Here is a 144,179-nt window from a genome sequence, read left to right as displayed (position 1 = left end):
AACTGAATAGAAACATTTCTAGTATCGATAACATTACTGAACAGTCGTCAGTCATAGAATTCCTATTAAAATGTATAATTCAGTTATTGGAAGTACATTTGTATTATTTTTTATTCTTCCTGTCTAATACGCCACGTGGCTTTTATAATATATTATAATTATTATGCGTAGGTACTTATCTATTATACACAATTTTTATATTGTTGTTGGATGCATTTTGTTTTCAATGTATTGTTTGCCAATTTCCCACCAACATATTATTATTGTCTATGGACTATACGGTCTATAGGTACCATTGTATTAGTCGTCGTTGAACGTTTTATATGATATGACTGTAAAGTGTGACAGTACAGCAACTTACTGTTATCATAGATACAACGCAGATTCAAAGATATTTTCAATAATTATCGTGTCACTAACGTTACTAAATCGTCAAAACTATTTTTGAATTACTATTCCTTGTTCAAAGTGAAAATATAGACTAAACTTGACCTACATAATATTATTTTATTTGTGGCATAATCCAATTTTTTAAAAACTGATAAAATATTAAATGGCGTTGCTACAGAAATATACTATTAATCTAAATACGGGTTTTTCGACATCAGTAGGTACCTAAATGATTGAAATCCCCAAAATGTTGTCTAACTGATAGCCCTAGACTAGCTTTATATTAAAATATAATGACCAAAGGTTTTCCAACACAAATATTTTATTTAAAACGGTTTTACAAAAAAAAAAAAAAATGTGCACAAAAAGGATATTAAAATTTAAAACCACGCGTCATCGACCTCGTACAATACGTACATATTAGCTGTTATAATATTTTTATTATTAGTGTGCCATAATATTGCATTGATATGGTGTGACACAATGACTGCGTGCATTAATAAAGGTTTGCTACAACGGCACGCCGACGACGGTTTGGCCAGCGGAAAAAATTTGTCGCACAAAATAAAAAACTGGTTATTGACGCACGATATTAAAAATAATAATACTAATGATGATACCGTGCGCACGCGTGTGTGTGTTGCCAACTCGTAGCATTGAATTTATCCGTACAATTTTTCGGAATATTTTCTGGAGCTCAATGACCGTCGAACAACGATCAGAAACGCGAAACACGATGACGGCGGCGACCAGCGGAATTCCTGCAAAGGTCTCGGTCATGATATTCTCGGTACACACGCAAAACCTTTTGTCATATAACGACCGCCATTAGTCGCCGAATTTTCGTTGTGGTGGCGTGCAAGTATGTGGCCTTTTCGGTTTTTTGACAACTATACTGTGCCGCGACATGTGCGCTCTATATGAAAATTCACCGCTCGCGCGTTTACGTAGAGAATACATAATATTATTATTGCGTTTAGATTTATGGAACATATTTTCGGCTCTAATATCATTATTCCACCGAAAAAATGGAACTAACTCGTCGTACGCGCATGACTTAAAACCAGAGAAAAAAACCTTTCAGTTTAAAAATTACATCTCAAGCCACGGCTATGGGCAGCATATATTGTATCATTATTATTTAAGGCTGGAGCCCGGAAGTCTCACAGCAGCAACATTGGTGCATATGTGGTATTTGAACATTATTGTATAATGATCATAACGTTGCTGTAAAAACATTAAGTGTGGGTATGTGTCGACTCGATAAATTATGAAACAATAATTACCTACCCATTACTGGGAATAAAAATTTTATTCGGGCACCAGCGGAATAATAATCGACGGTCATATCGTTATAAAATATATGCACTGTAATCCCCGAGCGGTCAAAGACTGCGGACACACTGTAGTATTATATCATTGTGTTTTTGACCCGTTCGCGATGTTGTCCGAGACTAGTGATAAACGGTACAGCTGTACACTACAAACAGGTGTGATGAGAAACCAATCCCCGTACGTTAACAACAGGTACCTACCCATGTGTCAAATGTCCGCGCTGACTCGAGAATATATTACAATTTCGAATTGTGAAACTCATTTCGAATAAAACAGCAATAATTTAATCATAGCGCACGAAGATCTATTGAAGAGGTCACAACCCACGGTCCTTATAATATTGTACATGTACGAATGTACGATTCTTTGTTTGCAGAAAAAAAAATGTGTTTTAGAAATCAAAACGATATTATCTAATAAAATATGTGATGGTAATAGAACTGCAGCAGCGATAACGAAAATCTTTTTTTATTATTTGTTTGTCACAGATCTATTATGTCACCGTCACCGTAGTTCAATAGTTATAGTACATTTCGTACGTATTATGCGGCAAATTCAATTTATTTCAATGCTAATAAAATTTTATTTTTTTTTTGTTTTACTATGTCCTATTTAACTCCAACTACAATTTTTCATCGCGATGGTAAACATGAAACGAACTGAATATCTTCTACTAAATTATTTAAAAGAATATTGTAAAATTGCATATAATTTTTTGATAAACATGTTTATAAATATATCTACTTATATCACCAATATAAGTAGAGTAAATAATATTAAACTATACATTACTGCAGGGGTGGCCAACTTTCATAGACTTGTGATTGACTTCTGCGTTTTTTTAAGCTATTGCAATCGAAAAAAATATTTCCGATATAGATGTGAATAGGAATCAATACAGGATACAAATCGTGTTACGTGCTATATACATTATACATATTACATACCTACATAGGTTTTGTTCTTGAAGTATAATTTCGATTTTCATGGTTATTTATTGTCTTTATTAATTGTTATTTTTATATTTTTTGGTTAAATTAAGAAATAAATTTAAATCATTTACAAAAAAAATGGTTTTATTTATTTTCTGAAAAAAAAAATCAAGAAATGATGAGAGAGAATACCGATTAACCAGTCGGTTGCAATCGACTTGATTACTGTACTATTGTTCAATAAAATTGTCATTATGCCTAGTTCACATCACCATAAAAAGTATACAGATATATTTAGTGCCATTATACGACTTAACAAAAAAAAAACTTTAATTTTGAGATTGAATTAAAATAAAATATTTTTAATCCCGTAACTGTAATACTATCATGAATAATTTATATATAACATCTTATAGTTTTCTTTTTTTCCATTCAATTGTGTTGAAATAAATTATAGTGTTATATTATAACTACCTAACTGAATGTGTTTTCGTGGCATTAAAAAATGTGTTATGGTTATACTTGTAATACATAAAGGTAATATTTTATTTTTATGTATTGTGTATAGGTATTGTATATTATAATAATACATGATAAATTAATTCTTATTTACATAAATAGTTATATGAGTATTATTAAATTTAAATCTGACAAACACATTGTTAGGTCATAATTCTGAATTTTGAATATCATTAACTGTGATTAATTTATCGAAATTCTATAACAGCACCCTTCTATAAATAAAAATTATATAGTGTCGATTCACGATTATAAGATATTAATATTGACATTAGTAGTTTGATTATAACTTATACCAAACTCATAAATTATAACAATGATGAGTAGCTGCTCGTTGCTACCAAATATTAACATCATTATTGAATTACTAACTATAACCATTATGCAGGTACCTGTATTTAATATTTGTTGCGGTATGAATACATAATATGATATATATATATTATATATTTAGGACCTAAGTAGAAAAAAGTACATAATTCACACATTTTATATTTTTTAATATAAAAATATTAATAAGTCAAGTCAAGTATTATTTTGTATCTGTTTTCACATATACAGTAATTCATAAGTTATGTAGTAGGCGTATGTTCGCAATTACACATTATTTTTGTTGTACGATAATAATCTTATTAATTTTTGATTTTGAAATAAATTGAATAAAATAATTAGGTATATCATCCGTTGTAATTAGTACCTAAACAATATTATTCTTAATATATATGTAATTTTTTTTTTAATAAGAAATGAAAATATTGTTATATTTTGAATACTCATACCCTGTAATCTTGTAAATGTTAAGGAATAGTAATTTTATTCAAAATGTGTACCTTTGAATCTGTTAGACCAACATGATCTTAAATATTCATTAATATTATTTAACTTAATCATGTCTTATGAATAATGGTGAAAAATATTTCAACGTTTTTAATTTTAAAACTTAGAATAAATACATTTCAAGAATAATAAAAAAAAAGTATTTAATAAAGTACTACTAAATAAAATTAATTATGTTTAATTTGAATATTTTACTTCTATAAAATGAATTTCACAGATTATAATATCTATCATCTTACATAATATTGCGCAAGATGTGACGTGTAATAAGTACATTGAAACGATATGCTATATACAAAAAAATCGATTACCGATCATAATTTTTATTTTTATTTTTAATAGCTTGGCATTTTGGTTTTTTTTAGCAGCGTACTTGTCACTCTGTATAAGATTTTCTTAGATTCAATTTGAAACCAGCAATAAATCATTTAATTCGAAAAAACGATTCAGAGCAGAGCTTGGTAAAAACTTAGTTGACATTTTTTCAACGATTAGGTATTTAATTAATTTCTGCTTTTTAAGAAATTATTGTAAAAGTCAAAAAAAGAATTTTCAAAACCACCATTTGACACGACTTTTAATTCAATATAAAGGCACTACAGAAATATATAATGCATTCATACTTATAAATATATTGTATAACAAAAACATTCCTCGATTATAAAGTTATAAATTCGGTAAATCTTAAGTATGCGTTTAGGTTACAAAATATATCGATTTAAAATTAATTACCAATAATTATTATTAGGGAATACATTACTGCCTTTATGATAATTGATAATTAGATTAGTAATATAGTAGATACACAATCGTACACAGTTATAATATTGTAGGTGACATTAACTATTGACTATTTTTAATCACATGTTGTGTTTTACACTTTATATTAAATTCATATTATTTGCCTCGGTTTTGTGTTTCTCCATCACGTAGACGGAATACGTTATAAGTTACTCAGGTATAAAATATATATTATATCCTGTAGTTGTGTCCATCTGAAGACGTCGAGCATCGTTCGCGTCCGTCACGACTTCCATCGATATGCTTACCATTATAATTAATACCGTCGTTGATTTTAAATGCAATTATTGTTAAAATATTATACACGCTTTGGTCAACACACTCTCGGAGTAGTCTCACCATCATTGTCTAGAAAATATAGTTTTATTGATATTAAATTAGTTTAATATTCTATTAATATTTCGTTCGTCTACCATCGTTTATTACGTGTGTAAGCACACGCATTTACCGTTAGGATAGCAACGTCAGTGACTTAAAAAACTATTAGGTATATTATTTTATTAGGTAATAACCAATATTACACATATTTAGTTATGTTTCATTTTAAATTCATGAATTCAGTTTATACCCACGCAACTAATATTATACGTTCGTATAGATTGTGCATCTCTTCATCTTGGACTATCGTGATAGTAGGTACCGGCTATAATATGCAATACTGTACATTTCATTTATGTCGAGTCATAAATCGATAATGAAGTAAAACATGTTTTTTTTCCTAGTTGAAAATATATTTAAAATCTATAGTACGTACCCATGTATTTTTACAAGTTAAATAAATGAGGAATGTGCGGATAGCTTAGAGACTTGATTGTGGAAGAAGTATTATTTTTTTAACACCACCGCGTCCACGAAGCTATGATCATGCGATATAGATCATTATATTAAAGGTGCCATTTGCAGTAACTCGTAATAATATACCAACGAAAATATAATAATTGTTTTTTTATTACTTTAACAGAAATACTTGAAAAAATGTTAAAAGTGTCTCGACCTTCGGCCGATAACTATAAATAGATACAACGACACTGAATATTAACGCCAAGAAATACGAATTTTTAGTGTACAATAATTATTCTTTCCTATCAAAAAAAGGAATCTGCAGATGCGTGAGCATAAATTATTGTTTTCTTTAACTCTTGAAATATATTGTAAATCAATGACGCTTTTGTTGATTGTTTATATTTTCAAATGAATGTTAAAAATCTTAGAAATGATCTCAAGCTAGAAAAATGCTCGTATCCAACATTATAATACCATATATGTAAGGTTGGTATATGGGCTTATTGCTGATTCATACATTTCTTTGAATAACTCTCTTTTAATTTTACAATGTATTACGCATGTAGTTATACATAAATATACACACGTAGTAATAGTAGCTAGTTAGGATATTTGAACATTTATTTGGTGACAAGGATAAATCCACTTTTTGAATTAGCACATCATGTGTGGTTTCTGCATTGATACATTTTGTACGAAGCTGCATATACAACGAATCAAAATGTATTTTTAATTTACTGCGAAGCTAAACATCAAGGAACAAAAATTAGCTTGATAAACATCTTGGCGTAGATATTAATTAATGTTATTTCAAATGATGATAGTGTATAAAAGTTTATTCTATCATATTGAATTCATGAATCTCGATTGAAATCTAGAATCCAACGGCGGTTTCAATTTCGTCCGCCCTTGAATAAATATATTCAACACAAAATGATGGTTATAGATGAGGCCGTCAAAAACTAAAGTTTTGTTCACACAGACGGTGAATATATTTAATATCAATGTTACCTTTGAAAATAAATAAATATATAAATAAATAAAGAAAAGTCTTTGTTTCCGCCTAAAATATAATATATTTTGAAAACAACTCGGATATTATTTTCTTCGTCTTTCATTATCTAATTATTTCAGCTCGACCACACACAAAACAATAATTATTTAACAGTAGAAAATATTTATCACTTGAGTATTCATAATACTTAGGCAATGAACACGTCATAACAATAGTATCATAATATACAAATATAGGTATAAATCATTAACAATGACTTATTATTGGAGAAGTGGACGCAATCACTTTTATGGTGACTAATAAATACATTTAGAAAAAAAAATTTAACAACATTTAAACATTTAACGATAAGAAGAAATTTCGTAATAACGAAATGGTGAATGTAATGCCGTATCACTATAGATTATCTGAATATAGATCATATTATGTCAATATATTAGAATATGCCCTGTGCAAACTAGTAATAAATCAGTCATAAATAGTTGGTTCCAAAGCAGAGTTAGTTCAAGACCGTTTATAATCTAGATTAAAATATACTAATAAATTATTGAAAGATATAACAGGTATTATTGTCTCAAATGATTTTCAATTGTAATTTACCATATTTTAATATTGTAATGGAATTATTATTATTTTTTTTATCACGAGTACAACGATTTATTGGTTGGACACTGGTTATATTCTATAGTCTTGTATAGAAACTTTTTTGATAAGTTAATAATAGTTGCTTGTACCTACTCCAAAATCGATTCTTGACGGTGATTTTGAAATCAACTTATGTAGGTACATGATAGTGGTTATGCTCACAACTACAAAATTGTGAATACAATTAATAGACGGCATACAGCTAAAAGTGTATTCACAATCGTTGTATAAATAGAAAATATTTATTTTATCATTACTTTTTAGATTTGCAATACAATTTACCACTACCTATACTCTATAGGTACTCTGACGCCATGATGAGCAAAACACAAGACGAATGTTTTGGTGTTCAACACGTGTAACTCGTCTGGATTTTATTCCGTATCCTAAATAATATGTGCATTGTGTACTATAAAATATGATGAATTAAGTAACGAGAATAAATTATATAATAAAGATGACTCGTCTAATATGCTTAAATAGAAATACTAAACTCAGTTTTTAATATTATATTATGATTTATTGCTTTGATTTCCGCGGTTGTTAATCTAATGATTAGTAGGTACATATCGGTAAACATACACCGAACATTTGGGTGTTTAACAGGTTATTCCTTTCAAATTTTTGAATATTACATAAAAAAAAATATATTTATAAATGTATAAACAAGAAAATGTTAATTTTTTAACAGTTAATATTTAATATTATTTGGGTATATTATATTTTTTGTTTTGACACCGCACATCGATTATAAGATTATATCCTTATTATTCTTCTTATTATATTTTGCAAAGACGCTACGTTGGTAAACTAATATTTTACTGTATAACAGGAAGTGTACCAATAGTAAAAAAAACAATTGTTCATAAATGTGTTAATATAATTTTAACGGTTATGAACTCTTATACTTTTTCTTAAAATTAAAACAATACTTAAAAATCTGAAACAGAACAGTACTCCATATGCATATATGCACACGGGTATTCTCATTCCCTTTTATAACACGACAACAGTGATTTACTTGTTGTACATTTTGGCGTTAAATCCACTGCGATGGAAAAACTTTTTTTTTATTCATTTTTTACCGTAAAGCAGTCTGTGGGGCGATGGAGACAACAACAGTAATAATGTCTGAGTAGCGTGCTCCAAGTTACAAAGTATGTGAAATGACTACAGGTACGTGTTATACTTATTCCATTGATGTATAACATTATATAGTATTCCAATGACATTTCACTCGGATGAATTTGCGAGTTTAATTTCTGGCAATTATAAATTATAATATATAATATCACTTAATGTTTGTAATTGTGTAATTATATGGGCATAAAAGTTGTGTACATATATTGTTGTATTTTATTATTATTATTTTTTTTTTATTGTAATATATTCTATATGCATTCTATTCCGACAAGTTATTAAAATACAATGCACGACACAATTCAGTTAACATACTGTGTGTGTGTGTTTTATAAGTTACGAACGTAGGTATAGTCATATTATATTTAATGTAGTTATTTTTCACGTGTTCTAAACGCACAGGTATTTTCTCATGCTAGGTTAATTAACATGATGTTATACTACAACTACATCGGTCTACAATATAATATAATATTTTGTAAATTCATAAACATAAAATTGTAAAACTCGCGCTTTGTAAATTATTATTAATAGATGTTCCTCTTCTATTTATTATATTGAATTATTTTTTCGAAGCAGTGTCATTTTAAAAGTGTACGTAATTTTACTCATTTTATAAAATAATAGTCATTTTTTTTAATTTTTTATAGTGCAATTCCTGAATATAAAATGATGTTAATATAACACAATATATAGGACAACATTTTACGTACTTAAAGAATAAAGTCACGGATTGTATTTGACATGAATAATGTACATTTTTCGGTTGAAAATCAGCATGCAAAGAGTTTTGCTATTTTTACGGTTAGGTACATTTAATTTTTTTTCTCATAAAGCACTAAGAATCTTAATAATCATTTTAAAGAAATTGAAATATGTCTACGTTTGGATCAACTCGCGTTTTACTTATATTTGGTGTACTGAAATGTGAAGCTACATAACGATGTCTTATAATTAATTTAATATAAAGGTTCGTAATACATAATTAAATGTAAAGAAGAACCATACAAAACCATGTTTTAAATCACGCCTCATGTATGAATTGGTAATTAGGAAATCTAATAGTTCATAAATAAAAAAAATTATAGGTACTATATACTCATTTGCATTTAAGTAGCTGACTATTATAATTTTAATAATTTATGATAACAATTTCATATTTGTATCCCGTAATAGCCAAGAAAAATCATTACAATTTTAGAAATTTAAGAAATTAAAAAAATAAATATCGATTATTTGTATAATTATTATATTTATAGTGCTTATTAATTTATTATACTTAATTGGTTTTAATAAAACACGAAAATGGGTACAACCATATGCTTCTATAATAAGTTTACAGACGTTATCTAATAAAAAACTAACTTTTACAGATATATTTTTATTTGTGTTCTGTACATGCACTTTATTTCTACAAAATATATTTTATTAAACTTGCTATATTATGTGAAAATATATCTTATATCATTAATTAAATTATTTTATTTACAGGGTGATTTGCCAAGCACCCTCAACCCTTTTGTTCTACAATAATACATATATTCAAAATACGATTTTCGGAATTTTTTTTTATCTACTTACAGATCATATTTAAAAATGCTTGATATTCTTTGTACTTCTTAAGGCGTATATTGTAGTTATACAAACTTCTGTTTTTCAAATGAACACCCAATACTAAATTATTATTGGATATTTTACTGTTTTGCATATTTTATGTAACTATAAATCAAAGTTTAAATAAGTATGTTTCCAGTTGTTAAAAAGTTTAAACTTAAAAGTCTTTAAAAACGATTTTACAAAAATATAAAGGAGATGTAACAGTGGATACAAGAAAGTTTATTACGCTTGGACCATGTTCACAAATTATTAATGCTGATCGATTAATATTAATCACTACTATTTTCAAATCACCATAGACTCCATATCTTTCAAACCCATTATCCTTAATACACAAAGTCGAATAACTCAAAAACTGTTCGGTTGTAGTACAGTTTTCCCAATCCGTTTTTCGTTTTTCCCAATCAATTTTTTCTAATACATTTTTCCCAACTTAAACATTTCCAAATCTAATATTCCCAATCTAATTTCTTCAATTTCAATATTTACCAAAAATATATTATCCCAATATATATTTTTACAAATTTAATATTTCCCCCCAAAAAAAAACCGACACTGAGTGCATGTTACGACAACTAAATCTGGGACAAAAAATAAGGAATGGTCGTAATATGGTACGACTAAAAGTAGAGGAACGAATACATATTATTGTTTCAAAGTATGACGAATTTGTTAATAACAATGATATTATTGCATATCTCACGGCCATTGGTCATAATTTAAAATTTTAATACAGTTTTATTTATTTATACTATTTTTTTACTATACTTGTACATTTTAAAATTAACAATTTGTTAATTATTTGTATAATAATTAATAATTTAATAATTTTAACTACTTTTTTTATAATACATGCTTATACATTTTAAAATTAACAATAAATAATTTCTTATATTTGGTAAGATCGTATAATGATAGATTTGATATTATGAAAAAGAACTTTTGGGGAAAAAAAAATGTGAAAAACCGTTTGGGAATAGTGTCTCCCTACCCCAAAAGACACTCGTTGAGTGGTACTTATAAATCTCAAGAATTTTAAAATTCGGACTTTAAATATATATTTAACATTTCTGAAAGTTAAATTTTAAATAACTATACCTTTCGGATAAAAAATTGCGGTGAGCGACTTTGTGAATCACTCTGTTCATAATAAGATATATTTTCATATACTCTTTAGTATTTTCTTAAAATATTAAACGATCTTAAGTTAAATATTATAAGCTGTGATTACATTTTTAAAAATATTTGGATAGGTAGTTAACCAATATTCTGTTGAGATTTTTGAAAACATTTTTCACTATTTGTACAAGAAAACGTGAAATGTTAATACAAGCTGTTAACTCTTATGGTAATATTATTTTAATTTATAACTCCATATTCAAAATATCTGGAAAATCGTGCTCATTAAATATTTTTTTGAGAGTATTGAAGATTTAAATGTTAGTGAAATCAATTAATTTATATACTATAGGAATATTATGGTGTTCTTTATTTTTATATTTAATATGACGTAATAGAACTCGTGATTTTTCGTTAAAATATTTGAAATTCAATTTCTTTGTTTCATTATTGTAACAGCTAAACATAACGCATTCACGTAAAAATTAATATTATTCTTAGATTTACACTAACGCTTACAGTTTTATGAATACATAAATAATTAATTTAACCACGTTCAAAAACGTTATTCAAACGAGACGATTAATTATGATAATAACTATTAATTGCTCTCCTATAGTCTGATCCATGATCCATAACATACCCCTAATATAGTAAGGTATGTAAATACATCTGAACGCTTACTACGCACAGACGAGCACCTACCTAGAAATGCCTATAAACACAAAGTCATATTATTCTGTCCACGTCTTTATACCACCGCAACACTATACTGTTAGTAATCATTTTTATGGGAGAAAACATTTGTAAGATGTTTTTTGGCACACATAAACGCATAGTTCAGCGGTGAGTTCAATAAATTGTTGCAGACGATTTATATAATTGCATATAATATTGTGTATAAGTATATAATGTATACATTATATAAAAAATGTACTAGGTATAATAATAGCGATTGCATATTTTGCACCACAACTGGTAACTGAATATGATGACTATGTGAGTGCAGACACAATATGATCCGTATATTCAATATGAAGACGTGAGCATTAAAACGAGATAAGAAAAAAATAAGTCTACCAAACGCAAGCACCAAAATCACTGCACCGGATCGTACTTCATCCCAGATATTAAATTTAGAACCATGGACGTTTATAATCTGAATCGACAGTATTAATGTATATATTATCATGGTTGCGATAGGCGATCAGAGTTGTTGTGTCATAACGTTATCGAGTTATCTATATCGTACAATCGAACCAATAGTGAAAATTCATTTCACAAAATAATGGAAACGTTTTGATGCATTTATTATTTAATGAACAAAACCATAGATTTTTAAGATTATGTATTACGCATGATTGACGAATTTGAATATTATGATATGTATAAAATATTAAACTATTGATATTTCTGTACAATATTCTTAGCATGCTATTGTCCTAATAATTTTGGAGCAAATGATATGCATACGTATTTTTATATATGTTGTGTTATTATGTCATATAATAATATACAGAAAATGCAATGTAGGTAGGTCCAACTATTGGTATATTATATCTGTATGCATAAAATGTGTTGCACGGCACACGCGCGAGCGTATAAAATATATTATAATAATCGCATTTGACTGCATATGGGATTTCCAGTTTCCACCGATCGTGTGGAAAAAAAAATAATCCGTGTCCGGGGTCAAACGCGGCATCCTCGGGACCTTGACCGCTGGACCCCGGGCTCATATACGTAATACGGTTTTTATCTTATGATTTTTTTTTCGTTTCGCTCGTACCTACCACCGCCGCCGCCGCCGTCATCTTCTTTTTGGCTGCGGCGGCGGCGTTAAAGTCTCCCGGTGCAGACCGGTCCGGCTTTCGCTATATATAAGACCGAAACACCAACGGTTCGTACTCTTTACGCCGGAACAAACCAGTCCGCAAACAACGCACCCGCGATTGTTATCGCACATACCCACACACACACACTGAGGTACACGTTCACTCTCGTCTGCCGCGTCGTCTCGCACATAACATTTACAATAAAAATATACACATTCACGCACGCGAACGCAACATAGCTCCGGTCGTTCGGGTTCCAGTAGGATAACCCATACGAGCATCCGGACGCCATGCGCCCGCAACGGGACGGCAAAATGTTTCCGAGACCGCATACAAACGTGAGTACTTATATGTATATTATTATTGCCGTGAAACATTATATCATATTATACCCGATTGGAAGATTTATCGTTCAAAAATTAAAAAAAAACACATTATAACGAAAAGACTTTTTTTTAGAACAATAATAGGAACTTGAAGTTGTATACAACTATAGCTTCTTAAAATAATGCATGCATAAAATGCAAGTTATAATAAATGATAAACATGCATATTATAATATTAGGTACCTATTTAACAGATAATATTATTTAACTAAAAAGTAATTTTCTTAAAATATATAAGAAAAGTATTAAAATGGTATTAATTATTAAATCACAAGCGTTAAATTAAAAACCATTAATATTACTTTATTTTGGCGTATTTAAAATTGGGTTTTTATAGATTTAAAATCACCACCTGAAATTTTTGCATAAGTACCTACCTATAAATATTACATGTCAAAAAATAAAAATATGATCTTCAATCAATATTAAATTATGTTTGGAAGAATAAAATCTATACCATATTTATAATAATACTGCTGTTTTAATACATTTTAAATTGTATAACAATTATCATCGTAATGGTACCTGCACTAATCTGTTAAAATATTGAACAGGCTACTATTTTGAAATATTTTAAAGTATAAGGAGGATAATATTCTACAATGACGAAATACCTAGATTAATTACTAACTTAATTAAATATTCATGAAAGATATAAAAAAAAATGATTGACTTCGAACAACGACTCCCCAAACTCAAATTAGTTATAACTTATAGCTCATCAATAATTTCGACGGCATTACACACATATTATATACATTAAAAATAAAAATAAACAACATCGGTAACATATTTTTAACATCAAAATCGTTTTGTTATTTTGGATATAGTCAGTTAATAAAAATAAGTTCAAGTGTAACAAATTATATTTGATAAAAAATAGAATAAAACAAAATAGTAGATATGTATTATTTTTATAATTATTTTGAATTCACGTATGACTAATGTCAGTTTTATAATACATATATGGTAACATAATTTAGGTATTTTAGAATTTACACAAATAGACTATAGACAATCGCTGAGATAAAGTTGTTGTTCATTTTAGTCATGTAATTTAAGATATGTGTTTCCGCCATATGTAAATTGATAACTATAACACTGTGGTCAAATAAACCCGTGGTCAGTGCAAAAACGTTCTACAACCGCGTTTGACCAGCTTTTTTTCGTTGAAATTTGCTGATAATTCGATATGTTAACGTAATACTGTGTACAGCGAGGAAAAACTAAAATAAACGCAAAAATTGATTGGAAAAAAAGTGAATAGAGTTTCAATGGTCTTAAACGCATTGTTTCACACATAAGGAAAGTCAAGAAATAACGAAGGTATACTTTAAATATTGTGAAATTTACTTTTTTTAAATATTAATTTATTAGAATACCTATTAATTTTTATTCATCCCTTGTATTTTATATTTTATTAGTCATGGATAATTAATTCGATTCATTTTTATCATGTAATTCGTATAATATATATTTTAATTAACTATACGTAATTACGTATTTATTTAATTAATTTATCGTTTTTTGTACTTTCGTTGGATACTCTATTACTTAAAATGTACAATATTTATATTAAACCAATAAATACATTTTAGAAAAAAAAACGACACGAATATTCAAGCATGGGTTATTATTTACCTGCCAACTAATATTGTCTAAAATCTGGTATGGTCATCCTAGTTCTGTTAATCCAACTTGCATTATAATTTTTTTTAAATGATAAATGTAAAAAATGATAAAAAATACATTAATTAAATTAAATTAAATTTTAAATATAGGTACTAAATGATTATTATAATTTATGTTAGTATCTTTAGTAACCAGTAAGTACTAGTATGTAGGGAGTATAAATGATTAAAAATGACTATGATTTAATTTATGATAGATATTATTACAGGTTTTAACATCATAATCCAGCGTTTATCTAAGTAAAAATTCTTCAATAGATAATGATGTAAATATGTAATAGGCACTACCTATATTTATTAAAGAATATATTTAAATTAGACTCTAATGTATTCATTATTTTTCACAAAAAACTGAGGATTACATTTTTTTTCTAAAACTCGTTTATAAATTAACACGGATGTCGAGACCCAAGACCTATCAGCTTATAAAGAATAATATTATTGTCTATCACCGACGTTTATAATGTATTCAATAATGACATGGTGGTAATAAATTATTGAGTCGTAATTGAAGATGCGAACGAATGTAACATTGATCTAGGTCGTAATCAAGGTGTGACATCTAGGTAACCTTCTTACACTATCTTTCCTTATAATTTTAATGATGATATACATAAATTGCTCAATAAGTGTTTTTATTGTTTTAATATCCACTTATCTAAATATGCATTACAAGTTACCGTTACTCGAATTTGATATTTATACATTTTCAATGTTTTTTTTTGAAAAAAATGTCAAAATAATATAAATAATTGTTTCTAGGGTTTAGCTTGAATCGTTAAACTAAGAATATTTATTTTACTGTTTACCTAATTTGTAATTTAGTCCATTGTCATACACAATGCACACAATTTATTACATGCAATTGGCATACATTCAATCTATTAGTTAATACCAAGTATTGAAATTTAGTTTAAATTATCAATTACTTTATTCATTAAATTCATATGAATATTAAAATAGCTTCTCTCAAACAGATTTTCAAACTTATAATTTCTGACTCTGCATAATAATTTATTCTATACATTATTAAAAACTGCAAACAAATTCCTAGTTTTTAAAACTACGGGTTATAATAAATTAAAACTACGAAATCATAATGGCATTTTTTATTAACTGGTTTGGTCACTATTTTCCTAATCATTAAATCATATACTGTAATAAAATGTTAAATAATAATGGATTGTATCAAAAACTTCGGAAATATAAACATTATTTATGCATCTGAAATTGTTTGTATTCCAATAAATTGAAAATCCAATTACGTAATATTATGTTATTATACAATTTTAATTTCAGAATACTTTAATTGATTATAAAAAGTAACTATTTTGTTGAATATAAAGTATTCTTGAATTTAATTTTAAAAGTTTTAAATATTGCAGCTCATACACTGCAGTGTCAAATAAAAATGAAATCAATTATTTTTAAATATAGGTATACCTTAATTATTTAATGAGTGTAATATTGTTACCGTTAAAATAGTAAGTGCGTTAAAAATGTATTTAGGTAATTTTAATTAAAATTGAATTACAATCATTAATAAAATACATACATAATATATATTATATTCTTGTTTGGTGTCTAGTTTTATACTATTACCACAATATTTGTCTTAATATTTCACAACTCGATTTAAAATCTCTTCTTATGTTGTATTATATACGATTTTTTTTTTCTAAATTCGTTTTTGTTAATTTGCATTGAAACATAATTATTTAGTATTTATCAAACTGATTGATTGTATAAAAATTTGATTACAATATTCTACAGTCTCGATAATAATTCCCATCTATGTAAAAAACATTGTTTAAATCTCTAAGTTCAAAGTTGTTTGTGATCAAATTAAGTTATGTTTATTTATTATGATATGGACTTTGTAGAGTACCTATTATAATAACACCATTAATTGTCACGTAGGTACCCTACAGCTAAATATTGCATGACACCGTTATTTTTAGACTACACTCAGTAACCTCGGGTCACGTGTTATTTGCATATAACATATTTTTTATAATGATAATTCGTCGAATTGTTCGTTCGTGTGTATTGGATATTATACCTATACCACCGACATGCTAATAATGACAAAGTTTATTAATCGTGAATCAGATAAATCTTGGAAGTTAGATTTATCTGTCTGCAGTTTGTATAGGTATAACATTTGACATTGTGCCATAACACACATTCAAGATTAATACCTTAAGCCACGACAACATAATTTATTTTTATAACATGATATATGTATGGCAAGAATCGATACCTATGTGGCGTGTAATGTTTTTTAAAAGTGCAAAACTAATTCGTTTTAATCAATATTTTCGGGAATCTCTATTAGAGTTTTAATCCAAAACATTACGGTCGGGTTGTAACGTTTTGGTTTACGTTTTGATGTCTTCAGTTTAATCAATTTTTACCGAGCAAAATATAAATAATTTGTCAATATACGCTTTTGACACGTTTCGTTGTAATAATAATTTACGTAATAGCATGTTCTGTAATATTTTTCGGATAGCGTCTCTCCTGGATAGGAAATAAATAAACTACAACGTTCAAAACCAATTTATTGAAAACGTCGTTCTTTCAACTCCCCGTTGACTGAATAGTAAACAAATCATCTTATTATTTATTGATTATTTAAAGACCATTGGGCTGAATAGTTGCGTTAGTACCTATATAATAATATATAGATACTAGACACGATGCGTAGGTTAAACTTATACCGCATCAAATGCCAATCGATAACGCACTGTTGGGCGGCTCTTTATATAGCCGATATTATTAAAAACGGTATAGCTGCATCGTCAAATATTGATTCAGCCTGATAATGATATGTTTGTACCTACGACATAATATTATATTATATGTTGTTATATGTGTGAACACTGCAAAAACAGAAACTCAATAATGAGTAATAATCACTGCCGTGAATCTGCAGGTGTTCGTTTATATCACGTGGACCTTTCGTCCGTGCGCTCATTAAATTATAAAAACGTTAGAGACGTTAGAGACCTAAGACATATTAATAATGGTTGACTAACGATTCTCGTAACATGGCTCGTGGGAAGTCCGACAAGCTTATAAGGGATGAGAGGCGTAGGCGTAGAGATAGGTGGTTTGAAAATTGTAATTTTTAACGCAAGTCTGAAATTTTATGGAATTAACGTGTTATTGATCATTATGTGTAGGAGGTTGCAAATATTCCAGTTTTCCCGTCCTGCGTGAGTGATTTTGACGCGTCGGTGTCAAAATATTTACGATTAACGGGACGACGATAATTTTGATGACACGTTGTTTATTAATTTTACAAGGAAATTATTATTTATTTTTGTATGCACGATAAAGTATACAAAAATCATTATTTATAAACGTTGCATAAATGATAGTTCTGCTAGTTACCACGCACAAATTGTATTTATATTTTGCCGAAAGTTAAATATCACTCTTCATAGTTGTAGATGTTCTGTGTGGATAATAGATTTAATTTTTACCAATTTCTGAATCCAAAAGCTTATAATTTTTTTGAATTTTGTATGCATATTTTTTAATAGATTTCTACGAATATTAAATAAAACAAAGTATCAATAGTACCTACAACATTATATCATAATAAGCACTGATGATAAATATAGCGTAAGTTGGATTTGAATATAAATAAGTACACATTTATAAAGTCATAAAATGAGGTTTGAAAGAATAAAGTTTAGTAAAGCTACTTTTCTATTGATATAATAGTAAACTATTAAAAATATATAAAAAAAAATAAAATTTATGTCACAAAAATTGAGACTTTTGCGAATTAGCAAAACCTATGGGGATTTTCATTATGATGTGTATGAGTTATTATAATTAGTATATTATTGTATAATTCGAATGATAAAATATTTATTGAGTTTTTAAAAATGAAAAATCTGCATCGTGTATCCAATTAAAAGTTATTCTGTAATTTAAACTTTGGGTACGTCATACAACGCATGCAACGGTATATTTAATATTCTGAATTCCTTAATATAATTTTAATTTTACATCTATTATGGAATGTATTGACATAATACTTCAATGTTAAAATTTATTGGTATTTTACCTGAAAATAGATTAAATAGTGATGCATTATAATATATGTTTCTCGTTTAACCCAAATGAAAAGAGAACATCATTAACTCATAGTAATATCGTATACCTATAATATTATAATAATCGATAAGAAAATAATTTTGTTTATACTTAAATATTATTATGTTTATATTAAAACGATGATGTTATAATATGATTATATTGTACATCAGCTATCATTAAAATTATCTCCGCGAGTGTACGTTATTTAAATTACGTTTTATTATATAGAATTAGCTATTAATTTGTCGTGGCCAAATTAGAGTGTACCTACCTTAGTTTAAATCTAATAGGGTAAATTATTAATACTATGTAGTTCTAATGTATAATAGATTGTTATTACGTTTTAATTTAAACCCTATCAAACCATTCGGTCAAGGGTATAAAAAGAGATATGGGACACACTATCTCTGGCCTAAAAAAAGTATGCGTGTTTTACTTGCCATTCAAACACGAGTAATACATAGGTATTTCACATATTATACGGGACAACTTTCTGACACACCCCGGATAGTTGGGATGAATCATTTTTAAACATTTTTTTAGCGATACATTCACCAGTATCCTGTATTATGTAATATAATTTATCAATTAGTTGAAAAAACGTGTCAGACAGCAGGATGACAGCTTTAATAATAATCCGTCTTTTCTCAAAATTACGATTCCGCTGTCTAGAAATACAAGTTACATAATGAAAAAACTTAAAAACACTTTCTGGTGAATATAACGCGTTTTATATAGTTATTATACCGTATTAAACGATCGAAGAAGTTGCCGTGATTGTATACGGATTAAAAAAAAATAAATGTACAAAACTGATGAGATTTCATTGCCATTGGGCTTTTGGCAAACGTTTGTTATGAAATCGGATAGATTTAATGTTGATAAATTGATGTTCGGTTCCGTTGTTTAAAAAAAAAATCTTTATAATATATATATATTCGAAGCTGGTTTAGACGCGAGCGGTCATTTTCTGATAGAAGTGTACAATTTATAACAATATATAATGTTTTCCAAGTTTTGTCAAAGTATTTTAAAGAAAATCAATATCGTAGACGACGAAACTAATGGCTTCTCCAATATCCACTTTAATCTAATGTATATAATACTACCTGGAAATCTGCTCCTAAGTATCGTTATTTTTTTTTTCCATGCTGGTTAAACGTGATTTTCAAAACGACCTATCATCGTGTCACACCTGTCGCGTGATTTTGACCGTATAATATGTGTGCACTTTGAAAAATACCAGTCTTATAATTTATAAAACTTGGCAACCGTTCAAGAGAGATGCGTGGGATAGGGTGTATACACGTCTGCTGTCCGGGTGATTTTTATGTGTGTTTCCTTCCACGTCGGACAATCGTTAATAACGTCTGTGATTTTGCTTACTCGTCTCGGCGGGCTTTAGTTAGAAACAATGCGTTTTCGATTTTATTTCCCTTCGGGACGGAACGGATTGCAACACATTCCACATAGCTGTGCGTCAATATGGAAAGTATAAGTAGCCAATGTGACGCATAAACCTGACGGATACGGCGGGTGGTCTTTCTATTGTTTTTTTCGGTCACTGTGTCGTTTCATAACATATTATAATATTATTATTAGCAATGCTAATGTTATAATATGTCTAAGTGCCTTGGGTTTGTTTCTAAACAAATTGTTACACGCCTACTGCAGTGGGCGACACGTAAACTGCTAGAAGTAGAGAATATGGATTTATTTCGCGAAATAGATTATTTTTTTTTTAAATTACATATTGTATTAGGTATCTACTATAAACTTCGGGGTAGCCGTTTAAATTTAAATTAAAATTTTGTTTATTATTAAACCACTCGATTTTCTGAAGCAGATTTTTAATTAACTGACGAACGTTTGATAACAATAGACGGGAGCTGCTGTGACTCTCTCATAGCTGATTTTGATAGTTTGTCCGAACTCATATTGATTTTATAGCTGATAAAAAAAGAACAATACACGAGAAGCGAAGCAAAGTGTATATGATATAAAATATAAGCTATTTATTAAATTAAATCTTTTAATTGATTACTTATTTGTGTGTCTATGTGCATGTACCCATATACACGTTAAGGAAGCTGAACATAGTACAGAGGCAACATCACTCATGTCTCTCGTGTGTTAAGAAAAATAGTGTTTTATTAAATTACTCAAATTATGAAATGAATAATCTTATTGATATTCTTTTTTCTGAATTACAATTAAACTATTTACGATTTTTCATTTACGTTCTTTACTATTTTTTAGTTTGTGAATAATCAGTTCTTTAGGCAACTTACCAAATCTTCCTTTTAAATTTTTGTTTCTGAGGGAAGCGATAAATGTATTGTCTTTAAAATTATAATGTATTTTATTATGCTCAAAGACATTACCTATGCCTATAAGAAAAAAATGTCCCAATCATCAACTTCTTGTAGACTTTTTTCAGTAGTTGTTTTTAAAATAATCTGAAATAAAAAACAAAAAAATAATCAGAATTGAATTTAATAATTTGTAAAGAGCTCCTCATTTACTTAATTTGAGTACCTATCCTCATTCCTAAAATTGATCATCCCAAATATTATGATAATATTATATAAAAAAATGTATTTGAAAATAAAAACAACAATTTGAACAGCGTATATGCTTTTATTAATTGTACTTGGCAAATAGTAATACAATATTATAGTTCCTATGGGTTTAATACATTTTCTTTAAGTGGATCTCATATTATTATGATTGATGGCAGATAATATTTCAAACCGTTACAACAACATGATCGGCAGGATATGAACGTTACTCGAACCACGTTTCTCGGTAGCACACTCGGCCGCATAACATGTCTCTGTCTCGGGTTGTTACAGCACTTATTATATACGACAACAACAATAATTATCATTAATTCCGATGTCTCCAAAGCCGGTCGTAGCGCCTCCGTGGCGAATTCAATTCGTCGAAAATATTCCGTAGCACCCACACGACACCGGCACACACACACACACAGGCACACGCACACACGCACACACACACAGGTTTATGGCCATATTGTGCACTCCACAGTACACGAAAACAGCTCCTACTTCTTTGTCGTTCAGGACATCGTCGACCGGGCCGACAAGGTTAGACGTGTTGCCATGTGGATGCTGCCGACGTCGTCGTCGTTGTATAATAATATACGAGTGTGAGCTGTACACTACACGATCTATAAGCCGCCAATGTTTATGGCCGTAAAACACGTAATATATCCATGTGCGTACCCATACTAATAATAATAATAATAATAATAATAATAATAATAGGTAATAATAATAATAATAGTCTATGCGAAATGCGTTATGAGCGTGACGGCCGATACCGTTTTGGTCGTAGGTACATTGAACGAGACCGGTCCATCGGTCCTCCCTTATAATTGGGACTTACCATTATTTTTCATAACGTATACTACAATACTGTACTACTCCCCACGCAGGATGGGAACGATAATCGTGACTTGTGTTGCACAACACCATGGCATTTGTTGTTTGTTTCTTTATTTATCATTTTCGTTTTTCCCATTTAGATCATCATTGTCACTGCAGTTGTGTGGGAATTGTTAGCTGGCGATTTTAATTTCACGGTCGGACATCGTTCCGTGTCGATAGATGATGATATAGTAACCGTATATTATATGCAAGTATATATTAATGGGAAAAAAAAACTACACTACGGTTAAATAATGAAAACGTAATTCGAAACACTTCAATTTCATAGTAATATTATCAAAACGATAACTCGAGTGTGTAAAACCGATCCCCGCATCTTTGTTACCAGATTTTCTTTATCAGCAGCACTTCCTACATTTGTTGTCTGTAAATAAATTATTAAGTGTATTAACTATTTTCGTTTGACTGACTTATCTATTATTAATATTATTGACTTCAAGAAATATACACAGGTGACACGTGATACAGGTCAAACTTATCGGTTATACAATATTCGCATCTCGTAATTAACAGCCATTTATTATTGTTGTTATGGTTATGACAGTCCGTGAGAGTGCGAATTCGTGACAGATATTTCAGCCTCCCTTCATCCGAGAAATGACGTAATTTGGATTTTGACTGGTTTTTTCAATACCTTGAATATGTATCAAATAATATACTGAAAACTTAGTACTTATATTCAAGTTAATTTGATACATTTTATTAACATTAGTTTCTACATGAATAAAAAATGATACTTAAAAAAACACACTCTTTTATACGACTATTATTTTTTTATAGGATGTATTCATTATTTTAAAGTACAATTAGTAGAAATATTAATTTAATTTGAATTCATTTTTTTTTTGTCGTGTATATTTTATACACCATATTTAATCTTCAACTAATTAATTTGAATAGTAGAACTTAACTATATAAATTATAGAAAAAAAAAATCGTTGTTTTAAAAATGAAATAATTTAGATTCAGAACGGTGCGACGAATGTATTGGTTTTAAAAAAGTATGTTTTTTTTATTTTATTTTATTTTTTTGTCTGGAATCAACTTTAAACTTTAGGAGTAGTATATATATGTTTTAATCTTCAACTTTGAGTGTAGTTTCTGGTAGAAAATTGAATCTAGTTAGTTCAATGGGGGATAGGATGGAGTCAAAAGTTAAAATTCCACGTACTCATCTTTATAAAAATATCCTTTGGAATACAGCGGAAAACCGTGAGATCGTGTGTCAGGCACAGGCTTTACTCAGAATCGTTTTTCATATGCACAATGATTTTTCAATATTATCATTATATTCAAATTTAACACATTGATTACAGTGACCTACTTAATGATGAGGTACTCTCAAAATCTTCTATATTTTACAGCAAGTGGCTTCGACGATTTTTTTGAAGAAGTTACGACTTTAAATTGTAAATCAATTACGATTAAACACATAGTCCTAAATAGTTATTTTTGCACAAGGAATACAGTTTTATTTGATGATGATTTTTCGTCATGTATTTTAATTTAAAAGGAGACTCCAATACGCCATATTTATAAGTTGTAAGACTGCAAAACAAATTGGAAGCATACATTTATATATTTTATTACATGGTATTATTAAAGGTAAATGGTATGAACATTTTAAAAATTCGAGTACCTTGTTAGTACTTAGTTTGCTCTTACAAATTAAAAAAAACAAAAACACTGTGTTTATACACCTGATTAAATCTATTGTAGTGTCGAAACAGTTTATCATCAAACTAATTAGTTAAAATAAATAAATAGTTTAACGAACTTTATAATATGTATAATTGAGCAATATTAATTTTCCAAACAGTTTTGATTGTGTCCGTCTAGCTTGGAGAACTAACATTTTATCATTTAAATCTATAGTTATTAAGAATGGCGGAATAATCCTCTTGACAATTTTGTAAAATGTGTTGGAATAAAATAACAAATTATTGTTGTTATAACATTCACATATTTTAAGAGCTCTAAATCGAATACTAATATTATAAATTAAAATAAATCATATGTATAAATTGTTAGGTATAACTGTTGAATTTTTAAAACGTTTAGACTAGCTATAATATTTTGTAAGGTTTGATACTTCGAAGATGGAAGAAACTTTATATAATACTATTTTTTTAATTTACCTTAAACAATATATTATGACATTATGTCCATATGAGAAAACAAAAAACGTGTTAAAATATTATTGCAAAGTATTATAAAATATTTTTAATAAAAAAATTGCAATCCTTAAACTATAGTTTTTAAACTTTTTAAGCTTACCCGTTTATATATTTTATAGAAGACTATTTAGCTGTTGAAAAGTGTACGTGTGTTTGAAACAAATAATGTATTCAAAAGTTTTATGGATGGATCGGTGAAAAAGTTATTTATAAAATACTATGTATATTAATGTTTGCACACGTATAAGCTTGACAAAGTCGTGAAGGAATAGTTCGAGAAAAATTCGAGAATCACAGGGCACATTGCAGCCTTGTAGTACTTTTACTGCACGTATATATTATTATAATAGCTAATAATATATTATATTTTAAATAATTCGCATTCGTTTCCGGAGTATAATATGCGAAATGACATTAAAAATGTGTCAAACTACGTATAGGTGTCTACGATACTGTGTGCCTACATTTCACGTAGATCACGACAGCGATTAATTATTATCATTGAGATGGAATGAAAACAAAAACAAAAAAGTAAAATAAAAAAAATACTGGATGTTGCTTGTGTGTAGTTGTGTCGTATTATATCTCCAGCACGTCTGCAGATCCATTGTCGGAGTTCGCGCCTTCGTCCATTGTTGTATGTATTATTTCACATGTGTGGGCAAATATTATGTAATCCGTATGGGTATGCACTACACACACACACACACACACACACACACACACACACACACGCACAAATATATATATAAGCATTATAATATGTATACAGTACTGTGTTCCGGGGAATGGTGTCTTTTCGGTATACCGCCGGGAAGCAATGCGCACGTAAATACCGTAGGTCGAACTTGACATAAAGCTTCAAACCTACCCTGGGGCCAGTGAAAGTAATTTATTGATGTTTGCTATTTTTGTAGACATCAATCATTTTACTTCAATATTTAACAATATTTGTCTCATTAAAACGAACGGTGCGTATTGTATGGGTACATAGACTTCAGTATTATTGTTATGATTATGTTCAGAATCATTTCGACCGCAAAGACCTGAAAGCGATACATTATTATTATAATAGTCACCGCACCCACACTTTCTGTTTGGGTAGGTACACGCGTTTTACACCTACGGAACGCCGAAATATATAATTTTATTATATATTACGGTTAAATACAGCCGTTAAGCGATAATAATAATAATTCGAAACGATAACTGTACTTTAGATTTTACATAATATCACGGATAATAATAATGTACATTAAAATACATTATAGTTAAATGTGTACGGAGCACGCGGTGTTTGCTGAAACTGAACGCAGCAGTTATTATACCACGATTGTATGAATTATGTTTCAACAAACGCGTGTGGGCCTTATGCGAATGTCATTTGCACAGTCGTTTAAGACGCGTTTTCCGTGATGTGGCGTGTTTGTTCGACTACGAGAGGATCGAAGATGCTTTTTTATTCGCCGGAATGAAAAAACACCGAAGTATGCGTGGCGTAAAAACACTTTCAGTACGCTGTTGAAATACACTTGCGAAAACATTTTTTTTTTATTTACCAGAACTCGCGATATATTACCATATATTACCGACCGAGCGGGCACATCAATGGGTTTCCAATAATAATAATAATAATAATATTAGCAATAATACGACGTATAATATTGTATTCTGTGTTGTTTACTGCCTCGTGTAGGCACTTGTAATCCTTGTTGAATGTTCTGCGGTATTTTGCCGGTTTATGGACCGCTTTCCGCGCGTGGGCACTGTCTTTCCTGCACTCTGTACGAAGCTCGTTGTTTGCCCGGGATTCGATTGTTATTCCATTTATTATTATTATTACATTTTTTTTTCTCTCCGTTCGAGATGTAGGTATTAACCGTCCGCGGCGGCGGCGCGCGCAACAGGAATGTCGTATAACGAAACTTTCACTCATACACATAATATTATAATATTATCAGACAATAAGATGCACACACGGACGTGTGCGCTCATCGCCGCGGCGGCCGCCGACCTTCGAGCGCGTGTGTGTACGAATTATTATTTACATCGGTCTTGAGGGCGCGGATACTCCCAGAAATAAAACGCATGCTCCGGGCCAAGTAGACCTAGAAAAAAAAAATATAAATATAATAATAATAATAATATACGAGCGAACGCGAACGTTATTATTATTATTATTATTCAACATCGCCGTCGCCGTCGTCGGTGTCGTCGTCGAAAGTGCTTACCCACGCGCGGTCACCCGAACCCGTATGCCGGTGTTCGTAGGTACAGTATAATATAATATTTTTATATACCTATATAATAGTAATATAATAATAATATATTGTATTAAACGTACGCGAGAAGGTTTTGGGCGGTCGCGTTGAACTTTCAACCGTTTAGGTCATACACATGTGCGCAAAAGTGAATGCGTGGAATTCCGACGGCACACGCACACACACACACACACACACACACACACACACTCGTGAGCACACGTACGGCATATTATTATGATTTATAATAATAATGATAATATTATCGGAATCGCGTGGACCGGGAGACGGTAGATCACCCGCGACGGCAGTTTGTTACCGCGTAACGCAACAATAATATAGTAATATTAATAATGTCTGGTCGGACCAGTCTCCGACGCCAGGGGCGGTATAATATACCTATATATATATATTATATTATAATAACAATAATATTATTTATTAATAATGTAACGATAGTAATAATAGTAGTATATGTAAAGGACTGATGGATAAGGACGCTCACGTAACCAGGTATACACAGACTCGCGGTAGATGATGCGGCGGCGGCGGCGGCGGCGGCGACGATGATACCGGACGGCCTTCACCTTAAAAGTGACGGCGCCTGTGTACCATTTACACACGCCGCCGTAGTTAAAACGCGTATAATTTTAATGATAATAATATATTAATGCGATCGTGTCGATTGTAATAATAAATAATCATAATAAACGGAGGCAATCCAATCGGAGGACCGAACGGCTGAGAAATGCGCGGTTAGTTTTCTTCTTCTTCTTGCGTTTCATAGAATATGGCGTTACAACACCGCACCGTGTATTATTATATAATATAAGTACCATTTAATACCTACGAGTACCTGTAGCGTACTTATAAATTTGCGTATTATTATTATTATAGTTATTATATTATATTATTATGTATTTATGTTGAACACTGAATGCAGTACCTAATTGTATATCGGTCGGTCGGCCTTTGTGGACTGCGTATACCTGCACTGTACCTACCAGCTGTTATACCGCGGTATAGCGCCTAGGTTAAAATACATGACATTATCATCGTAATCACGCGAAGACTGCAGCAACAGCTGCTGACACACTAATCTTCGTGATTATAATTATTATTATTTAACATAATATATTATAGAGGTGCCTCTAGTGCTGTGATTATCACTACCTATACATTTAATTGTAGCTTATGGTAGGCAATACTACGTGATCGAACGTGGTGTAATAAATGAGTAAAATATTATTATACCAGATACAATGGAGTGTTGCTAAACAATGGTTGCTGTTGGTCAAACACATGGTTCTGTAAACAATGAGTGTACGTATCACCCACTGGCATGCGTCCGATGCGAGTATAATGATATCACATAAATCCGTATTGTACCAGTTCCGGTATAATGTAGACATGTAGTATTGGGGATATCTTTGCGCGGGTGCACTGATTTAACCGTGGTCTTAACTCCACTGCAGCTTATTTGTTATTGCGCTACAATATATAAGTGTTTCAATATTTTAAGCTAACGAAAATTAGTGTTCGTTGATAAGATAATATGAATTTATAATATTTTGATAACATTTAAAAAAAAAAAACGTTGTCTCATACTGAACGTTGGGATGAATAATCTATTTTATCCAAGGGTTTACAGCGCTCGGTATAAATTATAATGCACATTTTGCATCAAATTTACTGAGTAGGCATTTCATTAAAACAATAACGGTACGCTTATCGTTGGGCATGTAAAATTGTTTCGAAATTGTTGATTCTAGTTAGGTACTGAGTTTGTAAAATTACTCAAACGCATAGCCCCATAATTTTCCAGTAATATCCGATCTGTTTTGTTTAATATTATAATTATTATAATACACCGAGCACATCTACAATCTCAATATTTAAATTACAGTATTATCACGACTAGGAACTATATTTACCTAACTTGAATAGTAGTACTGCCCAGTTTTTTTAAGTCTACCCGTGTAAAGTAAAAGTTCAACACATTTTGATCATATTTTTCCCAGCATCAGTAACATTCGAAAAATGCACCTCTACCAACCGACAATAACCACATAATATAATAATATCACGCCATTGTTTTATCATAGGTACGCACATTTGTAAGCTATTATGACTCTAAACACCGTGCAGCACTCGCACAAGTTTTCATGTACGTTTTCCGTTACTTATCTGTCGGTGAACAACAGTCACGTGCGCGTTTGACACGTACGTCGGATACGAACAAGTTTCAACGTCCGACCGGACACAACAAACTTATAACACTCATGTAATCCGGTCGATTTGGATTTTCAACCCTGAAAAAATGTGTGTCTCGGACGGCACGCGTTAGAGGATTCGAGGATATAACTAGGTGAGGGTACACACCACGAATCCCACCACAACGACCGCATCTTTTGCCCAAGTGTTTTAGAATTGGCGATTCCCACGGGTCCGGTGTTATTATTGCATAATATAATATATGGCGGTCGATTTATTTTGTAGAGCTGGTAGACAGTGACTGATATTCCAAGACCACTATACTGTTTTGCTTAGACTACTCATCCTACCCTATACTTCATGGCGTTTTGTTCGTACCGGAGTACCTTGATATTAATATTATAGTATTATTATAGTATTGTGCTGGCTGGCTCATCTTTACGATTGAAAAACGATTCGTGTTCCCCGCGCCTCGAGGATATAAGATATAAAGTAATAATGATTTTTTCTTACTACCGTTTACCATACATTACATACTCGTATTATAGTGTATGACATTCAACATGTAAAAAATGATGTCATCTCGTGATCATAATAATATTATCATATGAATAATACTGTGCTTTATTTTATATTAATTATCTAAGGCAATCAAGTTTTTATTGACATTGAAATTGAATTATTGTATGTGTGTTAGTTTTTCCAAGGATTTGTTGTATACTCACCTAAATTATACCTAAATCATTCAATTGACACAATAAGTGTAAATAATGGTTTCGGATCGAAGTGTCCAACCCAACCACAAAGCGTACACTTTTAAACCAAAAAATAGTCTCGGAAAATATTTACAAATTTCACTGTGAATGTGCTTTGAATAATCGCCCAAATGCGTCTACGAGATATAAGTCATATTAACTCGTTTTGTAGAAATGTAATATTTATAATTGTGCCAACTAGTTAAATTACACTATGGACTACTGTGTTCTACCTTTGTTTTGTCTGCGTGATCACTTATACACTATAATTATTGTAATTTTTTCTGTGTTTAACTTATTACTGTATATCTTTGAATTGCCGATTGACGTTAAATAAACAAATAAATATCATTATTCAGATCTATTAAACATATAAAACGAACAGAATAGTTTTCCTCTAAGACCTAATATCATGTAATTAATCATTGATTTATAAGGATAGACATTTATTTTTCTTTCATGTAATGTATTTTATTTTTATTTTTTTAATGTTACAAATTTACAATACATGATAATTATTAAATTTTCATTGTTCTTATAAAATTATGAGGAACACTTATGCTCATCATAGGAATCGGGTAGAATTCCCTTATGTTGTTATTAAAGTATTATGATTATTATTAATATTTTTTCATTCGTATACAAAAAATATCGTTGTTTATCTAATTACTTTTGGCAACTAAAAATTACGTCTAATATTAAAAACGACGATATTGGTTAATTTATTTTGTTTATGTGTCCTTGTGGCACACGCAAAAAAATTATAATTCGTAGGTATATTTATTCAACTCTATATTTTTAATATTATTGTAAATAAAATTTAGATATTATCATGATATCCTCTCTAATAACCGCTGGTTAAAATTAAAAATTAAATTAAGCAAAAAACCATACTGGTCAAACAATATGCTTACATTTTTTTACAAAGTACCGTATAAATCACTAAAACATTTCGTTGTTAGGGATTTGTATTTGTTTTTTTTTAAATTTGAAAATTAAATAAACAAATTAAAGGCTACCTCTTTTACTTTAATATTATTCAGTGTTTTTAATATATTATACTTTAATTTTAATTCAGGAGGTATCAACGATTATTCAAATTTTAAAATATTTGTTACACAATTAATTATTCTTCTTTTAATGTAGTATCTATAATATTTAAATATATTTTATATTTCTAAGCTATTAGTTGCTGCCCATTATTGATGGAAAACTCATGTACCTACATTTGGCTTACATTTACCCATCTTGGGCACTTAATACATGCGATGAACTGATTCGGTTTAAGTCTACAGAATGAATACGAAACTTGTCGACCTCAGTGTTACATTAAAATAAAGGTGAGATTAGGAAAAGGAAATTTCTCCAAAATTGGTCTTGAGGCCTACCAAAAAATATACGCCTATTACATTGAATGTTACTAGTATAGTATAATAATTGGCAGTTCAAGGACAGCAAGTATATATACGTATTAGGTAGATTGTTTCTTTCTTTAAAGATCTTAAAAGATCTTAGTAGTTGTTTTTTGTTTTTTAATTGTTATACCTATGTACTTTATATTATATTGAGTTTTTAGCAAAAAAATCTTGAGAAAAAAATATGTCGTACATGGATGTACCTTTGTTATACAATAATACGAGAATTATATATATATATGGTCCAATCGGCTATCATTGGTCATAAATCTTAATTGTCATTATTGTACTACATTTTCCAATACAAATTGTATATTTGAAACCGTTTTGTACTACTTATAACTCTATGATATTTTAATTTATATTTGTATACAAAATAATTTCAGTAATTTAAAGGAAAAGGAAAATAAAAATAAAAATAAAATGCACTAAGTACTATTTGCATACTGTACGTTGATTATTTGTAAAGTATGCGGTAACTGTACGTAATATAGTAAAAATATGCCAAATATAGGTACTTGAGTATTTTTTTTTTTTACTTTAATAAACAAACTATATAAAATATTATATGACATAGTAAATAAGAGTCTATTAGTCAGCATACATTCATTTAAAAAAATTGCACTAAAATATTTGAGCTAAAGAGTTACTAACTCTTTAATAAATAGCATAACATTAATCGGAAATTGTATATTACTGCCAAAATAGAAAATAATTTTTTCTATTGAGCTTATGTACTGATTGAAAGTTAATTAATTTTGGTTTAAGTCATAAGCAAACTTATTATTTTATTTTTCAGTTAAAACAATGTCAATGTAAAGCTTTATATATTATTATTAACTAACATTATGAATTCTCTCAAAAAGAATTGATAAAATATTACGCGATATAAATACACATTTTCTATTAGATAATGCTGTAGATTATTTGTTATGATTGAAAAACATTTTTTTAATAAAACACGACTAATATGTGTGTCTACTATAGTATTAAATAGTATTATAATTTACTAGTTGCCCGACCTTCCTCCGGAAGAAATTATTTTTTTATAATTTAATTTAAAATCATAAGACTATTTTTTGGTTACACAAATAATACAATGATTATAAAATAAAAAAAAAATTAAAAAAAAAGAAACAGACATCGTTATCGGTGAATATATGAAAATAATTGGTAATTAGTTAATTATTATTATCATAATGAGGGTTCAAAACCGGTTTCCTTCGTCTCCAAAATCAAGTTAGATTCTTATATATATAGATAATTTATAAGTACCCACTACACTAATTTTATTGTGATGATTTTATTTGGTTTTTCGAGTATTACGTGTAAAGAGGACGACGTTGTACTACCTGCAGTGGGTGTTGCTTCCTTCTTAGGTACTAAAACATATGACACTGAAAATTGCACGTTCAGAAGAATCCATTTTAATCAGTTATTTTTATTATTACAGTAAATTAAGCTATTATTAAATTGAAAGGTCAGAGTAGTATCTAGAGTCGTACTTTGGTTATTTTTGATATTTTAATATTTTGATTTCAAAACAAGTTTACTTTCCGTAAACAGTTCTAAATAATGTCACACCACAACCTAAATCTATGCACTCATAATTAATTTTTAATTTAAATTATTAAAAAAATATGTATATATTATATTATAACGTACCTTTATACTTACAATAGGTATGTTGAACAATTTATGAGTTATACATTATGATACAGTGTTTATATTTGAGTGAAAAACATAATATGATAAAAAAACATTTTTATTGAATTCAACCAGATAAATATATTTCCGTTTTATTAGGTTTTGGACAAATACTTAAGCCCTGACGTTGTCCGGACAATATTATTTTTTAATATGCATATGGTTTATACGTAACAGCACACTGAGCGCACCTATACGACGGTTCAATATAATATAGGTAGGTAATTCACCATGCGAATGCACTAGTCTGAGTTGAATTTCTAAGTGGTGATTACGAGTGCTCTAGCTCGTGTTATGAATTCGACCAGTAGGTTCTCACAGTGAAAAAATGTAGGACAAAAATGCCAACACGATTATAATTTTTATAATTCTTTCTTGTGCCGAAGAACAACTACGGTTACACTTAGTTGGAATCGCGACAAAAATAACAGTTTAACATTCATTGGCAAAATTGCAAGGAATAACTATATTTCTTAGGTATATGCGCCGAGTTAAAATCAAAATATTATGTATCCTAGTTGGTACACGTAGCTGCATACTCAGGAGAATATATATATATACATATTATTTTATTAAAAAGCCTTACATTTTTAAAAAGTATTATAAATTTTAGGTAGACAACAAATTTGTTTATAAATATATGTAAGCGAGTAAAACTATATAGAATTGAAAGCATAAATCTAATTAGTGTCTTTGACCTCTTTGTAGAAAATAAAAAAATAGTCTTAACTGAATACAGTTTCAAACATCAGATCGTTTTGATCAGTATTAAATATTGATATAATGTGTTGTTTAACTTTGAGATGGCAGTACATTTCGATTTTAAATAGCAAGATGTAGTCATAATTTGTATTAATTTTTTGAGAGTATTTTTTATTTCGCATGCAACTTTTTAGTTTAAAAAATTTAATATACAAAATTAAGTTAAATCTTCTAGTTAAATGATATAAAGAATAATTCAAAATTAATGTTTAATTTATATTAATGTAGAGACATTGCAATATATTTTGATAGATATAAGTAGATAATCTAGAGTCTACAATTATATTGAGCATGTAATATTCAAAAATAGCTCAAGTACTACTTACAATTGAGCCTTACTGCATGCATTATGTCATGCAATAATTAGAATTTAAATGTATTTAAAACTTTAGGCAATCATTTTTCCTTTCCTATACTGAGTAGTTAGGTACACTTGCTATGAAGTAATCTATATCACTTATTGTATCTTAGATAGTCTAAACAAACATATATTATATAATTGTAGATACTTGGTATGTAACAAAAAGACTTGAAAATGTAAAATTAAAAATTGATTCTAATTAAAGTATCAACATAAAAAAAAAAAAAATACAAGATCTTATGTTGTATTTAAAACGCAAACGTCTATAAATTATATTATACAAAAACAATTTTTAAATATTGATTAGAAAAAAAAATTTGATTTATCAGGTAATTTTGTTGTACCTACCTAATACATGACGAATATATTATATTATATGTTCCAGCCTACGTGTAATGTAGAATATAAGTAGTAACATATTAAACATAAAAACTATTCAATTATCAAAAACTATATGATACATTATAGTTCTTTAAAGTTTAAACATATTCAATGAGTTGGTCATTTAAATTTTAAACTATCATATAGGTAAACAAATTTTATTTCTAACAAATGTAATACATCATAATCGTTATCTTCAAACTTTGAAGAGTTCTCGCGTGTCATTTTAACATTGACGTTGTGATTTTATACATTATTGGTGCATAGTAAATCTATGTTGTGAAATTGAATTAAAAATTGAATTCAATAGTAAAGAGACATTGATCTTGTTGATAATTTCGTAATTTGAAAATAACTTCCAATCCGATATAGTATTATGCTAAGTTTTATTTAAACTTTAAGATATCTTTAATAATATATATGATAAAATGTTCATTTTGTTTTTAGATGTATTTAATACTGTTCGCAATTTTGGGGATTCAGTTTGCCTTTTCTCAGCAAACTAACCCAAATGATTTGGAAGTGGTGCTTAACATTGAAGACAGCAATAAAACTCAATATCATGAGCAAAATTTCGATACCAGTATGTATTTTTGAGCCATAAATTATTATAATATAAAACTACATCAATTTTTTCATTTGATAGTGGCCTATATATTCGGCTACGAAGTAGGCCCAAATGGTCAATTCCACCACGAGAATAAAGGTCCAGATGGATTCACATATGGTTGTTACGGATATGTAGATCCAGAAGGAAAATTACAAGCAACTCATTATATATCTGATGGTTGGGGATATAGAGTTGTCACACCTGGTGAATCTGTAGAAATATTCCATCATAAACATGACCCCTCTGATGAAAATCAAACTAATGAAAGTTCTGAGGGAGGTTCGGAACACGAACATCATGGACACCATGGAGTGGTAACAGCATGGGGTGATCTTTATTTCCCAAAAGGATGTGGAGGAGGACGTCCAATTCAAGGTACTGGCCAATTAGGCGGATCTGGTTCATCGGGATACCCTAGTTTTGTCGGAGTTGGTCAACCAGGACCAGCTGGAGCACCCGGTATGAATTATTGTTACAACAATTTATATACAATATAATAAATATATTATTATAATATTCCAATAATTAATAATTGTAATTTGATAATGTCCCCAGGATCACCAGGACCGTCTGGTTCTCCAGGCTCCCCAGGATCTGGTGGTTATCCAGGTTCTGGTGGATCTCCAGGATTTGGTGGATCTCCAGGATCCCCAGGATCATTCGGTAAGCCGGGATATCCAGGTTCCCCAGGATCACCAGGGTCTCCGGGCTCCCCAGGATCACCAGGGTCTCCAGGGTCTCCAGGATCTGGTGGTTATCCAGGATCTGGTGGTTATCCAGGATCTGGTGGATCTCCAGGATCTCCAGGTTCATTCGGAAAGCCAGGATATCCAGGCTCACCAGGATCTCCGGGCTCCCCAGGATCACCGGGATCCCCAGGATCGCCTGGCTCCCCAGGAACACTTGGCTACCCAGGGTCAGGATCTCCAGGATCACCAGGATCCCCAGGCTCCCCAGGGGCACCTGGCTACCCAGGACCAGGATCGCCAGGTTTACCAGGATCGCCAGGATCACCAGGAACTCCAGGTTCACCGGGATCACCAGGGTCCCCCGGATCATTGGGCTATCCAGGATCAGGATCACCAGGTTCACCAGGATCTCCAGGCTCCCCAGGATCACCAGGATCCCCAGGGTCTGGTGGTTATCCAGGTTCCTCAGGTTCATTCAATAAGCCAGGATATCCAGGCTCACCAGGATCCCCAGGCTCCCCAGGATTACCAGGATCCCCAGGGTCACCAGGATCACTTGGCTACCCAGGATCAGGATCTCCTGGATCATTTGGTTACCCAGGTTCACAAGGATCTCCAGGCTCACCAGGAGCTCCAGGCTCACCAGGATCACCAGGTTCACCAGGATCACTTGGCTACCCAGGATCAGTATCTCCACCAACATTTGGTTACCCAGGTTCACAAGGATCACCGGGCTCACCAGGATCTCCAGGATCACCTGGATCACCAGGTTCACCAGGATCACTTGGTTTCCCAGGATCATTTGGTTACCCAGGCTCACAAGGATCGGCAGGTTCACCAGGGTCTCCAGGGTCTCCAGGATCCCCAGGATCTCCAGGGTCACATGGATCCCTCGGATACCCAGGTAGTTCCACAACATCACCCGGATCACATGGCTATCCAGGATCGCCAGGCTCACCAGGCTTGCCAGGCTCACCAGGCTCACCGGGCTCACCAGGCTCACCGGGATCTCATCATCATTTAGGAGGTTCGCCAGGATCTCCAGGATCTCATGGGTACCCTGGCACACAAGGATCTCCGGGTTCACCAGGATCTCCAGGCTCACCGGGATCTCCAGGGTTCCCAGGATCACTTGGATACCCAGGCTCACCAGGCTCTCCAGGTTCTCTTGGCTATCCGGGTGCACCAGGATCTCCAGGCTATCCAGGTGGTTATCCAGTATCATCAGGAACTCCAGGTTCACCAGGGAAACCCGGATCCCCAGGATTACCAGGAACTCCTGGCTTACCTGGTAATATTTTTGAAAGTTTAGTTCAGAGTTGAAATTATTTCTGTTGGTTAAAAAAGAAAATAGGTATCACTTTCATGAAAAGTGTGGGTATGACATTGTCTGACTATGAATATAAATTCAGTTCCTTACTGTGTCTGTAAACAGTAATTTTAATTATTGTGTTTTTAGATCACAAAATAGTTAAAACTACCGTTAAAAGATTAGGTAAAAAACTGAAATTAATGTTAAAAGTTAGCTGTTTAGTTTCATGAAAGTAACTATAGTTGCATCGTAGCTTATCAATAAATTAATATCCTACACATAACATAATACATATATACATACAGTATGGTTCACACATGATCGTTAACATATTGAGAAAGTAAATTTGTAGTGTGAATTATATACATAAACAATGTAGGTTATAAGTTATGTTTAAATTAACATAAAATGTGTAAAAAACTATTCAAATGGTTAAATATTTCTAAATTTAATTTTTTTTTAGGTAAACCAGGTTCAGGATTATCATCTTACCCAAAACCAGGTAATTTAATAATAAACTTACTGTCCACAAAATTTAAAATTTTATTTTTAATATCTATTCAATTGTTTTGTTATTAGGATCTCCAGGATCTCCAGGTATTCCAGGTGCTCCAGGTAGCCCAGGACTACCCAGCCTACCATCTTATCAAAAACCAACAGTTTATCCGTCATCCACTTATCCTGGTAGCTCAGGTTATTATGATCAATATAATATTTGATTTTAAAACCATTAAAAAGTATCTAATTTACAAATCTTATGGACTAGATATTTTTCAAAATGTAATTCTGACAACTTAAAATTTTTATGTACTGTCAACAATATAATTTAATTATATTAAATTTTAATATCTGTTTATGATTAGTAAATTTCATACTATTCAATGAATTAATTACGAAGTAATAATGTTTTTGATTTATAAAACAAATAATATTAGTAAGTTAAAAATGTTTTTTAAACCATTTCTCAGGTTCTCCAGGCTCTCCAGGCTCCCCAGGCTTACCCGGAACTCCAGGCTTACCAGGTTAATATACGACTAAACTTATGTACAATATATTTAGAAATTAATCTTGTGATTTAAAGAAATTACTTCAGCATCAATAAACGCTAAATTAATTATATTATTTACTTATTTTTTATAGGTAAACCAGGATCTCCAGGCTTTCCATCATATCAACAACCATCACCTTACCCCACTTCATCTTATCCTAGTGCACCAGGTAATACCTAATACCTAATACCCTTATAAGAAAATCATTAATCTAAAATAAATAATTTTAACTTCATGTTAGAATTTTTTTAAATAAATACATACTCATACGTATATGTTTCAGTAATATACAAATTGTTGATTTTATAATGATATGTTCATTATTTTAAATATTGTAAGGCAACTGATTAAATATATGCATTTTAAATTTTATTTAGGCTCATCAGGTTTACCAGGAACTCCAGGAATTCCAGGTTGGTATTTTATTACTTACTAATGCAATAACTATTATATTAATTTTACCACTTACATATTGTAAATAAAAAAAAACCACTGCGAATAACCTCACAATTTTCGACCACTTATGAGTTCACAAAAAAAATATTTAATTGTTGTTTTTATTCACAATCTATTATTTAGAAAAAGACATTAAATTATTGTAAATATAACATAAGATTAATTTTTACATAGGAGCTCCAGGTTTGCCAGGTTCACCGGGATCAATTTCATTTAACAGACCAACTTCATACCCAAGTGGTCCAGGTAATTTGACTGAGATCACTATAATTTGTTTCAATAACATGAAAAAATATTTAGTTAACACCAAATATTTTTCAAATTTAATCTAGGATCACCAGGGTTACCAGGATCACCAGGATTACCAGGTATAAATTAAATATTTTTAAAAACTAATATAAAATTAAAAAATGATTAAGTATTAAAAACTATAAATATCCAAATATTATGTTTTATATTTCATTTCAAAAATATTAAATAAAACAATAAATTATTTATTTATTTAGGAACACCAGGCCTGCCCGGTTCCTACCAAAAACCAACACCATACCCAGGAACATTATATCCTAGCGGACCAGGTACTTTGATAGGCTTTATAAACACTCATAAAATGTAATTTTAAAAATATAATTCTTAATTTGTACCAGGAGCCCCGGGATCACCAGGCACTCCAGGATACCCAGGATCACCAGGTACTAATAACTTAATTTCATTAGTGTATAATATAACATAATTATAACGTGAATAAATGTATAATATAAGACACTAAAATATAAATGTTAATTCATTAATTAATTTGTTTCCTTATAATAACATATGTCGTGATTTAATTTAGAGTACGAACATGTTTTTATATGTGTTTTATGTTTTGGTTTTTAATTTTGTAGGCCAACCAGGAACTCCGGGATTACCAGGTTCTTCACTATACCCGAAACCATCATACCCTGTAGCTCCAGGTTCACCAGGTTCTCCAGGTTCGCCAGGTTCTCCTGGTCTACCAGGTAAATTAAACACGATATTTGAAATAATATACATGCTATATAAAGGTAGACCTGTAGTGTAAAATACTATAGTGACGTACGTCATGCTGATATAGTTCTTACCAGAAACATAATTTCTAAGCTGTCCATTAAGTATTAAAAAAATTCGATTGTGTTGTAGATTTATAAACTGTATCACTCGAGAATTGAATTATTATTAGAAGGTTTTTTAGAGTTTATTAAAGTAGGTATGTGTTCCGTTAGTATATTGTACAAGTAATGTTCCATTAAATGACCAGTAAGCTAAATAATATTTTATGTATTAATAAATATCATTCTTTATCAAAATACAAGTAGTAATTGGTTAATTAGATTAAATTGTTTATTCTGCGGGCTGTTATTTTATTATGTATAAATATTAATGAATACAGAATAACACATGATATACGTTTTTAATTAATAATCTAATTTAAAAGTAAATTTAACTTTAAAATAAATTACAAATGTATCATTTTCAATTATTTGATTTAAGGAAAACCAGGATCTTATGTCCCACAATCTCCATACCCAGGATCAGTTTATCCAGGTACCCCAGGTATAGAGAAATATTTATTTAATTTTTTGCAAAATGTTAGTATTGCTTTCATATAAAATACAATACTTATAGACTACACAACTTTATTGTGTATATAAAAATAATTAAATAATAATATATTAACTCAATTAATATAATCTGGTTTCATTTTTTTTACTAGGTCAACCAGGTCAGCCAGGAACTCCAGGATTACCAGGTATAATATGTTTATTTGAAATAAACTTAACATATTAGTTAAATAACATTTTTACTTGGATTAAAATGCTTAAAGATTTTTAATATTAACCTTTTTAATAAAAACTATATAGGTAAACCAGGAGCATCAGTTATACCAAGTATACCATCATATGAAAAACCACAACCAACTTATCAAAAACCAAATGTAGGGTACCCCGGAAGTCCAGGTACATTAATATTTTTAATTATATTGTATTATTTATTTATATTGAGTATTAATCGAATAATTTTTTTATTTTTATAAAAATATCATAATATTTTATTTATATATATATTCTAATAAGAAATAATATGTTTAGGCCAACCAGGCACTCCAGGTTTACCAGGTGCTTCAGGATTACCAGGCACAATTTCATACCCGAAACCCACACCACCATCTGCATATCCCGTAGGACCAGGTAATGCAGTAACAAATAATAATACATAGTACAATACCTATAATCTATATATTATATTTAATACATTTAATATGATACAATGTACTACACTACATTCATGAGTATAAATAAAGATGTATAATATACTTATTTGCAATCATATCATAACTATATATTTATATTTATTATATTTTTATCTAATTCTAATACTAGACAATATAATAAAAATTCATTTTTTAATTAAATTTTATAAATCATTTAAGAATAACATGCAAATGAATGTTTAAATTAAAAATATTACAAGCAGAAAATAATTTAAATGTTTGAAGCAAATTATTACAAAATATTACCAACTAAGTACAACGGTCTTACATTTCATCAACATAAATAAGTATCAGACATTATGGTTTATGTATTTATTTTCAGATTTGTTTATAGGTTATTTTACTCACGATTTAGAAAAAAATATGAAACACAATATTAACATGATACCTATATAATAAAATAGATGATTTAAGGCAAATCAGAAATTTCTATGTGTACTCATCAACACAAAATTATGGTATAATGATTTATTTATTTACATATTTAATAATATTTTTCAGGTCAATCAGGATACCCCGGATCTCCAGGACTTCCAGGTAATTTTATTTAAAGAAAAAACATCTTATTATCACAAGAAAATGAGTATAAGAATGAACAAAGATATATTTTATAAATCCTAATATTGAAACTATAAAAACAGTCATTTAATCTGTATGTATGTAACTATACATATATATATTATATATGTATATTAAATACCTATAAAGGTTAATTAAGTAAGTACCATCCAAAACAATTGTTGTTGTATTTAATTGTGTAATTGAATTTATGAAAACTTGAAGTTACTACCTACATTAAATGTTTATGAAAATATCATTACACTATATTTTATTTTTGGAAAATATTTAATGAATAATATAATAATAATACAATAAATAAATAAATACCTAGTATGAAAAATAATTTGATTGACATAATATTTATTTATATTTTAATAACTTGATAAACCTATCATTGTCTCAAGGGTGAAACATAAAAATAATAGTTCAACAATTACATTAAATAACATATCTATTACGTTAAAACTTTTTTTTATATAAATATTATTTTTATTTTCGCAGGTCAACCTGGAACACCAGGTCTACCTGGGTCTGGATACCAGCCCTCATATCAAAAACCAACTCCCCTTAACCAATATGGAAATCCATCTTTATATCCAGGATCTTCTTATCCTGGAAGTCAAGGTAAACAATAAAAATTATTACAAAAAATACATAAAATATAAGAATGTTCTTTGTTTTGTTCAAATACAATATAATATAATTGTTTTAGGATTACCCGGAACACCAGGATTGCCAGGTACTTACTCATTTTTAATTGATAGTACAATACAATATATGAATAACATTAATTATCGTTTCAGATAAATACCTTTACTAAAATCTATTGGTTGAATAATAATTGTAAGAATAAAATTTTTTTTTTAATAAAGGTCAACCAGGTACACCTGGAACACCAGGCTCAGCTTATCCAGGCTCTGCATTAAATCAAACACCTAATTATCAATCTGTCAAACCAAGCTCACAGGGTTATCCAAGTTCCTCATATCCAGGAAGTCCAGGTATAATATTTAAAATTATATAATAATCAACATACAAGCAATGTGAATAATTATAATAATATATCTTTCACATTTGTTTATGTTGTAGGTCAACCGGGCACCCCAGGATTACCAGGTTAATAATATATAATATACGACTCAAAATTAAAAAAAAAAAATAATGAAATTAACGTTATTCAATTTAAAAGCAAAATTGTTTCTAACATAAAAATATACTTTCTAGAAGTATATTCTACACAGTACAGTTAGCCAAAAGTTGCTATTCGTCAAAAAAGACAATTATTAGGAAAAAGTTTTTTAATGTTCAAATTAATAACTCATCAAAAATATAGTTGGTGAAATAATAATAATTTTTAGTTTATTTTGAAGTTGCACGTTTATTTAACTCATTCAACTAATAATAATATCTCTTATTTATCTTTAAAATGGTATACAGTCACAGTCATACTACAAATATTTTGACATAACTACTGTTTTTTTACCTTTATCACTAAATGTCTGTATAAATATATTATTATAACGAGATAAATGTAAAATATTTGAATTTTTCTTTAATAAGTGGTTTGAATTTTATGCTCAATAAAATAACATGCTCAACTATATTATTTTAAAATATATACTTTTATATGAAAATATTACTTATAAAATCTATACACGAAATTACCAATAGTAGATAATACTTCAATGTATTTTAAAATAAGTTACTAGTTAGAAAGTGTCTTTGTGACATCATCATTTACTAAACATTTATAATTTAAGTACATAATACATACATTATATTATTCATATATGACATTTTCAATGTCTTAAGAACTTAAAATTATTTTTTAACAAATAAAAATTTAACAATTACCTATTTAATATATTTTTTTATAAAATAATTTGTGAAATATGATTGTAGGTCAACCAGGAACCCCAGGAATACCAAGCCAGCCATCTTATCAAAAACCAAGTCCACCAACATACCCAGTTAAACCAACATATCCTTCACAACCATCGTATTCTGGTTATCCCGGAAGCTCAGGTAAATACAATTTAAAAAAAATTACTTCATTATGCCTATAAATCTAAATGACTGTTTAAACATTTTCAAACATTCAAATTGTATTTAAATCTTGTATTTGATCGTAACTGTGATTTATACCTCAGGCCAACCAGGAAAACCAGGTACTCCTGGTACTCCAGGTACACCAGGTACACCAGGAATCCCCGCGGGACCGTCCTACCAAAAACCTACACCACCTGCTGGATATCCAGGTTCTCCTGGTACACCAGGTACATTTAAACTTGAATTTTGACCTAAACAGTTTAAACTTTAAATTTAAAGTAGTTATCTATGACAATTTACTGCTATATTCGCTAGTTGATATATATTTTTTCTGGAGTAAATTTTTAAGGTTTCAAATATTTGCTTTAGGAGTTGTTAATCTATTCATTTTTACTTTATAATATAGGTATCAAATATTATCCTTAAATTTACTCTAACTAATTTTTAATTTTAGTATTTTACTTTGTAAATATTTTAGGACAACCAGGAACCCCTGGCCTCCCAGGTATTCCAGCTCAATCGTTTGGTCAAAATCCTCAAGCTTCGGTTGACTATGGAAAACCTAATCCATCAGGATATCCTGGTTCTACAGGTAAAATATATTATATCTAGAGTTTTTACATAGATTTTAGTTATATAGGCTACTAATAAATAAATAAATATTATAGATTTTAGACTACTAATTTTGAGTAAACTAATAAATTAAAAATTTTAAATTGTCATGTGGATGATAGCGTAAACATGGTTGTTTTCAATGTTATGTATCAACAACTGTATAGTGGTTGAAAAATACATATTTCAAATATTTGATGATTAATAACTTTTATTAATGATTTAGTTATGTAATACGCGTAATTACTTTTTATGTGTAACATAATCGTGTTATTGTTTAAGGTCAACCAGGCCTTCCCGGTCAACCAGGCACTCCAGGAACTCCAGGAACCCCAGGATTCCCAGGTTCTTATCCCACTTCACCAAAACCCAGCCCATCTCCCATAACTCCAGGCAGTGGAAGTGTATCAGGTTAGTATTTAAATAACTCAATACATTTTTTAACTTGTAGTTAATCATCATTTTTTTTAAGGTTTACCATCCAATGGTTATCCAAATAAGCCTAATCCTCAACCAACATACCCGGGTCAGAATTATGTCTACCCTACCAGCTATCCTCAAAGACCAAATGTTCCTGACTATGGAGCACAGCAGCCAAATGAATATCCAGGGTATTTGAGTTCAGGTTATCCAGTACCCCCTCCTCCAAATGCACCACTTCCTAATTACCCACCACCTAGTTCACCATCTGGGTACCCTGGTTATTTTGAACTTTACCCGGGTCAAAATCAAGTATACCCTGGTCAACCAGATTTTAATTCATACCCAGCTGGCGATCAATATCCTTTCAACGGAAATTTGTATGGTTATCCTGAACCACAATTTACATACCCAGCAACAGAAAACAAAGGTAAAACACCTCAAATAACTACACCCGTCTCTACTTCAACATCTGGTTACAAGAGTAAATCTAGCCAAACAACTGTAGAATATCCAAAAACACCTAGTTTGATAGATGTACGCATTAATGTGCCAAATGAACCTGAATCCAATGATGGCCAAAAAGCCGTAGTTTTAAGTAAAAATGAATTAATAGGACCATCGTCGGGATCATCTGGATATTCCAGCTCACTTACTCCACAATACGTGAACAGTCCTACAAAGGCACCCAAATTACCATATCAGTTTGGTCAAGAATCGAATCAGGTAGTCTTATCATCAAACAAACCAGAGACCAGCACTCTGTTGTATAGTGTACCAGCTAAAACATCATCGACACCTGAAAATATTAATTCTGTGGAATCAACCAGTACCATATCTTACGAAGACCAATTCAGTACTCTTTCACCGGATTCTTCGACGCCAGTCAATATAATTCCTTATCCTTTGCCAATTGTGCCAAATCCAGGATCTTGTCCATGCTATTTTGTTCCACCAACAAGTAGTAATTCTACTAATCAAATACAACAACAACAACCAACATTTGACTTGAATAATCTCCCGGAGGGTGCTGTTATTGGATTTGTGCCTGTAGTATTTTATCCATCGTGTGGAGCAGGAAGTGCAGCATCAAAAGATGTGCTATCATCTAAATTAGAACCTGTTTTCCCCTCGGCTTATCAGGTACCATATAAATGTTCATATTGCGAACAAAGTGAATCACAAACTGCAACTATCAGAAGCAGTTTTGATCAAGTAGTGAAACAAAGTCAATTAAATCCATCCGTTGTAATTAAAAGCCCAAGTAGAAAGAATTACCCAAATGCCCCAATTTATGACCAACAAGAATTTGGAAGAAAAATAAAAGTTGTAAGAAGGAAAACAAAAGATGAATAATATTGAAAATAATAGCAAAACACTTTTAAAGACTAAAAAAAACTACAAACTAGAAAACAAATAAAACAGCACAGCATAAATATAACATTTCAATATTGTTTATATTTGAACATGCAGCTATGCGATTGGGTCCATATTGAACAAAAAAAAAAAAAAATCAATTGACAGTTAAATTGTACTATAAACTTTAATGCCACAAAAGCTCAGGTAATTTTATTTTTAGTTTAAGTTAATTTTATTGATTGTAATCCAAATTACAAGGATATTTTTTTATTGAAAGTGTTTTTTTTTTTTAAATAAACGTTTAATAGGATCAAAATGTACAATAAATTATAATTAAATAATCGACATTGAAAGTCATTTTATGAATGTATTATTGGCTTTATTAAACAGCAATTTTAATTGTTCCAATTGGATTTTAATGAAAATGTTATATTACGTTTATTAGTGTATACTATCTGTTAATTATAACCCGTCCAGAAGTTACCAAACATTTTCTGTCAATTTATAGATACTGTCGTAAGTCTAAATAAATCTTTGTTACGACAAAACTGTATATTTGTATAAGGTAACTCCTGGATAGACGTTGATTGACAATTTTGATTTTTTTCTTAATGAATATTTGTTTCTATGTGCCGTACCTAAATGTCAATTAAAAATAAATAAAGTATAAATAATTTGAATTGTAAAATTGTGTTTACATTATTTTAATTAGATATGAAATATTCAGTATCAAAAAAAAATAATATTTTTAAGTTATTTGAAGAAAATAATGTTATAGGTATGAAGATAGATGACAATTTATAAAAATAGTCTCATAGTTATATTTTTACTGCATTAAATTAGTGTTTAGTATGTATTATTTCGATCCAAGTGACATATTGAATAAGGATTTAAAATGTGGATAAAAATAATATGTTTCCAAGAGCGTTTAATGTTTGTCATATTTGAGTATTTGACGAGCATCATCAATTTATGTATACCACTTCAATATTTCGTGAAATACTTTTGCATTTATAATACGTCATTCGTTATAAGTTATTAATATATTTTTGGATAACCCAATTATTAAGAATATTTTAAAATTAAAATGGATTTCGCACAACCGATACCCACTCAAATAACACCATTCGACATTAACATACAATGGGTCCATATATATTATATATGTTTAGTTTTATGAATGGAACGAGTGAAATACATTCTACACATTCCTATACATTCTTCGTGCCGGTGGAGTGATGTCGAATATTCTAAAATATTATTATAAGTATAACAAAAATATATGCCATTCAACAGTAGTATTTATGTAGTTAGTATTATTAACAGTTGGATTATTCTATACTTGATAATTTCAATTTATATAGATTTGTTGATAAATATTATTATAATATAATATTTGGCTGCAGCTTATGATCTGTGAACATTTTGAATTTCAATACTATTTCAATAGTAAAAAATTGAAAAACAAAAAAAAACAAAATTTATTCGCGTGATATTTGCTATGGAGAAGAAAACGTTTAAAACATTATTATGGTATATGTAAGTAGGTACCTACCGGATCAGAAAGAATTAACTATCGATTAAAGGATAATGTAAAATATGTTTAGCTATATAAGGGCATTGATAAACTATATAGGTAGTTACGTATTATAATTTAAATAAAATTAGTAGTAACAGCTTAAATATTGTAACAGTTATTTCTGCAAAGGCCACCGAACGAGCGAGCAAATGGTAATGTGAACTGTAAACTGTTTATACTTAGTGGTGGTTTAGTTGGTATATGGATTAATATACAATGCACACTTACTGTGATATTATTATTTGTCCTTGAAATTAAAAGCTTCTGGATATTTGAGTTGTCGTAAAACATTCGTTGGTAATTGGTAAATGTGTAATAATGTTATTTATTTATTTATAATAATGTAATAGAAAATTCGTAACACCAGTGATTTCTTTGAATTCAATAACTGTGAATTGTTGATAAAATATTTCATTTTAGTATTTGCCATATTGGAAAAACAATTTTATCATTCAATTATGACAACAGAGCAACATTCAAATAGCTTATTTCATTTTTACCATTAAAATATGCCGTTCGACGTAAATACCACTATAATTATTATATGTATGAAAAATAAGACAACAATTTTAGGATTTTCCAGACGGTATTAGGAATTTTAACTACTCCCCCACGGCTCCTATTAATGTCAATTTTCGACTGGGAAAATTAATATTATATAATGTCTCGTATGATAATAATCAAAAAGGAAACACAAATTAACTTGAAATATATTTTATTTAAATATACATTAAATTTTACTCGGTTTAACTACCTAAGTGGTTTGTCAAATTGAACATCGAAATCCTTTCATGTTCGCCCACATTCAGTATTATTTATCTGTCGCCGTATAATGCACACTATGTTAGAGAAATACAATATTACATACGCCGTGATACGTTGGTAATATTATAAAGTCTCGTCGGCAACAAAAAAAATATGGAGCATTTTGTTAAATATAATTAAATACATTTTGTTAGCAAAGCAAAATTTTGTAATTTGCAGGTTTGCTTCCCAAAAATATTTCGTTAAACAGGCAATTTCGTCTAATGAGAGTTCGTTATACTTGGATTTTATTCACGCAATATGACCATGTACCGCGCGACTTGATATTTTAATTGATAAAAACAATTTTGTAATTTTTTGAAATAATTTCATATTTTAAATTTTAAACTTTTAGGTATCATAATATGGCTCAAACCTCAATAAAATTCCTAAATAGTTATTTAGTAATGTAATTTAGGCAAAGTTAATTTAAGTATAGATATTAATATTAATATTAGTTTATAGTAAAACTTATTTATAATGGAATCTCTTGGTACCAACAGATTTTTAAGTAACATACTAGGAGTTTCTGGTTATTGAGACTACAATATATGGCATATAGGTAATATGAAACTGATGCTATTGTCGGTTTTAGGGAAAATAGCGTTTTATTTATTCCGTTATAGGTCTTATAGTGGGCGCATTATAAGGAGGTTTTACTGTATATTGTAGATTGTAAATAACGCTTTGATTATATTTGAATGTCGAAATACAGTACATAGTAAAATATAGTGTCCTATGGTAATCACGGTTTGTAGAAATGAAAAGTGTTTTAACAATAATTCGAAGGACAATCGTCTCACATAAATCACAAATGTATAAAAGGCTAATGAACTAAAATTAATCAAACACCCAAATTAACTCATTTTCATCAAGCGAATAAATGAAGCATTGATTGATTGATCAATCCCGAGGGGTCGAGACGTTGGTTGAAATGTGAATGGCCAGGTCCAATGGCCTCGGATGCCGAGACTGATGCTAAAATGTATAGAAGTTATGTCTCTAGCTGTTCTGCCTATACCTGAAGTTTAGGAATATTATAATTTAGGATAACTGACTTTGTGATTACAAAACAAATGTCAGCACTTTTGGCCATAGCTTCTTGTAATTAAACTCAACCTAAAATATTTAAATAACAAATAATTCATATTTCATAGCAAGTTTTGTGAAATATAATTACTATTATTGAAATATTATGCTTTCACGATGGATTCAAACAAATAATAATTGTCATTCAGTTACTATAAAGTGACAGATTCATACGAAATATATCAAGTAGTGTCAACACGTATAATAATTTGATATAAAAACAAATCATTTTTCAAGATTATGTAAAACCGACTTTATAATAATAATTGGGTTTTACTTTTTTCAATGAAAAATATTTGAGTACCTACATAAATATTAATAATTATAGCTATTCATGATTCAGATTCATAAATATATTGTAATTTGTATATTTTAACGATCTTTATATTTTGTATATTATGTAAGATTCATATTTTCAAATAATGTTTTTCTTAATTATAACGTCATTTATTTTTGTTCGATAAGTAAAATAATATTGTTTGTGATTTTTTGATAATAGCTACATGATTGCTGCGCACAAACGGTTGGGAGCGTATTTTTTCTGGACAAATATAAACTCGATTAACTTTTTTGTTGTACACTTTGGCCTGCAATTAGAGACAACGAAAATGTCAATTGTAAACTCGGCCTGGTAATAGCGAGTAATTAAAACGTCAATTGTAATATCCGCTTCATAAATATACATTATTCAACCCACCTGAATACTATATTCTGTCATCAACAAATAATAACAAGAAATACAAACATAAATCTAAATTCCTGAATAAGCCATTGAAATATCAAAACTAAAAACTAGTAATTGTAAAATTATTAGACGTTACGCTTCGAAAATATAAAGATTACAAAGTATATGTGCTTACATATTATTAGTGTTATGAAAATGATTGTAAAAAAACAACCGAGGATAATATGAAAATAATGAGGATTGCCTGTGACTCGTATAATACGCTGAATGATTCTCTCAATAATACAAATAATTTACTATCTAATTAAAAAAAAAAAACAGGCCTATAGTTTATTTTTAACTAAAGGATAATTTCACCCCCGAACACTTCCTGGTATATTTTGGCACATGTCTGCTTGGCATCAGCACATCAATAAAAATGCAATAATAATAAATAATAATAATTGTTGAGTGGTTAACAATAATAAATAATAGTACAATAAAAATGTAAAATAATAAACACTATCGTGGTAATTATTATCAGTTTTAATATATAGTAACAAGGCCGCTGGGAGAAGATTTCAGGAGCAGGACCCCCCGACATTTTTCGAAAGTAGAAAAATGTTATCTCTGAATATTTTTCGTTGACTATATATATACATTGTATTAAGAATAATTTAATGTTTTCGTTAAAACAGAAATAACGAGAGTAAAGAGTTTTTATATTTGAACTTAAAAAATTACAAATGTCCAGTAGGAATCTAAATGAAAATAATGTTGGACCTTCACCTCCCGAAGAAATTTGTTTTCGGCTAAGGTCTAGATATTATATAATATTATAACGTAATATTAATATACAAAATTACCATGATAATTATAGGAAGATTACCATAATATATTTTATTTTACATAATGAAATAGTACGCTTCTGTCTAAACAGTAAACATCAAGTCATCAACTGAGATTCATTACTTATGAATTGTTTTATTGTATTTGACAAGTGGTCATTATAGTTAATTTGTTTTGGATTTTCATTCTTTTACGTTTATTAGTTTATTATTACCTATTTATTTGTACAGATCATTTTGAAAGGAATTTACATTTTCAAATTATGTAGATATATAAATCATAATTACAATTATATATTTGAAAAATACCAATATATCTAAAATAATAGTCATTTTATTTGATTTAAACATTACATTTTAAATTTAGCAAATAGTTGTTAGAACTTTTCATACAAGCTTCTCTTTAATTTGCAAGTTACTCAACTTTGATAATTGGCATACTACATTCATTTAACAAGATGAACTCACTGTGTTATAAATGTTGTACATCAAAAATAAACATTTAAATTAATATTATTTTGTTTCTTGACTATAATACTAATGGTTATTTAAGTATTAATATTCTTGCTGACTTAAATTATTGATGTTTAAATTGATGTTAAATTTAATACTGAATGAAAGCCAATGTTCGCATCAAAGATTATAACTGTCTGTATATTTTGAAATTTATTATTTTACCATAAGAAAATAATTAATTATATTAAAATAATTGAATAATGAAAATATGGATTATTTAATCGTTACATTCATAACAATTCATGTATTAAAAGATTATGAATGCTGATTTTTTTATATAAAAAAAAAAAATGAAAGAATATTTTCTGAATAAAACTCAACATTTTAAATTTTCCAACCATCAGTCATATTTACATTCAATACAACTAATAATTAAAATGTGTGTATTCTTTGGAAAATACATCGGTATATCGTATGACGTATTTCTTAATAAAATGTAATTGTATGGAGTCAACTCGAGTTATCAGATACCAATAGAGATAATGAAAACTTAAATTTGAATCGTCAAACTATAATCTTACTCATGACAGCGCATGAATATTTAAATCTTTTTTTACACACAAAGAACATCATAAGCAGACAAATATTAAAATAAGAAGTAATACAAGAAGTACAATCTAACATTTTTCAATAATACCACAAACTGTGTAACATTAATTAAAACGGCACCACATGTAAAGTACTTAAAGACCAAAATATACAATGATGTATGATTGTAATGAAATGTAAACATTTATAATGATAACATCTTTTAGAAAACATTATAATAATCAAGTTTTCAGTAAAACAGAGCTATGTTTTTGCTTATTTCAAAGGTCTGAATATTAATCTAAGTCCCAACACAATTGCAGGACATGAACACTATTAATTAATCTTGTTTTTATCTCAAATGAGTAAAAATTAAAATGTATTAAAGAACTTGTTTTAATTTAAATATAAATTATTATATTATATTATATAATCGCATATAATCAATATTCTTAATCTAGAAAAAAAAAATTATAACTTATATAGCAATAAATAATTTATTATTTCTTTTTAAAATTACAAAATATATTTATTAATAAATGTACATTTGAAAAATATTTTTTGCATGTAGAACATTTATTATTGAGCGACGTTACGAATGTCATTTGAATTTAACAAAAACATTAAAAAAAAATTGTTGTGTATTATCATTCATCAATAATGGAATCAGTTTTACTGCTTCAGTCTGTAACTTCAATATATTTTCTGGCAGAAAAATGGAAAACATATAGTTGATACTTTGGAGAATCAAATTAAAAAAAAAAAATCTCAGTATTAATATTATTTACATGGTTTACATAATTCCACTTTTTTGAGCTATTTATTGATGTTTTACTTATGTATATATTATGTGATAAATATTAAATATACTTTTATAAACAACTGTATGCTAGGTAAAGGGCTTGCAAATTGAATACAAGATCCCCCATAAGTTTCATTTGTTTCGTATATTTTTTAAAGTTTTCGATTGCTGAGATTGCTGGAAAATGAAGAATAACAATATGAATTAGGTAATTATATTCTGCATTTGTATAATTTCAACATTATCAAAAAATCATTACGTTGCCGTTTTGTGTTATTAACCTTAAGTTTTTATCTATTCATGTTATACGGGCATTAAATTCGCGAGCCCAAAGCACGGAATAAGACAATACAATTTACTTAAACCTAATTACAACGGTGTTCATATGGGGTTGCTGGAATTAATAGGGTACCTACTCGTTCGCGATGAGCATCATTCTATGAACAGTGTGGTGTGTGGTTACGTAGGTGTTCTATTTTATACCATTACTTGCATTATGTTACAGATTACTTATATAGAATAACAATACAAACACTGTGTTTTTAGTGACGGAAAATACTAAGTGCAATATTCATATCATAAAGTTGATTAAAACAAATCGCTGGAAACTCTTGTTGTAATTCCCCCCCCACCCCCTATACATTGTTTAATGCAATTGTGAATTCTACTAGAGATTTATAAGCTATTTAGACTCTTGTATGTAGATGTCTAATTCACTTGTTTCGCATATAGGTACGCGACAAGCTACGCCGCTACAATTATGAGGGTGATCTATTTAAAGCAATACACTCTATATTTGATAAAACACTAATTTCGTTGAAAATGTTTCTTTAGCATAATTTAAAATCGTTACAAAACAACATTTTTTTTTGGATTAAAATTACATTTTTTACTATTTTTTAATAAGTGTATGTTTTGAATTCCAAAATACCTATACTTTTAAGCAGAATATTATTTGGAGAATTTCGATCTTTAAACATCCAATTTCGGAAAGTAGTTTATTAGTTGTAAGAATTTAAACCACCATTTTACGTGGTACTTCATGTAACACTCCAGTCCACTCTATTTATCCTAACTTAAAATGCTTATAACAGTTATAACTCATTAACTAGGTACACATTCAAAATTCAATATTTATTTATCTAAGTACTCAAAAATATATTTTTCTCTGGACAAGTAAAACAATAAAAAAAAATTAATTTTTTTAAAAAGTTTTGTTTTTTAACGACCTTAAATTATGTTAAAAAAATATATTTTCATAAACAATAAAAGTTTTTGAAATAATGAGTGTTTCATATAATAGATCACTGGTATAACGGTCTGGTCGCTGTTTCAGTCTAACAAACAACTCATTATTCGAATCGTGTAGTGCCTCACGTCGATTTCAAAATTGTAATTTTAAGGTGTTCATGAGGTACTTATAATATTATTTATTCTCTTTCAAAAAAATGTGTATTCCACTCTGTAATAAATAAATAAAAATTAAAGTTGAATGTACTCGTATATACTAGATTTTCATCATGTATTTTATAGTTATAGACTTATAATAGTAGCATACTGATTTATGGCTTAATATAAATACTTATGTAAATATAATGTATTATTAATTTTAATGTAAATATATTATTTTATGATGGAAATATTAAGAAATTAATTATTTCCATTATTGTCATTAAGATAGTTTATTGTGATGGATGAATCATTAATATTAGTTAGTTTTATAATAAGAAATAAGAATTTCCTTTTTATTCATTGCTTTAAAAGTAGGTACTCAAGATTGAGGAATTTCAATGTAACAACTTTAAGAATTTAACACTAATATAGTTGTTTTGTTAACTTTTTAGAAGTCGGAAAATATACCAAATATACGAGTATATAAATTACAAAATACTCTCAATACTTCGCATAACAAATTTAAAAAATACATAATGATTGAGGTTTATCAATATCGAATACAAATTCGTTCAATGCGTTTTCTAAAGTTTAAATGATTGAATACCTACATTCATATTAGTACATTACTCATAAGGAACATGTTTTGTATTTTTTTCATTTATTTATTTGAGGGCGCATATTTTTTTTTTGTATTTCAAATATTTATAACACGTTGTGTGAATACGTTTTTTTTTCATTAAAACTTATAAGTATAAATGACGAAAGGGTAAAAATTATTGGTCTGTCGAAGCCTTGTAAAAAGAATCCATGGAACTTAACAAATTTCTTAATCATAAAATAACTATTATTGTTGTTATTATAAATATCAATTGCATATTATATATTTTATATATAAATTCAATTTGCGCTCAGGTCAGCAAATAATAAAAAGTGATTTTGATGTCAATAACTAAACAAAAACTTTGTTACACCGTGCTCAATATTCAACGCATATTAAAATACAAATCTATTATAATTTATTTTACTTTACCGATGAATTACAGATAACAAACTAGCATAGCTAAGCTATGAGACATAGGACCATTTAGGTACGCGTATAACAAGCCGAAGGATTGACATTAAACATTTTGTAAGGTTTTCAAAAATTGTTATATCTATGTGATGGATAACCATGATGACATCATAATAATAATATATAACATAGTAAATTTATATTTTATCAATGTTCAAAAAAAGTCTTAAGATTACTCGTCTAATGGCGTTTAAAAAAGAATCGTGCTGAACTTAAAGATATAAATTGTCTTACTGCACTCTACTATGCATTGGTGAAGTCTATTTTTCAATTCGTGTCTGTGGTTTGGACTCCGTCTCTGCAGTCTGGTCTAATCGATAAGCTTGAGAAACTACGAAGCCGTTTCGAATACATTGTTCTAGTATCGTCAGATACTCGTGGAAAGTATTCTGTTGTAGTGTTAGTGTACAAGTTAATAAACGCTACGATAGATCGTCCTGAGTTTTTAACAGGAATTGACTATAAAGTGCTACCTTTTACTCTAGTTATAAATCCAGTTTTCATGTTCCGTTTGGTTTTAGGTATTATGTAAATAATAGTCAGTTGTGCCGCTTGGCGCTTGCCTAACTCGTGTAACGTATATTTAGTCAACTTTGATTTTAATTTTAATCCAGTTACGAAATTGAAATTGTAGGTAGGTGGGTATTTAATTAATTTTATTATCGAATTGTTGTATTAATTATTTACGAAACTTACTGTATGGCTTTACCCCGTGCAGGTGTCAATTAATAATAAATAAATTATAAATTATAAAAAAATAGAAATACTGTAATAATTGTGGTACCTATATAATGTTTGTGCAAAATTTTTACTTTCCTGTTGTATACGGTGTATAATACTTATGTAATTGTATTCTTTAAGGTTAGATATTAAACAATATTTTTGGCAACGAGTGTATTTAAAACGGACGAATAGTAACGTAATTTATTTTACTACAAGTGCAATGATAGGTTGATTACATTTTCCACAAAAACATGGCATATTTTATAAAATTCATTATTATTATTATTTTTAAATTTAATGACTCAATTCATGATACTTATTCATTACAATAGTGTATATTTATATCTTACTAGTTGTCTCGTTCGGAATTGTACCTGAAAAAGATTTGTTTTTTTTATAAATATATTTGTGAAAAAATGTGTTTGCCATATTTCTACTTATTATTTTAGTAAGTAGTAATATAATATTATGTAAAAGCCAAAAAAAAGAAGTCTGAAAAAAAATTCATGAGTGAACTACCATTTAGCTACCTATATTGGTTGAAAAAGTAAGATATAAACATCTTCAGGTTTCAAGGAATCGATTCATATAATTTTTATTTAAAACGGTCCAGTAGTTTTCAAGTGTATTAATTACTGACAGACAAACATCCATTTATAATATATATGTTATGTATAGATAGATGACAATAAATTAATTAATTCGATTCACGCCCAAGTCATTGAATAATAAAGAGAGATCATAAAATATAGAAGAATTTTGTTTCACGCTTTACAAACAGATTGTTTTAACGAAAATTCTTTAGGTTTAAAACACTACTTAATTATAATATAGTTTTTTCAGTAAATTTCTCTATAAATATATGTATTTTTTTTTTTTATGAACATGATTCATTTATTAGATACTTTGTTAGACATTCAGTTAGTGAACTTCAAATATTTCAAGAAAATATACTGTACGATTGCTGAATATCAAGTTTCAATCATTAAGATAACGATGGAACATAAAATACCACCTGGTTATTCTGAGATTAATAGATATTACAAGTTTTTACTTTTTTGAATGACACTGTACATTTTTATTTCATACTTTACGAAGCAGAATAATATTCAAAGTATTTAAATGTATAAAAATCAAATGTTGGGCTGAGTTCATTCAGTCTTATAATAGCACATACCTAGTTAAAGTTTAGAGTAGCCGAGTAGTGGTCTTCATTGAGTGGGGTACCCCGGTACCACTCTACTATCCGCTAAATCTATACTTTAAATATCTATATTCTATAGTATATAACAAACTAACAAGCAACCTGTTAGAAATTGTATCTTTGTAAATCAAAATACTGGGAATAATATTCTGCTTCGAAATATGATATACAAATTGATGGTGTCATTCAAAAATTTTAAAACATAAGAAATGATAACGATAAAAAACATTTTCAAAAAAGTTGTAATAAAAAATGTATATGTATAAAATTCAAAGTCAACTCTCCTCTTAAAATGTATTATTGGTTGCTTGTTCTCCCTATTATTGAGTATGGTCTAAAACTCTAATATTATCTGGCACTTTCAAACAGCTATGTACCTTGTGGAAGTCGTCTTCAAATTGAACTAGTGCAACGTACGTTTTTAATTTTTTTTGCTCATGTACTATAATATATTTATTTCCTACCTTTACTGTTACATTTCAGTATACAACAAGTGCATTTTTAGGAATAAACCCTAAGTCCTGAGTTTCTTAAGTCTATACCGTTGATTGTATAGTCGTGTGACAACCTGGCTATTTTGAAAGAATTAATATTTGAGTAAGTTTACTCAGAAAAATTAACTTTCTCCTGTCAGACCATGACCTTCTTAATGCACATAATTGTTGTGTTTCTTTTTATGCAACTGACTATCAAATAAATAGCACCCTATGTCAGGGTTAAGCGGATTACTAATGAAGATTCGTCTTTTTCTCTGTAATGCTGTTTTATTATTATACTCTTGTCTCAATGTTTGCTGAATTGTAATTTCTATACTTTTGTTTTTGTTTTTTTTTTTATCCCTGTGTATTATTATTTATCAAAATAGCTTTGTTAATAAATGACCATAAACTCAAAAATTATAATATAAACACTATTAAACGGTCTCTGTGGTTTTGTTATAGTATTATTGTAGAAATTAGTAATTACCTTGTAGTTTTAATTCATCCACCAGCGGCTTATATTCTGTCATATATAATAATAATTAAGATAATCATAATAATAAATATTTTTTTTATCTATCAGTTAAATAATAAGATTATAAGAATAAATAAAATAATTACCTACACATCATAATTACTAAGAATGAGTATGTTGATAACATTTTAGCATAATGTTCTGTATGAATTTTGTTTAGAATGCCACGAAGTTCTATACCCATACAGTTTCAAATAGAATCGTTTGATGTAGACATAATTGTATTTTACTCCTGCTATTTTACATTAGACGGTCTTAAACCGATTCATTTATTTTACATAGATACTTAATTAAGCAATTAAAAGTTTTTTTTTTTCCATTAATTGGTGTTTTTAGATATAATAATTAAGTTTAAAAAAATAAAAGAACCCAATATTTCATCACTCAAATATAAGTATAATTGGATTTTCTTAGAAGACCAAATATAAACTTGATAAATGATTCTGTACATACCCACTTGTTCTAAAATTTTTCTCAGAAAACGGATTTTATGATTTCAATGACTGTGTCGAAAAATTGTTACTATACGTGATGCTGGTACCAATAGAGTAATCAGGATTTAACCTCACAAATTATAATTTATGTTAGTAACCGTAATAAACTTGAAGATGGTTAATCGTATAATGTACCTTTACATTTTTGTTTTGTTAAAATAATTATTCTTTAAAATATATATGACGTAATTATTTATTCAATAATGTCGTTTTAATTGTATTATATTAACATAATTCAATATAACGAATAGTGAAATAAACAATAATAATGCAAGTTATTTTTCGTATAAATATTTATGCTGTTAATTTGCAGCACAAACATAAATTTATGTACATTATTATATATAAATAATAAGCAAATATTAAAAGAATAACAAGCAAAATGTTGATGTAAAAATTTGCTTAATATTTCATTTTGATGATTAATCAATTATTTTATATACGATTAATATAATATATTATAATAATAAACATCAATAGTTACAGTGAATATTTTTAAGACTATAAGTGTACAAATTACATTTTTAACAACTAAATCAATAAAATATATAATTAATATAATAACTTCACTTAGTCGACCTAAAAGTAATCTTTAAATGAATTCACTAGTGTTTTTTTTCCAATCTTTATGTATGTCTATATTAAATAAAAAACATATCAACTCATAGAGAAATATAAAATACTACTGTAGCCTATCTGAAACAGAGGTCTACACTCTTCAAAGCATCAAATAATAACCGAAGAATGTGTACTTAAAAAATATAAAAGGTAGTAAACATTATTGTACAATATTTATTTAATAAGTACACTCATAATTATACGATGGAGTGTATAATATACTTTTCGCTTAAAGTTCAGGTCACGAACTGACTTTGGAAAATTTAGTTGAAGAAAATCGGAGCATTAACTTTATTTATGAAATACAGTGTATTAATAATAATAACAATATTATATTATATTATATATTATTATAATATTTATTTGTTTATTTATTGTTGTGTGAACATCCCAAAAGAGTAAATAGTACAGTATGAAGGCATGAAGAAATTAATATAGAGTTAAATATTGTAAGGCTTTCATCAACAAACTTAGGTACATACAATTGTTTATTATACATAGTAAATACAAAATTTGTTAATTAAAGTTTTGTTATTTAATACAATTTTTAATATTTAATTAATGAATCAACGAAAAATTCAAAATTTGCTGCGGCTTTACATTCATCTAAAAGGTGGTACTCCAGAATAAGCTTATAGTAACCAAAATATATGTCTAAATATGGTCATTAAAAATGTGAATGACACTAATAATTATAATTGGTTGGGTATCATTTTATATTTAAATATATTCATATTGTTTATGTATTATGTAGAAGGTATACAATGTAAAATGCATATTTAATAAAAACAATTAAAATAAATTTAAACTCATATTTTTCAAATGTTCAATTATTGTATATTTGTTCTAAATGATTGAAATAAGAAATAATAGAACTTAGAAGTAGTAATACAATTGTTTTCTATTTTTCTTATGTAAGCATGATGTATTGATATTATTCAATAATAAATAATTTATTGCCTGCCGTAACTATCGTACTAGGTTTTTTTTTGTCGCTTATTTAAAGTTTAAACTTATACTCTGTTGAAATGTTGTAAATATAATATTATTCTGTTGTAATGATCTGTTACAATCATAACTCAAACTAAAACGTACCATTAAAATGACATACTAATGGAATGATTTGAAAATAAGCTTCTTGTCTTAGATCTTAATGCTGCATTATTATATTGTACACAATAACAGTATCACCACAGTGATACACGAATATACCAAACCAATGTTAAACATTATATATATTATACTATGCAGTATGCACGATATCAAACAGGTAATAATTTATTCATAATAATATTATGTGTATTTCAATTCTTGTAGTTGTATAAAATATGAATCAATAAATATAATATTGTGTTTATTAAATAATGAGAACCATGTTTTATAATATGTTATTACAGCGGCTGTAAATGACGGAGAAAAGACAATAATATTCTGTACGGAAGTATGTCGTATATACGGTTTTATGAGAGGTTCATTATTACATTATTTCAAAGACTACCTAAATTTTATTATATCTATCTATCAGCTATCTATTTACTATGTAGGTACCTACCTGAAATCAAACCAGATAAAAAACACTACAATAGTTGTCAATCACTTGCCACTGTAATTCTATTTGCAGCTAATATTATTAGATATCTGTTTACCTTTACCCGAAATCGTCAATTACAACCACTACACTTGCAACTTTACTCACTCGCCGTTGTCATTATATTGGCAGTATATTAATCTTTCAATATTATGAGGCTATCGTATTGACAATGATACAGTTTGTCCTGATGTTCAGTAGTGTTATAGAGCACCGGCTGAGCATCGATTGACGTGTGCCGTCTGTTTTCATTCATACGGCTCGACAACCAATTCGCAACAGGAATTATGTACTGTTTAGTAGTAAAAAACTTACACGATCTTTTCTTGTGTGGTTCGTAAAACAATATTCAAATTACCTACTAAATTTTAAACAATTTCATAATTAAATGTTCAGGAGCTTAAAAGGTGCTCAACTCAGTTTTAGCAAATTTTATACTCGAGTTGACTATCATGTATTATTAAAACATTGCACAACGCATATTAATGTATTATTAATAATGTAGGCAGGTACGGCATCAAGAAAGTTTAGAAACTCTGGATTTCATTGTACACTAGTGTTGACATTTTGATATTTTGTTTGGAACATAAACTATAAACTATCCTCTTTTCCATACATAATGCACATAGACTATCCATTTTTGATTAACAAATTATAAAAGTTGTGTACTACAATTGGGTTGAATACAAGTATAAAACTAGTGTTTTTAGAACTAGTTCTTAATTTAAAACAATTTTTATAAATATTCATTAATTTTTTTTTATAAATTATAAATTGGTACAACTATACTTGGTAGCAGAGGTACGATATGAATATATTACTTATTATGATGCATTCAGATCTATTTAATAATATTTTGAACGTATATGAAACGTCAGTGTTCAATATAGAAAAAAATATTTCATAATTGTGTACATCTTTCTAGGGAAATAAATATTTTAAAGTAGTACATTTTTTTTTTTTCGAACGAATTCGAAAGGTATGTCTCATTGGTTTAGTTGGATAGTTTTTTTTAGCTTACTATATTTATACTTAAAAAAAAAAAAAACGTTTTCCAACTTTTCAGTATAATATTGATCACATATTCATATTTACATTTAATTAAAATGGATTGAATGCAATATTCTAATTTAATTTTAAAATACTTTAAAATATGAATATTTTTTTTTATTGTAATTCCATAATTTTCTTATCATTCAAATTTTGATGATAACAATTTGAAATTATTTTTCATCTTTTCATACTCTCTAATCTTTACTACACATTTTAAATATTTTTAATAATATTTTTACAATTTGTTTTGCAACAAAATAATTTAGCTATTATTAAAATCTCAAAGCTGGCTTAACTTTCAAAATCGTTTCCTATTATTTTTTTTTATATTTTTTTTTAGTTACAAATATTTGACTCTAATTTTAAATAATATCCTAATATATTATATGATGAGGTAAAATATATTATTGAAGAAATCGTATAAACATTTTAATAGGGTGGACGCATGCATGTATATGAATATATATATCCATGTTACTGTTATTTATTTGTATTCATAGTGTACTAACAAACCGATTACTATACAATGTTGATATAACTGTTACAAAAAAAAAACCATTTATTTTTCTGAAACATTTAAATAAATAATAATATACAAAAAAGTAATTTAAAAAAAATGATTGTTTTACTTTATGTACATACCTGTCTTATATATTATTTGTATATTTTTTGTATTTAAGCTTTTTCGTAAATATTGATGACGGATGTCAAACACTAGGTAGTTAATGTCCAATATATAAATATTATTGTAATTTGAATTTAAATTTTCAAATATATTTATGTAAAATGAAATATAATAGTTATTATTATGTAAGTCATTCATTTATTGACCATCGTGAAAATTTATCATGGTATAACATTTCTTGTAAATTTACCAAAACAATAATTGTTTTTATTTTTTTATTGATCATAATAACACTAAACAAATATCTACTACAAAAGATGTAAAAAAAATCAAAAAAAAAAAAATGTGGAGTATTTTAATCAATTAGTTAATTTTTTTAATATTTTAGTATCATATAAAAACAATAGCAACGAATTTAGCCTAAATCATACATTAATTCATATTAATGAGAATACAAATAATAACCTTTTCGACTTACAATGCCTTGTTATATTATTAGGAAGCTGTACGCAGGTGTCTAAATATTTTAAACTTAAAACTAAATCTCGCAGTATAAAAAATAAAATGGAATGCTACTTATAATATTATATTTTAAATTCTTCTTGTTGTAATAAGTAGTTTGTATAAATTGTTTCTGTATAAAATGTCTGTAGACCTTTACCATGTCATTACTTACGTATGTTAAAATTTAAATTACAATTACAATTTTTTTCTGAGGTTTCTAAAAAATGTTATAGAATATGTGTTTGAAATAATGACTTTCAAGCATGAAATTCGTTTCATGCATCAAAGAATTAAAAAATGCAACATTTATTTTGCATTTATATTATACTTTTTGGATTTTGGAGCATTTTATGGAATTTTTACGATTTGAAGACATTTTCGTAAATTGTATAAGAATTAAAACAATTTAATATAAACTTACCTTAAATTAATTTAAAATAAATAAACTTAATTTATTTTACAAATATTTTTATTTTTTATAACGTATTATGTTTGATCTTATGACTTTAGTTGACATGAAACAAAGTTTCTTAAGATGCAAAATAACATACTTGCCGATAACCGTCAAAGTATTTTATTTGAAAATAATCAACAGCACATGAACAAGCAGTCAATGCTAAATGAAACTAAAAACACAACTAATGTAAGATGCACTTAAGTTTTAAAATAAAGTCTTTTTTTAGTTGGATTTTAATTTTTGAGGATATTTCATTGAGATTTTTTATGTTACTAGATCATTAAATCGCATTTTTTCCTTTTTTTTTTTTGAGCATTTAAAGCTAACCTAACCTAACCTTGTCATTATCTACATTGCAAAAATAGTTTCTATATATATCGGACATACTTTAGTAAGAAATGTTAATCGATACGGATGATGAATGATAGCGGCTAGTACATATAATATAATACGATTGGCGATTTACGGTCAATAATTGTACCTAATTGTCGTTTGGTAAAATCATTGCAATTGATTGTAATTTAGTAAATTATTTTAACGGCTAAATTAATTATATTCGATTATTTGATATACCTAGGTACACACAAAACATAATATCATATAAAATTATTGTGAACAATGGGTTAGGATTTTTATGGTTTTTATTTTTTAAATAAAATTTGAGTCATCACAATATTAATATTATGTCTTCCATATAATTTCAATAACAGGGAAATCAAGAATTTGTTTTTGCCGATGGTATAATTATTATTTCCTACACAATTATTACATCGTGTATTCATAGTTATTCATGGTTTGATAATCACATAATTCACAGTTCACAATGAACTACTATTATTGCGCGTGAATACTGAATATATTAAACTATTTATTCATAACTCATTACCGTGGAGACTAATAAGTCATAATAATAATTCATAAGTCATTATGACCCGGGTTCTTAAACGAAAAGCATTCTAATTATTATTCTTAAGTACGCCAAGTATGTAATACCTACCTAACGTGTACAATAGTAAAAAGTTGTTCTCATTATGATCTATGATATATTTACATCTACGTATTCAAAAATATCCGCATACCTATAATGAAATATCGGTCTATTTATATGTTTTTGTGTGAGAAAATGGTAATAATTGCGTGATTCCAAAACACCGGTTTTTTTTTGTACAATGTGTAGATTAATTAAGGTATTTTTTTTTTGCTTTTATTTGTTAGACGATGTTTCTTAAATTATAAATTTTAATTCAATACAATATTACATAGATAATAGTAAACGAACGGTAATTCATTTGGAGTATTCATATTTATAATATTTATAAATCACTTTTATTATTTAAACTTTAAATGATAAAATATGTTGATGATTAGACCTTTGTTGTGATCAATAATAATACCTACAACTTCGTGCCAGAAGATAAAATATACACTTAGTAGTGGATAATATTATACAAATTACCATACTATGTATCGCGAGAAACTACATTTGAAACTAGAAAATTCGTACTTTTGTTCTAGAAATTGAATTAAGTTACCATAATAAGTGTAAAAGAAAAACGATTACCTATATCTTATTAAACTGCAGAAACAAAACATTTTTATGTGAAGCACCTACGAAAATGAAAATTGAGTGCGCTGCGAATTTAAAATGTAACACGGCTTTAAAGATTTATGTGCTTGAGAAGACAACATTGTTTTGTTACACACTTTGTACTTATTGTACTAATATTTATTACAACGTACACGCTTCGTAAAAATGCACATATTATGTGGATGATATGTGTAGCTATTTTACTCTATAATGCAAACAAATTTCATGACAGACGGTCGGTAGATAAAACTTTAATATGAAGTCATGGTATAGAAACCTTGACCAGAATTTATATTTCTCAGTATTATGAATTAAATATAAAATACATTCAACTACAAATATTTAATAGACGTATACAACTTTGATTTAAATAGTCAAAATAGTTTGATCAAACAACAATAACCTGTGCGTTAATCAATATCATTACAAACACTGCGTGTATACAATGTTAAGTACCAGAAATATTTAATGTGTCTGTATTTTTTTGTTATAAAAATCAACTTAATTTGAATGACCACAATTTCCCATTATATCTATTTATTTGGTTAATAAGACATGTTAACTGTAGTACTACACATAATATGTAATGTTTTTTGTTTTTGAATTTTTTTTGCATACCGTTTTCAATACAAAAAAATAAAAACAATAATAAAAACAATCAACAAAAACAACTCCAACCCACACAGACTGTTCGGAGCATGTATAGCCGTTTCCATACCCTTGCGGGTGCATCTGTAAATACAAGGCCGTAAAAAGGGTTCAGGACTTGCGCGGGGTTGTTGCAAGGCAACACAATGCGAGAGCACACGTTTAAGGTTGCCAGTCCGGTGTCGCCGAGCGGTTAACCAAAATGTTCAAAGCGCTTATGTTCACGATCGCTTCTCTCGTTCCGTATTTATTTGAAATTACGAAGGTGTTTACTCGTAGAATTAATTTTTTTTCGCACACATAACACAGGAACAAACGATTCGTTTATAATATACATGGTTCCAAGACGTTCGAGACAGCCTATAGTTCGAACAGCGTAAGTGAACATAAATTTGAATTCAATGCATACGTATATGATAGATAGGTAACTATATAGGTATTCAAATATTTTATAAAATTAGTTTTATTGTTATAAGTTTATTGAACGTGTGGTGAAAAGTGGTAATTCATATAAAATTTAATTTTCATCCAAAATATTGTTTTAGATTCAGTAATTATTATATTTTGTTGAAAGTAAATTTAATAAAGTAAATTTACTTTAAAATTAAACAATATGATCATCATTGAACAAAGTTAAGACCTTAAAAATAAAAGTGTGAATGTTGTTAATAGGGTAATTTGCAAAATGTTTCTTGTTTAAATAATCCACTAATATAATAATAGTTAGCCAAAAGTATAAATTATATTGTTAAATGTTTTAGACTCATTTTATATATTATTATATGAATAGGTATTTTCAGTATATACCGATTATAGATATTATTATTATTTGATATGTTTGTATAATATTTTATTAAATTAGAATTAGTACTCAAATATGTAACCAATGAATAGGTTTAGAATAATTAATTAAGTAAATAATACTATTAAGAAATAAAATAATCAAATACTCGTTTACTTTTATATTTAGAATTTGAGAATATAATAGTTTGTTGATTGTGAAAATTAAAGGCCTGTAAAAAGTGTAATAAATAATTAGTGTTTAATAAATATCTATCACTATTTATTAAAATGGTTTATTAAATATTCAAATGGTGACAGTATTCAAGAATATAATATAATGATATATATTATTTTATTTTATTAATTAAGGTTGCGAAAAAACACTTCTTATAAAAAATGTTTATTTAATAAACTTTATTATAACCTTCACTTCAGAGTTCAGAGTTTATAATATGTTAACTAATTAATAAATATTTAATATAAATAATTCAACTGTCTCATTTTTTATTTTTGTAGTTTTATATTTTTTCCATTTTTAATTTTGTTTAAATTACAAAACTGTCATTGCGTTAAATATTGATGTAGTCGTTAAGTTAAAATAATTAATTCTTCTTTATTTTTTGTTATTTTCAAATACAATTTGATTTTCTATTAATACATATTAATATATTTTTATTTCATTTATTTTATTTTATCGTCAAATATCACGATATTTATATATAATCTAGTAAGACGTGTATTTTAATTTATACTATAAAATGTATACATTTATTTTTATTTTGTTAATTTTGTGACATCGTTGTTTGATGACAAAATTTATTTTAGGATAAAATATAGTAATAATAGTTGACATGAAGGTTTAGAAAAAAAAAAACTTGTGATGACGCTCTACTGTATAGTATGTGCCGAGAGTACCTCTTCATTGACTGGTCCACAGCTGTAATGGATGTGTTCAATTAGAACATATAAACAAATCATTGCACTTGAAAAAATAATATAAGCGAAAGCTGTCTATCATTCTATTTTTCGAAGGGTATTAAAAAAAAAATAATATTGCTATTTGTAATTTTTTTTCTACAAAACTTGCTGCTCAATATGGTTAGGTTAAATCAATTTTGGTCAAAAATAATTTAAATAAATTATTATATATAGTAATTTTTAGTAATTTTTTTCACATAATATTACTATTATTTAATAATATAAGTCATTACTTACGCTCTGTAGAATGTTCCGAATAGGTTCGTATTAAATTATTCATCAAAGTATTTCGAAAATTTGATTCTGTATAGTAAATAATAACATGTGAATTTTCAAGTTTTTACGAATAATATATTTTGAGGATAACACCAATTTAAAAAAAAAACATTATTTTTCTTTAAACATCCAATTTTTCAAAAATTTGAACTTCAGACGCTTATAAAATTAAATTTTGTTTTCGATATTTTTAAGCTACTATAAGAGCAACGACTTTTGGGCGATTAAAAATAACACAGGTAGTGATGTTATAAATTTATAATATTATAATAATTTTTATACGTGTATCATATTCGATATTTTTGTCAAAAATGAGTTTAGCCTGCCATATTACAAATTAATGAATTATCATGGTTGTGATAAACAAATTATAATGTATCTTCAGAGTTAGTGGTGTCGACGTACGGTTTCCGGTCATATTCATTTTTTATTTACAATGTTTTATAATCTTAAAAATTGAACATATATTTCTCCGTGACTTGCTCAATGGCGAGGTATACTTAAAACCTACCGTTCAACAGTTTTACTTCCACGGATTTTTTCCATGTACAAATAATTGAGGAGCTCACAATTCATTATGATATTGCATTTCAAAAAAAGTTTATTAAATTAAATGGTATAATGATGAAGCAGTGGCTTTAACCAATGATTTTAATCAGTATGCATATACTTTAAGCTGTCCATGGTTTAATAATTATAATCTGATGTTTGAATTCATTGTTTTAGCTATTGATGAAAATCTAAGCCATTTAAACATCTGACCTACTGTAAAATACTTTTAACAAAAGCACATAATACGATTTTTCTAAAATTCCAAAACATCGTTCATATAGTTTTTAAAGAAAAAAGTTTGTTATATTACTTACTTATAAAATTTAATTTAAAACATATTATCATATCGAATATTATTTTTTCTGTAAAAAATTACGTAAATCCATTTCCACGAACAATTTTATACAGCACATATTATTTTTTAACTCATCTGAACTTCTAAGATTTGAGTAGGAAACTTTTTGATATGAAACATATAATGCGTCAGGTGAGATCGGCTGAAACGTGGTGACTTGTGGCGACGCGTCGCCACTCTCTCGAAACATTTTATGCACATTTACAATTAAGAATAATTTTCTTAGAAAATCTGAATATTATGATTTTGCCATGTTTATTTCCTTTACTTTACCATCCTATCATTTGTTATGCATATTTTCTATGACAAATAATATCGAAGTTTCACATCTGCCAGACGTCCAGACTGCTCACTTTTTATATTTTTAGAAGAACAATGATTTGAATTAGAAAACTAACAATCTGATTATAATTGTAACTGTTTATAATTGTTAGCATACATTGTAAGACAAAAGAAACAATAATTATTTTTCTATTTTGATTTTATTCAATTATTTAAAGAACTGTACTCATTAGTTTTTTTAAATTATAATCATACTATTGGTATTATATTTGAGAAGTAGTGGACAGTTTTCTCAAAACCTTTCACTATTTTGCATATTAATTTAAAACATTAAAAAAATTGTTATCCTTTATTTATATTAGGGTTAAGCTACGCATTTTATCTGAATCATATTATACACATAATAAATATTGCATTTTATACTGCACTGAATTACTTGAATTAATTTCCGTAATAAAATTTACATTATGTAATACCTAAAAGATAAAAACCAAAAAACCTTTTTTTTTTGTATGAATATTATTAAATATTAATAAGAACGTCGAACACAACGTATATTTTTAAATATACGCAATCTCTATTGTTTTGACAAAATACTAATATTTTTTGAAATTTTTGCATATTTTAGATAAATATTGTACATTTTTAAATATTTAATAATAATTTTTCGACATTGGGCAAATTCGAAACAAAATGTTATGCTCTTACGCAACACTTTTGGCCTTAAATAAAGAATTATATGTTTTTATGTTATTTTTTTTGCAATTCAATTAATTTGGTTATCATGATCATATATAACTTGAGATATAAGTTAAGATGATCAGTACAGGAATTTTCGAAATGATAAGACCATCAGTCACTATTGAGTCATAAGTATTACCCTTAAAACAGTTTGAGTCAGTAAACTCAATAGTATTGATAATATTTGTTGTATCATCATGTTAGATCACATTTTGTCATAATGATAGAGGTATATCATGGTTAATTATATTATTTATATAAACATTGCAAAATATATATTAAGATAAAAATAATTAAATGTATTTTGTTTATGTACATTGTTTGATTAACATCAGCTCGTAAACTCACCAGTCACTCAAATGAAACTTATGAATTGGTTTATAGTAAAATGTATGTTTTATTTTATAATTTATTTTCTGAAAAATAGCCGAATACTGCTTGAATATTATTCATTTTTCAGTAGGTTTTAGGTTTATAGTAATTCCCAATACGCTCGTAAACAACACTGTGACAATGATGTTTGATTAGAATTCGAGATGAAAGCTCAACACCATTTATTTTGTTGTTTTCGGGTTATAAGCCATAATAATGAATGAAAATTATGAATATTTTGACAGATAACTTTTAACTATATAATCTGCAATGTTTGAGGTGCAATAGATATATAAAAACTCTAAAAATCAGTTATTTTTATCACTGTTTCAAAATATTAAAAAAAATTACTTAAATCAAGTTTATTTTATTTTGTCATCTCTAATAATTTTTCAATAGAAGTATTTGGGTTTATACGAAATTAGTTTTATCCAAATAACATTTAAAAACAAATATTACTGCGAATACAAAAAAAAAAAAACCACACACACTCTACTTTGAAAACCAAATAGAAGTAGTTCTTAATGTTAATTAACTCATTTAGCAATTACCAATCAAGCCAGTAGTTAAAAATATGTTGAATTATATCATCCATTATTATGGCACTTAATATTATTTGGTATTCAAAAAACAAATTTCACAGTTTATGTTTTAATATATAAAACAGTCAAATGTCAAGTTGTTTGAACCAAATTTGTTATTTGCACATAAAATAAACTTATTCGTAATTGCCTATATTTTTAAATTATTGGATATAATTGGAGAGTTAGTTTTTTTCTTTCCCAGTTACACTATTTTTCCGCTAAAACAATTACCAGGACGATAATATTATAATATTGTTCTTCACATTGTGATTCTTGAAGAATAATTTTTCTGAAGTAGGTGTTTCTTCTTCTCAGTAAGAAAGGATAATATGTATTTAACAATATATAATATAATATGTATTAAATTGTAAATTAAAGATAATGATTTTTTAAATAAAAATTCCCTATATCGTAGCTAATAAATTATACAATATTGAACCCAATGTAATAATAATTTTGGTAGGTACCTACTAAAAAAAAATAATTGCATGATTTAATAAATGTAAGTTTTTATCATAAAATAAATAGATTTTTCTTTCGAAAACAATAATAATTATTATCGTTATCCTCCAAAGTAAAATATTAAATTTCTTATAAATTATAATAATCATAATATTATATTAATTGTTTATCGGCGTGATGTATAGGCAATTTAGGTACATCGGTGTATTCTTTCATCGTGGTAGTCGAACCGTATCTCGTGATGTTATCATTGACGAATTATAATACGAGAATTATACTTCGTCACAGCAACAATACCGCTTCAACACCCATGTCGACACGCGTGACTACTGTTTAATAATAAACAATGGTACATTTTCGGATTTCATATAGCACGATAAAGGTTTGACTCTATAGTTATATCACATTTTATGTTTTCACAATGAATCCATTAATGAGATATAATACAGTATTGCTTTAAACGCCATTTCTACTACGAATAAAAGATGAATAGCGTAGGAATAAATATAATGCACGATTAAATAAGACAGTAATAGTTCTCATTTTGTGGATGTTATCTAATGACAAAAATAAAGCAATAAAGTAATCAACTCTCTAGAAATGAATGAACAGTATTGTTTTTTTTTTGTGGGGGAAGGATGGATGAATATTTTTTGCNCCCCCCCCCCCCCCCAAAAAAAAAAAAACCCCGATTTGAGAGTTTAGAAATAGACTTTGAAAAACAGCTCTAATTTTACACGAATAGCAAATCTGGGCCCAGTTGAATGCTATGAAGATGCGGTGTTATGTTTTAAAAGTATAGGTACATCTGTACATTCAAAGGCATTTGAAAATAGCACAATAATAATTTATATTAAATTATTCAATTTTTTTTTTAGTGATTTTTAGCTTTTTAACAAACCTGTCAGCAAATAGAATTTATGTTAATTGAGTTGCGACTGCTTTAGAAACCAAATTCCATGGTACCTTGAATTTAATTTATTTAAATATGAGAGGTTAATATTCTGATGATAATTTATTGTGAAGGTTTTGAATCTTTGGAGGTTAAAAAAATTTTTTATGTGTTTTGATCAAAAGTTGCTTAAAATTATCATGTGTGTACAACGAAAATTATAATTTTATAGATGTTTCATACCTAACCCAAAAAAGGAACTAAATATGATTACATTTTGTGTGAATTTTTTAAAATTAATTTAAATTTGTATAACTTAGAAAAAAGCTTTTACTTTCTGGATGAATGATAATTTAAAAAATATTGTTAATTCAATACTTTTTAAAAATGGCAGGTTCCCAAAATCCTTAATCAAAACACTGATTTATTTTAATGTAAAATTGATACAAATGATTATAAGTATTGTAACTATACTGAACCTCAAATATTTTTTATTTAAAAAATGTATGAAATATTTTCTAGTTATGTATTGTAATGGAAATTACAACTTTTGGACACCTACTAAATTTTAAGTACAATGACCATTGTTTGAAAAAGAGTAGAGCATTTATTATAGATTTGAAATCTGTTAGAAAGTTTTGTAGATGTAAGCCGCTATTAATTTATAGGGATTGGGCTTAATTTTGTTCTATTGACTATTCTCCCGGTTTGATCAGTTTTTTTTTTAAAGTTTGTAAGATAATATAATATGATACCAATCAAAATATTTTTAAGTTCCATACACTCAGTTTTTTTTAGAAATTTAGGAACATCATACTACAATAATTTTTAGAATAATCAAAATTGCACGAAATCTTATTTTCTTCTCTAGATTTTAGACTTTAAAATTAGCGGCTATTATTTTCTTTGGTTTACCCGATACGGAATTATTCACTAATACATATTGTGTAGAGTGTTAAAGTACTTATAGCATTGACTTTACCGTTATCTGCACAGTTCAGGTTTATATAAATTAGGGTGAATTAAGTAAAGGTTTTTTTTTATCTATGTGTGTACCTATATAATGATGTCGACTGTATTACATGTGTATTTCTTAATTATTATTCTCTAACATTCTATGGTTACATAATACGTTTTTTTGTCGTTGTTGTTTTGTAGACAGCATTCAAATAAGATTTTTTAATGTACCTATTTAATCTTTTCTAGTAGTCCCTAGGACATTAAGACTTTGAAGTATTGTGTCCCTGCTTTAGCCTCTAGGATTACAAATTATTAATTTTACCCCAGAGTACTTCCTACTCTAGAGGTAATATTTTTTTATAAATATCGTGTTCCCGACTTTCCCGTTCGTATACGAACTTATGATTTTCCTTCTATACCAACAAGAAATTGACTAACGACTTCAAAAAGTTTAAAAATAAATATCTAACAAAATGTTTACATAAACATAATCACACATTAAACTATATAATAGTTAAAATCCAAAATTTTAAAAGTATTATAAATCTTGTAAAAAAGCCTTTTACTCTAATTCAGGGTTTCTTAATTTTATCAGCGGAACCCTTTTTAATGTCCACTTTTATCGTGGAACCTTTAGTTCCTTCTTTGGTTCAATAGTTTTGCAACACACTATTTATAAAAAATATTTACAACAAAAATAAATTCAAATAAAAATATTTATTTAATTCAAAAAATATTTTTAAAATTAACAAAAGTTCATAAAATATTCTCATACGAAATTAACTTTTCAATTTAAGCTTTAATGGGATGATGGTTTTGCATTTTATTATTAAAGATATCCTTAATTTTGGGCTTATTGAATGGAAGTTGAATTTTCACTTCAGGTCCGAAAAGGATCAAGTCTAATGCTGTGTTTCATTTCTGTCGATACATAAGCTGAGAACTCCGATTTATGATAACAATTACCTAGTATTTAATCGTACTCTATATACTATAAACATTATCTTACTAGAGTTCAAGAGTCAATTAAATTGATGAAATATTAAAACTGAGAAACAAGTGAATCGATGTACAATTAAAAATTAATTTTAAATTAGAAAAATTTGAATTTACATTTAGTTAGATTTTTTAAAAGAGTTCATTTGAAGTTTGAATGTTTTAAAAATAGAATTTAATTTTCATGCAACCCTTACATTATGATCTTCACTGCAAAACCTTAGGGTTCTTCGGAACACAGTTTAAGAAAGGCCATTAGCTGTTTGTTTTGGGAAACGGTTTATTTGAAACACGTATTTCTAAGTGTGACAAGAATGTGTTGCCAAAAACCCAGGTAGTCACCCATCCGAGTGCTAGTAACGGCAGCTAGTATGTACTCTTAGAGCGTTGCCGCAGATTGAGCTAACCGTTCCTCACCAAGCTATTTTGATTTTTAAATACCATTATTATTCTCGTTCTTTATTTTATTTTCCTTTTATCAGAAATCTGTAAAATTGTTGGAGCAATTAATAGATTTTTTATTCTAAATAGGTCATTATTATTATAAGATGAACTATTTAAACTAATTTCCTAAATAATATTTTTTACATGTTTCACTACTAATCTGTTCATTATTTAATGACTATTATTTCTATTAAATTTGTAAATAAGCCTGAATATAGAAAACAATTCAGAAAACTTTGAATTCACAGTAAAAAGCAAAATGTGTATACAATTGAGATTATACAAGTATAGTGTATTAACTTTGTATATATTATCATTTATACTTGAGGTCTACTTTTGAGTAAGGTATATAATTTTAAATAATTTATTTTTGTGGTTATAATAAGTCAACGATATAAATTTCCAAACCAAAAATGAACAAAGCATTTTCAGCTTAATTCATTAGACAATACCTGTTTAACTAAATAACTCATAACGATTTACAAACAACAAAGAGACACGAGTTTGTAATTAAAATATCCCTAAATAACGAAAACAATACTTAAAATAACAACTTAATTCTCAGTACAAAGTAACGATTTAAAAATATGATAACATAACAAACCGATAATACACCAAAACATATTGAAAATAAAATAATCATATCCGATGTCAATTGTATATGAAAATAAGTTTTAAGAGTAATTTTTCAAAATATTTCATTAGCCGAATTTTGTCGCTGTTTTATTATTTTGATATCTACAGTACGGAAATATTTCTTTTTGTGAAAAAATGAAAACAAAGATCTAAACGTAAAAGTATTCAAAGTGTAAAAAATCTTTAAAAATAAATGTTTTATTCTTTCATTTTTTACACCCCAACATCTTAATATCACAAAAATACGATGGTAACTGAAAAGTCAGTTAAATTAGACGATTGTATAAAAGGAGAAAAAATATATAAAACATTACAAGCATATATCTTTTGAAAACATTGGTTCATACTTGACACCTGGCACTTAACTACTTAAGTAAAATAACTTTTGCGAGCAAATAATTTACTCCGGTGAGATTCATAAATGTAATGAATTTTTTTTAAATGGATTCAACTGTTGTTAATTGACTATTCGACACATTCCATTTAGGTACTTCATTTAAAACACCTATGAAGGGTGAAAACTTAATTTTTCCTTTATATTATTCATAATGGGTTTATTTGAATGTAATTATAAATTCGAAATGAGTCCCCAGAGCGTAGCCGAATATTTTTGGCAATGGCCACCAACTTAATGATATGACTTCGTGTTTTCCTATATTGGTACTTAAGCGTGTAATTGTATTACAATAATTATAATCGGTTATAATTACACTCCAATATCGTATTTAAAATTTAAATATTATAGCCCGTCTCGTCGTGGTTTCGTTCATTTTAAATTTGTTTCTGATCATAAATATTTATTAAAAATGAAACCGAATCATATTTTTAAATATTTAATGAGTCATTACATTATCTATGTGGAAACATTGACAGTCACCATGTATAATGCACCGATCGTCTTGTCTTCTTATAATCGTGCTAAGATAAAAACTTAAATTAAATAATTCTATTTTTGTTCGTTTCACAAATTATAAATTTGTATAGGACCAACAATGTAAGACAAAAATAATTCATCAAAATAAATTATCAATACAAGATAATAAATTACAATTTATAGTTGAATTTCTGGGTACTCTTTTGTTACTAAATGTATGGTTCATTTATTCTTTTATTAATAATATCAATTTTCTTCAAAGATGACTACGGTTTTGCATTAGTGACAAGTTTATTGTACAATTTTCAACTACAGGTACTCGATATTATTTAAAGTATAAATATAATTGTATTTAAATCAACAAAAACAAACGATAGTCTTGAATAATATGATTTATTTTGAATAAGAGTAAGACATATTTTCACAAAATATGAATGACAGTACAAAAATATCTGGGTGGAACTAATTTTTTTTTTAATACAAATTAAATTGATGTATTTGTGCTCAAGATGTTTTCATTATTAAAAATATAGTTTTAAAAGTAAACCGTATAAGCTGTAAAACGTTTCACTAGTTATTAAAATGATGACGGTTCTTAATTTTAACGCCGAGGTTCATTCCTTAATAATTATTTAAAAACGATAAATTACAGTATATTTTGTTAATAACATTTAAAGTAGAACATGTTTACTGTTTATAAGGTTTTGTCGTGAAATACAAAAATTAAAAATTAAAATCTTCTGAGTATTTTTGATGTTCTGTTTCTATATTTGATACGATATTTGGCGAACAGGACTTTTCAATACTACGCTGTAATGTAGGGAATCATTTTCTAGTCAAGCCATAAAATGTTGCAGTCAAGGTTTTAAAAAATTGTACATGCGTATAAATATTTTTTATTTTGATAATGCGATTTCAAAATAATAAACTCTAATTTTTTTTATTCTTTGTACAACATATTATTAAAAAATATTTCGACAATGTTTTGTTCTATAAATGATAGTTACAAATTATTTGTAAAGTTAAAAATACTGAAATGTAATGAAAGATGCATAAAAGTTTATTCATATGCTAATAAAAAAATATTAACCATGTATGAAAATATATTTTTATTAGTGTTTAAAGTTAAAATGTCTAGAAAATTTTAGCATTTGCAAATTATTTTGTAGCTAATAATTTTAAAACTCACTTTTATATACAGGTCAAAGGTTACACATATTCAATTTAAAAAAAAAGTAAAAGAAACTAAACAAATATTTTTAACGAGTATTTGAAGTTTAAATTATGATGAAATAGGATATTTTTGTGTATTATAATGATTTCTTATCAAACGATTTTCTTATTTTGTAGCAATTCAAAAATGAATATAAATAAATATTTTGAATCATAACCAATTGTTTAAGTATATTAGCATTTTTTATACATGTTCAAATTCAATATTCGATATTATAGTTTTGACAAAATTTGTCGAAATCGATCAATTTTGCTTGTTATTTTGCAGTTAAAAATATGTACAATTTGTTATTTCATAGATTAGGCTTGATACATTTAACACAAGATTCCTCATAAGTAGTCCATATTGAAATTAAAAAAAAAAAAATTTATTAATCAAATGTTTGTACTTTTTACGGAAATTTTAGGTTCAAATTTGAATGATATATAGATATTTAAAAAAATAATAACTATTTTAATTGTCTTGAAATTAATCAACATTATACTTTGGAAGTGGAAACTTGAGTTTTTTAGAGTATATCCCTATAATATTGTATACCTACACATACAAAATTGTAACTTAACATATACATTACAGTGAATAAAAAATAAATACCCTCGACACCAACAACCACACCACACAGTGGTTACCTAGTGGTTATAGCGATCCCTTTTTTTAAATATCAGGTTTGTCTTTTGTTAGTTTTAAACGACGTGTTATTCAAACAAAAGCTACGAAATTAGCTCCATCCATCAACGTATTATATTTCACTGTTTTGACTTGATCAAATTCATGGGTCGGAGAAAATAAACTTTCACCACTCCTTATATTGACGCTAAATTTGAGGACTATAAAGATTTATTTTTTTTCATTTAATGCAACTATGCAAGATCGAACAACGAAATAAAAATATTTGCACGTGCCATTAAAATTTGGCAAACGGGACACCTTTGGCACGTGTTCCGTAGGTTTTCCCCCTGGTCCTCGCAGTGTAGTCTTAAGGATCATTACACGTTAGATTAATTGCGTGCTGTTCTTATGTAACATATTAAGACTCCATAAAATCTATTTCCAGTTTAAAGTAGCGAAAAGATACAAATGTATTTTATTCGATATAGTTTTCAGAATATGCAATGGTAAATTATTTTTCTATTCTGACAATTCAACTTTTAACGTTTTTGATAAATCGATTGTAATCGTATTGTAGTATAATATGCTAAAAATAAGTTTTGTATTTTAAAATACGAAGGACATTACAAAATATTATTATATTACAAAATATCCACTTTAAGTATAATTTAAACTCAATGTAAAACGCCTTAACGGGGTTAGCAATATAGATTTGTATTATTGTTACTCTTTTGAAAATAAAATACCACTAAAACGGTTCCTTTTTTATGGGCTTAGTTGATAAAATGTTATGTCTAATATCAGGTTTATACTGACGTTTTGATGAATAATGGTTCAATGTCCATTCGATTACGAAACATCCATGTATAACAATAATGAATTTAACTTCAATAGGATTCAGTTTATTTTTCGACTTACATAGTAATATTATTATTCAAAGTTCCTTATTGCATACATATTATATAGGTTTCTAATATTAAATACAATTTAAATATTAATTTTATGATGAAATTTAATTTCATAATAAATTAGTTTAAAACAGATAACGACATAACGTAATAACAAATGATAACACTTATCAGTTATCACAGATTCGATTACATTTTAATACTCTTTTTCATCTTAATTATTTATCTCATAGATTTTTTACATGATATATAAATATTTAAAGGACTTAAAATATAATATATTTTATGGATTATGTATAAAATAATATTATATATTCATATTTAGAAGGCATTTATTGTATTTAGAGTGTTACAATTTAAACTAGGGTCTAGGGGTCTAAGTTGATCATCATTAATAATATTAATATTGCACTGCGCTTTCGACTGCTCCGTTACTAAAATCGGTAATTCAATCATAAATGATCTTTATATTTAGACCGTGCTATTTACATATTTAATCTCAATTATTATTTGTACTGTTATCTGTAGTCTATATCTGTACTTATCTATAGCCCGTAACCCGATCCTGCAGTTGTCCGTATTATCTCGTATTGATATAATTTCGTTATACATCTCTTCAACGGGTAAATACATAAGTAGTATAGTTAGCTCACATTGGAAATGGATTCCAAATTCAATGGCTCATCTTGTGCCCAGTTTCAGGTTAAAATTCAGTTCACGTCAAGATTCTAGAAATTAAGTGTTGAATACTACGGGGTCTTATATAGATATCTTTCTTTTATAGTTTGATGGGCAGGCAGTAGGCACCTTACACGAAATTTAAAGGAAATATAATCACTTTTAAGTGTTCGGGTGGTTAATGTGGGTGAAAATTAAAACTGACGGAGTGTCTACTTAATCAAAGAGATGTACTCCGGGTGTAAGATAATTGGTACTGTTAACCATTTTTGTACCCAGCCTTTTAATTACATTTTATTTATGCTTATCTTATGTTATGCGATTGTGTTCACATATTTAATACACTTATACACACACATCTTGATTGTAGGTAATATTATCCTTCAACAGGTATCCTGAACTTTAAGCCAATAATTGTGTATGAAATAAATGATTCTATTTACTCGATTATATAGGTACTTCAAAATTTTACAAATTTGAGAATTATTGGAATTTCAATAATTTCCATAAGCTCTTTTATTCCTGTTATTTCAAAAGATCAAAATCAAAATCTCAAATAGTTTCATACAATATTGGTGATAACTAGATTGATAGATTATAAAAATGCAGTGGTTCATAATATATTTAGAGATGAAACAATCCAAATTATTAGCATGATTCAAATGTCTTGGAGTTAATGATTTGATGAATTAATGAAGACTGTAAAACTTATGAGTGACATATTTACACAGACAGTTCGAAAATATTTTACACGTGATATTCGTGCAATAGTAACTTTGGTTTTTGAATTATAATCTGTTTATAATCAATTAAGTACAACTCTTATCCAAAAAATGATTTGAGTGAAATTTGTTTAAATTTATATAGTATATTTGTTACTTTATTACAGTTGTTATGATCATAGAAACATATTTAGACGATCAGAAGATTTATGTTTGCTTTTAATATTTAATATTATTTTTTTAAATTAAAAGTATAAAATATGTAAAGTAATTTTTACTTTTTATATAATAAAATATGATGCATAAATCTCAAAATCCACAGTTGAAAATTGTCACGTTTTTTTAGCCACTTATTTCTTAAGCTTTTTTTTGTGGTTTAAAATGAAATGAATGTATTTTAATACAATTTTTCAAGAAATTATACGGTATGATTACAAATGGGTAATGATCTAACTTATTTAAAAAAAAAATCAGCATCTTAAATCATAATTTATAGCCGCATAATAAGCTTATTATATGAGCAATTCACAACTTTATATACATTAAGTTGCAAAGACAAATTAAGTTACAAAACTATAACCACATTATTATTTATCTGAAACGACCATTTACCATGAATCATATAATTTTAATTTTAAGTACTTTTCTTTTCACCACAAAACTAATAACATTATTATGGAGATGCATATTTAGTTACAAATCTCATACCGAACAATAAATTGGCTGAATTCATAAAGTTAACGCAATCATAACAACGATTAACGGTCCTTTATTTAACCATACTGTCGAATATTGTCAACTAATTGTTGGGTGATATAGGTAAACTGATGAAGTGATGTATATTTAATTTATTCAGAACATGGATACAGTAAAGTTTAATCAGAAAAAGTGGGAAGTAGCCAACCATTCTACTGTTTTGTAGGTTTCGAGTGACCTTCGTCATTGAGTAAATCACTGTTATCAATGACATGTTAAATTTGAATTCAATGATAAATCATTGCATACGAAAAACGATTCTGAATAAAGGTGGTCTGTCATCCAGCGTTATTAAGTCTATATTATGATAGATTTATATCGCTACTAATTAAATAACTAAATAATTTAATTTACAATAAGACATTAGTAAAACAATAAATGATTTAATTTTTGCCGAAAACGTGGCATTTGAAAATGTCATTATGTGTAGGTGTAAAAAAAAATGATACGGCTACGTCAAAAGACTTTGCCACGAACAACATTTTTAAATTCAAACAAATAAAATCCTTATTCTTCATACGAATATCTAATTTTGTCAATATTTGAACTTTAAATGTGTATAAAAATATAATATATACTATAAAATATTATTTTGATTTTATGATTTTAATAAGAATTATTTATGAGAAATTGAACCTTAATTATTTTTTTGGTAAATTAACATCATCTCTAAAATATTCAATGTTTCTGGAAATTTCTTTCAGAAATTTTTAGAATTTATATTAAAACTGTATTTTTTTTTCAAAAAGAAATTCAATTTTTTTAGTTAGCAAGTTTTTTTCATTTAAGTAAGTTAGCTAAGTCGCGTATGATTTCATATAACTTTTTCAAAAATTTTGTTTTTTAGTTACTTCAAATTTTGTAAAAATAAAAATTTATTTCCAAAAACTTTAATACTTTTTGAGAAAATCAGTGTTTTCCTTTAAAACAATCACCTATTTAGATATCTATAGATTAGTTATTTTAAAAAATGATCTTACAGATTAGCTACCTATTTTATTATTTAGTCACCTATACAATCACTAAATCCCAAAAGTAAAATTCATATCTTTAGGATCTTTATAAATTATTTTACAAAAAAAAAAACAACCTTAAAATTGTTTTGGAATATTAATAATTTAATAATATAACCAGATGTTTAAGTATTTCGTTTATTACAAACATTTAACGTAAGATAATAATATATAAGATTCAAATCAAATAGTTATAATATAATTATAATTATAATTATTCCGATAAAGGTCATCCATGCTCTAATTGCACTATACTCTATTGCACGAAAATCGATCCATCGAATTATCTTTTAAATACCAATGATTTTGCAAGCAGTTATGGCATAAGGTAAAATATGCAGGTATTCAATACCACGTACAATACGTCCCAATTTAAAATCCAAACTTTCAATTCACACAAAACCAACGCAATATAAATCTCTGTTAAGGCTCATTTGAACAGATAGTGCACACATCTGGGACCGTATTAAACCATCTCAGAGCTATGATTGTACCCAGACTTATATCTTATTGCTCCTGGCAAAATATATAATGACTCTCTAGGGACCAAGCATATAAAAATAGAAACTGTTCACCGACTAGCAACCAAATATCACAGAAAATGATATACCCAACTTCCAATCTCACTTCAATTAATTTGTCTGTATGTATTTGCGCTCCTAAATAATCCCATCGGTATAGCTCTATATATTTAATTAATCAAAAACCATATAAATATTATTTAAACCTTGAACATAATATTTTAAAGCATGTGTTTTGTATGACGCATTTGTATGCATTTCACTTTAGTTAATTAAACCGTGTAATATTTGTTTGTGGTTATTGTGTCATAACAAAGTGAGGAAGAAAATAAAATACAAACTGTTTAATTTGATAGTATGACGAATCTGTTTTAATTTTTTTATGTAATTAAAATTGTGAAACTAAAATACTACAATATCTAATGTACATATATTAAAATATAATATTTTTAAAAAAAAATTTCAAAAATACTTATTCATTTTTACGTTTTACTCGGAATATGATAATAATGTATGCAATTCCATTAATCTTCTAATATATAAAGTGAAATGCGCATTTGGTAATCACTATTAAGTTATCAATATTTTTTTTTTAATAGAATCCCAACATTATTATTTTATGATATTCAATCTTCTTGACTTCACGGATTTTGTATCCAGTAATTCAAAAAAATCAACTTTTGAGATATTTTCTGCAAATTTGTCAAAATATTTCAAAATGTTTTTTATGATTTTATATTATGTAATGATTTACAATAGCATATAATTTAGTTACACACTAACTCTGTTTTTTAAAATATAACTCAAGACACATACCGTCAAGGAAAATAATGTTTAAACTATAGAGCTTATTTATTGAATTGTTGTTCTATAAAGATATAAATTTGAGTACTTCAACATACGATAAAAAAAAAAATAATAACCACTGTATTTTTTTTCTTAATTTCACAGATTAATACAGAAGAATGACTGACAGCAGAAAGAAAATCAAACGAAGATAATGAATATAGAATACGTCACTTGTCACTAAAAAATAGGTAATTTACCACAACATCATTAAGAGGAATATAATATACAATGTAAGATAATAATACATTTAATCATATCTATTATAGAAACGACTCAATCAATCAAATTATACTTACAATCTAAATGTATACGTCTTACGTAATGCCCCACGTAAACACGACGAATACGAATACAAACAAAGCAGATTCTATTCCATCACATCGGATGCAATTCAAACATAGTGGTCAGAATATAAATAGTTCGTACTCGTCGTTGGCATTCGTCGTGTTTACGTAGGCCTCAACGTATAATTATGATGTTGATTTAGGTAGGTATCTACTATCTATAATAGGTAAATAGTTCAACAAGTAATTCACAGAAATACTTAATACCTTAAGCACATACACACACACACACACACACACACACACGCACACACACACACACATACATTGGGGCGATAAAAAAGTTTCCAAACGATCATTAGACTAATTAGCAATGATAAACGATAGTGCGATTATATGATTAATAAGACGATTAAATATTTTATCTAATGAATGCGTATCGGCGTTATCCGTTATTGCTATATATATGTATTAAAACAGTAATTAAAGCGTTTCCAAATTGTTACACCTACAGGTATATACATAGTATAGGAATAATGACGTGTATATACACAAAATATGAAGTTGGTACTTTTGGTGGTCAAAAGTAAAAAAATCCTGATGGTTTTTAAAAGACTAAAAAAAACAAACAACAAATAAAAGAAAACTGCAGATATTTTTATGCGATACCTGTTTTCGAATAAAATCATATTTTTTTTTAGTGTAACTTTTAAAACTATAACTGTAGATACATGAAGGTATTACTGAATGTATGTCTTATCAATTTCTATGCACCATAAAGTTTTCAAAATATTGCGATTCTTTTTGAGCTATTATTTATAAGCTTAAAAAAATTTAATTTTTTTTAATTTTAGCGGGTAAAAAATTTTTTGTTCGATTAAAAAACTTTAAACTGCAATACAATGTTCCTTATGAGTTTTTATTAGTGGAATTGAAAAAAAAAGTTGAGCGTAAAACCACAATATTTTTTTTGAGGTATCTGATTATAAAATTTTGATAAAATTCATCAAAATCAAGAAAATTTGCAAACTATTTCGAGTTTGAAATTCATAAAAATGAAAAAAAATATTCAAATTGTATAGCTTAGGATTGAACATTTCAAACAAAGATTCTCATCAATAGTTCATACTGAAACCGCAAAATCTAAAAAGTATAGAACAGTTATTTTTTAAAGACATTTTAAGTACAAATTTAGACGAAATCACATATCAAAGCCGAAATTAACTACTATTTTAGTTATTTTGTTGTGATTTAAAAATATTATTAATGGGTACTTGAGAATTTTAGAGTACATTATTATAACATTGTACCTATACAGTTTAAACACAATTACAATTTAAAATGCGATTTTTTTCTTCAAAAATTAATTCAACCTTGGTACTGCAATACTAAGCCTAAAAGTAAAATAAATTATCTAAATCACCATAATATCATACAATTTACTTGGGAAATTATATGGTGACAGACTATCTTCGATCAAATTATTTTTCGTATACAATGATTATTGAATTCAAATTTAACACAACCATTACTCTTTATCTAGATACCTAATGTATAGCAAAGCGCTGCTCACTTACACTCGTTTTTATTTGGTCTGTGGTCATATTTAGAAGCAGAGAAAAAGCTTACATTTTAAACGTTGAGGTTAGTTTCAATTGGTAGACAATTAGAGTTATTAAAGTTAGTCAGTACTTTGAGTCAAAAGTGGTACAGTACTTTTCAGTATAATCGTAAAAAACTTCTAAAAGAAATTAAACAACAAACTCACCACCAATGCTTTTTTTTATAAGCATCTGTAGAATAAATTTTGAGTTGGAATATTGAAAATAATTTTGTTGCATTAACCTACTCAAAAATATGATACACACGAAACCTAATTTATAGTTCTAAATTTTACATATATATATTATTACTATGATTATAGGAAATATGAGGTTACTAACACTTAAACTGACAATACAGCTATATTGGTAATATGTTTTGTTTGTGAAAATAATCTCATTCCATTGCAGGATATTCGTGAAATATGTTAGTCTTTGTGAATACAGCCAGAAAACTTTATTGGTTTTACAGATGTATTTTTTATTGTTGTAAAACACCACCTATTGGTGAAAAATGTTCAAAACTTTACATAATATGCGATTGAAAAACGGACACAAGTGGTATAACTTGAATGAATACACGTTGGTCTGAATTGTAAAATTATGTGTAACTTTTCTATTAAATTACAGATTTATATTATGTATTTTATATGTTTCTGTATTTTATTATTGCGTACTATTATTGTTTTAAAACAATATACCACAATTATTTAGGTCTTTATAAGCTTTAGACATTTAAAAAACAAATTTATTCGCGTTTTATATTTTAAAACAAAACGAAAAACTTCACCATTAAGTACAACTATTTATATAATATTCTGTTATGATGCAATAATCATCTACTACAATTTAAATATAATAAACATCTCTAATACATAATGACCCAGTTATAAAAAAAAGCGTTTTTCTCAAAGTACTTATATATTTACAATAATATGTTTCCTTCGTTTATAAAATATTTACTATTCATTTTTATAAAAATAACATTTAAGTGGTTACGTTCCAATTTATTGAATATGTGTATGTATTTTTATAATACATATTTAGGTATTATAATATTATGTGAAATTGCAAATAGTACGGAGAACTATAAAAATATATAAAACATCACTTAGCGTGTCACTCTAGTGTCTAAAATCATTCATTAATAATGAGTATGTATCTTTACTCAAAATCATTTACCAAAGTATAATTTAAAATGATTAATTGACATACGGTGAAAAATAAAATCGAAGATGATCACAAATTATTGTTATTATTTAAATTTGTGATAGCTACATAAATGACTAGAGTACAAAAAATATTGTAACTTTATCAATGTATCATTCAAGATTTGATTTACTCTATTTTGTCTGTACAATTACCCTTAGTTAAGCTTTATTAGGAATCTTAAAAAAATTCAAAACCCTTACTTTTAAATAAAAACTTAAAATTGTTCAAAAGTATTAATTTTTTTGTTAACAAACTTTATCGAAATCAGAATGCGTAGGAAAATAGTTTGATTGTCACCTAAGACAACGCGATGTGTTAAATATTTTAAGATTCAATCATCATGGGTTTTTACTTTTTAATAATTTACTTATCCACACTATTGTGCTTGAAAATAAATAGTGACAATGATATTTCGGTATTAAAAAGATGAATTTTTAATCCTATCCAGAATCACCTAATTGCAAGTTGGAAGGAAACTCACGTCCACGTGGATAAACTTTTCACTAAAAGGTCTTTAAACTTTTTATATTTCCCTTCTCATTTTAATTATTTTATTATCTATATTAATTATACCGTTATTAAAAGTTGACAATAAACATAAAATTAACATTTTTCACCCATGGTAATAATAATAGACAATCATAATAATATTATATTATAGTTTATTTAAACGAACGTGGTCAGTTATTACTTTTTTAAATTAACATTATACAAATTGTTAATAATGGAAAATAACTTAGACCCTATTGTTTATTACACAACAATCGCCTCAATTATTTCTTATTAATTATAACTTATGAGTAATTTATGGATTCTATATTTAGATAATAATAAACTTTTATTTGGATAACGTTTTTTATTTTTTACACTGTAAATACGTTTCCTGTGTTTAAACTGAACCATACGTATTTTACAAAAAGGTTAGGTACTATAGTGATATTATTCAACTGACTGTTTTAAAATGCATAATACATCTAAGCATCACTAACACAAATAAATCGTTCAAACTAAAGTAATCCTACTCAATGATAGCCATATATCAATTCTAACTCACTTTTTCTGATTGTAAAATCAATAGGTTTATATCAGTCAATAACGTTTATGCATATCATACGGTGCTCATAAATAATCGTCTTGTTTCTTCGAAAAACTCTTGAGTACGACAGAAAAAAAGGTTAAAAAATAACGTGTATGCCATTAATATTACATGTTTCTTTAAGTGTCGAAGAAAGTTTATGCTTTTAAAAATAACGAATCAAAAAAATGTATCAGTATTTAATATTATTAAATTATAAAAAAAAAAAATGGTCATTTAAGTGTGTAGTATTTAAAAGGAGCTTACAGTTATTAAAACATATTATATCATTCACATAAATTATTTCCACTCTAACAAACTCTTTACTAAATAATAATCATATAAATTATTATTTATCATTTATAAAAAATTATCAACTTATGAAATTAAAATTATTAAAAACTGTTATTTTTTGTTATGTTATGAGTATAAATCTGTTTTTAGTCCAAGAGAAGGTAAAAAACATACACGGACAAGAGCCCATAATAATGATTTTTATGTCTGTTCAAGTATTTTGTATATTGCCTTGAATAAATAACAAAATGTAAATTCATGTTTTTCAACGCATTCAACCTTTGAGATAAAGGAATGGTGAAATAAACATAGCTACGTACAACATATATCGACATATCTATAATTCCATACATTTAAAGATCAGTTCCTTATCCACTTCCAGGTTACTAAAAATTACTTATGGATAGGTTGTTAAATTGTAATAAATGTATTTTTGGTGTATCGTATCTATATATAACCTAGCCCTAGAAATTACTTAGAACCTATAGGTTCGACTTTAAACAAGATTGAACTCAGTTATCAATTAAATGGTGAGACTTGTGGGCTGTGAGTAATCTATTAATTATTTCAATGTACAATAATAATTTTATGATTTTTTTTTATTAATTTATTTTATCTTATTTTATAATTATTAATAATTCTGCAATAATTAAAAATTATAAATATAAAATATATAAAACTGTTGTTATAAGTATAATCATAAATACATACATGCACACGCAAGCACGCATAACATATATTTGTATATATATTATACACATTACATATGTGCTTAATAGTGCTTGAAATACAATTCCTCTCAGTGTAAATCTGTTCCTAAAATGTTTAGTTGGAATCAACACTTGGATATTTTAACATTTGTAGGTTCCCATGCTGAACTTTTACTCTATAGTAAATAATATTATAGAGGACATTTAATCGTCAAATTATTTCTGTATAAATACTTGATCGTCATACAAACTCTAAATACAGTAAGGCGCCAAAGACCCGTATCGCCTTAAGTATGAACTTCACCCATCAAAATATCTATATGCTGTAATATTTAATAATACATGTATCAGAATTTAGAAAATTATGAATTAATGGAATAAATATAATAAAATGAGATAGCTTATAGTCTATAATTTTAAGGACATTTTAGTTTATAGTAATATTGCTCTTAGTTATTTTTTTTCCAATAATAAATAATCAGTATATATTTCCACTAAAAACAAAATCGCGCTTTCATCCAAGTTTGAAATTAAAACGCCCATAGACAATTGATGTAGCTTTATGTGAAACTTTTTTTTTTTAAATCCTTGTAAGGAAGACTTATGTGAAACCATATATAACATGTTCAATCCTTTGGTATACAAGTTAAATATTTAATGAATTTAATTTATTACATTTCAATTTTCTTCAGTTATTTTATTTTGAATGTTACGTTGAATAGATCACCGGTACTATACACATTTGAAATATCGGAAAATTCCAATTTTTAAATCACAGTCGTTATAATTTACTATTTCTTATTATGGTTAAATATGATTAGGTATATACCATCAGAATAATCATTATAGTATTCTTAAAATTCCAAATTATCTAAGCTTAAAATAGGAAAATAAGATTTCCGGAGGGAAAGTAATACTAACAGCAGTTCTCCCTCCGGTACTCGATACTGCGAAAAAAAAGAAAGAAAAAAAGAAAAAAGAAGAAAAAAAAGAAAGAAAAAAAAAAGAAAAAAAAGAATATAAGATTTTTCTAATTTTACGTTGTTAGAGTGTGTTAGGTTTCCGTGAATAATTTAATTTTACTATTGCATTTTAATTGTATGCATTAAATAATAATTATAAAATAACATTTTGATCGATCTTTATTTGTTGATATTTTTGCGGTTCTTTAGTTCTTAAATAATTTTAAATTTTAACATAAAATAATGGGATAGGTACTCGATCATTTTTTTATCTAAATCTCTCAATATCAATAAGCCAATGTTTGGGTATTGCTTATCATTGTATTTTGGTTTATGTATGTCACAAAATAATAAAATGTATATTATCGTAGTTCTTGTCACAATTTTATAACTATGATAAGCATTTAAGATGTTTACTAACATTTTCATATCTCTATATTATGATTAGTTACACAACTAATATTCTGATTATACATGTACATTATTGTAACGTTAACTATTCAAATAGCAAACATATACTAGATTGATTTGAACAGTAAACTCAATTTGATGTCAGTGCTTAAAATGTGTCAGTAAATTTAATTGTAATTGTTGATTGGTGTTTAAAACTTTCAACACAATCACGTTGGCTCAAACTCCATTAACTTTTAATGACATTTTAAAATTGTAAGCATATAGTAATTAAACACAATATATAATATGATAATAGGTGCTTGACAAAATATTTAAACACGTAAGTGCGTTTGTTAATATTATCGCTTTAGACATATTATATTAGGTATGTATTAAAAACATATAAATTTAATTTAAAATAAGTATGAAATTCTTATATTCAATATTAAAGTTCAATAATTAATGAATACAGTTTAAAGTAAAATATAAAGATGTTCTCATGTAAATTTAAATTTTTTTTCAAAAAATTAATTTCCCATCAATAATTTGGTTAGGTTATTCACAGATACCATAAAATACAATGATTTACATTTACCTATATTTAAATCATATGAGTAACATTAAATTATATATTTTTTGAGTTATTCATCTATTCAATTGTTCACAATAAAATTATTTATGAATAATAATATTTATGTTGATAGCACGAGTACAATTAAATTATATTAGTTATGTGTATAATGTATAAAGTTATATGTTATGCCACATTTTTAATCGAAATAAATATAAAAAGAAATCAAATGTTACAAAGTATAACTAATCTTTTCCAAATAATACATGTGCATTATTTTATATCAGATATTATATTTATTTTTTATTGAACAAACGGCTCCAACGGCAATAGTTATTAGCATGCAGTTATTTAATTACATTTTTTTTTTTTAATCATATCGGCTAGTCAATGTGAAATAATACTTAGCGATATATAATTTATTATATGAATCAAATTTATATGATGCACAAACCTACGAGTTGATTCTTAAATATTATAAACATAAGTTAAATGGTATTAATGGTTTCAATACATGCATTTATTCATTAAAATATCGATGAGGTTCAATTTTCCTATAATATAATATGCCTATATAACTACTAAATGATTATTGATCATTCATTTTTTTTAACGATATCGGTTAGGCATAAAATAAATAAATTTTTATGAACGTCAATGGGAAAAAAACAATTATTAAGCCTCATAAATAAGTTAAGCTTTTCCATGGTAATGACATTTCTATTCATTGAATAATTAACGAGAGTATGAAAAATTCTAGATAGTTGAGAGGACAGAAGTTGATGAAATCATGCATATAGTTTTTGAATAATTGTTGTGTGTATGTATTGCTGACGATTTAAATAGTAGTAGGTATAAGCTGAAAAAAGGTGCAAGGAAATGTATTATCTATAACAAATCATAATTATTCCCATGGCATTCAGTTAAATTACAGCACTTGTGTTCTGCCAAATGATGAGGTACTATTAAAATGTACTTTATTCAGTTGAGACTAGAGTCCACCATTTTTATTTTTACATTTGTTTTTTGTTTTTGTTTTATACATTATATCAGTTCGATATTATATTTATAATTTTTTAACTTAGATAATAAAAAAACAATATTAACTTAGGTAACTCGGCGCATTGAAGAGGCAAAATTGCAACACATTATGATAATTAATTTAAATTAATATGTTTGAATTGCCTCACACACTCGGACTTGTTTAAAACGTCGTTAAGAAAACTTGTGTATGCCACGTTGCATAAACAATCACTAAACATTGAATGAAAATAAAATGAATCAATAGTGAGCTAATGGTCCTTAAACGTAATTTAGTAACCCATGATTGGTCCATTGAAATTTACTGAACCATTAAATTAATCTATTTTTTTGCAACTTGGCATTAGTATCTTAAATACTGTAAAAATTATTATTTTAGTGTAATATTATTATAATACAATCTTTGAGGTTGGAATTTTTATAGAGTAAAGAGTCATAACCAATGAATGTAGATTAGATTACTTAGGTATGAGCTTGCACATAAATATCTAATGAATATCGATTTTGTTTTAAAAACAAGATTCTTAAGTTTACTTCCTAGGTTTCTCTGTAAATTGGAAGTAGAGATGGATTTATTTTTGAAAAAATTAATATTTGGCAACAATTATCTTTTATAATTTATGTAAAACATTATAATACTATGTATCAAACATAGCTTTTGCTTATAAATGTTATAAAAAAAAAGTTATTTTAATCTTAATATCCATCTATAATATTTTTGTCATTAAATAAAAATCTGTAATATTTGAATTATTTGTTCAACTGTTTAGGTATTTTATTTTGAAATTTTAGATATTACAAAATGTATAATAAACTGTCTACTTACTTATAAAAACATAAAATACAATTTTTGGAAAATAATTTCAAAAATTAAATTTACTAATAAAGCACTGCACCAACAGTGTTGTAAAAACTCGTGTGGGGGCATTGAAATATAATTGATACGCTCTGATGATGTAGAATATACTTTGTTGTTTCAATAACAATATAACAAACCCCAATTTGTTTCTCTTCGATTACCTATACAATGTCCTTCAAGTATTAATACAAAAAACAGTTTAATTCTTTGATAATAAATTTATGTAGGTACAGAATAATCTCTAAAACAACTCTATTGGGGTTTTTCAGAAATGTACGATGAAGCAATTCTAAACAACCTTTAAACAATGGATGGAATTGTATAGTATATATATTTTTCTTTGTTGTATTCTGTTATATTTACTCTTTAAAACATTAAAACCATTCAAACTAATTATCATTGACACTGCACAATGTCAGTAACTTTGTACTACCTTCTCAAGTAAAAGGTAATAATTGATAAGTAATTTAGACATTTAGTAATAGGCATGGTCATAAGAAAGCACTGAAAATTGTATTTTGTTTTTGCTCTCTACTGCAGCAAAATGTAGAAAAAGTGCCTTTTAAAAGTATGCCTACGGACTATGATCTTATTAGATAGGTCACTTATAAGATAAATATTTTAACTGACTGTCTTGACTTCCTTCGCACAAATGTACAAATTGACAGTACGATGGACAAGTCAATTATATTCTTATGGAATCCGGAGTAACAATAAGAACTTATTGTAATTGAACAAGATTGCAAAAGACAAATTGGGAAATAATGAAATGGAAACCAAAGTTCGGACGTTGGTACCTTAGGTGTTCATACATTGATACATTACATAATAATACCATTGACAATAAATCCTCACGGACTATGGCCTAGGTCACCAATTTATTGGTTGCAGTAGATCAAATAACTTTGGTCTGTATTAAATGTACATTTATTTTTCCGTTTAGTTGGAAAATATTTTGTTTATTGGCTTCTATTATAGGTAATTTAGAGTTCATCTGTATAATGAAAATTGAACGTTATATCAAAACATTGATTGGTCTTGACTTTCATACCTTATAACAATTATATCAATAAAAAGCAAAAAGAAAAGTAGCAACTATGTATTTTTCCTCTGCAAGGAAAATATTGAAGGATCATGGGTGTTTCTTATTTTATTTATTCTTGATTTTCGTTTGTTTGGTGATAAACAAAGAGTCATCTACCCAATATTTCGTTAGAAAAAAAGTCGGGTAAAGCCCAAAAACAAAAAAAAACATAATACTATTAGAATTTAGAAATTGAATGATTTGGGTGTACGGTAATTAGTATGAGGTACTCTGCCATAAATTATTTTCGTTCATCTTTGCGATAGCCTGTAGTAGGAACACTATTTATATTACTAACTTATTATTACTTTACATTTTAGAGTAATAATAAATTATCATCAATGGAAAATTATTTTATTAATTGAGTTTATTTGAGTGTTTACTGTATACCGAGTGATCCATTTAATATAAGATACTCATAATTTCAGAAGAAAAATGGGAATGAAAGTTTCGAGGTCAGTGTTCGGTGTTATCCATTTATAAATAACCAATATCATTGACAATAAATCACTTAATTTATCTATTACTTAGGGTAGATCTCATAACTTTTGTTTATATTAAATGTACATATTATTTTTCTGTAAAGTTAAAAAAGATTGTCAGTGATTTCGTTTATCGGCGATATTGTATGTTCTTAGAATCCATCTATTCTGTAGAATGCACATACACCGGCAAGTTCAAACATCTATGATCTCGACTTATGTACCTTTTAAATTTTAGTCAGTAGAAAATCCGATGAAAACTGTTTCGTTATGGTTATCAATAAAAAGCACAAGGGTAATCCCACGAATATTATATGCATGAGTTATTCTTTTCGCAAAAAATTTGCGTTATGTTATCTCAAGTTGGTGAAAAAAATGTCAGATTTATTTTACACATGTCGTATTGGAAAACATTTTATCTCATAATATTGTATTATAGTCAGTACACAATACAAAATATAGAATTCAATTAAAACTAAAAAAAAATCGAGTAAAACCGAAATAAATTAAAAATCTAAAATTAAGATAACAAAAATAATAGTACATAGATATTATTCCTGATATATATAGGTAGTGTTTATTTTTCAACTTTTGAAAACTTGGCAGAAAAACTATTTCCTTCTCATAAAAAATACCAACGGCGGCGTAATAACTCGTTTTTTACTTATCTGATATCCGTTCTATAATAATAATGAAAAAAATAATAGTATAAGCTATAAAAATATCCCAGCGTATTTACAAATTCAAATTATTGTTAGTTGTGTTATACGTGTAATAGTCAGCTTGTAAGTTGTATTCCAGTTATAGACTTACAGTTTGAAGTGTTTAGATAGGATGTCATCGAATACAAATCTACTATATCCATACTGTCCATTTAATATAGTTCTACTATGTCCATACTATAAATTGAACAGGTTTTAGCCAGTGACCAATCCATCCTCAATCGAATATATTTTGATATTAATTTTACATAAACTCGATTTCAAACAAATATCGCAAAAGAACACTAATAATGTTACACGGAATATGCCTACTTAAACCAATCAAACATACTTGTTAATTAAATCTGGAGATAATAGACCATAGTATGCTATGAATTTAGTTCTATAGGTACATTTGATGACACAATATATTATTATTATATATTTTATTTGTGCACATATTTTACTCTCATTCAATGTACCCTCCCCCCCCCCAAATAAATTGTATATAACAGGGGCAAACATCGATTTAATTATTACTTATTAATAAAATCGTTATCTAGTGTGTTAGTTTTATAGATGTATTTTTACAAACACTTTTTGGATCTCATACATAATATGAAATAATAGTTTAATAACAACATTTTTATGACTGCTTTCTAGGTATCCCCATATTTTATTTCTGACGTTTTTATTCTAGTTTGCGAGTTATAGTGCACCTTTGAATGTGTGATTTAAATAATATCATATTATTCGAACTATATTTAAGTGATAAATATTGTTGATATACTATGGTTATATCAGTTACAAGTAGTGTACTAGCGTCCAATTGTAGAGTAACATGATATAGTCTTTTAATACAACTAATGAATTATGATGTCAACATTTTACTATTATTATCATTTTATAAACATACTTATAAGTAAATACATCTAAAGGACAAATTATGTGAAATTTTTTAAATAATGTATTAATAATATGCTATTAGGCGGTTGAAGTAAAAATAGTGAATTCTTGTGTATTTAATGGTGAATTTTGAGAATATTATTAGCATAGGATTACAAAACATGACAACGAACTTACCGATATTTTTAAACGAATTATGCATTTCAGAACTTACCATTTTGATAAGAAAATAAATCTTCTTTAACATCCATAAATAAAAATAAAAAACCTATGCAAAAATGGCTGTAGCTTATGTAAAACAGTCGAGTTGTTATAACCCGACATGAATTATTATTTTTGACATTTCGATATTTAAAAAAAAAAAACATTCTACATTTAAAATGTTAAATGATAAATTATAAATGAGTAACATATTTATTTAATAATATCTTTAAACCTAAAGTAAAATTTAATTTAAAATTTTATAAATATAATAAAACTCAATCTATTTGAGATTTACTTTTTTTATAATAAGAACTAATAATAGACATTACCGGGTAGATTCTAATAATAAATGTATAACAAATAATTACGTAAATATACATAACGTATTATATCAGCATATATATATATATATATATGGAAAGAGAGTATATTATACTCTACAGTGTATACCACTTAAGTCCATTGGAAAAATACATAAACCAACCCCAATGAAAAGGATGGACCGAGATTTTTTCCGAAAAATCCCGAGATAATATACTTTCTTATAAAAGATAATTTTACTAATTATTCAAGTGCCATTATACTTCCCTATGTTTGTTTAAGAACTACAACTAATATTTCTTAAAGTTTCCATTGTATGCAGCATCCCAAGACGTTTCTAAAGTTTGGCAAACGAAACCGTTAATAATATTAACAAATTATTCGTACAGTTTAGGGATTTTGTCATCATATGGTTAATGTACAAAGCTCTTTCAATTTGTACACGAAACCAGAATCAAACCAGAATCTAAAAAATCTTTCATTTAACAAAGTAAAAATTGAAAGTAATTGTAAGTTTAAAAACTGTAACTAAAATTAGGCAAACTAGCTATATTATATTACCATTTTTTAGTAATGGCGTTTGTATAATTAAATATTAATGAAAACAATAACAAATTATGTATATAATATATATATTATAATATTGTATCGTATTTAAAATTGTTGATAAATCCACAATCGTGTTTTAATTATCTCCAAATTGTAAAAAAAAAACCATATGGTCTTATATATTACAAGTTAGATACTGCATACCAACCAGATGGTAATAAAAGAGTTAAAGCCATTTTACTTAAAGAGTTTTATTAAGTAACTTCTTACTTAATGAATTTATTTTTTTAAGTAACTTACCGAGTTAATTTTATTATTATTACCAATATAACTTTCATAGATTTAAAATTATATTTTGATTTTTATGTAAACAAAAAAACAAATTGCCTGAAAAATCAAATTCTATTTATGTTATTACTCATTTTATTCTGTATTCTAAATAAGTTCTAAACTACCTGTAAACTGTCATAAGTGTCTTGCATTATTTCTGTATTTGAGATTCCAATACCTAGGTATTAAAATAATGTAATAACTAAAAAGTACAAATATTTACCTATTCAATAAATTTATGAAACGATTTACGAGTAAATAACTAGTACGTGATAAAAAATCACTAAAATAATTTATTTGTTTTGTTGAATTTTTAAATTCATTAAAATATGTAAGTAACGACCAACTGTAATTATAACAATTACACACATTTCTATAAAATTGGAAGACCCTCTATGTTATGTTTTTTGTTAAGCTTTAATGAAAAAGTAAGATAATTAATTTTACATGAAAAAGTAACTTATTTTTAACTAAGTTAAGTTACTTTTTTTTTCAAATTAACTCTTAACTTTGATTAAATTATATAAAAAAGAAAAGTAAATTGTAAATTTTAACTGAAATTTGTCTGTCTACATTAAATTAACCAAACGAGTTACACAAATTAGTTAACTTGCCAACCTTGCATACTAACACATTTTTCAAAACAAAAAAAATAATAAGGAAATCGTTATGTGAACAAAAAACAAATTAAATTTTAGTACAATATTATTTTTATATGGTACTAGATAATTATTTAATTAATATAAAAATGACAAGGGTTCTAATTTTCTACATATTATACTCGGTGTTGGACTAAATAAATATAATAGTGAACATTTAATTAAAAACACTTTAGTGTCTAAAACGGGCGAGGCCCATTGTACGGTTCAGGTATTCGTTTTTTGTCAATTTTGTTTTTCGCATTAATTTTAGCTCTGTTCATTGATTTAGGTTAAAAACAAAGAAAAGTTCAAATGTAGAATTTATAGTTCCGGGGTTGGGCAGAGTATGGTTATACCTGTCAGCCAGTGTCCGGCAACTACATAACCCCTTTCTATATTTTCTCTGCGTGCGTGCCCCAAAACCAATGTATTTAAATAAGTCTAAATAATTTTCAATTATTTATTATCTTAAGAAGACAGCTGATAAGAATTACAATTTTTAATTTTTAACTAAAAATAATTTGGAAAGTTTCTTAATTTTGATGATTTTTAATTAATGAAAATAATTATGGATTTACGATATTTGCTTTACGGCCCAAACTTCATGACCATGGACTTCCACTAATTTGTTCTTTTTTGAATTACTTTATGGTCTAAGTTCAATTGATCTGGATACTCGTATAACATTTTCAATTTATTTGTTTGAGCAAAAAATTTATCTATAGACAATAATTGAAAAAAAAATTTAAAAATAGAAAAATTCTATAATAAATAGCCCAAAAAGAATCAAAATATTTTGAAAATGTCATCATATACGGAAAATAATCATATTGCAATTTGGTGATATTTGAAATTTTCTATGTACATTCTTATTTGTTATTAGTAATTTTTAGAAGTCACTTATTAGTTTCATATTCATTTTAATTCAATCTAATAACATATAAGAATTTAAGATCAAAAATATAAATAGAAGCCATGATATCTTCTATTTATAATTTTTATGAAAGAGAACAACAATATCTTATGAACTCTATGACAACCCTTTGACAATATATTGTAACACATATCGAGTAACTATTACAAAATTATCGACCCATATTGAAGAAACTTGATATCACACTATTCTAATAAGTAATAAGTAATAGTCATATTTAATGTATATACAAATATATTATGGGTTCTATACACATTCACTTATAACTTAAGATTATAAAGTCTTTAAATTTGTTTATTAATTGTTATAGTGATATTCAGATGGTATAGTAACAATAATTATTACCATACTATTATTGTATAGCGTATATTGCCTACAAAGATATTACAAAAATACATTTGTGGTGAAATATTAGTTAAAAATTAATTTTATATATATTTTTTTTACCTAATTTTAAGATTTAATTTGAAAAACTGCTGAGTGTACTCAAAACAAATTATCAGTGAAGATCTGATGGAATGTATCAGGGGATGAACTTTATGGGTCTGAATTTTGCAATGAAAAAATCATTAAAATAAATCAAACTCGTCAATAAACTCTCAACCAATGTACTGTTAATTGTTGACTAAGAAATTATGATCAATAAGTCTACATCATATTAAAATAGTTTTCCAAAAAGAGGGTCAAAATATCACTTCTCTACTCTAGCTGAACTCCTAGTCCGAGAATCTTATCGTTGGCCAAGCAAGCCAAAACCTAAGAGCTGCAATGGCAAATTACTACCTAGCAGTTATCCTCCACGAGGGTAAAATACGTATCTACATAATAAAATAATATTAGGACGTAGGATTGTATATGATATATTATTGTGACTAAAAGAAATTAGCATATTACATAAATGGCAATACGTTCACCTGTGGGCTACCCTGAATATAATGCTCACGTTTAAGGTTCAATCGTAACGATCTTCACCCTTTATAAAATGTGATAAAATATACAACACTCTGCATAAGTAAGTGGTTATTTCTGGAATTAAAAAAAAAGTTGAGTGTATATTCACAATATTTTTTATAAGTGTGTAAAATTAAAATTTTGAAAAATTCAGTCAAAATCGCAAATGTTTGAGAAATATTTTGAAGTTAATAATGTATAGAAAGTTCAATTTCTATTTTATATTATTTACTGCTTATCATTTTACTCGGAGCGTCTTTATAGCTAGGATTGAGAATAGGATAAACGGTTCCTCATATGTACCTACTAACTACTAATAAAAATTAAAACTGGAGCCAAATAATCAAAAACTTCAAAACATAAAAACAAAAAAAAATTTTTAAAGAATGTTTAAAATTTAAAAATTTTGGACAAAATTAGATATTCAAACGAAAAATAACCTTATTTTAACTTTTATTTTTTAGTACTTCGACAATATAATTAATGGTAACTTGAAACTTGTACGTAGGTTTATTATTCAATTTTGAGCCTACACATAATGACATTTTTAAGTTAAATTAAAAGTCAACTTAACTTATCTTATTCGTTATTACTAATAGTAAAATAAATAGCTTTAATATCTCAGATTTAATGATTTATTATTAAATTAAAATTCTTAACACACGCATTACAGTGAATTACTCACTGAGTATTGAAAAAGAATAAATAAGAAAACGAATTATTTAAAATAAATCTTAATATTTTTAAAATGTACTTACATAAAATATAATAACATACGTTAAAGTTTCAAGTCCTCGAAAATAATATCGTTATTCGTTATTCTTCGTTTGAATAATATCTAATTTCATCAAAATTTGAACTTCAAACGTCTGTAATAAAAGTGTACTTACATAGTTTTTAGATTTATTGGTTTCAGTAATAACTACTTATAAGGAACTTCGCATTACACGTAAAATCCTCAGATATACATAGGTATATAAACTTTAATTTATTTATATCACGAACCTATTCACAACATTCTACGGTAAGGTGGTATTGACTCAAAAGTCAATAACAATAACAAATTATATAAATGTATATATACTTATAATCATTAAATATTAACATTATGATAAATGCAATGGTCTTGGAAAAAATGAAACCAACCTATCGTAACAGTAGCAGAATTAATACCAAAATGAATTACTTTAATATTGTCAATATCAAAGAATATACCTCACAGTATAATTTATAATATTATAGGCTTCCAGACCGCCAAGGTTCAAAATTGGTTTTTTGTATGCAATGATTTATCTTTGAAATAAAATCTTACATAATATACATAGCAACAGTGATTCATTCATTGACGAGGTATACTTACAATTACTGTACGTCAGAGAGTTTCCCTTTCCCCCCTTTTTTTTCGTTTTTCGATTATTGTGATTACTATTGAGTTTTGACTAGTAAATTACAAATGAAATCCAATTTGACACAACACCATCCTTAATATTAAAGAATGTAGTAATTTTTCACTGATAGTAATGTATTTTCACACAAAATGAAAAAAAGTTGTTAAATAAATATAAAACTACATACACCATTGCAAAACCACTACGTTCATCGCTTTGCCCAGAATTTAATATATTCGATAAAAACTAAAATATTCTTGAGTTATATTATATTTTGGATTACAATTAAATATTTACTTTTCAATAGCTAAAAATGAAATAAAACAATTCATTTTGTTCTTAATTCTTATATAATTTAAAAAATGTCGAAAATACATAGAAACGCTTTTTTATTACTGCTTTATGAATCTACATGATTTAGAGAGGTAACTCGATAAGTACTTCATACCATAGCTAGACGATATTTATTACTAAAATTTAACGAATATTGATCAACCAGATTTGATTTTAAGAGGACGATAGCATCTAGGCAATCAAACTCAATTTTAAAATTCTTATCTTCGTTAAAAAAAAATACCAGATCACCAAAAATCTACCGGTATAGACATCACAAAACCGAAATTACTTGAAAGTATCTATAAAATATCTAAACGAATAATTTTTTATTTATATACCTAGGTATAAGGCCATAAACAATACGGAACCGGGTGGCAGTATTGTGCTAAACAGTTCCCTCCCATTCCCGGTTTTTTTGAACAGAAAAAAAAGGAATAAGGCCATGGTACTCCCATAACTCATAAGTAAGAAACCCTGTTTAGAATTCAAGCACCAGTATTTGTAAGTTATAAGTAGTATTTTTAATATTTTGCATCCTTACAAAGTCAATCATACTTAATTTATTGTTATTACAATTTTTAACAAGTTTTTGAGCTTAAAATAAACAAATCAAAATACAATTGTCATAGTGTATTTCCGTAAATTAATGAAAAATAATAATATGATATTATTTATAAACTATATGTAGCTAATTTGCCTAACCAACACGCCGTGGTACCAAAGTTACTTTTATTTTTTCGAACTATAAATATATTGAACGAATCTCAGTCTAATAGTGCACAACATTTTTAAAATTATATAGTAAATAATATACCTTTGGGCCATAGTGATATTTTATCTTCACCAATATATTGTTACTATCTATTATACTTTTTTGGTAGATTTTTCATAGTGCTCAAAATTCAAAATCATTGTCAACCTCATCACATGTTTTACACTGTTAATTTTGTTATTTTGTTTCATCCCTCTATTTACTATAATAAATTGTTATAATATACTGCTGTACGTTAAATTTGAAACAATTTGTCACAAATCATAAATTATAAACTACGATATAAAATCTAATGTGGTAAATCGCTATGTATGATCGGTGTTTATAATAAAATACTTCACCATTAGGTAGATCACAATCTATAATGGATAGTGGATATGATAAATTTGAATTTGAAAAATGTCATACAATGATTCTGAGTGAGAATGGTGAGTGTCAGGCTATATTTCTAAAGATATTTAATAATATATATTAGTATGTATATTGTATATGTGAGACGTTTCGCAGAAACAATCGTATTATTGAAATAAATCGAAAAAGGTTTAAAATAATACATAAATCAAATGGCTTAAAAAAAAACAGTATAATAATATGTTGAAAATTTTATTGTGTCTAAAAATAACATTATAAATATATGGTTAAAATGTAAAACATATTTTACAGTTATTTTTAAAAAATATTTTGAATAACACTAACATCGAATTTTCTGAAAATTGGAGTCGACATACATGTTCAGTTTTTCCAACTAATATGAAAAAAAAATGTTTTAACGAATTTATATCAATATGGTGCAATATTCTCAGCCGTAAAAATTTTTAAACTTGAAAATTGTAATTATTTTTCTTCTCAAAAAAGTCATGCAGACATAAAAAAATAATTTAAAACTAAATACACACATCATTGTAAAACCAAAACCATTCATTGATTAATTTATAATTTCAATGAACAATTAAAAACATTTTTTTTCAAATGATTGTTAACTAATGCATTTTTTATTCGTTACTTTTACATCTACGAAGTATAATGAACCTTTATGGTTGGAGAATTTTAACTTTTGAAAATTGCAAGTTAAACATAAAATTTTATATTATTCAAATATTGCTGTAGAAAAATTATTTATTATTTCATTGAATAAATGCGATTGAAAATAATAAAAGTTTCCTGCTACAGGCAGTTGGTTTTCGTGGATAAATATTGTCATCATATAAAATAAATGTATAGGTAGTGCATTTCATTCTTGTAATAATATCATGGGAATCGTAGCCCATTTTTCAAATATTTATTTGTTTATACTGTTTCAAGAACAACTGAAATTAATTTAATATTATTGAAATACTTTAATATTTTTCATACTTTGTTTAAAATCATCGTTGTTTCTCTGATAGTTTAAAATTTCATTCAAGATAAAAAAATATTTAAAATTATAAAATATCAAATTTATTTATCAAACATGTCGATGATAAGTGTAAAATACATTATAATACGGTTAACGCAATTATAAAATTATTTATTCTAATTTCTAAGCATATAAAACTTATGATTAAAAACCATTTGTAAAGATAAAAGGAATCGCAAGATAAATTATTTTAACTCTTTCATTTTTAATACAAGCATGTTTGATATTCTAATTTATATAAATGAATACATTAAATACAATCTAACTAGGCAGCAAAAGTTTCAAGTTTCAATTAAACTATCATGCTCCTAATGAATGTAAACAATGCATGTAATATTACAATTAAAACCATTTGCTGTACAAATAAAAATTATAACTTTTAACTATTTAAGTGTTACTACCCGTTTCTGTTCATATATTATAATTTTACATTACAAGCACAATATAAGCTAATATTGGATTAATTTCTATGTATAACATCACGGATCTTACATAGTTATTAATAAATAATACGCATATCATATACTGCAATCATTCTATTAATAAACGTAAAAAAAATACATACCTCTCATAAAACTATATCAAATTTCTCCATAACATACCGAAAAAAAAAAATTAAAATGTCAAAGTAAGTTAAAAACATAAAATAAACAAAACCATTTGTAATGTTCACATATAATAAAATATATTTCTATATAATTTTTCTTCTTGGACAAATATTTTCACTTTACTTTACTTCAAACGATTGAATTATGAAAAAATGATATATTCTACACTATTTATTATCCAATCTATCTAATAGGTAACTAACAATTTTAACTGAACTATATAGCACGTCGTGTATGTATCTGTACCAAAAGCTGCTTAAATTAAAAGTTATTATATGAGAAAGTGGAATCTTGTATTTCAGTGACATAAGAATTACATTTAAAATCACTCAACAAAATCAACGAATATACCTGCTTTAGATATCATTTATTAATAACTATTTTAATTTTTGCCAACTATACACAATACACGTACGCATTCTTCGTATGAATACATCCGTCTCATCATTGAATTAGGAATACCCATCACTGAGTTTTTCTTTTTTATATTACAACGCATAACTACAGTATGGCTGGGGTGTTATTAAATTAATATACATATTACTCAGAAGAAATAAGCAAACAAAAAAGTATATTGCTGAAAGCAAACGAATGTCTTTAAATGATGTACCTAGTCAAAAGTTATTAGTGATTGTATATAATTTATAACTTATAACTATATCAAGAATAAAAATATTATAAATATTATTTTATTTATATTTAGGTATATGCCAGCATATAGTTTACAATTTGTATTATAATATAATATCCCTGTTGTTACCTATTTTAAAAATAAGTTATGTACAAAGTGCCCTAATATCCTAACTCGAACCACACAACCATAAAATAATAAATTCTAAGAGCAGTTTCGCTATAATAATATGCATGTGTGGTGGTGAACGAAGACAAAATATATTTGCTGGCACACCCTCTTAAAAATATAAATTATATTTTAAATAGTTAATATAGTTTTTTGGTATACCACTTGTACTTGTCAGAAAATATACATTACAAGTTTTATAGATTTAAAAAAAAACAATTATACTTTTACTGAAAAATATATTTTTTAAGTGGTTTTACTTTAAAGACATAGAGTACATTTGTTTCAAATAATAATTGTATGCAATTCATATTGTGGTAGCTGGTAAACCAAAAACAATTTAAGTCTTGTACATAAACCAATCTATTTATGTCACAAACAACCACCGACTTCAAAATATGTCTGCATTTAAACAAATAACAACTTTTCAAGATGAAAAAAAAATGGGAAGATATTAACATTATCATTTTGAACTTCAAAATAAATTAAATTCTAAGACACAATATCATCTCGGTCTACTCGTACATAAATAAGTCCTACAATATATTCTAGTATTTCAGATAACTTAAATATTTCAGCATGTCTTGTAACTTATTAAGTTATTATACCTAGATATAATTTTATCTTTTTTCTTTTAGATTCTGAGCAAAGTAATGAATATATTGACTTTACAATGTTGTGTTTTTATTTAAAACTTGTCAAACATTTTTTGTATCTTTGGTCTTTTTTGGAGATGTACAAATGCTTTGATTTTCTACTGTAGTATATTTTTCAGTAGGAAGCTGAATCTATTTAGTACTTTGGGTAGTCGAAATACAAGAAATCTGAATAGTTTATCAAACTGTAAAAATTGGAAATTTTTAAGCTAAACTACTCTTCTTCAATATTTATTTTGTTTTTTTGATGCTACTCAAAAATGATGACTGTAAATACTTTTAATTTTCACTTAATACTTATATGACAACTTTCCATATACTCATATGATTATGCATTATATGAAACAATGATTTTATATTTTTGAATTCAAATTGAACACATTCATTACATGGTGACCCACATGGCCACCCGACACCTAATCTACACCATAACGGTATACACTTGCAAAACCTTTTTTTTAAAACTGACAAGAATAATATGTTATCAAGGATAAATTTATTTTAAATAATTTAAAGTGCGTTGATTATAATATTACAATATTATATTATTATTCTATGAGTATACTACATAAATGTGTATCAATTGTTTTTAACAGTGAAGAACTAAAATCAGGTACGCCACTACTAACATGTTAACATCCATCCAATAACCTGGTATTTTTAGTTTTTCGTAAAAGGTGATGACCGGAATTCAAATTACTGGTACCACTACTTCTTAATAGTATGCAAAAGCTTTTAAATCTCAATATCAGGGTGATTTTTTAAGCATGCTCGCCCCCATTCTTCTCTTTAATACTAAACTTATTCAAATTTTAGTTTTTAGAATTTTTAAGTTTATTTTAAGACCATATTTTCAAAATCCTGATATTTTTTTGTTGTACTTCATGAGTGTCATGTAGAAATTCAAATTTTTGTTTTTCCAATGCAAACCTTCTTTTTACTGAAAATTATTTTGTGGATGATTTTCTTGAACATTTTAATGTATCTAAATCAAAGTTCTAATGAGTAGTTTCTGAGTTATTAAAATGTTTATACAGAGAAAAATAATCCTTAAAAATGGATTTACTAAAATATAAGTGTATAATACATAATATATTATGTGTAATATTAGATTTAGTATTTATTATACTTAGAGATATTTTTGAAAACGGATCAATTATAATTATTATTAACATTTTAAAATCATATAAGCCCCCATTCCTACTTAAACAATTTGCTATTACCATATCTATGTATTCTATAATACATAAAGTTATATGACTCAGAAAGTATTAGTTCAAATTTTGATTTGGAAACACCAAAATTACCAAAATAATATTTTATGAAAAATTTAAGGTCACAAGGAGAGTATATATTTGAAAAACAGAAGATTTTACTGTGACAGAATCATCTTAAGTGGTACAAAACATCTCGAGTGTTCAAAATTATGTTCTTCATTTGTATATAAAAATTCCAAAAACCAGAATTTGAATAAATGCATAATTTAAGCATACAAATAGGAAGAGCGAGCTCGAAAAATCACCTTGTATGTATAAAAAAAGGTTTCAGATGAAAATATTTACAGAGCCATTTTATGTCATTGCTTACATAATAATAAATTCTCACATTTATCACCAGAGCGCCCAATTTATTATTGGTACCAAAATTATAAATATACATGCTTCTTAGATGTTTTATAACTAAAAATATGCTGTCTGCAATACTGAGGGGTAATCTAGACCAAAAGCACGCCCAAAAAAGGTAATTCTATTATACCGAGGTTAATCGAAAACTACTAATCAAGTAATAAACAAACCTATAGCTTAAAAGTTAGAATTCTTCTCCATAAATTATTATCGATTCTTTTACTAGGTATAGTCGTTAAGCGTATTTTCAAGAAACATAAGATAACGCTGAGTGCCTTCACTGGGAAACTAGAACTTTCTAAGAGTATTAAATCTATTCTTAAAGTTGTAAGACTGTTATTATACTACTCCGATAACGATCATGATATTAACCTCTTGATACATATGTCTATTCAAGAAGTTATTCCCAACCTAACCTAACCACACGATTCAATTGTAAATTTAATTCAATGATGTTTGGCTATTTTATTTCTAATATAATACATTTAAAAATCAAATCGAATTAAATTAAAAAAAATTCGAGTGTGTATGTAGAAAGAAAATATATCCAAGTTATATAGAATTAAAATACATAAATACTAAGTTTTAAATAAAAACCAAATTTAACCTATTGAAAGAACCTGTGAATAAACACTCTGACTTACTGATGTGGGTGGTTAAAATTATATTAAGTTAATTTTTGTGAGATATCTGAGTATGACAAATAACTAACTTTAATTTGCAATCCTGGCATTTATAAGGTATAGATTAACAACTCAACTTCACAATGATCAAGCATTATTCTAAATATTATTCTGCTTAATTTTAATCAAACTTATAATGTCATAATACATTTTTTTCAGATTTTTAAATCAACCATAATGGAAGAAATTCATCACAAAGCTGTATGCAATGAATCTCTGGATGGAAATATACACCTAAAGAGTAACACTTCGATTCTATTAGATACTTGCAATAATAGTTATACTAATCATACGGATTCGTATATAGAACGTGAGTAGAAAAAAAACTTATGACTCATTATATCTTATACAGTTATACATATTCTGTGGATACAAATATGCACGAAAAGTCAAAAATTACAGCAAATTAACATTAATTGTTTAAAAAATAATCAACTTTCTTCAGTTTTTTTTTTTAGAAAATTTGAGATTAACGCAATTTACAAGTTTTTAATATTTACCAGTTCTATTACTCTTTGATATAAGTAAGTCGGTATTATTTTGTAGACAGTAACATCGGTTAGTTTACACTTATAAGTTCTAGGTTACCTAGTATTAGTTATAGGTACCTGATTCGAAGTGTCTATATTTATAAGTCTTTGAAGGCTTAAATATTGCCTGGTTTTTATGTGTACAATGTACATATTATACATACAAATAAAGTGTTGAAATAATTGAAAGTTAAAATTGAGTATCGTGTTATGATATGTCTAGTTGCGACTGGGTTTAAGTGTACCTTACTTCATAGACATTTGTTGATTAATGATTTTTGTGAAAAAAATATTGCTAGAAAATGTATTGTTTATTTGTTTCGTTTAGTCTTGTAATTACCTAATTGATTCTTTTTTGATTTGCTAGACCAGTAGTTTCCAGCCTTTTTTATTTTATCCTCCTTTGTACATTTTCAAAATTTACACACTCTGCCACCATTAATTAGAGTTTAAACCGCATTTTTATTTTATTTTATGGATGCGAAATAACTATATCATATATAATTTATTATCAGTAGATGTCAAACCGAACATTAATTTATTGTTTCTAATTTTACTGATTGTGAAATGGTATAATTAGTTTAACAACAAAATTAAAATTATTTTATCACCACTATATTCTTCCATGAAGTAACTAAATTCACCCCTCCCTCGGTTAGGAATCACTGAGCTAGACTGAAATCATTCGGTAGTGGAATAACTAATGACTGGTTAAAGAGTTATTTGGTATTTTGAGAGGGTAGAGATCGAGAACTGTAGTTAAAAGCGATAGTAGCTAAAATTGGCAAGAAGTGAATTGTTGTTAATTTGATTTAATGATTTTAATTTATGACCAAATACAGACTGGAAATGAGATCTAGGCAAGTTTGTATCAGTTGTTTGCCGTTAGTTTGTTGAACGGTTAAGTTTATTATTTACATTATTTATGTGATTTGTGTTATTGTTGCTATTGTTTAGGTGGGTATACACTATACTGGGTATCGTGTTTGATCGAGGTCGGCTTACAGAATCATCGACGTCCTTTGTAGATGCGGCATCCTTTGTAGTTCACAGGATAATCTACCTTTCAATTTTCACATAATATTATTTTGACAGTTGACTCATTTGCATCACTGCAATCGATGGCTATATGTTTATCCCCGGAGAGAGTGCACTTTGGAGAATATGAATAGTATTTTTTTGAGCGGCCATGATATTGACACTTTAGACAATGTACAATGTTTCTACATATTTTTTGTAACTCTCCTCAAAATTTGGTATGGAGTTTTGATGTTAGACTATGTGTAAATAATATCCTTCTTGCTTATTAATGGCTTAAGATCGACGAAAAACATTAGAATTAAATTCTCCATTGTTTGTCGTTCATTAACGTAGTTACTAGTTACAATTATTTGTATTAGGATATATATTTTTACCAAATTATTTTTAAATTGTATTATTGGAATATGGTAGTTTGTTTTTTTGTACCTTTAAAAACCGGGAATTTTAGTAATTTTCCTAACTTGTTTTTTTAACCTTAGGAACATTATGGACTGAAACCCCTATTTACATTATAAATATTCCTATCTAATCTGCGTTCTGTGTACCGTGCTTGGTCGATATTGGGTTGCATAATCGTTGAAGTTGTATTTAGACCTGTACCTCCTGTAATCCTTTGTAGTTTGTTGGTTAATCTACCTTGCATAAAACACGTTTTATAAACTACCTTACTCAATGAAATTACTGAAACCGGTGCATGGGTATCATCATCTCCACAGTGGATATACATTGAAGAATATGAACACTATTTTTGTTAAGTGGTATTGGTATTGGCAATTTAGACAGTGTTGGTACAATTTTTCTACATTTTTGTGGCTCTGCCTGACATATTTTGGTGTTTGGTTCTATCAAGAGTTGTACAATATATTGTTTAAGATACGAAAAAAATCTCTGGAAGTATGGTTTTCATGTTTTGTTTTTTTTTAACTTTATCGAGTGAACCCTATTTCTTTTATAGATATTTCTATCTAATCTACCGGTTTCGATGGCCGACGGGTGTAGGTTTTGGATTACCACCAGAAAAGTTTTTTTTCTTGGGAATGATAGGCATGCTTTGTGTGGTTTGCCTTTTAAAACCCAAATTGTTTCACGGTATGATTCACATATTTTTATCGTTTGGATTTTTAATTAATTTGTAGACGATTTGAAAAGTAAGTTATCGGACACATTCAAATTAATTGTCTTCTAAATAGAGACAATACGAATAGAGGAAGTTTTGTTTTAGTATTTTGAGCTTCATCAAAGATTTCAGTATTATTAATGATCCCCTTCTTTACTATAACACATTAATCTAATTTAGTTTTATAATAATCGAAATATTTATAAACCATAGTGTTTATTTTAAGTTACTTATTATTATGATTAACTCAAATTGTCCATATTTAAATTTTTTTTAAGTTAATTTCAAAATGAACGGAAACTACAATTTATAATATAGCAATGATATTATTAGTATTATTATAATCTTTGTTTTTTTAACGTAGAATATCAAATATTAAACAAGTGTACCTATACTATGTTTTTAAAGATATACATATATTTAATTGTGGCTTTAATTTTATTCGCATTTATATAAATAAATAACATATAATATTAAAACAAACGTACATTATTACGTAATATAATATAATATAGTGTATATATTTACTTGTTTACTCTTTTTTTATCGTAAAATGTATTTACATAATACTGTTATAAAGCAATTACACTGCGGGCATAATACGCATCCCTAATGTAAAATCGCATAAATTATTTCTATTTATGTACTTTAATATGATACACTATGATATGTGTCATGTGTGTGTCATACTGTCATATGTTCATGATTACAACTAAAACTTGATTGTGTAATTGAATATAGTTGATGGTATAATAAATACTTGAATTGTCGATTTATGTGATAGTTTGGCTAATATTTTTGTTCATATCACTTTTATGATAAATATATAATTTATTATTATATTATACTTGTTTATTTTGAAAAGTAGTCAATTGCCAACACTATTCATTGCCATGTTATGGATGTTTGAACGTTTTTTAAAAATGTATTGAACTGGCATTTTTTTTTTTTTTTTTTAATAAACGATTCAGTTATAATACATAATAGTTATTGTACCACCGTACTATAAACTATTACAATATTGTCTATAAATATGCATAGCACGTGAGTTAAGTTCCAAAGGTAAATCTGAATAAAGCTTATATACCAAGCGGTACACACCTACAGTATATTTAATAAGTACACGAGCAGAAAATACAAATCGTCGACCCCGTCTAAAAGCTTTGTGACGATTTTACATATTTTGTTTGTGTGTGGGTATTATACTTATACTTCCAATGTAAAGAGTGCACTCGCTTGTCGATCGCTGTTCGAATCGGGGGAGTGACATTTTCTGTTATCGGTCTAGAGATTATCTGAAACGGATCCGCCGCCTTAAATATTTCATAGTGCAGATTTCCCGTAGCTGCAAAAGAAAATTGAATATTTTAATAATTTACCAATATATACGACGTATACACTTAGATATTATATAATAATAATAATAATTTTCCATCCGATATTACACTCGACCTGTGAATATTATAGATGCGATTAATTACGTGCCTGTAATTCGAAAACGACGATCGATCGTGCGTCACCCCCCGACGTTCGACGACGGTATGGTGAGGGAAGGGTGGCAATTTCTGAACTTGCTGCTGTTATCATAACTTTTTTAGTTTTTTTTTTTTTCATAGACACTGATCTCAGATTCGGCAAAGTGTCGCGTTACAGGTACCTTTATTAAATCGAAAGACGCACGGTTCGAGCGCGTGTTTCGAGACAAAGTAATATACTTAGGGGTAGGTATTATAAAAAAATAACCCGATCTCATTCGAATTCAACGCCATCAATAATATTTCCGTTTATTAGTGGGGGTGTGATTCATCGACGCGTCGCGGAAAAATCATTCAAAGCCATTCTAGTACTATAATAACTATAAAAGTATATGTAGGTGTTCTGCCTCCGAAGTCTTTCATCCAAAACCATATTTTTTACTCCGTATCCTCTGGTTCATATATTGTGTTCGCATTAGGATCGATTGTTATTTTTTTGAAGTCCCACGCGCAGTATTCTTATTGGACAAACTATTATTATGTTATAATATAATATTACCTAACAATAAAATTCCTGGCGGAGAGTGGACAAGGCTCAAGCATCTATAATAATAACTGCCTGTATATAATAATACGATAAAGGTATACCGCACGTGTAGTTAGTCCTTCCAGCTATGCGTATACCATAATACATGCATGCAGGTATACCAAGGGCGTATCCTAGGTAATAATAGTGCTCAGTTTTGCAAATGGAAAAAAATGTGTAGGTATTATTTAAGCACGCATACCGTACACATAATATTATAACGTTATTGTGTCAGCTATACATTTGTACGAATATAAATCTATTATAATATAATACGTAGAGTAAAACACATTGCAGTGCGCTTTAAAAACGTCGTGTTATGAACATATTCATTAAATCGCAATGCAAACGATTTAATCGGTCCAGCAAATAGTCGTATTGTGTTATGTTATATTTAAAAGGTACACGTTTAATAGGTAGGTGTTAACGGTTAAAAATTGTGCTTTTTTTAATTTTCAAAAGAGTTTGTTTATAATTTTGTTTTTCACGCAAACAATTAACGCTTTAAAATATGTAATTTTACTTTTATCTCCACTACGTAACCCGTTTTTTTTTATCTTTATATTTGATTATATGTCTAGGTATATAATTAAAGTCGTGAACAAAAGTATATTTTTTTCTGTAATTAAAAAATTATTATACAATGCATTATAATCATTATATTATTATAAAACATTTAGTAGAGTAATTGGGTTTAGCTTAACCAGTAGGTAGGTAACTAATTATATTAAAAACAAGAACTGTTTTGGATATATTAATATGATATGTACGTATAGTAAAAAGTGTGTGGTGCGGTAAGGCGCGGTCGTACGCTCAATCAACAGCAACGCTCAGAGCGTACGCACCGGCCGTCGTTGCTAGCCCTCGGATGGGTGACCACCCGAGTTTTCGGCAACACATCTTTGTCTCATACAGACAAACGTGTTTCAACCAACCGTCTCCCCCTCACCCGCACAGTACCAGGCTAATGACCTTAGGAGTTAAGGCTTTAATCAAAATAAATAAATAAATAAAAAGTGTGTGGATATATACCAATAATATTATCTATCTATCTAACTACAATTTTTGGTGCCTGGTTTGACGTGGTGTTTTACCACCCGGGTTTTTAGTGACGAATCCTCGCCTCACATACTCACGTTTTTCTAAACCAACCGCAACCCCGCAACGAAATTTAAATGACCATAGTAACCGATGCTTTAGTTCAATAAAAAAAATAAAAATAAATAACTATCATATTGTGCTTAAATCATAAATACGAAAATATTACCTAAAATGTAACAAATATTCGGTTCGTTTATTATTATTACTCATTGAAATCAAATATTAGTTACAATTTATCATATTTATGTTTTATTACATAATCTGATCTTGTGAACTGTTTTGACTGTATACATAAACCAAATGTAATTAAACTAACAAATATAATGGATTTGAAACAGCTTCATATTATAATATACTACCTGGTTAGGTTAGGCAACCTGTAATTAGTCGTCATAGTTCAATAGAGTGAAGTGCAATATATACATTAAGGTACGCACCTTTTCGGCTTTCATATGTTATTATATCTGGGATAAGGTTAATATGTGTAACCACTGTGCATTTAAGTAATATTTTATAATGCTATAATAACAGTAGGGTATAGCTGGTACTTAAATGTTTACTTGAAGTGATTCGAGTACTCATACAAAACAATTTCACCAAAAAACCCTAATTACCACCCCACTGATCAGCTACAAAATTAACTGATGTAGTTAATCTCTTGGAGTTGAATAGCATTGGATTGAGAGGTAACCGTTAATACCGTCTTATTAATTTAAACTTTAACACGTGGATGGTTCAATAGGTACTAATATGATAATACAGATTTATAATTTAGTACGTGCTTTGGTTACGTTAAGAATTTCAGACGATATAATTTATTAGAATTAGTAACAACGTGAGTATGACGTGATTGGTGATTCACCAAGCATGCGCCCTCTCCACAGCCAACATTTTTCCATTCATAATGAATTTATTCAAATTTTGATGTGAAGACATTTTGGATGAGTTTACTGTGAGTTCATATTTTCAACGACCTAGATCGTTTTGTATATTTCTAGAGGTGTCTTGAGTGTACTAATACAAATTGCTTGCTTTTTTTTAAATGATGACAAACGTTTTTTTCACTGTTAATTGTTAAGCAGACTATTTTTTTTAAATTGTAGATACACTTATATGAAGTAAATAATTTAACCTGAAACGATTTTTAAAGAGTAGTGTTTTTTAGTTATTAAAATATAAATACTAAGCACTAGGTACAGTTTATAATCCTCTAAAATTAATTTAGAAAAATATATAATATATATCTATGACCTATGTGTTATTAAATCTTGTATACTTAATTGTTCTCGCAATAGATTTTTCATCATACAATTTTGATTGATTAATGTTAATGACTATAATTTTCATTTTCAAACCATCTTAGCGCCCTATTTAGGGCCATAGCGCCTAAACCCAATATCCACTATATTATATCATATTATATTTTATCATTTATCATTGATAAAAATAATTTAATGACATAAAAACAACTCCTTCAAATTTCAATTTAGGTGTAACATCATAATTTTAACAGAAAAAGTCATCTGCTTGACAGTAAGTTTTCGAGATAAGAGGGTTATTATTAATTGAAAAAAATAATATACTAACTTAAATAAACTACCACAGGACATTGCAGCTCCTTAAATGATATAAAAATCTAAGTGGGTGTTTGAAATATTAAACGTGTACAATTATAATATGTGAAGGTACCTAAAGCATTAAATATAATTGAAACATTACAATAATATAAGTAACTAATAGTCCTTGCTGTCGAATTTTACTTTAAGATCAATAAAAAAAATAACGATAATAATAATATAAGAACACATTTTACTATTTTAACTAAAACACTCGATATCATTATGATATGTTTTTTTTAAAATTTATTATAGCTACTTTATTATACGATGTGCCCGTAAGCATAATTCTTCTCCTGTCAATGTTCTATGGAACGATTTCTGTCATGGCAGTGGTTGGCAATGCCTTAGTCATATGGATTGTGACGTCCAGCAGACGGATGCATAATGTGACCAACTTGTACATAGCAAACTTGGCATTGGCCGATATCGTTATCGGCCTGTTTTCAATACCGTTTCAAGTAAGTAATTTTATTGAATTTACTTAGCAAATGTACGATCGTTGGTATCGGTGCGTATCATATATATACCGTGATTCACACTGTCTATCTGCAATTTGCATTTGCCATACATCACTGTGATTTGAAAGTAGGTACATACATGATATAGGTATAATACGCTTACACAGAACTCACTGCTGAGCCCAGTCAACAAAGTATAAAATATTTAGGTAAGATGCAGATAAAATTCCGTAAAAAATATCTTAATACACAATATATGTTAAATATTAAAATTACGATTTTTATAAAAATGAATATTATTACCTTTTTAATACTTTTTTATTTATTTTATGATCTGGGCGAAACGAAGAATTTATTGATTTTACAATGACAGTGCTTGTTTGTTTATTTGTGTGTGTGTCTGTGTAAGTATATTTTCCTGTCATCACGTTTTGGAGTTGGAAAATTGATCCAATGTTAAATATTTAGAGTGGTTTCTGATAGAGAATTTTATCCACCTAGTTTGTATTTTGGGTAGTCAAAAATTAATGGAAATTCCGAAAACTGTTCTTTATTATTGGGTAAAACTAGCAAAAAAGCAGAAGGGAAATACGAATATTTATGCAATACATTAATCTTACTTTATTATTGTCACAGCCGTGGTGACATGGCATTTTCAAAAAATACTTATATTAGTATTTTATAGGAATGACAATATAGTTTTAAAAAGTATTTGCGAGCTGTTTTATATACATTTGAAATTTTAAAATTTTTTATAGTTATTTTTTATTTTGTTAATCAAATGTATGTTTATTGGAAAAAAGTTAGAAAACTTAATACACAGTTGTTGCTGTCATAATTTGTTTTCACAGCAATTTAATTCGAGGTTCTTAGTAAGCTTACGTTTTTAATGGATTTAAAAAATGTCAAAAAAACATACACCTAGTCACATTTTTTTATTTACTTTATACAATAATAAGATATAATTTATAACTTATAACTTAGAAGTGTCATTTTGCTTTCAATTGTCAGCGTTGACCAAAATATAAACATTAAAATTTATTTTCAGATAAGGTGTAATAATTAATAAAAACAAAATAATATAATAATATTAGAAATAGTAATACGAGAAATTATAATAATATTTTCTTTATTGTGGAAACAAATTCGTATTACAGTTTTTCTTCTTATATGCATATAATATATTATCAGAAATTTAATTATAATTTGAGAATCTATCTAAAAAAATTTTCTCATAAAATGGAAATATAAATCAATCAAGGCGAGAGATTATTTGAGGATAACTTAATTATATTTATCTAGACGTGATAATATATAATACCTATATAATATATGTGTGTGTTTGTGTGTGTGATTAATTTCAATGAAAATCTCGGATATGCATTTTTTAATTCATTTAAATGAGATAATGGTATGAATGAGCAGCATTCATCTCCAAACCTTGTCGGAATAAATATATCTATATATCTAGATACCGTTCATCGCTGCCCGGTAATTTGGAAGGGGGAGGGGGAAGGGTTAGTTTAGTAATTTTAAATATTATATTTTATGTAATCAACTACCTTACGGTTTGTCTGATTATTATATAATATCGAATATCGTATTCTGTAGAATATAATAGCTGACAATAATATATAACACACAATATCAATGGCAATTAGGTAGGTACTTATATTCCCAGTGGACTGACGTACGTGCATGACGTTGTCGTATGCATTAAAAATATACATAAGGTCATGATCGATTAAATGCATTAATAAATGATTTAATACTGAAATGCTATGGTAACAATTAAGTTTCAGGCGGCCCTGTTGCAACGATGGAATTTACCGGATCTAATGTGTCCCTTCTGTCCGTTCGTACAAGTGCTTTCAGTCAACGTGAGCATTTTTACCCTGACCGCGATCGCAGTTGACCGGCACAGAGCTATTCTCAGTCCGCTCAGGTTAGTGAGAATTGTATCTCCGGGTGAAATAAATAAACGTATACCTAACACGACGACAACCACCGACCACAATAATAATTATTACGTTACGTTCAAATTTATAATATATAAAATAGTTGTTGCGTGTTAACTTACAGTGTTGCAGTTATGATTTATTAATATTATTATTATTATTAGTAGTAGTAGTAGTAGTAGTAGTAGTATTGTCATTATTATTATTATTTCGTTTATTGTTAACAGCGCAATACCGTCGAAATTCCGAGCAAAAATGTCAATAGCCACCATTTGGGCGATAGCTTTTGTACTCGCGACGCCAATGGCTATTGCTCTCAGAGTGCAATTTATCGAATACGGAGATAGAGGTCAGTGGTAATTTTATTTATACGAAGAATTTCCTTTTCTTTTTCAACCTTCCTCAAACAGTTTCTAAATATCCGACATCACGACTGCCTCCGGTTTACGTAGTACACTACGACCTTAACTACAGTAAAAGGATGTATCTCATTATTTAACCATATTATACACCATGTCAATATTATTAATTTGTATTGTGTCAGATAAAAACTGTAGGTTTTTTTATTACAAACCAAAAAAAAAACATAAATCATTGATATAATATTGTTAATTATTTTATCCAACATATTATTATTATTATTTTACATTAACAGTAATTATAAATATATAATTTATAACATTTCGATGGGGAGGTATGTTAATGATTTATATATTTTAATAAGGGACAAATAAAAAAATAAAATTTTAAATATTATAAAAACCTCAACGAAAGTATTATATGCTTTATCAACAAGCAAATTTGTGGTTTAAAAAATATATATATATATCGTCATGCACATAATCCAACAAATAAAACAAAAAATAATTACAATCACCTGTTAAAAATGTCAAATGAAATTATTCAATTCACTTAAAAGTCTATACTAATATAATTAAAATAATTACAAACATACACATCATTAAAGCATTAAAAATTCTGTATAACCTCTTGAGTCTTTCACTTAATGAATTTTCTTAAGTTTTCAACTCAATGCGTGTTACAAAATATACAACTAATAATAAATTACAAAAATAACTATAATGGTATGTTTAAATCAAGGTTTTAAAAAATTAAAAACAATAGCAGCACTAAATCAACTACCATTGTTTTATTTACAGACTTTAAAATATATTGATTTAGTACAAAATAATTCACAACCCTCAATAAATCGCAATAATTCAAACCTTTAATTTGTGTGTAATTTTTATTCAAACACTTAATAAATAAATGTTCTTTAATTTTAATATTTATAAATGTTTATTAATGAGCAATATTATTGTCATTTTTTGATAAATGTTCTTCCTTGTAATCGGAACCAAATATCATAAATACTTATTTATACATATTATATACTTGTATAATGTATATATCATACTGAAATTATTTCTTCGTCTTTTATTAAAAATATGTGCTTTTTTTAAAATTGAAATTCTGATTTTTAAAAAAGAATCCTTGTGAAATAATGCCAGAGGGGACTCGGGTCAAGTGGAATAATTTAGATGTATTTTACTGAATACTATTTTATTTTTAATTTTCGAAAAATGTTTTTAAATTAAATAAACATAATATTATTATTTTTATATTAAAAAAAATCACATCAAAACAATACTAAAATGTTGTAAAATCTCAACTTAATATTGTCACTTATTATAAAATACAATAACATTAAAGCCATCGAGGCACGAAGATCAAAACTGTGGTTGAATAAACGACACCTAGAACCATTTTGGGGACATATTTTTCGGAATGAATGGCATATGTAGTCTATAATATGCAGATGTTGTCCATAAAGCTAATGATCATTTACTGTTCACAGAATGTGACCACGCAAGCATTGAACACAATTTACAATTTACATTGTTAGCTACATTTCAGGGCATGAAATATTTTTTTAATACGACGTATAATTAAACTAACACTCTGGTTGGAATATATTTATATAGGCTAGTCGAGGGCATGCGCACGATTAAGGGGCACATCATGCTATAACCGTGTGGTTATTTCAAGTAGTAAGGACACATAACATACAAAAATATCAAATATTTGATCAATATATTCGTCTTATTATTTTAGTCGTAGATACAGTCGGCTATAATTTTGAAGTTAATGATTTCTTATCATTGTAGTAAAAGTGAAATTCTGAACGAGCTCACTATTGACCGACTTTCAAATAAATTAGTTTATTAATTCACTGTTGTTTTTTTGTTTTTGTTCCGAGAAACACAGTTTAATATGTAATAGAAATTTGGAGGAAAATATTTTCTTTTTATCAGTATAATAGTACATAATATCATAATAAAGCCAATTTTTTTAACAAAACCTATTTAATGTTCTATACACAATGCCATTTAAAAATACGATGATCCATTAATTAATACTAATAGTTTTAATGAAGAGAAAGAATTACATTGTGCAGCCAATAGCGTTTGCATAAATCAACTGAAAGAATGGCAATATAAATATTTTAAGTTGACTTCATGCCGTTCCCGACTTAGAGAAAATTGAAAAATGTCAGTAGATATACGACAGAAGTTATATTATCCTTTTTCAGTCTCTCTCATACACACACACACACACACACACACACACACATATACTCACGCGTGGTATTATATATACATGGTGATTATTTTAAAGGCAAATGATAATGAGTATTTTCGCGAAAAGTATCTTTTGTGATAGACTGTTAAGTCTTGGAAATATTTTTTTTTCATTTAATTTAAATTCATTATAATAGACACCATTTTTTTTAAAAATAATACTATCCTTTTTACAATTTGTATTGTTTTAATTCTTAATTTTTTAAATTACAATGTATATTTTAATTTCATATTCGGTAGTAGAATATTATTCTGAAAATTTTTAATACTCACAAATTTCAAACGAGTACCTACCTAGTAAATAGGGCAGGTAGTTTTTAAAGTTTCGATGAGCAACGAGTATTATTAAATTGGAACGAAATTTAACGAGGAATAACCCATGTACCGAATAATTTTAAATTTTTCTCAAAAAAAAAAAAAAATGAAGAATACTTTTCGAGAAAATTAATTGAAATATACTTTTGAAAGAATCGCTTTGTGTGTGTATCTATGTATGTAAATACATTCACGTATTATTATGTATTATAGTTTATTATATTATCATATCTTGCAGACGGCCGTAAGTTGGTGAAACCGTTCTGCTACAACGTCCGGCTTCCAGAGCGCACTATGCTGTTCTACAGGGTTACGCTTCTGTTTGTCCAGTACCTGGTACCTGTCGTCATCATAACGGTTGTGTACATGCGAATGGCATTACGACTGTGGGGCTCACACGCTCCGGGAAACGCGCAGGACAGCAGAGATGCGAACTTGATGAGGAACAAAAAAAAAGTACGTGCCCGATGCATTAAAAACAAAACAATATTTTTCAATATTACGAATACCTCTGAGAATATCATGATGGTAGCTAGTCGGTGGCTAGAGTCGCTTGACTCGATCCAGACAATAAAGATAATAGTTTTGCACCTCCCGTGTACTATCAGCTGTGATTCTGTGAACACCTGATTACAATGACACAGTTTATCGATCACCGGAAATTACACAGACTCCGCTCTTCAAAAGTTATCGAGTACAATCAAAATCACTGTTAGAATATTATGCGTTTGAGTAAAAATTTCTCAGTCGCGAAACTCCTCAAGTTCCATATCGAATCTTTATATATCTATACAAATACTGTAACTATACCATAACTTTCCTGACGAAAAATCTATGCATATATATTTTATTGTTTTTATTTTTATCTAACCATATGCGTAGATTTTTTTGTCATGGATGTTATGATATAGTTACACGATTTTTTTATCTTACGAAAGTATACGAAACATTGGTTTATTAACATTTTAATGATATATTTTCGTTTTAGTTATTTAATTAGGTTTTAATATTAAAAACTAGGTACAGTAGGTTAGGGAGCAATAGTATTAGGTACCCACTTTGCTTTACGATTGTATAGGAGTCGAGTGTACCTTCCATTGATAAAGTCACTGTGATGGATCATGAATGTGTTCAATTAGAATTTTCAATGAAAATGAATGTGTTCATTTTATACGAAAAATGATTTTGGATGGAGACGGCATCTAAGGTTCTTTGTTTTTAGGTATAGGTATATCTTTTCATGAACATATCTGAAAGTTAGAATATTATAAATAATAGAGCAACATTTTTAGTAATTATTGATAGTAGTTTATTTCATTAGTCCCAATTTATATGCGATCTACGATGTATTTCACAGTACTTACGGATAATGGCCACATTAAGACTGGTGTGCCTGTGGGCTTTGGTTTTTCAATTTTAATTACGGTTCCAACCGGAAAATGAAGATAGAATAAAATTGCCTTTGTTCTTTTGGTGCAACTTTACTCGAAAAAGAAAAAAAAGAAAAGTAGATTCGGTTATCACGGGTTAATATGATAATGAATCATGTAACCGTATGACCACTTCAGCCGGGTCAGGCTTAATTTCTGCTTTATATAAACGAGTATCTGACGAGGCATAGATATGTGAAATTCAATATCAAACTATCAATTCAATATCAGTTTAAATTATAGTGGCCAGAATTATGGTAAATTTTTCTGAGTATTGGCCATAATTTGTACAAGTGCTAAGTTCTTAAAATGATTTAAATTAAAAAGTAAACAATATAAATATAACATATTTAGAGTAATCCTTACACTATTGAGTTCCTGTCATGTTTGATTATTAATGGTACAATATATTCGATTGTTTGTAACCATTGGAGTAAACGGAGCAAAACTTTTTTATTTTTCACATGTTTTTGATAGGAGGGCGGTAGCTAGATGAGAAATTGTGTTTATTTGTAAATTTTGGTTTTAAAGAATTGGCCTTCGGCACATTTCCATTTACAAATATTACGTGCTCAGACTAAATAAATGAAGTAAATAATTGAAGTCTTGTAGATTGTTTAATAAGTATTACAATTTTTGTAGCTTAATTCAATTATAATTTGTGCAAACGATTTTATTTAGTTCAGGAATTACAACATATACATAAAATAGATAAGTAATGAATTATAGTTTTCTACATTTCCTTAAACCATAAAAACGTAAAAATAACTTTTACAAAATTTTTTTTTCTTAATATATAGTAAAATCTATAATAGAAGTATGGAACTATTAAAACATTCCAAGAATGTAGGTAAAGTCAACTTTATTAATTAATAATGATATATAGTGTATGAAAAAGTATGGTGTTTGAAACATCAGTGAAAAAAGGTTACTTTGATTTTTAATAGTAAAAAAAATTTTCCCCACTTAGTTAATATAATAAATTGTAACTTTTAAGTATTTGACTTCTATTTAAATTTTAATTCATATGAATCAATTATTTTTGAAACACATAAAACAAGACGTATGGCTCTAATATTGAAACAATCATCTTATTATTATAGTTGCATCAATTTGATTTACAAATTTAATTTCTTAATATATTTTTGACGTTTAATTAAATCGTATTATCTGAATAGGAGAAAATCAGAAACATTATTTTTATTTAAGCTCAGCTTACTAGTTTATAAAAACGCATCTTGAAAGTCGACAAGACCCGTCACTTTCAACACGTGGGGAGAGGCTCTAAGTATGATGGTGTAAAAAATGCACACTACATATTATAGAGAATCAAATGGAAAAATTACGCACGGTGTTGGATTTGAATGAGAGTGAAGCGCAAACACTGAGCCACCGTATCAATTAAACCTCGATGCACGCATAAGTGGATCGATGAAGACGTCGTCGAATATGTCACCACGACTGAGTCTCGTTTATATCTTCCGATATTTTCTATATTGTGTACGTAACGTGATATAATAGAATCGATTATTTATGAAAGGGGTTGAATAAGAAAAATAAAACCGTCAGGGAAAATGCATTCATCCCTATACTGAGAATCTAAAAAACTATACCAGCACTTAGCACTCCATTCATAAAATGTATAGCCTGAATTGATATAATTTTATTATAATATACAACCAACTATATCATAGGAGTTTAACTCCTTCCAAAAGTTCACGATCCGCCTGTACGACAGTATATTATGGACACCGCTCTATCAGTGGCGTGGCGAAGGTATTATTTTGGAGCAATTAATTAAGATATTAAATAATATAGTATAACTATTATAGTGGTAGGGCAAAGTAGCCGTATGCGGTTAGTCTTTAGAAGAATGGGTGGTTGTTAAGTAGCGATTTATTATATTTACAATAATTGTTATCTAATTGATGCGTTTTGTTCGTGTACGTACATTGTTTAATAGCTCCCTGCACCTTTGTAGATGATATTATACGGTAAGGATTGGGCACTTTCCTTTTAGGCTGCTCCACACCAATTTAAATTTAATTCAACGCAACTGAAGTGTGCTATTACTGCGATTACATACTCGTTTAAAATGATAGCCCTTTGATGTCATTCATTTTAATACTGCAGCAGACAATGAACGCTCTTGAAGCACCTATAGCTGTTGTAGGTAGATGTGTACGGTTTTAATATAAATTTGTAACTACCGCTACAAAACGTTAATAACATTTTAGCAAAGATAAGTTGTGTAAACTTTTGACAATAAATCATTTTTTACGCCACAAGAAAATAATTTATACTGTATCATGTAAAATTTAAAATCTCATTATTTACATGGTTCGATTTATTTTTAGTAGGTACACAAACTGTTTAATACATATACTACTTGGTACATGGAAGTATTGAAGCAATATATTTTGTTTTCTAACAACCGTTGATATATTATAATATTATACAACGAAAAGTAATAATGAATGATAACATTCAGTTAACGAAAAACAAACCTAACTAGTATAAATGAAGTATTTCTACTCGTTGTTGGGTGAATGTGTAATCTTTCATCGCCAAACAACATATTTAAATCAATTATTTATTTATTACCTATGATCTTATTTTTAACTATGCGTCTCGTGCAACTACATTTTCAATTATTTAATGCATTCTTTGAGTACTTTTGTTATGATACAAACAAAAATATTCTTTTTTACTAACAATAGTCTGCATAGAAGCAGATAGTTTTATCAAATATTAATATGTAACAAAATCAAAATTCAAACCTAATATCGTCGAAATAAATTATTCCACCTACTTTATGCATTCGTCTGTTGAGTTTTTTGAATGCATTATAGATATAACCCATTGTTGTATTATACACAACGTATATTTCATTTTTTAATCTATAAACATTGTCCAGGAAGTTGCCGACTACCATTATAACTGGTTAACATACAATATGGTTGTGTACTCGTATCACTTACACCCAGGGTGACACGCGCTAAACCTGTTATCGTCTTACCCGACTTGTTCAAAATAAGCTAACGATTATCTCCGAAATCACCGTTAATTAATACAATTTAACACGGGTTTCGGTCTGAAAAACGTATTTTACTATCGATTCAACATAAAATAATTCACAAGTCGGTGTAGCGATTGTACTGCTTGTCCGCGTACACCATTGCACACACACTTGCCGAACTCTACGACGACACGTACGTGACTCCCTCGTATATTCGTCATGAATCAAAATCAAAATTACAATGGCGAAATAATAGTTGTGTGGTCTTAGCACATTATCTATGCATTGGTCTGGCCTACATTAATAACTTAGTTTGCTAAACCCTTATTATTATAGTACTACCCATGCCTTATACGATATTAATTTAAATTACTGTCTGTGGACTGTGGTATACGACAGCATAATATTATTTTAGGTTTTATGAGAAGACCCAGCGAGAAGTTGAGCACTATTATTATTGTATGGTATTAAAGTTCCTTAATAGATTACTGAACAAGTAAAACGTCTCACATTATTTGATAAGGCTTCACATCGCTATCTCAAAAATCGATAATATCAGAAATAACTCGATTGGTCTCTATATTTAAATTTTAGAATTATAATTATTGTAATATTGTATGATTAATTATTGAGTTTGACATTATGATAGCCGTTTCCAATACAGAAAAAAAGTAGTAGTTATTACGCCGGTTTTCGATAAGTTGCCGGTGTGTAATGTACTAATATCTAGTGGGTACAACTATACCATCAACCAGAATATCCACTGAAAAAAAAAACGGTTACGACTGAATTATATACCATCGTCAGGTATAATATTATTATATTGGATATTGTTGAGCTCTGTACGTTTATGTTCATTGTCGCATATTAAGGTTTTTTTTTTAATGTTGAAAATATTTTTTATACTCGGCCAAAAAGCTTGACAATATAATACCAAACTCAAAAATATTTGTTCTTGCAGAAGTTTAAAAATATCAAAAATACATATAAGGCGCACTTTTTAACGGCACTTTAACACATTTACCCGAAGTCAGAGTAATTTTGATATTAAGTACTGCATTCAGATTTAAGCCCATAACACCATCACACCCATAGTCAAATCTGATCGTGAACTCGGTATTATTCTAACTGACAACCTGTTAATTAATATTGCTTGCTGCAAGGCCCTTAAAACGCTTGGTTTCTGTAACTGAGTTGCGAGTGATTTTAAGTCGTCTTCTTCCCTAAAAAGCCTCATATAATAGCTCACTTGTAAGACCTATCGAGTGTGATCCTGTTATATGGTATCATCTCCTATCTGCTTCTTTCAGCTCATGTCAAGTTTAACTTATTTAACCTCAGTTTTTAATGTTTGCTATAACTACGTATTAAAAATTCCTAGCCCACATTACGATTTCACTTCAATACTATAAAAAATTGGGGTAAATTTAAATCCATGGCTAATCGCAAATATGCAACAAATATAGATTTCCTCAATAACTTCCTGAACATTAAATATGAATCTCATTCGAAGTTAACGATCATGTTCACCGTTGTATACCGTAAGCTACTTTAGAACACCCCCTCTCTTGTCTCTACATTTTTCATTTATTTCACCGTGTTCTGTAGTTATTAATTTCACAGTACCATTAACTTATTATATTTCTTTATATTATATGATAATAATTGTATGTTATTAACGACTGCGAGTAACACGTCTTGGCAGATAAAGAAGGGATCAATGGTTCTTATTTCTCATAGTGTAGCGTCTTGCTTATGAATAGAGTGTACCTTTCATACAAATTGGTGTCATACAGAGACCATATTGTTTTTCTATCGCAATTGCTTGGACTTTCAAGTAAATGTCCATCAATAATTTGATTTTCAGTTTGTACTTCATTTAGATCCTTTATCCACAATACAATATACTTAAATGATGATATATAATATATATTGGACGCAAGTTATGGGGAAATAATAGCCATATGTTATTTCGGCTTTATATTCGATTAGGTCGAATATAGCAGAAAATCAAACTACAATAACTGTCCTCAACATAAAAGTATAAATTGTATACTTTTTTAGTATGTTTTATGATATGATTATATAAAAATGTATTAGGTTCGTCCAAGAATGTGCACACATATAGAAAAAAAAAGTTGCAAAAAAAACGAATGTCTTGAAATGTATTAATACAAATATATCACAATATACACATTATATAACACATACATGTTTATCAAAACGTATTTTTTCGTTTACTTACCTCATAATATATTTTAAACCATTACTACCATTATTATTACTAGTTATATAATTATTATTAACATTGAAGGGGACCGTCTGATAATAGCTCGGAGGAAAAGAGGAATTAAGAGTGGTGGGGCGACAGAATAACATAATAAACCGAAAGTATTGGTTTGAATTCAATTCAATATAATAAAGTAATATTGACAGTTAAAACTTTAAAAGCAGCAGTCTAAAATATGTGTTATATTACAGTTACAAAACGTAATAATAAATTCGAAATTATGAAATATTTATCAAATATCTTATGACCCATACTGATTTATATCAGCAAAATAATCATTATTTATTTCAAATTAGGAGTTCTATCGAATATGCTAATAAATAAATGTTACTCATATTTATAATTATATGTTGAGACATTATATAACAATTCAAGGCAATGCATTTTTTCACAAATCTCATGTTATTGTGGTTTGTAATATTTAATTCTCGGATTTTAAATATGAAATACAATATTTATTTTCATTTCATTTCTCATTATGGTTTGCCAGTTTGTTTTTATCTAACTAAATCTTGAACGTATTTTATAATATAAATATAATTACAAAATATAAACTATTGCGTGCCCATAAATCGTTTATTTTCAACATTAAAAATATGAATAATGATGGTTTGTAATTAAGATATGCCTTGTGTAATTTTTGTATATTTTACTTTATGACAATAATTGTACAATTTAATAATTTCTTTGTTTCTGAGATTTTTAAGCGCGGTGTTAGTGTGTCAAGACAAACCTGCGCCAAATTATAACCCAGACTAGTCATCGCTATTACGACCTACCTCCAAATCGTCTTGACTATTTATATTATACATTTATACCTAGAAAGCTGCCTAAGACATTTTTTAAGTCCATCTTCCTTACCTAATCATGTCAATTGTCCTACACAGCGCTTGCTGCAACAGGGACAGCGATTATAACAATTTTAGAGCAATCAATAAATTTCAAAAATTATCAGGTAAAGTTTATCCGGGAGAAAGTTAAAAACTAATTTGTTAACATTTAATAAACATTATTGATTGCTTCGTTAAGTTTTCTTGATAAATACTAGAAAGTTCGAAAACGACTAACCTGTAGGCATCGCTTCAATGTTAAAATTCCAATCAGCTAATAAGTACTAATAATAATATGAACAATGTTTTCAATTATTGAAGGTTTTTGGTGAATGTAATATAACTAAATTAATATTTAACAAAAACGCATGTTGTAGGTATAGCGTAACTGTCTCGTTAAAATCATATTATTAATTAAATATGTGGGTGGTAGGTACCTATCCAGACCTGACCCGAAATCAGTGTTTTTTCACTCACGTCGTAATAATAGATTAGTGTTAAAGTATTATTAATATAATACATTTAAATTGACTGTTGTACTTGAAAAAAAATTATGTACTGCCTATAAAAATGAAAAATACCTGTTGTAGTACAAAATACATTACAAATATAAACACGCACTACTAAATAATACTTATAGGTCAGTAAAATTCAGTTATAATAATGAGAACTACTACGTGAGTGAATCAAGTACATGACGTACATGTTCTACTGCCCATTGATGCTTAAGAATGCTGAATTATTTTGTGGTTTTAACTAAGCTGTTTGTATAAATAATAAAATCAAATAGAATATTTTTTATTGCAAAATAATCAATCAGACACTGATGAAAATAGTATATTGTTATATTTCATTTTACTCTTATTACAAACACTGATTACTACTGTAGATAAAACTTAGTTTTCATCATTTTTTTTTATATAAACTATTCCTGGATAAAATAAACATTGGGTTCAACATTTCAAGTAGATAGCTCTATTTATCACTGGACAATCTTATAAAGTATAGTCATTTATAGTTTATTGAATACAGATCATGTTTTTCGATTATTGAAGAAGTTTTAAAAAAACATGAACCAACTTTTAATAATAAAACATAAATTGGCATGAAAGGTTCTACATTTTTCAAAATCACATAATCATTCTTACGAGTTACAACAGTTCCATTGTAATCGACATTCTTTTAAATCGTAAATTGATTTTTGAGCCAAATAATTTGTTAAAAGTCACGATGGTAACAATATACTGCATATTTAACATACTTTATCAAATACTATAAATATACAAAGTTTAAAAATCCCAATTTATACAGTCGAAAACTGTATACTTCAGTGTTGAATTGAAACGGAATCGGTATCTCAGCAAGCTAAAATACTTTAAATATTTCACAAAATGTATATTTTCCATTCTTACACATTTTCATGATAATTTTGTAAGTTGATCGATGTATACAAGATTTTATAAATTTAAAACATAAAAAGAGGGGGGGACAGAAGAAGGCTTTACAGTAGGTGTCGAGTGATTAAGTCGTCACTGAGTAAGTCACTGAAATGTGTGTGTTAAATTTAATTTCAATTATAAGTCATTGACAGTAAAAAGTGATTTCGAGAGAAGATGGTGACCAAATTTGGTCATGTAATTTTTAGTTTTTACCTTCCAAATGTAAAGATTTATATTAATATACTACATTATTTATTTTACATATTATTTTACTGTCAAAATACTTACATAGATACATAAATAGTTCGAAGGGGATGGTTTTTGCACATTATACTAGAGCGGTATAGCCTCTAGTCGGATCGTGAAAAGGTTTTGCACGATCTCCTAGGGTGACAGTCAGTAAACGAGTGACAAAAATAAAATATAAATATAAAGTAGTTAAATATTATCTGATTGTTCAATTTGAAGCGAATATCGCCTTGTATAGCGTCAGTCTATTTGTTTATTTTTGCGATACTTCAAATTTCAATAAACGATGCAACACGGGGAGCAAGCCTTAATAAAACAGTTCAGTTCTCATTTAATGGTGCCATACTGAAAATAAAACACGCATATATATTTTTTAGAAAATCGTTTATTTAGTTCGTTACCATTATAGGAAACAAACAGTGTTTAAACTTTAAATATCCACAAAAATAGCTTAACCACTTATACTTTTTACCGGAATCGTCGATGTAAACAGATGTTTTGAATAATTAGTAAACAAGTCTCCCCGTAAGCTAAACTGTAAGCAGTCGGTAGCAAGATTCATTATCATAAATGCCCCGCTGGAGAGTTAGACTAGAATTACATAATGTCTTTTTTTCACATTTTATCGTCTGTGCCTTTTAGAAAAATAATGTGTATATCATCTGTTCTACGTGTAATAATTAATCGATTATATTCAACAAGTAAATAAACGTCCATGGTTCAATGCAATGCCGATGACAACATTTTTGCTCTATTATTTGGTTTATTTATCGATTGACATAATAGTACTATATATATTGTGTGGCAAGGGCGGTAAGTGAGCTATTTCAGTCACTGGAGAGGGCCGCATTTCACCCGACTGAAATTTCATTCCCACAAATACTATTTTTTGTCACGCATCTGCATCCATCTATCACAGCACAGGTAATGCAGGGATCAATGCAACAACCTGACTGTTCTACGAAAACAGTTTCATGAATGAAATGTTTACGCGTCATGCAGGGAGATCATAATATGAATATCAGCTCATTTGTAGCAATGTATATTATATTTTTCATAAAGGTAAAAGCTGTTCGATAAATTTAGATTATCTTACATATTTTGTAGGCATAAATAGTGTTAGATTCATAAGTGACTAACGATGACTAACGCGATATTATCATGAGTGTAATATAAATTAACCACACTATAATTAATGCTACATCTGTGTGAAGAGTTTATATTAGGTGCATTCTGAAAAATAAAAGAGAATGGTGTAATTAAAATTATGTTACATGACACCATATTAAAATATTTAATTATACAAATAATGAATTGAGTAATTGATTTTTCTCGATAAGAATCATAGTATTAATTATTCAAAATAAATAAAAACACATTAAACAATTAATATATTTATGTATATAATTGATTTATTTCAACACAATTTTACGTTTTATAAAATAATATGCTGTAGGTACATAAAAGTTGAAAATTAAATGTAAGTATCTTGGTGATTTTTTTCAGGTCATAAAGATGTTAGTTATTGTAGTTGGATTGTTCGTTTTATGTTGGTTACCATTACAAACGTATAACGTACTTCAAGATATATTCCCATCAATAAATCAGTAAATTACTATTACTCTATCGGTATTTAATTTCTGGATATGAAAGTAATTTTGAATTTTACATTATTTTAGGTTTCGTTACATAAACATCGTGTTCTTCTGTTGTGACTGGCTGGCAATGAGCAACAGCTGCTACAACCCATTTATCTATGGAATATACAACGTAAGTACCATTAATTATTATTTTATAGTTAAAAGCTATTTCAGTGAAAATAATTAAAAACATAATATAAGTGTATTAGATTATGAAATATTATGTTGTAATATTGTTTTAGCTCTATAAGTATGGATTTCTCTAATCGAGCGGATAAACTATTTAAATTGTAAAGATATTTCATATTGTTATTGTTTTTCTCAAATGTAATCTTTAATTAAATTATTCTTTAAAGAATAAACTCTAATTTAATAATTTATGTATTCACTCTTGAAATATACATTTGAATAACTCAACAAAAATTGATCGTAAAATCTCAGTTGGTTGGTAAATTAAATGTCAATTTTTAATTTTATAATGTAATATATTATTACTCATTTTTAGCAGATACGTATTAATTCACTAAAATATATGATAGAACATGTTAGGCTGCTCATTGCCATTTGTATTAGGTAATCAATACTGCAAAATATTTCATTTACTTAACCTTTTTTTTTTTTTTAAATCATAAAATCTATTTAACATTTTTCTTAGAATAACTATTAGAATACCTAGTCAATACCTGTCCTATATGGCATTATAGAAAACAGTCTTCAAGTGGCGACACATAATCTTTCGATTTTTAAATATTCTAAATTAGATATCAGATCTAAAAAAAAAAAACAATCCTTCAATTTTAGTAGGTATAGTAGTTATAAATACGATAAATTATCTAATTCGTATATACACACTCCGAACTCTGTACGGTATCAAATGATCAGTCGATTGATACATAATATATTATGTGCTTCTATCATCCCAATAACGATAAGTAGTAGTATATTATAATATTATTGTAGAGTTATCGATTGGAGGAGCTGTATATTATAATTATTATTACTAAAACCTACACTCGTTTGCTCGGCCGGACGATGGTAAGTATAGAGCTAGTGTCACATAACGTTGACGTTTCAGGAAAAATTCAAACGTGAGTTCCGCATCAAATTGCGGCACTTCCGGCGTGGCCGTTTTCGCGGAAAATCAAACGCTAATCACGGGAGGTCACCCTCGGTGCGGTCCACCACGTTGTCTGAGTGGAAAAGAGGATATTCTACGAAGTGCACTAACAGGACGACGGCGAACGGCGGCTGCGCAGACAGTCCGCCGCCCAGAAGGGACGAACTGGAAATGTTCGTGTGCAAATCGGGCAAGATCACGTTGATCAAGTGCGGCAGCCGTTCGGACCTCGAAGAACTGTGTCTGTAAAAAATTGTTATCGTTTGATTCTATATTATGTATAGGTAGGTACCTATCGATAACTTGGTGCAATATGAACATTGTGGTTATACTATTATCATAATAATTATAATTATGTCATGGTGACCAGCATATATTGTCGACGAGAATATTGACGATGGAGATCGCTGCACAGGGCAGGATTTAGTTTTGTACGTCATACGACAATAATAATATTGGGTTTACTCATATTATATATTAATTATTATAATGATGATCATTGATGATTATAATACGATTGTTTGTTCTTATAATAATAATAATAATTGTTTGCATGAGCGAATAGTCCTTTTCCGGCTATACATATTTTAATACCATGATTTATTATTATTAGGATGCAGCAACGCGTTTTTACATAATAATAATATGTAATTACAAAATACTCGTATAACATTGTTCAATAATTCTGTATACAACAGAAACGAATAATAATGTGTTTAACACAGATGGAAAGTTTTGTTTTTGTATTTATAAATAACCCCATTTTTTCTTTAATAATGGATTTAATCACAATATGGATATTGGATTTTTTAACAAAGACCATATTTTCAATATTATTTAAATATTTATTTTATTTAGGGAGTACCCAGTGGCTAGATATACATCTTCTTTTCAAATGAGAAAGACAACCAACCTTTTTGAATTATTAGGCCGCCGATGAATTTTTTTTTAAATGTTGATGCATTGATATCAACATTTGAAAGAGTAGTTTCTTAGTTATTTTATTCTACGCTAAGGATAATAGTCTTTAAAAATAGTTTAAAAAATTTATAAAACAAAAGTTATTTTAAATCTAAAGTACTCGAATATTTTTTACACATGATAAAATGTTGTTTGATTAATATTTATATATTACTCAAGCTTTTAAATCATCATAGCCCCCATATCTTCTAAATTTATCACTATGAACCTTTTTTTTCCCCTTGTTATCGAGAACCTGGAGAGGAACTGGTGTTGGCATTGCTTCTCCCCCGGTCCTCATCGTTTATTGAGCATCAAAAACCAAAGTAAATATTACACCAATAGCATACTGGAATGAGCTCCTCCCCTCTATCAAATGGACTTTCCCTATCGCTAGGTAAATGTCCACTTGGAAGCGGAGCTCGGTGGGCTTACATTAAAAAAATCGCTTAAGGCGTCGTCGTTCCCTGTTGTCGGTTTTGAGAAGTCTGATGGAGTCTGACGGAGTCCGCCGTCCTGGAATCACGTCGGTGGTTGCCTTCTCGTGCCGGCCGAGCCCGCCGCACTGGTTTCTAGTGTTTGTTACCATGGACCTATTATCCTTATAGTGTACTGAGTTAAAAACTCAAAAACTAGGTAATTGCTAGAATTTAAATTTTCTGGAAAAAATTATCTGCTATCTAATGTACAGGAAAATGGGGCCATTCTCGTTTGGAAAAAAGAAGTTGGTATCGGCACAAGACACTACTAAATAATAATATTATGTAATATCTTTAAAATATGTTCAGTTTCAAAGATTTAAATTTGAATAATTTTATTATTTAAGAAAAAATGCGGGTAGCATTCTTGATGAATTTCCCTCTACACAATATGTATATACTATAATAAATATTTATGTATAATATATTAGTTCATGTACGGTATGGTGACTGGTGAGATAATGAGATGTAAATTAAAACAAATATATTGTTATTAATGTTAAAATATTTATATCTACGACTGTCCAGAATATGCATTGTACCTCCTAAACTATTGAAATACAAATAATATAATAGTGACGTAGAAAGGTATTATATTAAGTATACCTACTGCTTGAATACAATTATTTGTTAAAGTTAAAGTTGAATAAATAAAATGTTATGATATGATATATCACTACATACTTTACAGTTGCTTACTAATTGTGAAGAAACATTAGGCCCACGTTTAATTATTTAAATCGATTGTATTAACATATCATATTCTTATCAAACGTGTTAATTATACGTAACTCCCTACATATTATTTATGTACCTACACTGAATAATAGTCATGAACTGAATATTGACCGTATTATACTTCAAAAATATATGTTGTAACTACAATACATTATAATATATATTATTAAAATAAACAGTTTAATGTAATATATTATAATATTATCTAGAAACATGAAATACTGTAAGGAATTTTAATTACTTATTATTTACTTCTCTTATAATTATTTTGTACATTCAATTTACTGATACAAGGAATTTCTGGAGAAACACTCTAACAGTAAATATTAATTTATTAACAGCTTAAGACGTGCATAATATACATTTTCCGATATTTCAAACAAATTTTCGATAGTAAGATAATTAGATAAAATGTCTAATAATAAATATATCCCTATTATTATGAAACAATTTCTGCAACATTCAAAAATAATTTTGAATAGGTAACCAATTTAGGTAATAGGTAATGAATTCACTTAAATAAATATATGATTATATAAATTACACGTTTTGGTTTTATATTCAGGCAATAACATTGAATGGAACATTTGATGGTAATCAGAGAATAATATCAAATTATATTTTTTATTGTAATATTTATGAAGTTATGGTAGCTTCACATGTCTAAAACAATATTTCAGTTTTATCTTTTCTGATATTTTGGATTTAATGGTCATGAAACATGTCAGGTTTGAAATCACTCTCATTAGAACTTCTTTATATTTCTACAACAAAAAAAAACATCTATATATTATATTGTGTGCTTTTTTTTTTTATTCATATAATATTATATCATTCTTTGTTAATTCGTGTAATTATCTTTGTATTATGCTAAATAAATTCATAAGCTCTTACATTAACCCATCAGCAATTACTTACAGGTATTACTTCAGTGAACCGTCAACATCCAAGTGTCATCAGCTAACACTAATTGACTGATAAAATTGTAAAATTGATTCCAAAATTATAATAAATATTTTATTTTCAAAGTCATAGTATAGTTAATATGTTTTTGAACGCCTCTAATTGAGCATTTATATTTTACCTCTAATGAATCTTGTATTGTACACAATAAAAGGATTGCACCCATTCATATCAAAAATAAATTATTCGAGATTGAATATTCATTAATAATATAATATAGTGATCTCAGTGAATGGTGATTGATGTAGTAGAAATAAGATCAGTGTCTGATGAGTCTTATAAGAAAATTGAAACCTAAGAAAATCATCTACTTTTCAGTGCACTATTACTATTACTACCATATTAAATATTTATAATATAATGGAGTGACACATTTCAAATTATAAAGTAAATAAGAACGTAGTCACGCTTACAATTTAAACTACAGGTTTTATATCGGTACTCGATTATATTATTATAATAATATTTTCCATTATTTGATAATTATTAATATCAATTAGTTACCCGATAAATAAATAAAAAGTGTACATGCCTACTTGATTCATAAAATAAATTCTAGCTCTCGTCATTATTCTCTATAACAATAAGTTATATAGCGAACAATAATTTTAGTATGATTATTGTTATTGTGATGTCAACACACATCTTTTGTAGGATATATTTTAAGTTGTTGTAATCATGAAGTATATAAAAGTCAAACCCGTAAAATCGTGATCAAAAATTGAATTAAAAAAAAAGCTAAAATTGAAATTGAAAACTTTTGTTTTCATTTTTATTAATTAGTGGCCTTAGTATTGTATTAGTATTGTACCAAAAGTATGTATTGTTAAAGCGCATACTATTTATTTAAAAAAAATAATAAATTGAAATTGACATGGTACCCATATGCTGTATTTGCACTATGCAGGTATAGTAGTTATAAGATAAAGGTGTAATTTTCATACTAACAATGTTTGCTTTATTTTATGTATTATTTTATCGAACATTGGCTAAAGTTCTATATCGCATACAATTGACATTTCAATATTCTACTAAATTATTTTTATATATTTGTACACAACTTTATAATTATAATAGTTTTTTTTTTCTGACAATACTGGACTTCCTTATTCCTAGATTTATTACTAGTCAAAAAATATTAGATATATTATGTTGCAGACACAATATTTTACTATGTTGCTAACTTGGATGAATATTACTATTGTCAATCACCCAATTACATAAACGCTTTAATGAACATTGATAAATACTAGTAGCAGAGTTTCTAATTCTGAAAGGATTTTTGTCAATTACGAAAGGACTTCAGAAAATCTCTTTCGACAAACCAATTATTTTTTTACTGGTGAAGAGTAAATAGATACTATAACTCAACATGTAATAAATCTTCTGACAACAGCTTAAACTGAATGTTTAATACAAAATTAAAATAGTTCAACTATGTTGTGCATTAAAACAGCAATAACAAAAAATCCTTTTATCAAAAAAATCTAAGATCTTAATTAATAATAACAATATCACAGTGAAAACTAATACTTTTAAATTATTGTTATGGATTTTTTTCTTTGAAACGTCTGAAAAAAAATATTAAGGCATTTTTTTGTAAGTATAATATATCAAACCAATATTTTTTCTTGTGAATATGATACGAGTAGAAATGATGATGTAACTCAGGATTCGAGACCCATGACATACATATATAATATATATATATAAGTGGTAAAACATCATATAATAAATTATATATATTATATATATATTATATACGTACTTTGGATGTCATAAAAATTGAATCATAAAAATAAAATGAAACACTAATACTAACTCAAACGGTTAGGTTTATATATTATGCTTAACTTACTATCATGACTTACGAAATAAAACATTAGGGGTTTTCGACTAGTAAAAAAATAATCAATTAATAATAATACAGTTTAAACTAGTAATACGAAAAATCTCAATTTGAATCATTACATACTTTTACAAAAATTTGACATTAAAAAATCGATTTATTGTAGATACCAATTGATATGATATTACGATAGTTGAGATATGGCATTGGCAAAAATCGAAAAAATACTTTTAATGAATTTCTTATTAACTGCATAAAGTAAAAAAACAAAATATTGCAAAGTTTAATAGATATCTAAATACATAAATTGATAGATTATTATAATATTATGGTATTACTTATTAGATTGTCTGTAGACATTTAAGACTGCCATACAAAATAATAATTGTGTAGATATGATCTGAAAAAGTGCGTGTATTACGTATACGTATAGATAAATTATACACTAGTATGTATTAAAAAAAAAACAAGGGGCCAATAAATATTAATTATTAATTTGTATATTGCCGAGATTATGCATAAGGGTTATAAAAACAATAAAATGAATACGTCATAAAGGTACCTATAATAGTGCAGGTATTATGCATAATACATAGTTTTATTTAAAAATTATATCATAAATTCATAGGTATGTACATAATATTAGGTCAAATTATTTCTTTCACTTTCGCGGATTTTGTATTTTCAACAACTCGTAGAAATGCCAATGCTATTATAGTTAGTACCAATTTGATATAGTGTCCTCAAACAGTCAAACAAAAGCGAAAAATGTGTGCTGTCCGCCTTTACAGGCATTGATTCCGTAGTGGTTATTACTCATTACTTTCGTTTACGGGAGCCACACGGCTGCGGAACACGCGAACACTGTGCAATAAATATATTTGTTTAAAGGCGATACTTAAGTTTTCCAACACTCGGAATTAAGGGAATTGATTGAATATTTCACCAAATGACGTCATCGCTGCAGGTTTATAAACCTAATCCTTAAAATATGAATTGACTATCAGATATTTCGAAAATTGTGTGATTATTATAATAATTTATTACCAATGTTATTTACTAGTTATGTATATATATTATTATAAACTCTGCTAACAACCTAATTGCATTTTGTTATAATCGTCATGTTAAACATTTATAACATAATATTGGGATTTTAGGTGGGTATTGCTTATTGTTCTGTCACAATCCATCATTTTTACAACACTTGCGATACAGTACAAATTTATATACAATCATAATACAATGTCGCATATTTACATCTGCTATGGGTATACGTTGATTTATGACGATAATATCCTGCATCGAAGCAACATTATGCTGGTCTATTTATTTCAAACCAAAACGTTAACGATTTTGCTGATTTACAATCCACTCTGCAGCTAGAGCTACAGGTATTTGAAAATTCCAGAGCACTGCAGTAATGAAAAATAAAACAATAAGTTTTCTTTGGTTCGTATTTGGTATAGGTATTTATATACCTATACACGAACGCGCATTTATTTTCATATACATTAAATTTATTTTTAGGTGTGACGATACAAGAAAACAACATTAGTAAGCAACTTCAAGAATATATATTGAACGCTAACCGTTTTTATTTATAACAATATGAAACTTTTTTTAGGGTGACTTACGAACTTTTGAACAAAAGTAGGTATTAAGACCTGGAAACAAAGAGTTATATTTTTACTTTAATTAATCTTCTTTATAGTTTATACAGATAAATGTAACGATTACAATCTAGTATCATCTGATAAGTGTTAACTATAATCAGTTTTAACGTACAATGCACTTTTTTTAACAGTTAATTTAAACATAATTATTGTATTATGTACATCACCATGCGATGTCGATGCGGCATGATTATATAGGCCAATATAGTTTATGTTGCTATATGGTTCTATCTTTGTAACTAAATTTTAAAGCAAATACGGAAATTTGCAACGAAAAAAATACGACGAAATATTTATGGCAACACTAATATGATATAATACAAATCTAAAATATGTTTGACACTCAAATTTAAATTAACCCAACAATGCATTAATCAATTCTTCCAAAATAGTATGATAATTATGTATTTGTTTCAGGGCACATTTTGTATGCACAGTTACACAAGTTATTTAACTTCAGTCTTTTTTTGTATATTTTTATCATATTAATAAACATTTTGGACAACTGGATGAATAAAGTAATAAATAGCAATAATAATATCACGTTACATTATAGCTGCTTTCAAAACAGGATGGGATCAACACAATAATTAATATGTTTATAAGACACTGCATTGTATAATAGTATGCAATTTTAATACAACTGCTCATGGCATATTACTATGTGTTTATGTTAAATGTAAAGACCAAATTCAGTTCCTCAAATAACTCATGTATGCGTGTTAGCAATATTACCAGAATTTACTAAAACATTATATATAATTAATCAACAGTTTTTAATCATACATAGAACTATAATTCTATTTTATTGGAAAATTGATGGGAAATTCACTTTGAAAAAATAATATTTGATTTGTGACCAAGTGTACTATTTTTCATCTTATGTAAAAACATGATGAAAACTGATCATAAATATGTTAATTTTAATATGTTAAGATAATTTGTTGAAAAAATGTTTTTTAATTATAAATTATATTATTACACACTTCATATTTTAAAAAGTTCAAAGTCGTTTAACCTAAAAAACGTACTTATGCAATGACGTATAATACATATAAGATATGAATTCCTTTAGTAAAAATAAAAACCATTTTAATTTTTTTTATTACTAAAACTATAATAATTTGAGTGTTGTTCATTTATATTTTTAAGCGTGAATTTATTAAACCATAATTTAGAAACTTGGTTATTTACATTTTTCCAGCTGCGTAACGATAAAAATTTAAATAATTACTGGTCACAAGAAGTGAAAAAAATAGAATAAAATGGTACCTACTACCTACGCCAATTTCAAAGAAAGTCTGAAAACATTCAGTCAAGCAATGTCATTTTACATATATTTTATGCTCAATAGATTCTACCATCTAATAATTTAATGAGCATGTACCCTACCTACTTAAATATACTTATATACCTATCCCTATATTTATATGCGAAGTATATACACGAAATATTCCCTATTTTTACATTACATACTGTGAAATCAAATACAGTTATGTTTATTGTAATTTATATAATTATTCTATTTTATTCATTTCTTTTTTATAATAATTTATTACTTTCAGGCCATATAGGCTAGTATGTTTATATATTGTACATATACTGCTATACAATTGCCACGGCCCTTTGGGTAACTGTATTTGAGAATATACTACGTTTTGATTATATTATTACTATTTGCTATGATAACGTATTATAAAACATCTAATATTTATGTACATTGCATACTTAATATTATTTTTCTATACATTTTGTATGTAGGTAGATAATATATACATCGTGTTGATTTACACTTAAAATTTATGAGAACATAATTTTATATTATCTCGAGACGTGAGACTCGAGTACGACTAATAATAACTAATAGGTTCCTATAAGAATTCGTTTGCATTTGCTATGTTAAAAAAAAATTAAATCATTCATTTTTTTTTTCGTTTCACAGAAAAAGGTTCAAATAATAAATCGTTGGTAATATATTATTTTTTTGAAAAGCGATATTCATAATTTTCATTCTAAGGATTTTTACCCCCATGGATATATTATTATTACGTCTTCCATTGTATCTGAAGTAGGTTCTCCAGACAATATAACTCACGATAATACCTTGGGAAATGAGAAACGATTTTGTATTAATATATCTTTTTTCTTAATTTTGTACGTTTTTAATGTTATTTTCAATACTGTATTATCGTCATATTTTACTTAAATTAGGTATTAGTTTATTATCAGATTAAAAATATGTGTTGAGTATCAAAAATACAAATTGTTTGTACCTATCATAATATGTACCAATATTTTACTTGCAGGTGCGTTTTTATTGAATTATACATGTTAGGTGGGTAAGTTTCTTCTTTAAATTTTTTTAACACTTATTCTTTACATAAGTTTAACATAACCAATTAGGATTTTCAGACTAACCGGTGGCTTAAAGTTTTTTGAGAGGGGGGTCGGAAACAGGTGGAGTTCCACCTCTTACTATGGTTTCAATTTTGAGTACCTACCTTATAGTTTTAATTTCAAAAATCTGGGTGATTGTAATAATGTGTATAGATAAAAATAACACAAATTAACAGAACAATAAATAAATAAAATATATACATTTTTATTTTTATTTTTAATGTATTAAGGCTTCAGCAACAAACGTTTTTAGCCTACATTTGTATTATAAACGATAAAGATTTGAAATACATAATAATAGTATCCCAGGTTTTATGAAACTTTATTGTACTATATTATTGTACCTACTGATTATAATCTAATCTGTGAATTGTGATAATATCCTGTTTGTGATTTATATGGTTATGTTATATTAATATTTAAACGAGACAGTACTACCAATCATCAGTTTAAGATAAGGAATTATACTAATAGAGATGAGGTACCTAGTTATTTGCAAGTTGTAATATTTAAAACTTAAACTACAAAATTGTACTAATAATTATGATAATATATACTATATTATATTATATTATTATTTATTTCTAATTTTCTGCTAATCAAAGAATCAGAGTCTCAGAGATCAACTAATGTACAAAAAGTATATTTAATATTTCACTCTCTGCCTTGCAGTCATTATTTTAGACATTTATTTCGATTTTTCACTGTGTATATTTTGTATTAGTATTTAGTAGCCATAAGGTTTTAAGACTAGAAAGTATAAACTGATTCGATTAGCTTGGCAATGACAATATTTGTTTGCAGTATATTATAGATAGATATTTAAAGCAGTTCCATCAATGTCACTCACATATTATTATATAAAATTAGGTATGCACTTACTTTTCACGTCTAGTGTTATATATTCCAAAGATCTTATAACTGGAATCTATAATCAATATATATATACCACCTGCAGGGTGACTGGGTATGATTGGGAGTTACCGTGATCCATTAATTGGCGGCGCGAAATCAACCTAGAAAATATAAGTAACAGCAATTCCTTTTTTATACCATTTGTTTCACTCGACATGATCTACATAATTATAAAAACAATTCAATACCATTGTGAATTTTTGATGTATAGTTATACGTATTATGTTGAAAGCTCCTTAATCATTCAATTGCGTGAGTCATATCCGATTGAAAAACGAATAGGTAGGTACATACTTAGTAAAATGTACAATAATTCATTAAATGCAACATAGGTAGGTAGGTACCTACTCATAACAAAATATTTCTAAGTCATTTTTATTTCTAGAAACATTAGCTTCTTATCAGTTATTACGTAGTAAACTAAGATGCCAAATGAAATATAGAAAAAGTTAAAATATGCTACCAAACTACTCCATTTTACATAACTAAATATGGGTACCAACATTTACCTAATTTTATGAAATATTATTATTTTAATTTAAGTATTCGTTTTAAATTGCACTTATTCTTAAAATTGCCAAAGTCAATCTCATATAACTTATAAATTGGTTAAAAAAAAAACAATTTTTATTCGATGTTTTTTCATCAGCTCATATTTTTACAATATCATATAGTATTATAATACTTTCTACGAACACAGCTATAACTATACATTAAATGTATCAATATTACAACATAATGCAATACTTTTGCCCAATTTCACATTGCAAAATTCGTCATTTGATATAATATCTATAGCTAATTGTATTGTATAATCAAGTAGACAATATTGCAGACATATTATATTAAGGATATTTTATTAAACCTCAAATCAGTAATCGTTATACAATATAATATTATAAATTGAGTACATATTTAAATATACTTCCACTATAATACATTATGTCTACTTAATAGGTTATAGATACAATGTAATTGACCTTGTTTTTCGTGTCTTCATGAATATACATTTATTTGTTTAATTAGGTAATTGTGATGCATTGTTAGCGTAAATATGTACGAGTAATTAATTAGCGAGCAACTCCGCTGTACAAATAAAATGTGATAAATGTAAAAATATAAAAGTTACTAAACTTTTTTTTTAAAATATTTTTATATATTATAGTGATGATAAAAAAAAACTTATATTATATAATTTACAATATTAAATTCTATAATGATGCTATTAATTGAATCATAAAACTAATTGGTAGGTATATACATATACTTAGGTACCGACTTGTTTTTTATAATTATTTTTAATTTTAAAATTTTAAAAATGCATTATGGCTAAATATTATTTTGAACTATTTTTATTTTAAATTATACTTGATAAAATCTTTTTTAAATTGTCGATTTTTTTTATAGATTTAAGCTACTTAGTTTTCCAGAACTTATTCACAGGTATTTAGTTCTTGAGTATTATTGTTTTAACTGTATTTATAATTAAGAAAATATCTACCACACTGTCCACACTTTTAACAGAAAAATAAATGTTGAGGAAATTGTTATTAAAAAATAATGAAAATCATTCAATTAAATCAATTGTATAAAGAAAAAAGTGAATTACTT

General features: G+C 27.5%; 2 protein-coding genes across 6 annotated transcripts; both read left to right on the top strand.

Moving 5' to 3' along the window:
- Nucleotides 1–13,021: 13,021 nt before the first annotated feature.
- Nucleotides 13,022–46,758, top strand: LOC111037846 (collagen alpha-1(III) chain-like). Of its 5 annotated transcripts, none has more exons than XM_022320643.1 (29): nucleotides 13,022–13,306; nucleotides 35,115–35,250; nucleotides 35,314–35,736; nucleotides 35,833–35,906; nucleotides 35,979–37,257; nucleotides 37,742–37,780; nucleotides 37,858–37,971; nucleotides 38,247–38,300; nucleotides 38,419–38,496; nucleotides 38,705–38,740; nucleotides 38,958–39,029; nucleotides 39,116–39,151; nucleotides 39,290–39,361; nucleotides 39,431–39,475; nucleotides 39,671–39,784; nucleotides 40,296–40,358; nucleotides 40,519–40,554; nucleotides 40,667–40,762; nucleotides 40,895–40,993; nucleotides 41,578–41,613; nucleotides 42,139–42,261; nucleotides 42,350–42,376; nucleotides 42,510–42,638; nucleotides 42,727–42,753; nucleotides 43,540–43,662; nucleotides 43,788–43,913; nucleotides 44,165–44,278; nucleotides 44,581–44,709; nucleotides 44,771–46,758. In XM_022320643.1, exons 1-29 carry the CDS (start codon nucleotides 13,259–13,261, stop codon nucleotides 46,072–46,074), a joined length of 5,052 nt encoding a protein of 1,683 aa, XP_022176335.1. In that variant the 5' UTR covers nucleotides 13,022–13,258; the 3' UTR covers nucleotides 46,075–46,758. The 5 variants fall into 5 exon arrangements, with proteins under 5 accessions (XP_022176335.1, XP_022176336.1, XP_022176333.1 ...); XM_022320644.1 differs by having other exon boundaries at nucleotides 35,833–36,084; nucleotides 36,382–37,257; XM_022320641.1 differs by having other exon boundaries at nucleotides 35,833–37,257.
- A 19,285-nt stretch (nucleotides 46,759–66,043) lies between these two features.
- On the top strand, nucleotides 66,044–133,601 carry LOC111037843 (prolactin-releasing peptide receptor-like). The gene is made up of 10 exons (XM_022320638.1): nucleotides 66,044–66,266; nucleotides 83,470–83,555; nucleotides 107,895–108,045; nucleotides 115,457–115,662; nucleotides 117,459–117,607; nucleotides 117,848–117,969; nucleotides 120,816–121,033; nucleotides 131,341–131,441; nucleotides 131,514–131,604; nucleotides 132,550–133,601. The coding sequence occupies exons 3-10, from the start codon at nucleotides 107,913–107,915 to the stop codon at nucleotides 132,838–132,840; spliced, it is 1,311 nt and encodes a 436-aa protein (XP_022176330.1). The 5' UTR covers nucleotides 66,044–66,266; nucleotides 83,470–83,555; nucleotides 107,895–107,912; the 3' UTR covers nucleotides 132,841–133,601.
- The last annotated feature ends 10,578 nt before the right edge of the window (nucleotides 133,602–144,179 follow it).

The sequence above is a fragment of the Myzus persicae genome, unplaced genomic scaffold (genome assembly GCF_001856785.1).
Source record: "Myzus persicae strain clone G006 unplaced genomic scaffold, MPER_G0061.0, whole genome shotgun sequence".
Taxonomy (NCBI): Eukaryota; Metazoa; Arthropoda; class Insecta; order Hemiptera; family Aphididae; genus Myzus; species Myzus persicae.
This window is presented reverse-complemented; position numbering and strand designations above follow the sequence as displayed.

What these genes read in the sequence shown, in the direction of transcription:
- LOC111037846 (XM_022320641.1), top strand. Translation starts at nt 13,259, where the DNA reads ATGCGCCCGCAACGGGACGGCAAAATGTTTCCGAGACCGCATACAAAC. An exon ending in ATCTTATCCTAGTGCACCAG is followed by an intron (nt 38,497 to 38,704) that starts GTAATACCTAAT and finishes AATTTTATTTAG; the next exon opens with GCTCATCAGGTTTACCAGGA. An exon ending in AGGGTACCCCGGAAGTCCAG is followed by an intron (nt 40,763 to 40,894) that starts GTACATTAATAT and finishes TAATATGTTTAG; the next exon opens with GCCAACCAGGCACTCCAGGT.
- LOC111037843 (XM_022320638.1), top strand. Translation starts at nt 107,913, where the DNA reads ATGGAAGAAATTCATCACAAAGCTGTATGCAATGAATCTCTGGATGGA. An exon ending in TACGGATTCGTATATAGAAC is followed by an intron (nt 108,046 to 115,456) that starts GTGAGTAGAAAA and finishes AATTTATTATAG; the next exon opens with CTACTTTATTATACGATGTG. An exon ending in TGTTTTCAATACCGTTTCAA is followed by an intron (nt 115,663 to 117,458) that starts GTAAGTAATTTT and finishes GTAACAATTAAG; the next exon opens with TTTCAGGCGGCCCTGTTGCA.